The 138974-nt window shown below is 40.0% G+C and overlaps 1 protein-coding gene across 1 annotated transcript; it reads right to left on the bottom strand.

The window, feature by feature from the left end:
* Positions 1-26990: 26990 nt before the first annotated feature.
* Positions 26991-138589, bottom strand: hfm1 (helicase for meiosis 1). Its single transcript, XM_072274809.1, is given in 39 exon segments — positions 26991-27020; positions 27554-27633; positions 27793-27953; positions 29700-29766; positions 33996-34074; positions 36105-36344; positions 43682-43785; positions 43885-43967; positions 44052-44179; positions 46853-46909; positions 48347-48394; positions 48459-48620; positions 52570-52673; positions 54313-54470; positions 54736-54819; positions 63356-63441; positions 67133-67267; positions 67679-67776; positions 69486-69533; positions 73412-73518; positions 82718-82809; positions 82902-82982; positions 83807-83854; positions 92450-92583; positions 102814-102908; positions 108333-108478; positions 113473-113574; positions 113652-113695; positions 116478-116566; positions 116660-116860; positions 116975-117133; positions 118201-118278; positions 119959-120110; positions 120538-120670; positions 128834-128904; positions 129390-129437; positions 131965-132188; positions 136089-136419; positions 138583-138589. Coding segments are annotated over 38 exon segments (4242 nt in total). The 3' UTR covers positions 26991-27020; positions 27554-27575.
* Between the last annotated feature and the right edge of the window lie 385 nt (positions 138590-138974).

Here is a 138974-nt window from a genome sequence, read left to right as displayed (position 1 = left end):
TGAACTGAAGCCTGCTGATATCCAACTAAGAACTCATACTGAAGAAGAGATAACTCCTGCGGGAATGACATCTGTTACAGTGAAGTACAACAACCAATGAGCCACTTTGGGCTTGTATGTAGTAAAATCAAGAAGGCCATCATTGTGGAGAAGTGATCGGCTGAGACAAGGTCAAATTGATTGGAGGTCCATCCACCATTTGCATGCCACATCCCCTACAATAGAATCAATTGAAAATGAATTGGAACGGTATTAGATGATGCCACAGCAGTGTCCAAAGTAATTGGAAAACTCAAACACGTCAAGGGTAAAATAGTGTTATGTGAAAATGCCACACAAATTTTACAAAGTCCATCTATATCATCAGTGATAAAGTAAAGTAGCCAGTGATCTAGATCGCATGGAGGCTAAAGGAATTCTTTCCAAGGTTGAGTAGAGCCCATGGACAAGATCAGTTTTCTCAGTAGCCAAGAAGAATGGATCTGTCAGGAACTGTGGTGATTTTAAGGTCATTAGATGGAAGAGGATCCAAAGTGTTTCTCACCATAAACACTCACAAAGAGTGTTATTGCTATTATAGGCTTATTTCTGGAGTAGCATTTGCACCTGCACTCTGGCAGAAAGCTATGGACCAGGTGATGCAAGGCTGCCCAGGCATTCAGTGTTACCTGAATGACCGCACTGTTACCGGTAAGTATGACAAGGAACATCTTCAAAATCACATTATAGTGTTAAAAAGACTAGAAGATTATAGACTCAGAGCACAAAGCAACAAGTGTGAATTATTTAAACCAAGCATCACGTACTGTGGTCACAGCATTGATGAACAAGAATTACACAAGTGTGCTGAGAAAAGACCAGCAGTGGCCAAAGGACATCTCACAGTTGTGGTCTTTTTTTAGGATTTGTCGATTACTGTAACAGGTGCCTGTCCTCCATGCCTTAAACTCATTACGACAGACCGAGAAGAAATGTCAGTGGACAAAGCAGTGTGAGGTAGCTTTTCAAAAGGTGAAGGAAATGGTGATGTCAGAGACTGTACTCTCACAGGATGATCCACATCTTCCAGTGAAGCTTCCCGGTGACCTTGTGCCTTATGGTATAGGTGCAGTCATGTCAGGTGTTATTTATGAATGATGGAAGTGAACGCCATACAGTCGTGGCATCATGTTCCCTTACCGCTCGGGGAGAAAAATTGCACTCAGATGTACAGAGAGGCCTTGAGTCTGGTTTGGGGTGTAAAATGTTTCAACTAGTACTTGTATGGGAGAGAGTTTTACCCTCATTACTCATCAACCACCAGGGTCCACTTTCAATTCAGAGAAGGATGCTCCGCTAAGATTAGCAGCACAAATGCAGAGATGGGCTCTGTCTCCTGGAGAACACAATTAAAATATCAAATTCAAGTGAATGGCTTATGATGGAAATACTGATAGATTGTCCCGTTTACCCTCGGAAAAGAAGTACCTGAAAAATTTACAGAAGAGGACTCTTCCCTTGATGTATTCTCTCTTATGCAAATTGAAAGTCTCCCATTTACTGCAGAGCTCATCCAATGGGAAACTAAAAAAGAACCCACACTGTCCCATGTCCACATGGCAACCCAAAATGGCTGTAATGTGCAGCAGAAACTCCAATTCCCTCGTTTTCAACGGTGCCAGGATAAACTCGCCTTTGACAGAGGTTGCCTTATGTGAAAATTGGCAGTTATTGTACCATCCAAGCTGAGAGCTAAAGTTTTGGAGGAGCTACATGCCGACCATCTAAGTGTGGTCAAAGTGAAAACATAGGTTCAAAGTCTTGTCTGGTGGCCTGGGATAGATCAGCGGATCGAGAAGCTTGCCATGCAGTGTTCGGGATGCCACATGTCCAGAAGAAAGGTATTCAGAGCTGTCAGAACCATTTCCTGCAATCGCAGAGTGAACTCCTACAATTACCATGAAGGAGGCCTCAGAACCTGCAAGCCTCACCTACACAACTACAAGTTTCACCTGCCAAACAGAGTGAAAACTCCCACCCTTGCCAAGAAAGCCATTATCCCACAAGAGTGAGAAATCCTCCCTAGCAATTAATTCTTTAGGCCTGAATGGGATCATTTAAAATTTACTATACAGTGAGTGTCTATATAATAGTTCTATTGTATAATATATGGTTCATAGATTATATACTGTACAATTTATAATATAAATTGAAATGCATTCTGTATTGAGGTGAAGTTTATAGCTAATTAGGGAGGAATGTAGTGTACTTAATAGACAGTGATGTGCCTCTCATGTGAGATGTGGCGGTCTTGGGGGAACTCCCCTCTCCCGCAGAGTCACATCTGCCAGAAGTGCATACGGCTGGGTGATCTGGAAGACAGTGTAAGGAATCTGGAGCAGCAGCTGGGTGACCTTCGACTCATAAGGGAGAATGAGGCAGTCATAGATGAGAGCTACAGGGAGGTAGTCACATCTAGGCTGTTGGAAGCAGGTCGTTGGGTGACAGTCAGAGGGGGGAAAGCAAAGGTGTGCAGACAGGTAGTGCAGAGCACCCCTGTAGCCATTCCCCTGAATATTAAGTTTGCCGTTCTGGATACTGTTGGCGAGGACAACCGACCAGGTGTGAGCCACGGTGGCAGGGCCTCCAGCACTGAGTCTGACCCGGTGGTGCAGAAGCATGGGACAGAGAAGAGGAAAGCTGTCATCGTTGGAGACTCTATAGTCAGGGGAGCAGACAGGAGATTTTGTGGACGTGAGAAGGACACCCACATGGTTTGTTGCCTCCCGGGTGCTAGGGTCCGGGATGTCTCTGACCGGGTGCACGACATCCTGGTACGAGAGGGAAAGCAACCAGAAGTCTTGATACATGTTGGTACAAACGACATAGGCAGGAAGAGGGATGAGGTCCTGAAGTGTGAGTTTTGGGAACTAGGCCGAAGAACAGGACCTCAAGGGTGGCGTTCTCAGGATTGCTGCCAGTGCTACGTGACAGTGATTGTAAGAATTGGAGAAGATGGCAGTTGAATGCATGGCTGAGGAGTTGGTGCAGGGAGCAGGGTTTTAGATTTTTGGACCATTGGGATCTCTTCTGGGGAAGGTGGGACCTGTACAGATTGGATGGGTTGCACCTGAACTCAAGGGGGAGCAATATCCTTGCAGGTAGGTTTACTAGCATGGTTCGGGAGGGTTTAAACTAATTTGCAAGAGGGATGGGATTCGGAGCGATAGAGCAGTGAAAGAAGTGCACGGAGTAAAGCCGGATCTAACATATAGAGAGGCTTTGAGGAAAGAGAAGCAGTATAAATGGTGTAAAGACAGTAAGGTAGAAGGGCTGAAATGTGTGTACCTCAATGCAAGAGGCATCAGGAACAAAGGTGATGAACTGAGAGCTTGGATACATACATGAAATTGTGATGTAGTGGCCGTTACAGAGACTTGGCTGGCACCAGGGCAGGAATTGATTCTCAATATTCCTGGATTTCAGTGCTTTAAAAGGGATAGAGAGGGGGGGAAGGGGAGGAGGGGCGGCATTACTGGTCAGGGATACTATTACAGCTACAGAAAGGGTGGGTAATGTAGCAGGATCCTCTTTTGAGTCAATATGGGTGGAAGTCAGGAACAGGAAGGGAGCAGTTACTCTACTGGGGGTATTCTATAGGCCCCCTGGTAGCAGCAGAGATACAGAGGAGCAGATTGGGAGGCAGATTTTGGAAAGGTGCAAAAATAACAGGGTTGTTATCATGGGTGACTTTAACTTCCCTAATATTGATTGGCACCTGATTAGTTCCAAGGGTTTAGATGGGGCAGAGTTTGTTAAGTGTGTCCAGGATGGATTCCTGTCACGGTATGTGGACAGGCTGACTAGGGGGAATGCCATACTAGATCTAGTACTAGGTAATGAACCAGGTCAGGTCACAGATCTCTCAGTGGGTGAGCATCTGGGGGACAGTGACCACCACTCCCTGGCCTTTAGCATTATCATGGAAAAGGATAGAATCAGAGAGAACAGGAAAATTTTTAATTGGGAAAGGGCAAATTATGAGGCTATAAGGCTAGAACATGCAGGTGTGAATTGGGATGATGTTTTTGCTGGGAAATGTACTACGGACATGTGGTCGATGTCTAGGGATCTCTTGCAGGATGTTAGGGATAAATTGGTCCTGGTGAGGAAGATAAAGAATGGTAGGGTGAAGGAACCATGGGTGACAAGTGAGGTGGAAAATCTAGTCAGGTGGAAGATGGCAGCATACATGAGGTTTAGGAAGCAAGGATCAGATGGGTCTATTGAAGAATATAGGGAAGCAAGAAAGGAGCTTAAGAAGGGGCTGAGAAGAGCAAGAAGGGGGCATGAGAAGGTCTTGGCGAGTAGGGTAAAGGAAAACCCCAAGGCATTCTTCAATTATGTGAAGAAAAAAGGATGACAGGAGTGAAGGTAGGACCGATTAGAGATAAAGATGGGAAGATGTGCCTGGAGGCTGTGGAAGTGAGCGAGGTCCTCAATGAATACTTCTCTTCGGTATTCACCAATAAGAGGGAACTTGATGACGGTGAGGACAATATGAGTGAGGTTGATGTTCTGGAGCATGTTGGTATTAAGGGAGAGGAGGTGTTGGAGTTGTTAAAATACATTAGGATGGATAAGTCCCTGGGACCTGACGGAATATTCCCCAGGCTGCTCCATGAGGCGAGGGAGGAGATTACTGAGCCTCTGGCTAGGATCTTTATGTCCTCGTTGTCCATGGGAATGGTGACCAGGCATATAGATGAGGGTAGTGCAGTGGATGTGATCTATATGGATTTTAGTAAGGCATTTGTCAAGGTTCCACACGGTAGGCTTATTCAGAAAGTCAGAAGGCATGGGATCCAGGGAATTTTGGCCAGGTGGATTCAGAATTAGCTTGCCTGCAGAAGGCAGAGGGTCGTGGTGGAGGGAGTACCTTCAAATTGGAGGATTGTGACTAGTGGTGTCCCACAAGGATCTGTTCTGGGACCTCTACTTTTCGTCATTTTTATTAATGACCTGGATGTCGGGGTAGAAGGGTGGGTTGGCAAGTTTGCAGACGACACAAAGGTTGGTGGTCTTGTAGATAGTGTAGAGGATTATTGAAGATTGCAGAGAGACATTGATAGGATGCAGAAGTTGGCTGAGAAGTGACAGATGGAGTTCAACCCGGAGAAGTGTGAGATGGTACACTTTGGAAGGACAAACTCCAAGGCAGAGTACAAAGTAAATGGCAGGATACTTGGAAGTGTGGAGGAGCAGAGGGATCTCGGGGTACATGTCCACAGATCCCTGAAAGTTGCCTCACAGGTAGATAGGGTAGTTAAGAAAACTTATGGGGTGTTAGCTTTCATAAGTTGAGGGATAGAGTTTAAGAGTCGCGATGTAATGATGCAGCTCTATGAAACTCTGGTTAGGCCACACTTGGAGTACTGTGTCCAGTTCTGGTCACCTCACTATAGGAAGGATGTGGAAGCATTGGAAAGGGTACAGAGGAGATTTACCAGGATGCTGCCTGGTTTAGAGAGTATGCATTATGATCAGAGATTAAGGGAGCTAGGGCTTTACTCTTTGGAGAGAAGGAGGATGAGAGGAGACATGATAGAGGTGTACAAGATAATAAGAGAAATAGATAGATTGGATAGCCAGCACCTCTTCCCCAGGGCACCACTGCTCAATACAAGAGGACATGGCTTTAAGGTAAGGGGTGGGAAGTTCCAGGGGGATATTAGAGGAAGGTTTTTTACTCAGAGAGTGTTGGTGCGTGGAATGCACTGCCTGAGTCAGTGGTGGAGGCAGATACACTAGTGAAGTTTAAGAGACTACTAGACAGGTATATGGGGAATTTAAGGTGGGGGGTTATATGGGAGGCAGGGTTTGAGGGTCGGCACACATTGTGGGCCGAAGGACCTGTACTGTGCTGTACTATTCTATGTTCTATGTTCAATATTTCAGTAATATTTGAGTAATATTGTAAATATATTGTTTGATTTAGCATTCTTATTCATTTAAATAATTCATTACAGGTTACAAGTAAAAGTATATGAATGGCTAACGTTATCATGCCACCACGTCAACATACACACCTCATTTAAAGTAAAAGCCTGTTTTCTCTGGGCTTCTGCCTTTTTCTGTCAATTTGGTTCTATGTTTTGGAGTTACAAAACATAATAGTCTAACTATTTCCATTTGAACTGAAAACCAGCTACAGAGTTCAATGAATATAATTTTAAATTCAGTGGTATAGTATGCTTGCAGGTGATTACATAATAAATTTCTTTTCACTTTAGTAATCAAATGTGTGAAAGAGTAACAATAATAATTTAGATCATATTCCTGCCACTGCCTGTAAGCGGTTTGTACGTTCTGTGACTGCACGTGTTTCCTTCGGAAGCTCCAGTTTCCCCCCACAGTCCAAACACGTACCAGTTAGTAGGTTAATTGCTTTTCAGATTTTCAATGAGAAACTGAATAAAAACATGGAAAAGAAACCTGTGCCCCCTTGAAGTTGCATTACCTAGAATGAAACAGGAAAAGCTCACTGTTTCTGGCAGATTTTATAATTCATTTAATATCCTGAAGAAAATGAATAACTAAAGATAGCTTTTCCCATGAAGCATTGACTCTGAAATGACCCTGACTCATAATGCTAATTGAAAGCAAAATCAAAACAGATATGGAAAAAAAATCCCTGTATGACATATTGAATCCTATTCTTCTAAAGGCCAGATCTTCATTCAATAAAGATTATGCAAAATGTTTAACTTGCTTGTATAACATGTATTTCACCTCTGATGCACACCGATTTTAAACATGGATTAACTCGACTTAAAAAAATAAAGTAAGGAAGAATATTGGGGATCAAGTTAAACATTTTTAAAATTGATATCACCACCTGGAAATTCCATTCATGCTCGACCAGCTGGTCATCTGTGCTGAGTTTATAAACTATTTAAATGTCAGTTTATGTCATAGTCTGAATAGAAAAGCAGTCACTTGTGGTGAGGTAAAATGTTTGACTGCAATTGAGTAATAATTTATTTAGACAAGGCATAATAACTCACAGTAATATAGTGAGACATATACATTTTCCAACTAAATTCAAATTATTTGCTTTGGACGGAGAAATTTGTATGCCAATTGTTGCCAACAATCTCATTGAAATAACTGGCCTAAGTTATTCATGTTCACTTTACATGACATAAGACCATAAGACTCTGGAGGAGAATTAGACCACTTGGCCTTGACTGAATATTTTTCTCCATAAGACGTAAGACCAAAAGACACAGGAACTGAATTAGGCCATTTGGCTGCGTCTGCTCTGCCATTCCATCATGACTGATTTATTATCCCTCTCCACCCCATTCTCCTGCCTTCATCTGATAACCTTTGACACCCTGACTAATAAACTGTTTCAAGATCTGCAAGTGAGGATAGTGGAAAACCATGGAAGTTTTGGGCTCATCCCAAGAACTTTGCCTTACAAAAGTTCAGGTCTTCATAACAAAATGTTTCTATTAAACAGACTGCAGCAGCAACATTTATTGAAACCAATTGCGAATAATTAATTGTAATGTACTGTACTCTCAATAGTATTGTCTTACTGGTTCCACTATAACATTGCTAATCAAATTTTACTTTAGCTCCAACTAATTAGGATGGTTTAAGTTTATTCATTTTCTGATATGCATGATATTTAAATTATAGTGAATGGTGGAAGCAATCACCAGGTTAGGCAGCATCTGCAGAGAGAAAGAAGGGTGAAGGTCCGTCATCCAGAGCCTGACATCAGTAGTGGAAAAGTTATTGGAAGGTATTCCAAGGGTATATGAGTATTTGGATAGACATGGACTGATTAGGGATGGTCAGAATGGTCTTGTGCACGGTAGGTGACACACCATCAATAACTCCAAAAGACTGGAAGTAGAGTAAATACTGAAAGGCTTTTACTAGCAGTAAAATGTGACCTCCATCATGCTGAGTATCTGCCCCTGGACCGAGGGAGGAGCAGTGGCACAATCGCCTTTATTCAGGAGTCTGTGGGAGGAGCCCCAGGGGCAGTCAGCAGAGGGGCGTGTCCAGACCGGTAACCCAGTTACTATATATATATGTATGGTTTACCACAGTAGGTCATGTCTAGCCAATTTTCTAGAATATTTCGAGGAAGTTACCAAGAAGTTCATGAAGGCAAGGCAGTGGATGTTGTTGACATGATCTTTAACAAGGCATTTGAAAATGTCCCATGTGGGAAGTTGGTCAAGAAGGTTCAGTCATTCTGCATTCAAGATGGTGTCGTAAATTGGATTAGACATTAACTTTGTGGGAGAATCCAGAGAGTTGTAGTAAGTGGTTGCCTCTCTGACTGAGGAGAAACATCTCCACTCAGAGGGCCGTGAGAGTGTGGAACGAGCTGCCAGTGCAGGTGGTGCATGCAAGCTCGATTTCAACATTTAAGAGAAATTTGGATAGGTACATGGATGGTAGAGGTACGGAGGGTCCGGATAGGGGTCGATGGGAGTGGGCAGTTTAAATGGTTCAGCCCAAACTAAGTGGGCTGAACGGGCTGTTTCTGTACTATATTTCTCTATGATTCGAAGTCTCTCTCAGAGTAGGAGATGCTTTTTTCTCTCTGGCAGCAATAAGCTAATACAATTCACCCATGCAGAATCAAGTAATTTATATGTAATTGAAAAAAATCAAAAAAACTGCCGGAAATCTGAAATAAAAGTTGTGGAGAGTATCATGACTGGTTGGCATCGCAGCCTGGTATGGAAACACCACTGCCCAAGAACAAAGAAGTCAACTGAAGGTGACAAATCACAGGAAAAACCCTCTCCACCATTGAGCACATCTACATGGAACACTGTCATGGGAAAGCAGCATCCATCATCAAGGACCCTCACCCACGCTCTCTTCTTGCTGCTGCCATCAGGAAGGAGGTACAAGAGCCTTACCACCTATACCAACAGTTTCAGGAAATGTTAATACCCTTCAACCATTAGGCTCCTGAACGGGCATGGACACTTTCACACTGAACTGATTATTGAACACAACTTACGGATTCACTTTCAAGGACTCTGCAGCACATGTTCTCTCTATTACTTATTTATTATTATTATTTGTTGCTTTTTGTACTTGCATGGTTCGTCTTCTTGTGCACATTGGTGGCTTGTCAGTCTTTGTGTGTAATTTTTCATTGATTCAGTTGTATTCTTCATTCTACTTTGAATGCCTGCAAGAAAATGAATGTCAGGGTAGTATATATGTACTTTGATAATAAATTTACTTTGAACTCTGAACTAAAAACAGAAAATATTGATAAAACAGGGAAGGTTGGTTTGCTGAAAATGTTGGATTCATAATTGCGTTAAAAAGGGCAGAAAGGAGTTTTCCCTGAGATCGTCATAGCTGCAATTGAACTCCCCTGTCAAAATACTATTCCATGGAATTCAGTGGAATTGAATTACGAAAGTGGATCACAAGTGGAACTGATACTTTAATGATGGGGAAAGTGCAAAGCCCAGGAAATGGAACAGTAACTTCTGGAGTGTTTCTGTACAAACCAGAAACCAAAAAGAGCTGCACGTCCTCACGCTGCGGCTGCTGTTTATAGATGTGGTAGCACAGCCACATTTTATACTTTCAAAGTTCAAAGTAAATTTATTATCTAAGCCAGAAGACCCACTCTCAACATTTTAGCAACAGCTTCTTCACCTCTGCTATCATCTCTGAATAGTCCATGAATCCATGAACACTACCTTGCATCCTTGCCAGTGGAACAAGTGCCACACCTGTCCCACATCTCCTCCCTCACCACCATTCAGGGCCCGAACAGTCCTTCCAGGTGAGGCAACGTTACTCCTATGCGTCTGTCGTGGTCACTTACTGTGCTTGGTGAGACTTCATGTAGATTGGGAGACTGCTTCGTTGATCACCTTTGCTCTATCCACCCAAAAAGTGGGATTTCCTGATGGCCACTCATTTCAATTCTACTTCCCATTCCCATTCCAACATTTCTCTATTGCCAGGATGAGGCCGCACTCAGGTTGGAGGAGCAACACATTATATTCTGTCTGGGTAGCCTCCAGTCTGATGGCATGAACATTGACTTCTCTAACTTCTGGTAATCGCTCCCCTCCTCTCCTTCACCATTCCCCACTCCTGCTTCCGTCTCTCAACTTATCTCCTTCCTAGCCCATCACCTCCCTCTGGTGCTCCTCCCTCTTCCCTTTCTTCCATGGCCTTCTGTCCTCTCCCATCAGATCCCCCCTTCTCCAGCCCTGTATCTCTTTCACCAATCAACTTCCCAGCTCTTTGCTTTACTCCCTCCTCCCTCCGAGTTTCACCTACCACCTGCCACCTTGTACTTCTTCCTCCCCTCCTCCCGACTTCTTATCTGACTTTTCCCTTTCCTTTCCAGTCCAGATGAAGGGTCTCGGTCCAATTTTTTTTCTCTCTCCTCCTCCCCACCCAACCCTCCCTCCCTTCCCTCACCCACCCCTCTCCACCCCACCCCCTCCCTGAGTTATTATTCCTCTCAACCCCATTCTCATGCCTCCTCCCCCTAACGTTTGTCGCTCTTACTAATCAAGAACCTATCAACCATAATGCTGCTTGACCCGCTGAATTCCTCCACTCGCTCATTTTCTGCTTCAGGTTCCGGCATCAATAGTCCCTTATGTCATTCATCTGACGAAGGGTTCCATATCTCTTTCCACAGACAGAGATATGTGCTGGCTGATCTGCTGAAAACTACCCAATTTTTTTCCTGCTTTTATCTCAGACTTTCAGTGCCTGCAGCTCTTTATTTTGATTTCCCTCTAACAGAGGGGCATAGCTTTAAGGTGTGAGGGGAAAACATTAAAGGAATCTTAAGAGGCGAGTTATTTTTTACAAAGATGGCTATAGGCACCTGGAAAATGTTGTCAGAGATTGTGCAAGCAGGTAGAACAGCAATAATTAAATGGCACCTCCACAGGCACATGAACAGGCTGGGGAACGGAGAGATATGGATCATGTGTAGGCAGATAGAATTAGTTTAAACTGGCATCATGGTTGGCAAAGACATTGTGGACCAAAAGACCTATTCTTATGTCCTATGTTCTATACTAATCCAAGTTTTTTGTCCCCATGTTCCCAACTACACCGCAGGTTTCTCATAATTACTCATGCGCTGGGACAATTTACAATGGCCAGTTACCTACTAATCTGTATATCTCCGGGACAGGAAAGCAAATGCTCGTGATCTCGGGGGTTTCTGCAGTGAACGTACTGACAGGATTGGAGGTAGGGATTGCCCCTGGGTCACTGGAGTAGCGAGGCAGTAACTCTACTGATGTCACTGTGCTGGTCGTGTGGAGATGAACTGATCTCAACCCCGTGGGAGTGATTGGATAACAAACTGGTTCTATAAAGCAGGAAACATCCGGACCATGCTCTCTTCTTGCTGCTGACATCAGGAAGGAGGTACAGGAGCCTTAGGTCCCACACCACCAGGTTCAGGAACAGTTATTACCCCTCAACCATCAGGCTCCTGAACCAAAGTGGATAACGTCACTCACCCCAACACAACTGATTCCACAACCAATGGGCTCACTTTCCAAATGTTGACTCTTTATTTTTTTCCATCAATGCTGCCTGACCTGCTGAGTTTCTCCAGCATTTTGTGTGTGTTATTCTGTGAGGGTGGCTGCTAGGTTCATTGTCCTCTATCAACTATATAAACAATTGTGATTTGGGTATTAGATGTACCATTTACACATTCACAGCAATATTGTATCAGATATTGGGAAACAAAAATTGTGCAAATTCTTTGCAAATGAATGTCAGCAAAAGATTAGCATAAATGCATTTAAGGATAAGTTAGATAAACACCTAAGGAAGAAAAGGAAAAGAAATATTGACAGTTTATTCCATTCCATAGATGTACCCAGGCCTGCTGAGTTCCTCCAGCATCTTGTGAGTGTTTCAAAGAATAACATTTGTAATATACATGTAGCCCCTGCCACCCCCGCAGCCAGACCCAGGGTCGCTCGGCTCACTGTCGTCTAGGGAAACAGCCCTCGGCCCTGGCAAACTGGGTAATTAGTTTGTGTGGATGCTGTGTGATGTACCCCACCCCACCCAAATAACAGACAATACACCAGATATGATTAAAAGATTTACAGTTTATAGATATTACTGGGACTATATATTTAATAGAGAATAAAATATAAAAGGAAAATAAAAGGTGCCACACTTATCAAAGTTCAGGCTCTTCGTGCACAAACAGTTGGAGCTCTGGACCCTTCTTCACCTGGCGACCCCTCGGACCACCTCGACTGGCCACCTGGGACCAACAACGGTGGTCGACCAGACGCTCCACACAAGTCCGTCTCCGTCTCCCCTCCTCACCGAACGCCCCGCTCGGGGTCCAACCCCATTAGCGGACTCACAGCAGCTGCTCCATCCTCTGTCTCTCTCTCCCGCCTTCTGCCCCAAAACCCCGCGCATACAATATCTTCAGACACACCAAAAGCATAACAACTATCACAATTGGTTCATTCATCCTCATATCAGTAGATAATACAAAACAACCTGCTAGCGGGAAGGACTTTCTCAGCGTTTAACATAACAAAGAAGCTATTTTAATTAGCCTACACAGTAACATAAAAGACAAAACCCCTTACATACACAAAATGCTGGATGAATACAGTAGGTCAGGCAGCATCTACTCTGTGTGTGAGCCTCAGAATTACAAGGACATCCTCTTTAGAACAGAGTTTACGATGAAATTCTTTAGCCAGATTCATTGCCACAGATGGCTGTGGAGGCCAGGTTATTGGGTAAAATTTAACACGGAGCTTGATATGTTCATGATTATTAAGGGTGTCGAAGGTTGAGAAGGATAATAAATCAGGCATGATAGATTGGCAGAAGAGTCTCAATGGGCTAATTGGCCTATTTCTGCTCTCTTGTCTTAAGGAAGAAAAGGAGATGTTGACTGTTTATTCCCCACCAAATGCTGAGTTCCACTGGCATTTTGTGTGTGTTGCAAAGGAAGAGAAATGAAAGGTGTATGCTGGTGAAATGAATTGCCTGTTTCCTTGCTGAAAAGTAATAACTCACGAAATTTTGTTTTGTGGGTTGTGCTGGCTTGCTGCTGGTACAAAATAATTACCGTCTCTGCTGGAACTAATTTATCCTTGTAGAGGGAGGACTAATAGCAACACTACAAAAGTTACAAATCAGTACAGGCCCAGTGAAAAAATCTAGAAGGAATTTCTGTCTTCCAAGTTTGTCATTCAGATGTCGGGTTCAATGAAAACATAACTCCGGCTGTTTCCACTACAGAAACATAATTTTCTAAAAAAAGTAATGTAAACTTCCTGGTTGTTATCCTCACGGGTAATCAAAACATCACCACTCTCTACAAGCACTAAACAAACAAAGTGTGGGGTGAAAATGATGTTGAATGGTGCAAAAACAAGGTTGTGAAAGAACGAAAATGGGAACAGCTGGAACTGCAAAGCAAACTTGCCAGCATTGGGGGGAAAAGTTATACTAATGCTCTGATTGCAGCCTTCATTCAGGGTTTGTCCTTCAGAAATTAACTCTTCCTACTGTTTAAAATGCTATCGGATCTGTTCTGTTCCAGATTTCCAGTATTTGTGCTTCACTTTGACACCACTCAATATCTGGTAACTGGTAACTTAAGTTACATACATCCAGTGGCCACTGTATTAGGTATCTCCAGTAGCTAATAAAGTGGTCACTGAGTGTGTGTTCATGGTTCTCTGCTGCTGTAGCCCATCAACTTCAAAGTTCAACATGTTGTGCTCACAAAGATGTTCTTCTGCACAGCACTGCTGGAACATGTGGTTATTTGAGTTACTGTCGCCTTCCTGTCAGACTGAACCAGTATGGCCATTCTCCCCTGACCTCTGTCATTAACAAGGCATTTTTGCCCTTAGAACTGTTGCTTACTGGATGTTTTTTTTTCCTCACACCATTCTCTGGAAATTCTAGAGACTGTTGTGTATGAAAATACAAGGAGATCAGCATTTCTGAGATACTCAAACCACCCGATCCGGCATCAACAATCTTTGCAGTCAAAGTCACTTTGATCACATTTCTTTCCCATTCTGATGTTAGGTCTGAACCTCTTGACTATGTCTAAATGTTTTTATGGATTGAGTTGCTGTCACATGATTGGCTGATTAGATATTTGCATTAATGAGCAGGTGTACAGGTATACCTAATAAAGTGACAACTGAGTGTAGATCTTATTCTTTAAAGGATTGTAAGAAAAATGCTTTGGGGTAGCATTGTTAAGATATACTTTGAGTAACGTTCTTTCTTTTTATTCCACAGTTTTTCCAAAGCCTAAATTGCCAAAGACTGCAGATGTGAAACTGACTGAACTATATGGCCTCAGATATTTTGTTTAAAAATTCCTTACCATTAAATGTGAACTTCCAATCGGGTTTCCTCAATAGTATTTATTGTTCCTTACACAAGAGGGTTGAAATAATGACCTCATGGAATGGGACTAAAATTCAGCTCTAGCATTTATATGACACAGCTCAAATTCAAGCTTTAGGCTCTATGCCAAAGTATTTTTCTATACTTAATTTAATACTGTAGTTTTGAGTGCAAGTATGTGTTTAATAAAAGAAACCTGTAAATAGTTAAACATACTTTATTTTTATTCACCTGTGTTAATTATTTCATTGCCCATAGGACTTCCTATCTCTGCTACTACAATTTCATTTATTTTCTTGACTTTCTCAAATGAAATGGTAACAAACAGAGTAACAGAACCATCTGTATTACATTACTGTTTGTTTTTTGACCTGGAGTTTCGTCACCTCCTGTTGTGGCTTGCTTGCTTCAGCTGTGACAGTTATCTCTTGATGATCTTTCTTTGTGTGTGTTTCAGGAGCCTCTTTCTTGAGCAGATTTGCTCATTTTTCTATGGCCAGGAGTATCTTCCGCGTATGCGCTCTCTGTAGGCTGCCAATGACATGGTGCACCATGAAAGGACAAAAAATTTGCTTTCACACATTTAATGGCATTGTTCTCCACAGCCATCTGTTGTTTCTTTCCCTTCTCTGTTTTATGGAGGCTTACTGTCTCTATTTGTGACAGCCACTTTCGATTTGTCCTAAAGAAGGGTCTTGGCCCGAAACATCGGCTGCCTATTCACTTCCATGGACGCTGTCTGACCTGCTGAGTTCCTCCTGCACTTTGTGTGTCTTGCTTAGGGCTGTCTATTTTACTCCCATCATCAGACAACTAATCAGGTCATTCAATGAAAATCACAGGTAAAGCTTGAAATATGAGGCTTGCCATGATTTTTAGCGACACTCAACATCAACAGGGTGTGCTATGGTTCACATGCAGGTCGATGTGACTAGGCAGAATAACAGTTCAGCATGGACTAGATGGGCTAAAGGGCCTGTTTCTATGCTGTAGTGCTCCATGGCTCTGACTTTATAAATAATGCATAAAAATCTGCGCGAATAAAAATAACGAAAAACATCCACTTCGTGGCCACTTTACTAGGTACACCTGTACACCGGCTCGTTAATGCAAATATCTAATCAGCCAATCGTGGCAGCAACTCAATGCAGGAAAGCATTCAGACATGGTCAAGAGGTTCAGCTGTTGTTCAGACCAAACATCAGAATGGGGAAGAAATGTGATCTAAGTGACTTTAATCATGGAATGATTGTTGGCGGCAGACAGAGTAGTTTGAGCATCTCAGAATCTGCTGATCTCCTGGGATTTTCATGCACAGGTCTCTAGAGTTTGCAGAGAATGGTGTGAAAAAAACAAAGAAAAATCCAGTGAGCAGCAGTTTTGTGGGCAAAAATGCCTTGCTAATGACAGGGATCAGAAGAGAAGGGCCAGACTGTTTCAAACTGACAGGAAGGGGACAGTAACTCACATAACCACAAGTTACAACTGTGGTGTGCAGAAGAGCATCTCTGAACACACAAAACGTTAAGCTTTGAAGCTGATAGGCAACAGCAACAGAAGGCCACAGACATACATACACTCAGTGGCCACTTTACTAGGTGCCTAGACAGAGCATTTGCTGCTTTGACATTGATTAGATGAATTGTTTCATCAATGTTTTAAAGATAAAGTTTAACTTTATTTGCCAAGTATACATCGAAGCATGCAATGAAGTGTGTCATTTGCATCAACGGCCAATACAGTGCGAGAATTGTCCTGGGGCCAGCCCTTTAAGTGTTACCATATATCTAGCATCAACACAGCCTGCGTACAACTTACGAACCCTGACTAACCAATATGTCTTTGGAACGCGGGATGAAACCCAAGCAGCCAGAGAAAACTCACGCAGAAACAGGGAGAATGTACAAGCCCCTTACAGAGAGCAGCTATTGCTGGCATTGTAAATGTTATGCTAAATGTTACGCTACTGCGCTGCCATTTACAGAAAGGACAGTCCATCAGCCCCTCTGGCATTTGTCAAGGTGGCCAAATGACCTTGTATGGACACAGTACTTGTACTTTCTCCCCTCCTTGGGAATGGCTAGCTTTCACCAGCTGTCTTTCCAAAATGTAAACAAGATTCTTACATTGGAATGAACCAAATACCTAAAAACCCAAGTTTCAGATTAGAAGATAAACCTGCTCTCTCCTTTACCACTCAACAATATTCTCTCTTTAATGTGGAAGTACATTATCTACATTTCCACAGAAAATCAAAGAAAACCTGCGGGTGCTAGAAATCTGAAACAGAAAAAGAAAAGGCTGGAAACATGCAGCAAGTACCTGCAGAAACAGAAACAGTTAATGTTTTAGATCTGCAATCGCTCATCAGAATTGGGGAAATGTTGCCAATTCTGATGAAAGATCCTGGTCTTTAAACATTAATTATACCTCTTTGCACAGATACTGCTGAGCCCGCTGAATGTTTACAGCTTTTTCTGCTTTCAGATTCTGTCAACCTTAATTCCATAATTACCTCCTTAATCTAAATTTTCAAAATTTTAAATATTTCACATTATGTTTGGCTTCAAGGCAGTGAAATTAATCATTTCATGCTTTTATTTTACTCTGTTACAAAGCAATATCCCAAGTGCTTATGTTTGGAAAGTTCTTGTTCTATTTTAAAATTCTTTCTGAGCATATTACTTGACAGGCCAGTTGAAATATTAGTGAAGAAATGCTCAAACTGGCAAGTGAATCAACAATTTATTTTTGTCGCCGTTTTATTAAAATGTATTACTGTAGTGTAGCGGTTAGTGCAGTACTGTCACAACTCTGCAATTGGAGTTTGGAGTTCAGTTCCGGCACTGTTTGTATGTTCTCCCCGAGACCATGTGGGTTTATTTGTGGTCCTCCTGCAGCCCAAAGACATACTGGTTAGTAGGCTAATTGGTCATTGTAAATTGTCCTGTGATTAGGCTGGTGTTAAATATGTGGGTGCTGGACAGTTTGGCTTATTGGGCTGGTAGGGTCTGTTCCACACATTATCTCTAAATAAACAAACTAAATTAAAAACTTAAACAACACACACAAAAAATGCTGGTGAATGCAGCAGGCCAGGCAGCATCTCTAGGAAGAGGTACAGTCGATGTTTCGGGCCGAGACCCTTCGTCAGGACTAACTGAAAGAAGAGATAGTAAGAGATTTGAAAGTGGGAGGGGGAGGGGGAGGGGGAGGGGGAGGGGGAGATCCGAAATGATAGGAGAAGACAGGAGGGGGAGGGATGGAGCCAAGAGCTGGACAGGTGATTGGCAAAAGGGATATGAGAGGATCATGGGACAGGAGGCCTAGGGAGAAAGAAAGGGGAGGGGGGAAGCCCAGAGGATGGGCAACGAGTATAGTGAGAGGGACAGAGAGAGAGAGAATTAATAATAAATAAATAATGGATGGGGTACGAAGGGGAGGTGGGGCATTAACAGAAGTCAGAGAAGTCAATGTTCATGCCATCAGGTTGGAGGCTACCCAGACGGAATATAAGGTGTTGTTCCTCCAACCTGAGTGTGGCTTGGCATTTTAATTCCACATCCCATTCCCATTCTGATATGTCTATCCACGGCCTCCTCTACTGTCAAGATGAAGCCACACTCCGGTTGGAGGAACAACACCTTATATTCCGTCTGGGTAGTCTCCAAACTGATGGCATGAACATTGACTTCTCTAACTTCCATTAATGCCCCACCTCCCCCTCGTACCCCATCCGTTATTTATTTATTTATTATTATTATTAATTTTTTCTCTCTCCTTTTTCTCCCTGTGTCCCTCTCACTATACTCCTTGCCCATCCTCTGGGCTTCCCCCCTCCTCCTTTCTTTCTCCCTAGGCCTCCTGTCCCATGATCCTCTCATATCCCTTTTGTCTATCAACTTTCCAGCTCTTGGCTCCATCCCTCCCCCTCCTGTCTTCTCCTATCATTTTGGATCTCCTCCTCCCCCTCCCACTTTCAAATCTCTTACTAACTCTTCCTTCATTTAGTCCTGACGAAGGGTCTCAGCCCGAAACATCGAGTGTACCTCTTCCTAGAGATGCTGGCATTTTTTGTGTGTGTTGCTTAAAAACTTAAATGCAGGCAACCAAGATTATGCATCAATTTAACCATTATACGTTTGTTGGTGCTTGATCAAGCTATACCAGAGGTGGGGATTTTAACAAAGCTAAAAAAAAAGCAATAAGACTTTAAACCAAAGTTTTATTTTCCTCTTCTGGTAGAGGTGACATGTTTCCAAGTAGCACATACAAAGGTTTCCATTGGGTTTCCCCCTGCATCACAAAGAAAAGCTGGCAAATTGTAAATTGTCCTTTGTGTACGTGAGGCAGGAAGAGTGGAGGGAGTTGATGAGCAAGTGAGAGGAAATAGATAAGAATGGAGATAAGTGGGGGAGAGGGGAAGGTCAACTGAAGTGAATGCTCTGAGTGCATGCATTGACTTTCAGCAAAATGGCCTCCTATGTATTAAGGAAATAGTAACTAAATGAATTACTTCTAAGGAGAGCAGGGAATTTTTACAGTTTCCTAGTCAGTTTTTATTCCATACTTACCACCCATTTTAACTCTACTTCCCATTCTCATTCTGACATGTCAGTCCATGACCTCCCTCACTGCCGCCATGAGACCACACTCAGGTTGGAGGAGCAACACCTTATATTCTGTTCTGGGTAGCCTCCAACCTGATGGCATGAACATCGATTTCTCAAACTTCCAGTTACTCAAAAGTTCAAAGTAGAATTTATTATCAGAGTACACACATGTCACTGCATACAACCCCGAGAATCTTTATCCTGTGGGCATACTCAACAAATCTATAGAATAGTAACTGTAAACAGGATCATTGAAAGAGCAAGAGCACAGAAGACAACAAACTGTTGAAGTGCAAATATAAATAAATAGCAGCAAATAATGAGAGCATGAAATAACAAGATAAAGCGTCCTTAAAATGAGATCATCAGTTTGTGGGAATATCTTAATAGATGAGTGCAATTATCCTCTTTTGTTCAAGAGACTGACGGTTGAGGAGTAGATACTTTTCTTGAACCTGGTGGTGCGAGACCTGAGGCATTTCTACCTTCTGCCTGATGGCAGCGGTGAGAAAAGAGCATGGCCTGGGTGGTGAAGATCTTTGAATATAGATGCTGCTTTCCCATGACTGCGTTTCATGTAGATGTACTCAAGTTGGGAGGGCTTTACCTGTGATGTACTGGGCTGAATCCACTACCTTTTGTGGAATTTTCCACTCGACGGCATTGGTGTTCCGATACTGGACCGTAATGCAGCCAATCAGCACACTTTCCACTACGCATCTATAGAAGCTTGTCAAGGTTTTTGATAACATGCCGAAGCTCTGCAGACTCCTAAGGAAATAGAGGCACTGTCGTGCTTTCTTTGCAATTAAATTTTTATGATGGGCGCAGGACAGGTCCTCTGAGATAGTGATACCTAGGAATTTAAAGTTACTGACCCTCTCCACCTCTGATCTTCTGACCCTCTGATCCTCTGATCAGAGCTAGCTCACGGACCTCTGGTTTCTCTCTCCTGAAGTCTACAAATAGTTCCTTGGCCTTGCGGACATTGAGTGAGAGATGCTGTTATGTTACCACTCAGCCAAACTTTCCATCTTCCTCCTGTATATTGATACATCACCACCTTTGATACAGCCCACAACAGTGGTGTCATCAGCAAACTTGAATATGGTGTTGGAGCTGTACTTAGCCACACAGTCATGGGTGTAAAGCCAGTAGAGCAGGGGGATAAACACAAAGCCCTGTGGTGCACCAGTGCTGATGGAGATTGTGAAGGAAATGTTTTTGTCAATCCAAACTGACTGGGGTCTGCAAGTGAGGAAATCCAGTATACAATTGCACAAAGGGGTTATTGAGGCCTAGGTTTACTGATCAGTTTCGAGGTGATGATGGTAATAAATGCTGGCTGTAATTGATAAAGAGCATCCAGGTGTATGCATCTTTGTTGTCCAGATGTTCCAGGGTTGTGTGAAGAGCCAACAAGATGGAGTCTGCTGTGAACCTGTTGCTTTGGTAGGCAAATTGGAGTGGATCCAAGTCACCATTAAAAGAGGAGCTGATATGTTTCAGCACCAGCCTCTCAAAACATTTCACCACTGTGGATGTAAGTGCCACTGGGCAATAGTCATTGAGGAAGGTCACCATGCTCTTCTTGGGGGCCAGTGTAATCGAAGCCTGCTTGAAGTAGGTGAGTACCATGCACTGCCAAAGCAAGAGACTGAAAATATCCGTGAAAACATCAGGCAGTTGGTCAGCACAGGTCTTCAGTACTCGCCAGGTACTCCTTGGATTGGATGCTTTCCTTGGATTCACCCTCTTGAAGGCAGCCCACGCATCATCTTCAGATACTGAGACCAAAGGAACATTGGGGATGTAGGGGTGCGTGATGGTTTCTCCATGTTCTGGTGGTCAAATCAAGCATAGAAGGCATTGAGCTCATCTGGAAGCAAAGCTCTACTGTTCCCCCATGGCACTTGACTTAACTTTGTTGGAAGTGATGGCATTCAAACCCTGCCACAGCTGTTGAGCATCCCTCGTTGATTCCAGTCTAGTCCAAAATCTCCACTTTGCCTGTGAGATGGCTTTCTGGACATCATATCTGCACAACACACACAAAATGCTGGAGGAACTCAACAGGCTAGGCAGCATCTATGGACAAGAGTACAGTTGCCATCATGGGCCAAGATGAAGGGTCTTGGCCTGAAACGCCAGCTGTACTCTTTTCCATAGATGCTGCCTGGCCTGCTGAGTTCCTTCAGCATTTTGTGTGTGTTGCTTGGATTTCCAGCGTCTGCAGTTTTTCTCTTGTTCATCATATCTGCTCCTGTTGTAGCATTCTTGATCTCCAGACTTGAATGTCTCTAACCTGGCCCTCAGCAAATTCCAGATTTTATGGTTCATATAGGGCTTCTGATTGGGGAAGACACTGAATGACTTCATGGGGACGCACTCATGACAGTTGCTTTAATAAAGTCTATTACCCTGGTGTAGTCATTCAGGGCCACAGGTGAGTTCTTGAACACAGCCCTATCCACTGATTCAAAGCAACCCTGTAGTCATTCCACTGTCTCCCATGGCCACCTTTTAGAATCTCTGCAACTTTGCTTTTTGGCTTTGTCTATACGCAGGTAGAGCCAAATGATCTGACTTGCCAAAATACAGTCTGGGGATGGAACGATAGGCATTCCTTATCATAGTGTAGCAGTGGTCTAGTGTGTTGGGACCTCTGGTGCAACAGTTTACATGCTGGTGATAACTGGGCAAAGTTTTCTTCAAACAGTCCTGGTTAGTCACTAACTGTAATTTGAAATATATTGGGATGGGCTGTTTCTTGTCTGCAGACAACATTGTGCAGTGTTGTGAATGCTTTCTTATAGTTGGAATCTGGTGGTATATAATTTACCCCCCCCCCCCCCCCTTCACCATTCCTCATTCATCTTTCCTTCTCTCACCCCTTACCTGCCCATTACTTCCCTCTGGTGCTCCTCCTCCTTCCCTTTCTTCCATGGTCTTCTATCCTCTCCTTCAGATTCCCCCTTCTTCAGCCCTTTATCTCTTTCACCAATCAACTTCCGAGCTCTTTACTTCACCCCTCCCCCTCTCCCGGTTTCACCTATCATCTATTACCTTGTACTTCCTCCTCCCCTCCCCGCATCTTCTTATTCTGTCTTTCCAGTCCTGATGAAGGGTCTTAGCCCGAAATGTCGACTGTTCACTCTTTTCCGTAGATGCTGTCTGGCCTGCTGAGGTCCTCCAGCAGTTTATTTGTGTCATTTTGGATTTTCAGCATCTGCAGATTTTCTTGTGTTTGTGATACCACTAAGAATTGATTGTTTTGCATTGGAGAGAGTCCAGAGGAGTTTCATGAGAATTATCCCAGGAATTAAAGGGTTAACATATGTGGAGTGTTTGATAGTTCTGGGTTTGAACTCACTGGAGGGGGGAATCCCATTAAAACCTAATGAATATTGAAAGGCCAAGATAGAGTGGAAATGGAGAGGATGTTTCCTATTGTGAGGTAGTTTAAGACCAGAGGGCACAGTCCCAGAATACAAGGATGTCCCTTTAGAACAGAGATGAGGAGGAATTTCTTCAACCAGGAGTGGTGAATCTGTGGAATTCATTGCCACAGACAGCTGTGGAGGTCACGTCACTGGGTATTTAAAGTAGAGTTTAATAGGTTCTTGATTAGTAAGGGCATCAAAGGTTATGGGCAAAGACAAGAGAATGAGCTTGAGAAAGTTAATAAATCAACCATGATGAAATGGCAGAGTAAACTCATGGGCCGAATGGCCTAATTCTGCTCTTATGTCTTATGGTCTTGTCGCCATTTCTGCCTTGCATCCTATATGCACGTAATCTGGCTGCTCTATTTCCTTAATTACTGCATTTCAATGTCCCAAAAAGTGCTTTGTGAAGGTAAGTGTATCTTCCCTTTAAGCATTGCAAGGCATTAAGGCATGCTGACAGAAGAGTTTGGAAAAATACTATTTTTTAAAATATGTATTCATTCACAGGATGTGGACATCACAGTGAAGCCATTTATTGCTCTGATCTGAGGGGGGATATACAGTCAATCACACTGATAGATCTGGAGTTACTTAAAAGTTACATTAATAGGGATGGCAGATTTTTCATGAAGTACATTAGTGAGTCAGATGAGTTTTCACAATGAGGTGGTTTCATAGAGTCATTATCCTGAGATCAGTATTTTTAAAATTCTGAATTAGTTCGGTCATCTCTCCAGAAAACCTATCAATTGCTTTAAAACAATGCCTTCTGGGTTTTGACTCCTTTGCCAAGTGGAATAGATGGCAAGAGTCTGAGAAACAGAAGTAGTGGTCAAAGTCAAAAGTTAATAGTTTGTTTGCACAAGTACTGTACATGAATGCACAGATGCAATTAAATACTTGCAACATATATGCAGTATTCACATGAAAATCATAAATATAAATTATACACAATTTTCACAGAAAGAAGACAATTATAGCAGAAAAAAAGTCAATTTTAGTGCAAAGGTGGTCATATTGTTGCTAAGCTCCAGTGACAAGAATTTGCCAGTTGTTTCAAAACCCAAATGGTTGAAGGGAAATAGCGGCCTTGAACCTGAAGGTGTGAGACCTTTCTGCCTAAAGGTGATCATGAGGAGACGGCATGGCCTGACTGGTGGAGATCTTTGATGATGGATGTTGCATTCTTGAAGCAGTGCTTCTTGTAGATACTAATGGTGGGAAGGGTTGTGCCCATGATGTATTGGGCAGAATCTATTACTCTCTGCATCTTCCCATGCATGTTCCAACACTCAATAAATCAAGGTAGATCTTCCACCACATTACCATTCCCTGCCCTATCAACCTATCCCTTCATTCCTCTAACATCCAGAAGTCAATTCATCTCTTTTTCTTATGAACTTGATGACCAAGCCTCCCATCCCCTCCAGGGGTAGAGACTTCAAGAGATTCACCAGTTGAGTGAAGATTTTTTTTTCCCTTTACACCTAATTTTGTGACTGTGATGTTATGTTCAGACATCTCAGCCAAAGGAAACATCCTTCTTGTAATCTTCCCTGTTGAATCTTCTAAGCATTTTCATCTCTCATGTCTCTAAGCTCCAGCCTACAGGGAGCTAGCCTGTAGCCTGCTCAATCTCTCCTCATATTACAGACCTGCCACCTTAGAAACAAGTTTCCCCAGAGCAAATGTCTTTCATACCACTCACACCCTCTTTACATCGGTGACACAGCAGTGCAAACTGCGAGTAGTTTCAAAATCCTGTTAGTGCATATCTCGCACAACCTCTCATAGACCCAGGACACATTATACACAATCAGGAAAGCTCACCAACACTTCTCCTATCCGAGGAAGGCTGAAGAGAGGTGGACTGTGCATATGTCATTCTACAGATGCACAGTAGAGCGCATCCAACAAGCTGCATCATTGCATGGTATAGAATTGCGGCGGTCAGGAATGCTCTACAATGGGTAGTCAAAACTGCCCAACACATCACCAGCACTAGCCTCCCTGCCATCCAGGACATATATAGAAAGGTGCCGGTAACATCATGAAGGATCCCACCTACCCTGCTTATGGGCTGTTTGTCCCACTCCCATCAGGAAGAAAGGCAAGGACCACCAGACTCAAAAGCAGTTACTTTCCCCAAGCAGAAAGGCTGATCAACACCTCCACATATTAAGCCACCCCTCTACCCCCCCACCACCACTTTATAATTTCCTGTCAGTCACCTAATGTACAGACACTTATGTGCCTAGCGTCGCTTTATCAACGTACAAACAATGTATGTAAGCTATTTACATATTTATATTTATTATGTTTTTTATTATTATTGTGTTCTTTATCTTGTTTTTATTTGTACTGCATCCAATTTGGAGTAACAATTATTTTGTTCTCCTTCTCACTGTGTACTTCAAATGACTTCGAACAATTATCAATTTTTGAAGGAGAGAGTATAAGCATCATCAAAGGTCAAAGACCACACCCACCCCAAATATTCCTTCTTCTCCCCTTTTAAATCAAGCAAAAGCCCAAAAGCTTGTATCACCAGGATCGATCTCTTTAAACATCAATATTTCCTGATCTCCATTTTTAAAAAAGTAACTACTTTTGTTTTCTTTTTACTTAAATTGGATAACTTCACGTTTTTCCAGCTCAACTACATGCTCCTGAAGACTCCTTGAATTCTCGTTTGCTGTTTCATGTTCGCACTGAGTTTTATGTCATGAGCAAATCTGGAAATGTTATAGTTGGTCTCGTCAGCCAAATTATTGATAATAAGATTATGAAAAGTTGGAGCAAAAGCACAGATCCCTGTGGTACCCCACGAGTCACAGTCGACAACACCGAAAAGGTCATGTTTATTTGTTTTCCATCTGTTAAGCGGATTTTAAGCCAAGCTAATATATTACCCCTTCTTTTGTACTGTAATTTGTTCAGCAACCTCTTATCTGCAATCTATTTGAAAATTTTCCAATAGATTAGCCGCACATAATTTTACTTTCATAAATCCATGTTGATCTTGTACAATTATGTTATTATTTTCTGTGTCCAGATACCATATCTTTTATAATAAATTCCAGTATTTTCCCATCTACCAATTTAAGCTTTTTAATAATACTACCAGAAAAAATAATTGAGTTTTACTACTTTTTTCTTCCTTATTTGTTAGTGAACAGAAGATTCTGGTAGAGTGTATGCCCCTGTCTGAATCAATGGTTCTGAGGTGGAGTGGCTGAGTGCTTCAAGTTCCTTAGTTTAAATGCCATAAGCAATTTGTCCTGATCCAGTCATATGGAAACCATGACCAAGAAAGCACACTAGGACCTTTAACCAGAGGACTAGAGAAACTCAGCATGTCTCCAATAACCCTCATCAATTTTTACAGATGCACCACAGAAAGCTGGATGAATCACAGCTTGCTCTGCCCAAAACAGCACAAGAACTTGCAGAGAGTTGTGAATGTAGTGCAATCTATCATAAAAACCAGACACCCCCCTGTGGACTCTGTCTACACTTCCTGTTGTCTTAGGAAAGCAACCATCATATTCAATGACCCTTCTCACCCCCAATCCCCATCAGACAGAAGATACAAAAGCTTGAGAATAGATACTGTCATACTCCAAAACAGTTCTAACCCCTTGTTATATGTCCCTTGAACAAATCTCTTGTATAATAAATATGAACTCTTGATCTTTCACTGGCCCTTGCACTTGCCCACTTGCACTGTACTTTCTCTGTAACTTAACACTATATCCTGCATTTAGCTTTTTTGTTCTATGTTTTGTAGTACTTCGTTATACTGTGTATGGAATGATTTATGTGGATGGCACATAAACAAAAGCTTTTCACTGTATTCGGTACACATGACAATAATAAACCAATTACCATCAGCCCTCTAGAAAGTGCACACATGTGAATGTTGGATGAGAATAGCATTTGGCTCAACTTTGCAGTTCCAAATTGAAAAATAGCTAGTTGGCTCTCTCCAATTTCAAATATGGAAAAATACCAAATTGTGCAATCAATACCCATAGGACAGAAATGGAATTGGAAACTGGGAAAGTAGAAAAAAAGGTGGACTTTTAGAAATGGAATCCTTTTGTCAGTGAGCAGGCAAAAACAATCAGGCAATCATTTCTCCCAACCATAGAAAATGTATTATTTTGAATAACAGATTGAAATTAGATCTTCAATAAACTGGACTGACACTTGAAGGAAAAAACACCTTTATTCACGCAATTATCTTTGCTGAAGTTAAATTTGAATAAGTTTTGATGCAATAATGTGACTTTAATAGGACAAATATAATGATTAATTCATAAAATTAGTTTACATTTGTCAGCTTTATGTTAACAAGTAATTATTTGGACATTTACACACATACACACACAAAAGAAATAGGCAGGGTCTTGAGCTCCCAGGTTTCCACCACCTACTGTTCTTCATTAAGTGCTGCAGAAAAGCAGCCTAGTCCACCAGTTCTTCAAGTGGAATAAGAATACTTCTGCAACTGACATAAATTAGCTATAATTAAGATTTGAGAATGTAGGAAAATATTTTACACTTTACATGCAATTACTTAAGTAGGAAAATCACAGACTTCAACCCTCTTTCATGCAAACTTAACAGTCATCATTTAATAGTAAAGGAGTATAATCTCAAGGTTTGACTACAAACTTTAGGAAACTTGCAAGACTAATACATTCACCTGACAATGCTCTGTTTTTAAATGAGAAGCACCAATTCATTAAAACTAAACAAAATTATACCTCTGCTAAATTAGTAAAGGGGAATTTCAGGTGAACAATTTAGTTTTTGGTCAGTTGTATCTTATGGTATTTGTCTTCTCATTTCAGCAATATAATACTTAAAATGATTTGATCCATTGACTAAATAAAACACTAAGTTTAATTTGAGAAGTGACAATAAAAGCAGACTTTTTTCTTTTAGCTTTTTCAAATTGTTTTCTAGATAGCACATGCCAGTGGTAATTAACAAATTTAAACCTGTTGTAATTTGTTGATAAAACAAAAACATACTTACAACTCCAAGTTTTCAGTGTATTCTAAAATATGCCATCAAAAATGCTAAGTAGAGCATCATATTCTTCTTCTGAAGCATATCTGAAATACATAAAACCACAGTGAAACAAAATAATTTAATATACATAATAAAATAAATCTAACACTGTTTATCATGCAATGTTCTAGATGTTCACAGATTTATTTCACTAACTGATTTCTGCTCGAGGGAGGACATATAGATGAAACACATGCTCCTACCTGGGTTCTCTTGCAGTAGTTGTATTAATCTGATGAAAGCAGTCCAAGGGCCCACTAGTTTTGGAGTACTTCAGTGCATTTGCCTTGGAAGATGCAGAACTTGTATCTTCCTCTAAACCCTGGTCAAGAATTGTCTGGTCTATTATTTCACAGATTTTAGACTGCAATATAAAATTAACATTTTTGTAAACAATAAATTATGAGAAATTACTTTTATTCTAATTAACCTTGTGTTTTAGAAGCCTCTGCATTTTGTAATTATTTAGCACAATACTATTAATTTCAGGAAAGTTATGGAAAAAGACAGAACAGGTCCATAAGTGGGGATAAAGCTAATATTGATGGCATTAGTCAGGAACTAGCTAAGGTTTCTTTGGAGTGCATAAAGATGGATAAATCTCTGATGGAGCTTGATGAACTTATTTCTTAGGAGTTTGTCAGGAGCAAGAGAAAAGATGTCTGGGGCCCTGAGAAACACTTTTGTATTTTTTTTTTAGCCACAGATGAAGTACTAGAAAACTGGAAGACAACTGAAGTTATGCCTTTATCAAGAAGGGTTGCAAGAACTAGTCAGGGAACTAAAGGCCAGTGGTGAGAAAGTTACAAGAAGGGATTCTGAAGGATAGGATTTAGGGATAGTCAGCATGGTTTGTTTTTGGGAGATAATGCCCCCTCCCCCAGCTGCCTATCACCTCCCTCATGGTTCCGCCTCCTTCTTCTACTACCCATTGTTTACTTGCCTATGATGTCACTGTCTCCCCTCCCCCACCCCTTTGTCTTTCAAATTACTGGTCTTTCAACTGAATATACAAGCACTCTTCAAATCCTTCCCCCTCCTTCTTTGTTCAGTCCTGACGAAGGGTTCCAGCCCGAAACGTTGATTCATCATTTCCATTGATGCTGCCCGACCTGCTGAGTTCCTCCAGCGTGCTGTGAGTGTTCCTTTATTGTACATCATTTATGTGAGTGATTTGGAGAATGTAGGTGCTATAATTAGTAAGTCTGCAGTTGACTTACATTGGTGGTAGAGTGGAGAGCAAAGATGTTTGTCTAAGGTTACAATAGGATCAAGGTCAACCAGGAAAATAGACGAAGGAATGGCAAATAGAATTTAACTCAGGCAAATAAGAAGTTTAACCAGATCATAAAATATACAGGGAATAGCAGGGCTCTCAACAATTAGAAGTTTACATGTCATTGATATCTTGTTAAGTTTTTTCAATGTACTTTTCCACACACTAACACTATTTGCTACTGATACTGCACAATTCTGTTCTAATGTGTAAAGAATGTATTCATGTGAAGATTATTTCCATATTATAGTCATGGAAGCTTTGAACAGGCTAACATTCTAATAAAATAGTAAGGGGTGAATTAAATGTTTGTAAAATCTAAAATTGTGAGTAAATTGATACTGTAGTATCAAGTAATTTAGCTTTTGCTAAAGTGACCAGTTAGTTGCTGCAGACAGCAACACTGCTCAAACCACTAATTCTCAAAGTGAAGTTATTATCTATATTAAAAATGAGTGGGAGGGAGGTAGGGTAAGGAGGAAGGCTGAGTTGGGAATTATCAATAGACTTTGATCAGAATTACTGAATCTACTAAAAAACTTAATTTCAAATCAGATACCATTTTATTATTTTATCATGTTTGATGATATATATATTTTTAAAAACTTATGCAAGCATAAGTATAACTTCAACAATGAATAAACAGCAACCTTTTTCTTTGTTCCCAAAATGGGATGCACCAATACTATGGCAAGATAGTTCATCAAGAAATGAAAAAGACACCATCATTCATAATGGCAAATTTGAGTGACATTTGGGATTCAAGCTACGATCTCGGCTGGAGAAAATGAAATGCTGTTAAACATGATTAATCTATTTTAAATTATAACTTACTGTTTCTTGAACTGTTGAGTTAATTGATAAATAGCAAGGTTTTTCCATTGTTTGTAGGTGTCCATGCCTAAAAGCATCAATGACAAATATATTTAAAATATATTTAGACAAATATATTTTGATATACACTGGAAGTAACAAATTTTGATAATACATTTGATGCAAATCTGCATGTGCTGGAAATCTGAAAGAACACCATAAAATGTCAGAAATAATCAGCAGGTTAGACAACATGTGTGTGGAGTGAGAAACAGAAACAACATGAAAAAGTAAAAAACAGGCAATACACATCAAAGTTGCTGGTGAATGCAGCAGGCCAGGCAGCATCTCTAGGAAGAGGTACAGTCGACGTTTTGGGCCAAGACCCTTCGTCAGGACTAACTGAAAGAAGAGCTAGTAAGAGATTTGAAAGTGGGAGAGGGAGGGGGAGATCCAAAATAATAGGAGAAGACAGGAGGGGGAGGGATGGAGCCAAGAGCTGGACGGGTGATTGGCAAAAGGGATAAGAGAGGATCATGGGACAGGAGGCCCAGGGAGAAGGAAAAGGGGCGGGGGGGAACCCAGAGGATGGGCAAGGGGTATAGTGAGAGGGACAGAGGGAGAAAAAGGAAAGAGAGAAAAAGAATGTGTGTATATAAATAAATAACGGATGGGGTACGAGGGGTAGGTGGGGCATTAGCAGAAGCTAGAGAAGTCAATGTTCATGCCATCAGGTTGAAGGCCACCCAGACGGAATATAAGGTGTTGTTCGTCCAACCTGAGTGTGGCTTCATCTTTACAGTAGAGGAGGCTGTGGATAGACATATCACAATGGGAATGGGATGTGGAATTAAAATGTGTGGCCACTGGGAGATCCCAGTGTGTTTTACATTGCCAAAGAGCCATCAAATGCTGTTCATATGACAAGCCTTTCAATCCTGGAATCATTTTCGTGAACCTCCTTTGAACCCTTTCCAATGTCATCACAAACTTTCTTAGATAAAGAGTCCAAAACTACAGCAGAGGATCTAAATACAGATTGCATGACCACTTTGCTGAACACCTCCAATCAGTTTGAGGGTGACTCTGAAACTACAAATCCACATTAGTTACCCACTCTGAGCTCTGTGCTAAAAGCCCCAAGCAAAGTTGAGACAAAGCCCAAGGTAAGTTTAAGGAACAGCACCTCATTTTTTGTCTGGACAAAATTAAGTCATCTGCAGTCAAAGTGGAATTCAGAAATTTCAGACAGCCAGCATTTGTGTTCAATCTACCCTCCCTTTCTCTACAACTTAACACATACTTGATTTCCAGTATTGATGAAAGGTACTTGAACTAAAACATTGACTCTGTTTCTCTCTCCATTGCCTGAAATAATTAGTATTTCCATTGCTTGTTTCAAAACACTCTACTTAAAACAGGATTATAGGATTATTTCAAATAAAAGGGCACAATGCACTCCCAAATTAGCTTGGAGCAGCTTTTTTAAATCTCTTATACAAATATACTCTCAATAAGGTATTTTGAAATCTTGTTTTTCAACATCAGGCTCACTGCAGCAAATTCAAGGACAAAAGGATCTACATTCCATTCAGAGAAGTTTATGTAAAATGATATTGTTAACTATGCACTTATTTAAGGGAGACATCAATTCTTTCATTTCAAATTCTGATGATTGAAAGAAATTCTGACCTGCCTGTTTCTTTTCCAGTCCAGATGAAGCATTTCAGCCTGAACTATAGTGTGTTTATTTCCCTCCATAGATGCTGCCTGACCTGTTGGACTTCCCTTGCATATCTGTGCGTGTTGCTCCCGAAAAAAAACTTATTTTTTAAACCTTATAGCATTCTGCAAACTGGACTAACAATTCAAGTTGGGTATGTAAACATGAACCTAGTTAATCAACCAATGATACATCCTTTTCATTCAATCAACAGGAGTTCAAATCCCACCATAATAGTTTGAGAATTGCAAGTCAGATGAAAAGATAAATCTAGAAATAAAAAAACTAACGTCAGCAAACATGAGCCTAAAACCAATAGACTGGTATTACAACCTGATGGTTTGACTGTTCTCCTTGGGAATATACTGTAAATCTGCAGTCTTTAGTCAGGATGGTTACCTAAACTTTGCTGTGAAATTGATTTGCAAATTGCATCTGTTTTTTTTCCATTCTGGACAAACAGAGGCAGGATATAGTTATTTGCCAAGGAAACAAGAATATTCTTGAGACCCATCTCAAGATTAAGTGGTCCCGATGAGGAACTTATCTGATGGGTCCAATTTTGCTCCTATGCCTTACGGTGTTATGATTTTAGAAGCTGAGAGTTGTGCTCACTTGAATTAAAAGTACTTATTTGCCTTTAATCGTATTTTAATTTTTCAAAAATATATTTTTGTATTTTATATTATTTTTTCTATGTTTGTCCCATTATTTTAGCAAGTTTGTGAATGTCAGTCAATCACATGCATTTAATTTAAGCATCAGCTTTGAATCTGGGGCCTCACCAGCAGTCAAAACCATTCTGGTGCCTTTGCTGGACCTCTCAGATTGTGTAATGTGGCTCCAGCCACAGTGTTACACTGAGGTATTCCAGCCTAATACTATGACTGGATCTACGCTACACAAAAGACTCGCTGGTCAGAAAGAGATTCTTCCTATTATGTTTCGCTTCTTATATAAATCAAGATTAAAAATAACCCCGGGCTAACAGTGAACTTCTTGAATCACAACAAAAATTGTGATCTGCAATCTGCAACTAAAACTAGTTTTTGACCTAACTATTTAACACTAAACTCTTTTAAACTCGCTGCATTGTTATTTTACAGCGTATAGACTTATACTATAAGGATACAACACAAATACTGATTTTAATACATCATTCTAGTAATAGAAATTGCAAGAAATGCAATTGTTTATTTTTTTATTGCTTTCAAGGATCACTAGAAGTCCAGGATTTAATGTCCATCCCTAATTGCTCTTCAGCTTTGAGGCTTGTTTGGATAACTCAGAAGGTATTTAAGAATCACTTTATTGTGAGTCTGAAGCTGACAGAGAGGCCAGAATTGGCAAAGGATTCAGTAATTGGCATTTAGTATTGGTATTTACTGATTCTGTAATCTGGTATTTAGCAGTTACCATTAGTGAGGCTGACTTTTTATTTCGTATGAACTAATTGGCTGTGTTGTGGTGGGATTCAACTCATGTCCATTATTCTAAGCTTCTCAATTGCTTGTCCAGTAAATTACACATCACCATTATCCTACATTCAATAGGTAACAAACATTGACAGAACTTTTGCTGTTGTCTTTTGATGAATACAGAATATTCAATTAAGTTTTATGCCTGTCTTTCAATAGGGTTGACACCTCCTCTTCCCTTTTGAGCTATTTTCTTCAGGGCTCAGAGAGAGAGAAGCTTGCCCACCAGTAAAACTCTGACAATCCCACTATCCAAATATTTGGAAATCCCCACGCTTCAGCATCTTGTTACCTGGGTGATATTTGCTTGCTTTCAATTACCTGGAGTCCCAGTTCCCACGTGTCCTTTGCAACTCACCAGGGCTCTGGTTCTTACACACCCTTGAAACTTAGCTGGTACACTGGAAATTTATTCCAACATCGTGTATCACTTAAATAGAAATTCAATTGTCTGGGACATCTGGAAAGTCCCAAACATGGTGCATCACACACAAAATGCTGGTGGAACACAGCAGAAAAAGGCAGCATCTATAGGAAGAAGTACAGTTGATGTTTCGGGCCGAGACCCTTCATCAGGACTAACTGAAAGAAGAGATGGTAAGAGATTTGAAAGTGGGAGGGGGGACGGGGAGATCTGAAATGATAGGAGAAGACAGGAGGGAGAGGGAAGAAGCTAAGAGCTGGAAAGCTGATTGGCAAAAGGGATACAGAGTTGGAGAAGGGAAGGATCATGAGACAGGAGGCCTAGGGAGAAAGAAAGGGGGAGGGGAGCCCAGAGGAAGATGGAGAGCAGGCAAGGAGTGATTGTGAGAGGGACAGAGAGAAAAAAAGGGTAGAAAACATGGTGCATTATGGGATTTTTACCGACTGAATCTGCAGTTTGCTGATTTCTTGTCGACAAGGGACATACCTCAAAATGGATCACCTTTCTATTGCTACTACTGTCCAGCCTCTTCAGTCTGCTGTGCAGCTCCACCATGTAAATACTTAGATCAGAAGAAGGGAGATTAAATCTGATGTAGATGTGTAAAGCATTCATCCAAGAATGCCATTGTTATTTATACACATCGGAAAACTAGACAACTAATCAACAGGCTTTTACTTGGTAAATCTTACCTATTATGTTTACTGTTTACTGTTTGGTTCTGCAGTTGGTTGTATTCTGTAAAATCTGCATATGTACTAAAGGAAGAATCTATATAAATAATATAAAGATATTACTATACATTCAATTGACCATAGCTAAAAGGCTTTATTACTCTGAACACAAAGTATAGAATGACTAATATTTAAGCAATATTTAGACATTTAAGCAATATGTACTGTTCAAGAAGACTTAACATGGTAGTGACACTTACACACGGCTCAGGATGAAATGAAAATCTTTATTAAGGTGACTACTTTATAAGTAATCCTTGAATTTCAAACAATCGGTTTATGTTTTTTAACCCTATAACTCCATTGACTCTTTAGGATACATTTCTTCCATTTACAAATTTATTTTTTTTTTTGACTGTGCACCATTCTCTGCCAGGATGAATACACATTGAGAAGGTTGAAAGCTTTGAGCTCCCAGGAATGCACAGACTTCAAACTCCTAGGACATTGCCAGATTCTTTCCCACGAGAAATGATGGCTGTGAGTTGAATATGCCACCATCAGGAGATTTCTCAATTTTGTTACATTGCTAAGGTTGGTGTAATTAATGCCCTTTACCTTCATTCTACTACTGGCAAGGTCTTTCCCTTCCCTTTTTTGCTCACTTAAAATCTACTTGATTTCTGATTTTTCTTACAACCAGGTGCTCCTGGTAGTAAGTTATCAGGAAGTTACTTGTGAAGACAATGAATGCCCCAATTTGGGAGAAGACTGCAATGAACAGATAGATAATGTTCTCCCTAATTTTATGGTGATTATAAAACTCTGAGACATGGCATAAATCAGCTTAAAAGGGCTTGGTTGGGGAAGTGGAGTCAGAGTGAGTTTGACCTGCATGCAATCTAGGCAGATGTGTGAGCTTCCATAAACAACATGGTTAGATTTGAGTGAGGATTATCTTGTGGTAGTGTAGCCAGCAAAAATGTTGCTCCTCCAAGACAGCTGGGTGGAAAATGATTTGTGAACTGATGGTTTGTGTTTCCATCAAAGAGGTCCACACGTGGTGCCTGCAAAGTATATTTTGGAGCACCATGAATAGGAATTTTAAATCCAGATAAATGGGGATTGCAAGGTGGTATTGGTTTCAGCAAAGTCTTAAAGATGCAAGGAAGGATCAATGATCAGTGTGATAAGTGTACAATGATCATGAATATACAGCAATGTGATTATGAATACAAGTTCAGTGTGAATATGAATACAAGTTTCGTATGAATTGGCCCTCAAATAATGTTATTTTTCAATCTCAATATTAGGAAAAGATTGTTCTTCCATGACTGAGCAGTGATTATCAATTTTCAAACCAACATATTTGAAAATCATACTGATCGTGATTTTTGTGTGTCATACCACTGTTGACATGATTTAGGCATTTTAACAGTATAAAAACATAAGAACACAAAAACATAAGAAACAGAAGCAGGAGTAGGCCATCTGGCCCGTCAAGCCTCCTCTGCCATTCAATAAGTTCATGCGATCTGACCATGGACTCATCTCCACCTACCCGCCTTTTCCCCATAACCCTTAATTCCCCTACTGTGCAAAAATCTATCCAACCTTGCCTTAAATATATTTACTGAGGTAGCCTCCACTGCTTCAGAGGGCAGAGAATTCCACAGATTCATCACTCTCTGGGAAAAGCAGTTGCTCCTTACCTCCGTCCTAAATTTATTCCCCCCAAATCTTGAGGCTATGTCACCTAGTTCTAGTCTCACCTACCACTGGAAACAACTTTCTTGCCTCTATCTTATCTATCCTTTTCATAATTTTGTATGTTTCTATAAGACCTCCTCCCACTTTTCTGAATTCCAATAAGTACGGTCCCAGGTGATTTAATCTCTCCTCATAGTCTAATCCCCTCAACTCTGGAATCAACCTGGTGAATCTCCTCTGCAGTACCTCCAAACAGTGCAAGTGAACAGTAAATCTCACCTAAAATGGTACTGACTGGTGTCAAGAAACTCAACAATTGTATAAAATTGCTTCATTCTAAAATAACTGTATTATCAACCACAATATACAATTCTTTTGGCCGTTGCACAGTCAAATTTCTCAGTGTTATATTATTACCTTTTTGGCAATTAATAGTGGTTTCTTCTGAACTGACCAAATTGCTAGCTTGTACCAGCTTCTCATCATCAAAGTCACTCCATAAATCATCTCCTAGGTCAAAAGTCACATTTATGCCTTCTGATGACCAGTACCCACTGTCATTTGCATCAGAAGAGTTGTAATTGAAAGTCCTGAACATATTTTGGTGTGGCACAATCACAGCTGAACTGGGTTTTGATGAAGTCAAGGAATATTTTCCTAACAAAAATAAAATAAGTTTTAATTACTTGGTCAAAAATCAATCAACAACACTAATATACAGTGGATTCCGGTTAATTGGGACACATTAGGATCAGTACATTTTGGCCCAATTAAGTGGTTGTCTCAATTAGACAAAGTTTCATGGAAATAGTTAAAAAGGTATATAAAAAAAGACAATGTATTTAAATTAAAAAACAGTACAAATTAGAACACAATCAAAACTGCTACAGTACTGTAAAACTCTGTATTAGTTATCGATGGAGAAATTCATCCAGCATATGCTGGCACGTTCTTTTGTTTGATTGTAAATTTTAGAACAAAATCAGTGCAGGAACCTAGTGTTAATAATGGACTGTCTTCATACAATACTATTGTATGATAAGATAATTGCATCTTCCAGATCCTAATTTTCATCGTAACATTCAAGATGCAGACATCCCACCTCTCCCGGAAGTTCTGGGAGTCTCCTGCATATTAATAGTGACTCCCTCATGCCTGCAAATTATATACAATATCACGGAAATCAACTTTTTTGAGAGCGAGCAAGAGAGCACGAGAGAGAAAGCAAAAGAGAAAGCACGAGAGTGACCACGAGAGAGAAAGCAAGCGAGAGTGAGCGAGCGAAAGCAAAAGAGAAAGCGCAAGAGCGATCACGAGACAGAGTGAGCGAGAGAGCGAGAGCAAGAAAGAGCGCGCGAGCGAGAGAGAATAAGTAAGCGAGAGTGCGAGAGAAAACAAGTGAGAGCGACCACGAGAGAGAGAGAGAGAGAGAGAGAGAGAGAGAGAGAGAGAGAGAGAGAGAGGGACAGCGAGAGAGAGAGAGAGAGAGAGAGAGCGAGAGCACGCCATGGGAGTGTGTTCCAAAAAAAGAAAATATAAAACGTACGTCACCCCAGACTACACTAAAGTCTACCCCTGCCTAATAGGGGTCAAAAATAATGACAGTGTTGCTCGCTGCGCTGTTTGCAACAGTGACTTTTCTATTGTCCATGGTGGGTTAAAATGTAAAAGACATGTTGAGGTGAGTTTAACAGGTGTCATTCGTTCATTAGCATAGCTAACATTATTTAAACTAGCTGGCTGGCTGCTCAGGAGCTACTCTATTGCAAACATCCCACCTCTCCCGGAAGTCTCCCGCAAATTGATGGTGCTACCTCCCTGAAATGAGTTTTTGCAGGTGGGATGTCTGAAGATGATTGTCAATACCTTCATTTTCATTCCCAGCCATTTCTGGCATCTCCAAGCTTGAAAACAGTAGTGAGCAAAACAGTTCTAAATTGTTTTACTATATATTTCTCACCAACTATCAGTGATAACAATCACTGATTTTGAACACAATCACACACAACTGACACAATTTAACCTTTAAGCATGGTGTAGTGTCCAACAGCCACACACGTGCATGCAACTGACTCTACTTAGAAACTGTTCGTCAAGAGTCTCTAGCTCAAAATAAGCAGCATAGTGTTCCAAGTAAACAAAGGGAATACTGGCTATTTTCTCAATCAGCTTTTGTTCTTTGAGGTGTTTCAAACAAGTGGCTGCTCAAATTAACCAACTGCCCATTCAATCAGAATCCATTGCAAGATCTTTTATACTTAATCTGTTTTCTTGATCCCAAGGGACCACTTAACAAGAAAGAATATGCATGAATGCTAAAATCCTACCTGAACTGCAAGTTAAACATCAAATATTCAGAACTATGTATGCATGTGGCAGATAGAATAGATAAAATTGTGGAAAAGAGATTTTTAATGTATTAATCATGTTAATTTGCAAAAGTCAGTTGGCTTTCTAGAGGAAGAGGAACCAACATAAACACACAAAAAATGTATACTTCTTTGATACATTTGATACTATGGAGTATTTAACCTCATCAATTACTGCTTTTTGCACCCAACACATATCCCTTGCATCATGGCAGTTAATTGCTTCAATCCAGAGATGTGATGGTTTGGCTCATGCCATCTGCTTCAGATACTTGAACCTGGGATCTGGGATTGTTGGGGAGTAGCAAATTCCAGGAGAGGGTAAGGAGGAAGGTAAGAAACTGAAAGTGCTGATAGAGACCCGACATGCTGGAAATGGAACCGTGTCAGACAATCCAGCTCATTCTGATGAAAGGCTGATACTGAGACATCTGTAATATCCAGAACGTAGAAAGGGTCTTGATAAAAGGGTGGGATTCCTTTCTTGAAAACATTTCACGCTGCTATTTTCTGCACCCCATCTGTGCACATGTCAGAGTTTGAAAAAAATGTTGTACTTTTACTTACTTTTTCACTCACGTAAATTTTGACAGAGCCAATTTTGTTCCATATCTTAAAGCAACTTTTTAGATTGCCAATTTTGTTCCATATCTCAAAGCAACTTTTTGGATTGCATTTTGTGAATTCTACAAGGGTGAATTTCTGTTACCAGAATATCCATAACATGAAGGCTGCCTGTGAGAGGGTGATAGTTTAAAGGAGACGTGAGACAAGTTTTTCTTGAAATAGAGTGGTAGGTGTCTGGACCCTTCCAGACAGGTGATGGGAGCAGCTGTGATAACAATGTTTGAGAGACATTTAATCAACCACATAGATAGGCAGAGAATAGAGGGATATGGACTTGGTGCAAGCAGAGGGATTAAGTTCATTTGACATTATGGACCAGTGCAGGGAGAGCTGTAGAGCCTGTCCCTATACTGAACTCATTTATTTACTTATGAGATACAGTGCAGAGTAGGTCCTTTGAGATGAACCGCCCAGTAACTCCTGATTTAACAATAGCCTAATCATGGAACAAGTTAAGATGACTAATTAACCTACCAATCAGTATGTCTTTGGACCGTGGGAGGAAACTGTAGCACCCAGAGGAAAGCCATGCAGTCACGGGAAGAACGTACAAACTCCTTACAGACAGCAGCGGGAATTGAATTTGGGTCACTGGTGCCATAAAGCACTGTATTAACCTCTACACTACCGATTCACCCCTTTTCTATGGTCTATGTTTAAACACAAAAACAGTACTGCACAGGGACAGGCATTTCAGCCCACGATGTTGTGCCAAACCAGCTAAAAAACAAATCAAGAACACCCAGACACTAATCCCTCCTACCTACAACATATCCATATCTCTCCATCTTCCTTATATGACTACAGTGAGATTACAATGGGATGAGGGCGGTTTTGGCTAGTGTAGACTGGGAACACAGGCTATATGGTGGGACAGTTGAGGAACAGTGGAAGTCTTTCAAAGAATTTATCATGGTGCTCAACGAAAGTATATTTCAGTAAAAGCAAGGGCAGTAAGGGTTGGGAGAGCCACCTTGGATAACTAAGAAAATAAAAGAAGTAAATTAAAAGCTCGTGTATACAAAGTTGCCAAGAGTAGTGGGAAACTGAAAGATTGGGAAGACTTTAAAAGAACCACAAAGCGAGCAATAAAGGAAAGATAGATTATGAAAATAAACTAGCACAAAATATAAAAATGGATAGTTAAAGTTTATATAATTATATAAAGTGGAAAAGAGTGGCTAAGGTGAATGTAGGTCCCTTGTAGGATGAGAGGGGAAATTGATATTGGGTAATGAGGAAATAGCAGAGGCTTTGAATTGACTATTTTGTGTCCCTCTTTACGGTGGAGGACACATCTAACTTTCAGAGATTTATCACGGTGCTCAATAAAAGTATATTTCAGTAAAAGCAAGGACAGTAAGGGTGGGGAGAGCCTCCCATCACATCCATAATATCTCTCTTTAGCAGAGGACCTCGATACAATAGCCATCAATAAAGAGGTAGTTTTTTTTTTGAACGCAAACAACAGGAATTCTGCAGATGCTGGAAATTCAAGCAACACACATCAAAGTTGCTGGTGAACGCAGCAGGCCAGGCAGCATCTGTAGGAAGAGGTGCAGTCGACGTTTCAGGCCGAGACCCAATTCTCGGCCTAAAACGTCGACTGCACCTCTTCCTACAGATGCTGCCTGGCCTGCTGCGTTCACCAGCAACTTTGATGTGTGTTGCTTTAATAAAGAGGTAGTGCTGAGTAAACTTGTAGGCCTGAAGATAGACAAGTCCCCTGGTCCTGATGGAATGTATCCCAGGGTACGGAAAGAAAAGGCAGAAGTTATAGTAAAGGTTTTGGTGATAATTTACCAAAATTATTTGGACTCTGGGCAGGTCCTGTCGGATTGGAAGATGGAGAACGTCATGCCGCTGTTCAAAAAAGGATGTAGGCAAGAGGCAGGTAACTATAGGCCAATTAGTTTAACCTCTGTAGTTGGGAAAATGCTTGAAGCTATCATTAAAGAAGAAATAGCAAGGCATCTGGAAAGAAATGGATCCATTAGGCAGATGCAGCACAGATTCAGCAAAGGCAAGGCCTGTTTGACAAACTTACTGGAGTTCTTTGAGGATATAATGAGTGCAGTGGATAGAGGAGAACAGATGGACATTATTTACTTGGATTTCCAGAAGGTGTTCAATAAGGTGCCACATAAAAAACTTATCCATAAGATAAGGATGCATGTAGTTGGGGTTGATGTTTTAGCATAGATAGAGGATTGGTTAACTTATAGAAAGCAGAGAGTTGGGATACATGGGTGTTACTTTGGCTGGCAATCAGTGGTGAGCGGTGTGCCGCACGGGTCGGTGCTGGGCCTACAACTGTTCATGTTATACATTAACAATCTGGAAGAGGGGACAGAGGGTAGTGTATGTAACTTTGCTGATGTCACTAAATTGAGTGAAAGCAAATTGTGAGGAAGATACGTAGAGTCTGCAGATAGGTTAAATGACTGGGCAAGGGTCTGCCAGATGGAATACAGTGTTGGTAAATGTGAGGTCATACACTTTGGAAGGAAAAGTGGAAGAGCAGATTATTATTTAAATGGTAAAAGATTGCAGCATGCTGCCGTGCAGAGGAACTTGGGAGTGCTTGTGTATGAATCACAAAAGTTTAGTTTGCAGGTGCAGCAGGCTATCAAGAAGGCAAATGGGATGTCAGACTTCATTGCTAGAGGGACTGAATTTAAGAGCAGGGAGGTTATGCTGCAACTGTACAGGGTACGAGTGAAGCCGCAACTGGAGTACTGTGTGCAGCTCTGGTCTCCTTAGGAAGGATACACTGGCTTTGAAGGTTCACCAGGTTGATTCCAGAGATGAGGGGGTTAGACTATGAGGAGAGATAGAGTCGTCTGGGACTGTACTCGCTGGAATTCAAAAGAATAAGAGGGGATCTTATAGAAACATAAAATTATGAAAGGGAGAGATGAGATAGAGGTAGGAAAGATGCTTCCACCAATAGGTGAGACTAGACCTAGTGGACAGAGCCTCAAGATTTGGGGGAGTAGATTTAGGATGGAGATGAGGCGGAACTGCTTTTCCCACAGTGTGGTGAGTCTGTGGAATTCTCTGCCCAGTGCAGGCTAACTCAGTAAATATATTTAAGACAAGGTTGGATAGTAGGGGAATTAAGGGTTATGGGGAAAAGGCAGGTAAGGTGGAGGTGAGACCATGGCCAGATCAGCCATGATCTTATTGAATGGCAGAGCAGGCTTGATGGGCCAGATGGCCTACTCCTGCTCCTGTTTCTTATGCTCATATGTTCTTATATCCATGTACGTATCCAAACATCTCTTAAAAGCCTCTAATGTATTTGCCACTACTACCATATCAGGCAGTGCATTCCAGGCATCCACCACTCTGAGTAAAAAACTTACCCCTCACATCGACCTTGAACCCACTCTCTCTCACCTTCAATGCATGCCCTCTGGTATAAGGCATTTAAGACCATAAGACATAGGAGAAGAATTAGGGCATTTTTCAGCCCATCAGGTCATGATTAATCCTGGATCCCATTCAATCCCATACACCTGCCCTCTCACCATAGCCCTTGATGCCCTGACCGGTCAGGAATCTATCGACTTCCGCTTTAAATATACCCATGGACTTGGCTTCCACTACAGTCTGTGGCAGAGCATTCCACAGGTTCACCACTCTTCGGCTAAAAAAATTCCTCCTTACTTCTGTTCTAAAAGAACGCTCCAAAATTTTGAGGCTGTGACCCCTAGTTCTGGATACCCCACCATAAGAAACATCCTCCCCACATCCACCTTATCTCGTCCTTTCAATATTCAGTAGGTTTCAATGAGATCCCCACACATTCTTCTAAATTCCAGTGAGTACAGACCCAATGCTGCCAAATGCTCCTCATATGTTAACCCCTTTATTCCCAGAATAATCCTCGTGAACCTTCTCTGGACTCTCTCCAGTGACAGTACATCCTTTCTGAGGTAAGGGGCCTGAAACTGTTGATATCCTCCAAGTGGAGCCTGACTAGTGTTTTATAGAGGCTCAGCATTGTCTCCTTGCTTTTAGATTCTATTCCCCTTGAAATAAATGCCAATGTTGCACTTACCTTCTTTACCACAGATTCAATCTGTCAATTAACCTTCTGGGAGTTTTGCACGAGGACTCCCAAGTCTTTTGCACCTCTGATGTTTGAATTTTCTTCCTATTTAGATAATAGTCTGCACTATTGTTCCTTTGTTCCTTTTACTAAAATACATTGTCATACATTTTCCAACACTGTATTCCATCAGCCACTTTATTCCCATTCTTCCAATTTCAACCCTGGGAAACATATACCTTCTGTCTTCTCTATCTCTGCCTCTCAATCTTGTAAACGTCTATCAAATCTCCCCTCATTTTCGACACTCCAGAGAAAACAACCCACGTTTATCCAGCCTCTTGTGATAGCACATATCATCTAAACCCGGCAGCGTCCTGGTGAACCTCTTCCGCACCCTCTCCAAAGCTTCAGCAACCTACCTACAGTTGGGTGACCAGAACTGTATATAATACTCCAGATGAGGCTTAACCAGGGTTTCACAAAGTTGCAACTTAACTTCCTGACTTTTGAACTCGATGCCTTGACGAATAAAAGCAAGCATTCCATAAGCCTGATTAACCACCTGAGTATCCACTTTCAAGGAGCTATGAAGTTCTCTCTGCTCAGCATCTGTCTCCTTGCATTTGCCCTACCAAGGTGTAACACCTCATATTTATCTGAGTTAAACTCTGTCTGCCATTCCTCAGCTCATATCTACAACTGGTTTATGTCATGCTATATTCTTTCCACAACTCCAACAATCTTGGTATCATCCACAAACTTACTAACCTACCCATCTACATTTTCATCCACATCATTTATATATGTTACAAACAGCAGAGGTCCCAGCACAGATCCCTGTGGAACGCCACTAAACCAGAAGTATATTGTATGTCAGAGAGAGAAAATTGACATAGATAGTATTACTACCAGCAAAATTCTTCTATACAGTAACATACCTTCATCACCATGTGTTTGCAGTTGTTGGTAACTGCTTCTACAGATGTCTAGTTGATCCCAGTTTTGTGCTTGAGCTGTTGGAGTAAGCCTTGTTTCATAGTACCTTGAAGATATTTCCACATGAAAAGTATAATGTGATAACATTTAACCTTCATATTGAATGTAATAAACTTCTTTCTATTTAAGAGGTGAATCATATTACCTTGGTATTGCTGACAATGGACGTTTTGGCACATATGCAAACTGTTGAAGATTTACTGATCCCAATTCATTTAGCATCTCTACCTGTTATAAGAAAGTGTAATTTTTAAACTACCTTAATCTTTATGAAGTAGTTTGCTGAAACTTCACTATGCAGAGAAAAGTTACCTTCAGTCGCTTAACAGACGGGGCTGAGGAAGTCTCACTTCTACTTTTAAGGTCACTGAGATAGGAAGAAAGTTTTGTTGTTGCTTCTGTTGTAATATCAGTCTGCATGACTGATACGCCAAACTTACCTGCAAGCAAAACAAAAAATGAAAATCACTAGATTAGCAATTGCAACAAAAATTAGGATTTGATCATGCTAAAGTGATGAGACCTTTTGGGATAGATCCAAGAGCATTGAAAAAATGTGGAGAATAGAAGTCCAAGTAATTATAGCTGTGATATTAATTTGGGGGTGGTTGAAGATACTGGCAAGATCTCAATTAGCAGGAAACCATCCTACCAATGGTGGCATTAGGCTTGGAGGTTTTAACTTCTGAGCTTCATCTCGGCAGTCCTCAACTGGTTCCAAACCAGAACTGATGGCTAACAGGAATGCTGATTTTGTACAACACCACATATAGAAGGAGCAAATAAATTGTAAATAAGGGGTTGAGAATCTTCTTCATAGGCTAGAAGACAGTGGTATTTAGAAATAAAGAGAAAATTTTCTGATACTCCCTGGTTTAACATGGGAAATTTTAAGATATAGGAAGACTAATCTTCAATTCAATTCAAGTTTAATAGTCATTTAACCATACATGAAGACTCATAGATACAGCCAAGAGAGACAGTGTTACTATTGGGTCAAAGTACAAAGACACATTCAGACATCCCACCCTGCAAAAACTCATTTCAGGGAGGTAGCACCATCAATTTGCGGGAGACTTCCGGGAGAGGTGGGATGTTTGCAATAGAGTAGCTCCTTAGCAGCCAGCCAGCTAGTTTAAATAACGTTAGCTATGCTAATGAATGAATGACACCTGTTAATCTCACCTCAACATGTCTTTTACATTTTAACCCACCATGAGCAATAGAAAAGTCACTGTTGCAAACAGTGCAGCGAGCAATAGTGTCATTATTTTTGACCCCTATTAGGCAGGGGTACACTTTAGGGTAGTCTGCGGTGAGGTACATTTTATATTTTCTTTTTTTGGAACACTCTGCCACTCTGACTTTTTTTTGGAACTCTCTCGCTCTTGCTCTCGCTTTCTCTCTATCGCGCGCGCTCTCGCTCGTGGTCGCTCTCACTTGTGCTTGCTTTCTCGCTCTTGCTCTCGCTCTTTCTCTCTCACGCTTGCTTTCTCGCTCTCACTCTCTCTCTCTCGCACTCTCTCGCTCGTGGTTGCTCTCACTCGCTTTCTCGCTCTCTCGCACGCTCTCTCACGCTTGCTCTCAAAAAAAATCAATTTCCGGGACATGGTATATAACTTGCGGGCATCAGGGAGCCACTATTAATTTGCGAGAGACTCTCGGACCTTCTGGGAGAGGTGGGATGTCTGCACATTACGATCAGTCACATACAGTAAGCACACACAAGATCACAATTACATAACAAGAGTTCCGAGGCCCACCTCCCCCCACTCAAATGCAATGCCACGACGTGATGCATAGAAGTCAAACCCATATAGAAAACCAGTAAAAATACAATGGCGCAGAAGATACAATTCTGCATTGATAAATATTAGTCCAGACACCACCCCCCCCCCACTTCCACCCGAGCCCATTGATATCATCTATCGATTGGGCCCTGACACCCATTAGGTGACACCATGGCTTTGAGGCCCAGTTCTCGCAGTGACGACTGACTCCCATGAGGCAAATCTGTGGCTTTTGAGGCCTGGTCCTCGCATATACAAGCACATATAGAATATTAGTAAAAACATAACCAGATAAATATATATGTATATAGTCCAGACCCATCTTAAATCTTCATTCACCATAATTGTGCTATGCTGCCCCTGGTAGAGCAGGAAGGTTTGGACTCCTCCCCTCTAGCAGCTGAAAAGCAAGCAACCCTGCAGCCTGAGGCTCAAGTCCATTGAGTGCTGCTAAAAAATCTGCATTCGGCCACACTGAGTTTGTCTTCTGCTGAGCGAAACCCTGGGAGGGCAACTCCAACTCCGTTCTGGATTTTGTGCCATACCACCCCTGTGAAGTACAATTACTTTGACCTTCACTCCGGCTGGCTGCAAACAGGCAACACCGAGGCTTCAGGCCTAGTCCTCGCTATGACCAAGGGCTAGGCCCCTTCCATCTCCCACTGATCACATCCAATAAATTAGCGAATCAAACTTGCAGTGTACCAGATTAACAATGCCCAAAGAGGTCTTGCGATCACAAGAAAAGTGACCATGGTGGCCACTCACTACTTGACAGTAAGTCTCAATCGACTCACGCAGCAGCATGTTGCACAGCTCCTTCATTATCTCTGCCAGCGATCAACGTGCTGATGGTGTACACCTGCAGTACTTTGAGTTCTGAATGTGTAGCAGGATCTTGTGATCATTAGACATACATTTAAGTAGAACGCTAGGGCCTTTTTTTGACCCCATAGAGACCGTTGTGACCAGTCACACCGCTATCTTGTTGTTAGCTTCTTTCTTCAACCGGATTGGTCTGATAGAAAAGGCATAACACCCTCCTGTGCAAGAGTGGCACCATGTTTGTTCCCAAGATTTTATATGAATCTTGCTACATACTTAAGGGCCCACAAAGGTATCCAAAAGGCATTTTTCTTGACTGCTATTAAGAGAACCGTAAAAGTGGGACTGTAGGATTATGGCTATCAAACCCCATTCTCCCCCTCCTTCAACTCCCAACATGGGAATGGAGATGAAATACTTCTTCACATTTTAGGCCTACATTTGGATATATACAATTTCAATAGCACAAAACTACTAGTGTCTATATTCAGTACTTACAACATTCATGACCACATTTATCTTTATTCTTGCAGTAATGATTACAGTGTCTTTTTCGTGGTGCTGTGCAACTGACATCATTGGAAAATCCTGTATTTATAATTGAGATACAATGAAGATAAGGAAGTTCAATGCAAAATTTAATCTTCAAATGTTAGACTGTCTCAATTTTTTAAGTCATCTTAGAGATATTGATACAATATTGATTTGAAGATTATTGTTTTGAAATATTTTGCAAACTACTGACAATTTTTCACCATTTTTTCTGTACAAATGATTGCTTACTCATCACAATATACCAACAATGTATGGTCCCGTTAATGTACAGTTAATAGCAAAGTAACCAAAATTGAAGATATTCACTATATTGCTCCAAATGCCCCCTCAAACCCTGGCTGAACTGATCTAGATCTCAACTCTATTCTCCTGTCCAAATCCTATGTATTCTAATATCTACCTTAGCCTCCAACTGTACTTAGTGACCATATGCCCTCAGCTTTGAGATAGAGAATTCCTAAGATTCATAATCCTCAAGTAGAACTTTCTTCTGATTTCAGTCTTAAGTGACAGTTCTTAACCTGACACTATTTCCTGAATTCTACACTCCACAACCAGAGTATACATCTTCACAGCACCGAGCCTAACAGGCCTCTTCAATATCTTATCCATCAGTAAGATGAATTTATTTCTCTTATAAACTTCTATTAAATTGTTCCCCATAACAAAACTTCCTTATTTTGATAATCAGACTACACTCTAATTGCTGCAACGCCTTTAAAGTGAAGTACGTCCTTCCTTGTATTAAAAAAAAGGAGACCAAAATCATAGACAATACTAATGAGGACTCATGAAAGACCTGGATTGCGGTAGTAAGATTTTGTCACTCTTGTATTCCATTGTCCTTGAAATAAAAGCCTAAATCTTATTTGCCTTCTTAAATACTTTCTATAAGCAGACTTTCACTTTGTTTCTTTGTTTATGAAACAGTCTATTGTCAATTGTTTTTTGCATACCCCATATACTTTCTGTATCTGATACCATGACCTGGATCTGGGCCGTACCTTCCAAATATTTGGACCTGCCTCTTGGTTTTTTTTTGCACTACCTTACTTTCCCTTTTCTGTTTTCTATTTATGATTTATAATTTAAATTGTTAATATTTACTATCGATTAGCGCGAAGCACAGAATCAACTATCGCTGTGATGATTGTACGCTCTAGTATCAATTGTTTGGCGACAATAAAGCAAAGTAAACTGTTTTGCATCTCAAACGTACACTTAGTTAATAAGGCTAACAGCAAAAACCTTTTTTTTTCAAATATATAAAGTGAAGAGAAATATAATACTATTAAATTCCAATATAGAAACAACCATTGTTGACAAAAATGGATCCTAAGCTTATAAGTTACTGATGTATTAGACTAAATTTATCCGTTAGTACACTTTAAGAGAAATGGTTCATGGAAGGCCTTGCAAAAAGTATCTTGTTTTCGACAGACTCACTCTCTCCAACACAACTGAATAAACATAATTAGCTGTCTTCTTAAAAAAACCACGTGATATAAGTAATTTTCTACATCAACTTTTTAAGAATTTAAAAAAGTACCTTTCATCACATGGTTAGAGGAAACCGCTGATGAATTTTCTGTGCCATTTCGTTTTGCTAACTGAGTGTTTTGTCTGTCTGAATTTCCATGAATAAAATGTGTTCCAAACTTCCTTGGTCCTGAATAAAAAACTGTATACTTTTGCTGAATATCCAATCCAACTAGGTGGAAAAGTAGAAACAACATATTGTTAACAACTTTCATCTGAAGAATGCGAAGTACAGTTAAAAGTCAGTGCTTTCCCGTTAATGGAAGTATAGGAACCTCAAGAGGAATTGCTGGAGGGTTGGATGGCAATGCAAGCCAGGTGAATGGTGGGCTAATGTTGCCTTAACTCCACTATGCAAGGGCAACTGCCTGTGATTTCACATGCAAAAAAGCTTTACTTGCAATAAAATGAACTATGCAAGCATCCTACATTCTAGTTCTTTTTATATAGCTCTAATCATTACATCAGCATGCACCTAATAATAGACTCTACAAACTTAGTAGATTTTGTGTGTTTGTTTGTGTCAGACAAGGTGAGGGTGCTGAGATGGAGTTCTGTTGTCATGGCCAGCATATTGGGAGAATGTGGAACTAATGCTGAATATTAGCCATGATCTTACTGAAAGGAAGAAAATATTTAAATAACAATATGGCTTAATTGATTTCCCCATTAATCCTATGGCAATATGGCAAACTGCTCTACTTCTTTTATTTACATGAAATTTTTATTCAAGTGGATTCCTGTTAATTGAGCCATCAGTTAAACAGGGCTGCAGCAGTCTTGGGACAAAGAACAAAAACTAATTGAGAAAATAGCCAGGATTCCATTTGTTTATTTGGGACACTGTGCCTCTTTAATTGGAGAAGGAGACTCTTGCCGAACAGTTTCTAACTACCATCAGACACGTGCACTTGTGTGACCGTTAGACACTACATCATGCTTAAAGTGAACAATTTTTAAATAGCGTTACTTATGTGTTTGTGTTCAAAAGTAGTGACTTCCGTCACTGATAGTTGGAGAATAATAAGCAGTAAGACTATTCAAAACTGTTTTGCTCACTGTAGTTTGAAGCATCCATGCTTGGAAATGCCAGAAGCAGCCATGAGCGAAAATGAAATGCTTTCACCTCTGCAACAAGTTAGAAACTACAAAGAATTTGAAGATACTGACAATCATCTTGAATGTTACAATGAAAATAAAGATTTAGAGGATGCAATTGTCAAAAGTATTGTACGAGAACTGTCCATAACCTACACAAGGTGTGTGCTGAATGTGTTCATTTACAGTCAATCAAAACAATGTGACAGCATCCTCTGTCCATATCCTTTAGGAACTAATACACAGTTTTATCATACTATAGTAGTAGTATTGGTACCAAATTGTTCTGTATTCCATTTAAATACTTCATTTGTTACTCAGTTAAAATGTAGTTTGTTTTTTTTATAGCTTTTTAGCTATTTCCATGAAACTTTGGCTAATTGGGGTAGCCGCTCGATAGGGTCAAAATGTACTGGTCCCGATGTGTCCCAATTAACTGGAATCCACTGTTCTGATTTTTTTCATTAAGAAATGTTCAAATGCACCCATATAAAATCCATAGCAAAATATCTGATTTTAATTCAAGAAAATTAGTTTCAAATGATAAATTAGAGCTGTAATTTATAAATCAGATTTACCACATGTTATTTAATAATTGTGTTATTTAGCAAAAGCTGGTTTGCTTAGCTTGTCCTTTTTCCTACTACTCTAGTCAATTTGGAGACTGCAGGAGATAAGATACTGCAGATTCTGGAATCTGAAGCAAAATACCAACACATGGAAGAACTTACTGGTCTGCAGCATCTGTGTGAGGAAAAGGATGGTCAATGTGTTGAGAGTTCATCTTTCTTCAAGTAATAAAAGGATTAGGTTCCACCCCCCCCATTACATTACATCTGTTACATTATATTTTCTGCATAAGGATAGTGCTTTTCTTGCCCTCTCCTTTAATCCAATCATCTGCTACAAATGGTCTGGAATTTTGAACCACACCTTTGAATCTCAACATGTGAATCTAAAATGGATTACTTTCTAATAAACTCTGCTGTTTTAGATCTATATGCTGTATCTACATACTTACATGTTTTATGAAACCAAGGTACCACAGACCTTCACTACAGAATCTAAGACATAATTCACATTAACTTACAAACTCTTTATAGTTCATAAAATCTGCAGAAATTATACTGGAAAACACTTGCTAATCTATCAGAATCACAGAATCGGGTTTATTATCACCAGCATGTGTCGTGAAATTTGTTAACTTAGCAGTAGCAGTTCAATGCAATACATAATATAGAAGAAAATGAATAAATAAATAAATAACAGTATATGTATATGGAATAGATTAAAAATCATGCAAAAAACAGAAATAATATATATTAAAAAAGTGAAGTAGTGTTCACGGGTTCAATGTCCATTTAGGAATCGGAAAGCAGAGGGGAAGAAGCTGTTCCTGCATTGTTGAATGCATGTCTTCAGGCATCTGTACCCCCTACACAATGGTAACAGTGAGAAACGGGCATGCCCTGGGTGCTGGAGGTCCTTAATAATAATAGACACTGCCTTTCTGAGACATCACTCCTTGAAGATGTCCTGATTACTTTGTAGGCTAGTACCCTAGATGGAGCCGACTAAATTTACAACCCTCTGCAGTTTCTTTCGGTCCTGTGCAGTAGCACCCCCATGCCAGACAGTGATACAGCCTGTCAGAATGCTTTCCACAGTACATCTATAGAAGTGTTTGAGTGTATTTGTTGACATACCAAATCTCTTCAAACTCCTAATGAAGTGCAGTCGCTGTTTTGCCTTCTTTATAACTGCAGTGATATGTTGGAACCAGGTTAGGTCCTCAGAGATTTTGACACCCAGGAACTTGAAACTGCTCACTCTCTCCACTTCTGATCGCTCTATGAGGACTGGTATGTGTTCCTTTGTCTTACCCTTCCTAAAGTCCACAATCAGCACTTTCATCTCACTGATGTTGAGTGCCAGGTTGTTGCTGCTACACCACCCCACTAGTTGGTATATCTCACTCCTGTACGCCCTCTCATCTCCATCTGAGATCCTACCAACAGTGGTTGTATCATCAGCAAATTTATGGATGGTATTTTAGCTATGCCTAGCCTCACATTCATGGGTATAGAGAGGGTAGAGCAGTGGGCTAAGCACACACCCCTGAGGTGCACTAGTGTTGATAGTCAGAGAGGAGGAGATGTTATCACCAATCCACACAGATTGTGGTCTTCCGGTTAGGAAGATGAGGATCCAATTGCAGAGGGAGGTACAAAGGCCCAGGTTCTGTAACTTCTCAATCAGGATTGTGGAAATAATGGTATTAAATGCTGAGCTATAGTCAATGAACAACATCCTGACATAGGTGTTTGTGTTGTCCAGGTGGTCCAAGGCCATGTGAAGAGCTATTGAGATTGAATCTGCAATTGACCTATTGGGGCATTAGGCAAATTGCAATAGGTCCACTTTCAAATTATCTACTATTTTTTACAGTTTAAGAGAAAAATAAAATTCTGCAGCACCTAAGAGCATCAGAATTTCCCCCCAATCTATAATTGCAAATTTATGGAATGGATCTCCATAAAAGGAACCTAATTTTTTCTCAGATAAAAAACTGGCTGAGCATTTAACAATAAAGCACGATTTAACAATAAAAAAGTAGTGAAATGCAACATAGTGTCACTGAATCAAAGTTGTACAGCATAGAAATATGCCCTTTGACCTACCACTTCCCTGAGTATATGTTGTACCATTTTAATTAAATAAAATTGCCCATTTATGTGCATTAGGTCAATAGCCTTCTATACCCACTGTAGTGATGGGAAGCTTGAGTTCTGCTATATTGTACAATGGTGGGTATTGCATAAAAATAAAAAGTATTTCAGGATGTATATTGTATACATTCCTCTGACATTAAATTGAACCTACTGAACATTTTCTTTTACTTAAAGATATCACAATAGGTTTTAGATAGAAATTTCATGAAAAGACTAGTGTCCTCTAATTTCCTCAGGCTAGCAAAATTGCAGCTCTTGAATATAAAATATTAACTATAAAACTCAACTTACCATAGTCCGAACTGATAAGATTAATACTTAGTTCTTCACCTTTAAAAGGTCTTTTAACTTCAATTTTTTTTGACCAACTTCCATTTTTAAGCAGCACTAAATCCCTATTTTGAAAGAAAACAAGGTCAGCACCTTTTTAGGTTTAGTGGGTGTGGTAGAGCTAAACTAAATGGAAAATGTTATTCATAGTATTCATTGGTTCTTAGAAGGGTTATTAAATGGGAAATGCATGGCAGAAAAATTTGCTTTATTCTTGAGATTGACACTGCAAAGTTTCATAGGGCACTACATCCATTACTTCACATGCTATTGATTATGACTTCACCAATAATACATTCCAAGCTCTTCTTTCATGAGGGCTGCCATTGTGGAGCATATGGGGAAAAAAAACAGGTTGGCTGTAGATGGAGAGAAATTCGGACCTCAGAATCCATTATCAGAGGATCATTAGGGAAGGGGGTTATTGGGGTCAGTACTAGATAGTTGGAATTGGAAGTTTGGGTTATGATCATGTACAGAGTTAGATCATGATTGGATTGTGGGTGACATGAGTGGAAATTGCCAAGAGAAAACAAATTTTTAAAATTAGTGGACAACTAAAACGGGTTCCTAGAATAGGAACCCACAGTTTGGAGCTGTTCCAGCAAGTTCATTTATTCTAGTTAGAGATAGTGCAGAATAGGTCCTACTGACACACCCCACCCATTTAACCCCTGTCTAGTAACAGCACAATTAATAATGACCAATTCACTTACTAACCTTTGGAATGTGGGAGGAAACCACAGCACCTGGAGAAAACCCATGTGGTTTATGGGAAGAAGATACAAACTTCTTCCTGACGGTGTTGGAATTCCTTCACTAACAGCAATCAGACCACAGAAACGATGTGAAACCCTACTTCTGATGCCTAGCCTACAGTATGCACCATTGAAAAAAATCATTGCGAAGGCTGGTTACTTCTATGTTGATCCATAGAAGGTAATGGAAGGAAGATCAATAACTTGTGATTCAGACAATACATCCTGATTTTCTTTAGCAAAGAAAACATTTTCATTGTATTTAATTTCCTTAGTACATATGAACACTGAACTTTTGATAGAATACAGGGATTCTCGGGCAGCTCTTTCCTCACTTGCTGAATAAAAATGGTACAGGTGGAGCATGAAGCTCATTACTGCTGTTTCTAAAGGCTACCACTGAGTAGCTCAGAATGACAATAAAATGGTACTAACCAAACAAAAGAAGGACTTTCAGAGAGTATATTCTCACTCTACTCTACCCTTAGAACATATTGAAGAAGCCATCAGTGCTCATTTATTTTCTTCCTTTAGTTCTCATTTCTTGTGGATGCACTATAGTGATGGTAGAATTTTTCCTCCCTTACTTGGTAGCTTGGTTCTAGATGGTGGTGATCCCAAGAGCAGTCTGTCCTGCAAATCAACTGATCTGCAGCCCAGGCAAGTGCCTTGGATCCACATGGTGCTGATGCAACCACTTCAGTACACTGCCAGTGTTTTCTGTTTATCCAATTAATATTAGCTGCATCAACAGAATGGATCTATGTTTAGCCTCGGTCTTCTATTTTTGAAACCATTTTAATATTTTATCCTCTTCCTCCTTTTCAATTCTACCAACTCCATTTACAGTATCTAAACTAAGATTGAAAATGAGTATGTTCAGATCAAAACTGGAGAAACAGCAATATTCTATACTGGGTATTTTTTAAGCAGTTTAGATACTTGCGTGATTTTCTGCTTGTAAATAACTTGGTTGTCTGCATCTCCTATGACGAGGGAGGTATAGTGATTATCAGATGCCGTTCTTTTTTTCTGTAGTTGCTGATAATTTGTTAAGGTAATTGTCACAACAATTTCTGCCACTGAATCATGGTATTTTGCAAGCTTCAAAAGAAAAAAATTCCAAATGAATGAATTAAACATCATTACCATCAAACACATAAATACAGATAAATTAATTTCAATGGAGGAAATTTTATACTGCTTGTACTTATTGCAATGTTATAAGTATATAAAAAGAACAGCATTTTATTGTATATACTGAAAAATTAAAAACTCCTTTGGAAGGAATTCATGACAAAACAATTGTCAAAATGTTTGCCAAAGGGAAGTCACTTCTTAACGTGCAAACTAAGAATGGTATGATCACCTGTTCAACACTTAGTTCATATTTTGGGAGGTGAATAACAGATTCTCGTATCTGGTTTCCAAAAGGAGGGTGTCTATTCACAATCTGCAAAATAATAATGACTGTGAATGCCTCTTTCAAATTCTGCATACATTTAATATATTATAATCAAGGTAGAGCCAAGTTAATCAAAATCAGCATTCAACAGCATCAGTATTTCTATAATGTCTGCTAAGAAAATAAATGTATTTAAATTGAAACAACTTTCATATTTGAAATGTACATTTGTTAGTGCTTTAGCAGCATTATGAAAGAAATGAAAATAGATGAATTCAGCAATAGTATGCTGCAAATAACAATTTTGATTATTTATTGATGAAAGAATTTAATATCAGATGCAGAATTTTGTAATTTTACCCCACAATATTTACTTTCAAAATACTGTTTAAACAATCAAGTAGAAAAAAAAACTGAAGGAAAAATAACAAGTAATTCTTAAATATTCAGAGCCTATAAAAAATATTTACCACCATCACCCCCAGGGAAATTTTCATGTTTTATTGTTCTACAACATTGAATCATAGTGGATTTAATTTGGCTTTTTAGATATTGATCAACAGAAAAAGACTCTTTTGTGTCAAAGTGAAAACAAATTGGTCTGAATTTATACAATTATTAAACACGATAATGGATTGCATAATTACTCACCACCTTCAAGTCAGTATTTCGTAGATGCACTTTTGGTAGCAATTACAGCCTTTAGTCTGTGTGGCTCGATCTCTATCAGCTTTGCACATCTGGACACTACTTTTTCCCCATTCTTTACAAAACTGCTCAAGCTTTGTCAGATTGCATGGGGATTATGAGTGAACAGTTCTTTTCAAGTCCAGCCACAAATTTTCAATTGGTTTGAGGTCTGGACTCTGACTTGGCCACTCTAGGACATTAACCTTGTTGTTTTTAAGCCATTATTGTTTTTAAGCTTTGGCTTTATGCTTGACGTCATTGTCTTGCTGGAAAACAATCTTCACCGAAGTTGCAATTCTCTTGCAGACTGCATCAGGTTTTCCTCCAGGATTTTCCTGTATTTTGCTGCATACATTTTACTGTCTATCTTCACAAGCCTTCCAGGGCCTGCTGCATTGAAGCATCCCCACAGAATGATGCAGCTACCACCATGCTTCACGGTAGGGGTGGTGTGTTTTTGAAAATGTAAGCTGCTTGGCTTACGCCAAACTTAGCTTTTAGTCTGATAGCTGAAAAGCTCAATTTTGATTTCATCAGACCATAGAACCTTCTTCCAAAAACAAAAACAGGAATTCTGCAGATGCTGGAAATTCAAGCAACACACATCAAAGTTGCTGGTGAACACAGCAGGCCAGGCAGCATCTATAGGAAGAGGTGCAGTCGACGTTTCAGGCCAAGACCCTTCGTCAGGACTAACTGAAGGAAGAGTGAGTAAGGGATTTGAAAGTTGGAGGGGGAGGGGGAGATCCAAAATGATAGGAGAAGACAGGAGGGGGAGGGATAGAGCCAAGAGCTGGACAGGTGATAGGCAATAGGGGATACGAGAGGATCATGGGACAGGAGGTCCGGGAAGAAAGACAAGGGGGGGGGGACCCAGAGGATGGGCAAGAGGTATATTCAGAGGGACAGAGGGAGAAAAAGGAGAGTGAGAGAAAGAATGTGTGCATAAAAATAAGTAACAGATGGGGTACGAGGGGGAGGTGGAGCCTTAGCGGAAGTTAGAGAAGTCGATGTTCATACCATCAGGTTGGAGGCTACCCAGACGGAATATAAGGTGTTGTCCCTCCAACCTGAGTGTGGCTTCATCTTTACAGTAGAGGAGGCCGTGGATAGACATGTCAGAATGGGAATGGGATGTGGAATTAAAATGTGTGGCCACTGGGAGATCCTGCTTTTTCTGGTGGACAGAGCGTAGATGTTCAGCAAAGCGGTCTCCCAGTCTGCGTCGGGTCTCGTCAACATATAAAAGGCCACATCGGGAGCACCGGACGCAGTATATCACCCCAGTCGACTCACAGGTGAAGTGTTGCCTCACCTGGAAGGACTGTTTGGGGCCCTGAATGGTGGTAAGGGAGGACGTGTAAGGGTATGTGTAGCACTTGTTCCGCTTACACGGATAAGTGCCAGGAGGGAGATCAGTGGGGAGGGATGGGGGGAACAAGTGGACAAGGGAGTTGCGTAGGGAGCGATCCCTGCGGAATGCAGAGGGGGGGGAGGGAAAGATGTGCTTAGTGGTGGGATCCCGTTGGAGGTGGCGGAAGTTACGGAGAATAATATATTGGACCCGGAGGCTGGTGGGGTGGTAGGTGAGGACCAGGGGAACCCTATTCCTAGTGGGGTGGCGGGAGGATGGAGTGAGAGCAGATGTACGTGAAATGGGGGAGATGCGTTTAAGAGCAGAGTTATCCACTGATGTCTACTATAAGCCTACTGACTCTCACAGCTATCTGGACTATTCCTCTTCTCACCCTGTCTCTTGCAAAAACACCATCCCCTTCTCGCAATTCCTCCGTCTCCGCCGCAACTGCTCTCAGGATGAGGCTTTTCATTCTAGGACAAGGGAGATGTCTTCCTTTTTTAAAGAAATGGGCTTCCCTTCCTCCACTATCAACTCTGCTCTTAAACGCTTCTCCCCCATTTCACGTACATCTGCTCTCACTCCATCCTCCCGCCACCCCACTAGGAATAGGGCTCCCCTGGTCCTCACCTACCACCCCACCAGCCTCCGGGTCCAACATATTATTCTCCGTAACTTCCGCCACCTCCAACGGGATCCCACCACTAAGCACATCTTTCCCTCCCCCCCCCTGCATTCCGCAGGGATCGCTCCCTACGCAACTCCCTTGTCCATTTGTCCCCCCCATCCCTCCCCACTGATCTCCCTCCTGGCACTTATCCGTGTAAGCGGAACAAGTGCTACACATACCCTTACACGTCCTCCCTTACCACCATTCAGGGCCCCAAACAGTCCTTCCAGGTGAGGTGACACTTCACCTGTGAGTCGACTGGGGTGATATACTGTGTCCGGTGCTCCCGATGTGGCCTTTTATATATTGGCGAGACCCGACGCAGACTGGGAGACCGCTTTGCTGAACATCTACGCTCTGTCCACCAGAGAAAGCAGGATCTCCCAGTGGCCACACATTTTAATTCCACATCCCATTCCCATTCTGACATGTCTATCCATGGCCTCCTCTACTGTAAAGATGAAGCCACACTCAGGTTGGAGGAACAACATCTTATATTCCATCTGGGTAGCCTCCAACCTGATGGTATGAACATCGACTTCTCTAACTTTCGCTAAGGCCCCACCTCCCCCTCGTACCCCATCTGTTACTTATTTTTATGCACACATTCTTTCTCTCACTCTCCTTTTTCTCCCTCTGCCCCTCTGAATATACCTCTTGCCCATCCTCTGGGTCCCCACCCCCTTGTCTTTCTTCCCGGACCTCCTGTCCCATGATCCTCTCGTATCCCCTTTTGCCTATCACCTGTCCAGCTCTTGGCTCTATCCCTCCCCCTCCTGTCTTCTCTTATCATTTTGGATCTCCCCCTCCCCCTCCAACTTTCAAATCCCTTACTCACTCTTCCTTCAGTTAGTCCTGACGAAGGGTCTCGGCCTGAAACATCGACTGCACCTCTTCCTACAGATGCTGCCTGGCCTGCTGCGTTCACCAGCAACTTTGATGTGTGAACCTTCTTCCAGCTGACTTCAGAGTCTCCCACATACCTTCTGGCAAACTCTAGCCGAGATTTCATGTGAGTTTTTTTTCCAACAGTAGCTATCTCTTTGTCACTCTCCCATAAAACCGTGACTGGTGAAGCACCTGGGCAATAGTTGTTGTATGCACAGTTACTGAAGCTTGTAACTCCTCCAGAGATGTCATAGGTCTCTTGGTGACCTCCCTCACTAGTATCCTTCTCGCATGGTCACTCAGTTTTTGAGGATAGCCTGCTCTAGGTAGATTTACAGCTGTGCCATATTCTTGATGATTGACTTCATCAAGATGATTGAATTCATGATTGACTGGATATTCAGTGCCTTGGATATTTTCTTGTATCCATCTCCTAACTTGTGCTTTTTAATAACCTTTTCACAGAGTTGCTTGGAATTGCTTGCCTTCATGGTGTAGTTTTTGCCAGGATATTGACTCACCAGCATTTGGACCTTCTTCTTCTCCTTCTGACTTTTAATGGCAGTTGGCAGTCCAACTTAAACGTACATTACCACCACCAACTGGACTGGAGTGTGATGTAGAGAGTTGGGAAATAAAATCCATACTCCTTCTTTATCAACTAAAAACTAAATTACCCCAAAAGCCCTATAGATTTTAGATATGAAAGACAATTTTGTGAATTAAATTAAAGTCACTTCCATAACTTAGTCAAATTTTTAAATGAAAACTGTCAACCCCAAAGCTGGTAGTGCAGCCTGCATTGGCTTTCTTTCAACCTTGCATGCCTCACATTGTAAAAAAATGTGCTCAACTGTTTCATAATGATGACAACACCTACACACCCCAGAGTGAAGTTTTCCAACAAGATACAAGGATTAATTAAGCATAATATGTCCAATACCTATTTTAAAAAACACCCAAGATGCTTGTGGACCTGGAAAAGTCCAGGTGATAACACTAGAAATCAAATTTACTTTATTACTATAAACCAAAGATTTAGAAACTCAGTGACTCAATGCGGAACATATCCAGGTGCAGACTGTAATAGTGACCATAACCCAGTGGTATGTCATGTAAAAGTAAAACTTAAAAAACTACAGAAGCAAAAACCTGAACAATCCCTTGACTACTTGCAATTAATTAAAGAAGAAAACTTAAGACAAAAATTTACAATTGAAGTAAGGAATAGATTTCAAAGTCTAGAAATATAATCTGTTGAAGATGATAGCAATCATGTCGCAATGAAATTTAACTCTCTGAAGGATGCCTTGGTAGAATCAGCAAAGTCAGTGATTCCTAAAAAAGAAAAAAAGCACAAAGAATAAATGGATGACAGATGAAATCAAAAATCTAATGGAAGAAAGCAAATCCTACAGAAGATAAGTCCTTAAATAAAAAAGTTAAAAGCTTATGTCAAAAAGCCAAAGAGGAATGGTTAAACCAGGAATGTGAGCAAATAGAAAGAATCCCTATTACTGATCCAAAAAGGTTACATCAACAAATCAAGAATATCACTGGTAAAAAGCTCTTCTGTTCTTCAGGTGGATGTTTGAATGCAAAGGATGGTACCATTATCATGGAAAAAGATGAGATTATGAACAGATGGACTGAGTATATTCAGGAATTGTTTGAAGAAGATCGAGGTGAAAAACCAGAAGTTAAGAAAAACATTGAAGGTCCAAGTATTTTAAAATCTGAAGTTCGTAATGCAATAAATAAGATGAAGAAAGGAAAGGCAGCAGGTACTGATGAATTAGTAATAGAACAAATTATCGCCATTGAAAATTATGGAGTTGAAAAACTTACTGATTTAATCAATGACATTTATGAGACTGGAATAATACCAGAAGAGATGAAAAAAATCAGTATTTATCACTCTTCCTAAGAAACCTGGAGCAATAGAATGTGAATTGCATTGGACCGTAAGTTTAATGAGTCATATCACCAAGATACTTCGAAGAATTTTGATGACAAGAACTGAAAGTAAGATGCAAGCTGAAATAGGTAAAGAACAATGTGCTTTTGTGAAAGACAAATGTACAAGAAACGCAATATTGATGTTAAGGATACTATCAGAATGAGCTATTCAAGTGCAAAAAGATGTGTTTGTTTGTTTTATCGACTACATAAAAGCATTTGATGAAGTGAAGCACAGTAAGTTATTTGAAATATTACAGAAAACTCTAGATCTAGATTCAAAAGACATCCGCCTAATCAGAAATCTGTACTGGGAACAAACTGCCACTGTAAGAATAGATGGAGAAGTGAGTCAGTTTACAAAAATCAAGAGAGGCGTTAGACAAGGGTGTGTTTTCTCCCCTGATTTATTTAACGTATACAGTGAAACAATGTTACAAAAAAAAAGAGATATCTTGGGAATCAAAGTTGGCGGTGAAAACATCAATAGTTTCAGATCTGCAGATGACACTGTGTTAATTGCAAGTACGGAGGAAGAACTACAAAACTTAATTGATATAATTGTTGAAGAAAGTGCAAAAATGGGTCTATCTATCAATTGCAAAAAGACAGAATGTATGGTGATATCCAAAAAGAAGGAGAGTCCTATCCGCAGGATGAAAATAAATGGGGAAGACATAAAACAAGTACAGAACTTTTGCTACTTAGGAAGCTGGGTGACATCAGATGGCAGGTGTGACATGGACATCATAAGAAGAATAGGGATGGCAAAAGACACCTTTATGAGAACGAAGAGTATACTGACCAATACTAAACTAGGCATGACAACCCACCTCAGAGTACTGAAATGTTACGTTTATCCAGTTACGTTATATGGTTCAGAATGTTGGACAATATCTAGTAACACGAGGAAACAAATCGAAGCAGCAGAGATGTGGTTTTTGAGGAGGATGCAAAGAATATCATGGACAAAACGAATATCTAACGAACAAGCACATGAACAGAGCTAACACAAAAAGAGAAATAATGTATGAGATCATGAAAAGGCAACATAACTTCATTGGACATGTGATTAGGAAAGAGGAGTTAGAACGTGTGGTAATTATGGGAAAGATTGAAGGGAAGAAAGCAAAAGGAAGACAAAGACAAATGATGATAGAGACAGCAGCCAGAGAAATGGAAATGAATACCAATGAATTGATCCACTTGACCCAAAATAGGAGTGTGTGGACCATGGCAGTCAAAGCTCAAAATGAGCACAGCACCTGATGATGATGATGCCCAATTCTAAGTCGAATCAATATAATTCCTTCCCTTCTTGCCTTACCTCCTTCTCCCATCAATTCAACAGTTTAATGTATTCTGGAAAGGTGTCTCCCTTTATGCCCATTATCCCACAGGTACCCTAATTCTTAGCCCCACCAACCCCTTAGCTTCTGATATGCTAAGTGGAAGGCCTATATCCACAGATGAACCTTTAACAGCTTTTTTGGCCAAACAATCAACCCGCTCATTCCCCTCAATACCTCAACATGCAGGAACCCATAAGAATCAGACATGAAAACCAATACTTTGAATATGAAATAAAGTTTGAAGAGCTTCCAGCAGTAGATCAGACCGGCTGCTAGAACTACCTGCTTTAAGACTAGTCAAAACTGAAAAAGAATCTGAGCAAATTATAACTTTGCAAGGACAGATTTCCTCCACCCACTGTGTCCAAAATAATGGCAGCCAGTTCTGCAGTATACACTGATAATTAGTTAATAAGACGTTTCTTTATTGTTACCTGTAATTCAGGAACAAAAACAGATACACCAACATTCCCAGTTAAATTATCTTTTGAACCATTAGTAAAAATAGTTGACATATCTCAATAATTTTCCGTAACATACTGATGAACCAACAGACTCTTGGGCATATCAGGATCCTTGGATTTCATTAAATCATGGAACCTAAAATCAACTAAAACCATTGGAAAAATGCATGGTGGGGTTACTGAAAAAGCTACAGTGGGATAAATTACATAATCGCACAAACCCATATTCCAATACAGCGTGCAGTTGAACCTTCTAGATACAAGTGTATTTTACTAAAATTATTTGAAACACTTGACTGTACACAGGTGATCTCCATCTAACTAATTATGTAACTTTTAAACCCATTTTGGCTACACCTGTTGGTGTATCGTATTAAAGGGGGTGACTACAATCAATTATTTTCTGTTTTATATTTGTAATTTCGATCACGTTGACATAAAAGAGTTTTTTTTCTGTTGATCAGTGTCAAAAAAGCGAAATTAAATCTGCTGTGATACAATGTTGTAAAACAATAAAACATGAAAACTACCAAGGAGGCTGTAACACTATTAAATTTCATCCCATTTCTGTCAATTTCAGATCTTGGTAAAACATCAGGACAGTAAGAAATTGCTGCAACAATAATCTTGCTGGATTATCAATTTAAAGGCCAAAATTTAAATCTGCATCACAAATTTGTGTTTATTCTAGGTCATATGACTGGGGAAGGTAATAGTGGAAGTTGTTAACTATAATCATAATCTCAATAATATCATTTCAGGGAGATGGGCTTCTCCTCCTGCTTGCTGGCCTGAACATGATACCTGTTCATGTTAATTGGGCAACTAATAGTTGTGCTTTGGGAAGATACTTTGAAGTATAAATATAAACTTGCCAAATATACAAATATTGCCAAATATTTTTCTATTTTTAGAAAAAAAGAGGGCTATGGGTAACCCTAGATAATTTCTAAAGTAAGTACATGTTCAGCATAGCATTGTGGGCTGAAGGGCCTGTATTATGCTGTAGGTTTTTTATATTTCCATACCTTCACATCCTTCAAGCTAAAATAATACATCAAGCTTACCACCCAAGCAACACCAGAGAAATTGAATGGTTGGGAAATGAGAAGTAGGTGAGATAATGGATACATTCGGCTCTGTGGGGAACATCAGGGATGATCATCTATTCGATGTACAAATGTTTTAAGAAAAATGAATATACCAATTCTAACTCCCTTGCATTTGTATCTTCTATCTTCTGAAATGTAGAGAGGCCTGCATTTACCATGGCACAGGACAAGGTAGCACCTATAAATACATCCACAGTAATAACTGCATTATACATTTATTTACCAAATTATTCAGCAATGTTTATTTATATTTATCTATAAATTCGCTGATGATATCACTGTTGTTCGCAGAATCTCAAATAGTGATGAGGTTTCTCTGAATGCTCCATAAACCCCATGAAGATTACCTCATTATGTCTTTTGCACAATTTTGTAGCTTGCAGTAATTTTTATGCCTTACTAAAACAAATTTCAGAACATATGTCAGCGATAATAATCCTGATTCTGATGTGAAAGTTGACACTGTTCTGCCCATAAGGAAGTACTTCTATGTCTATTGAGCTTTATTGACCCACAATTAAGTAATTCCTTCCTCTTCAAATTCTCATCCTTGATTTCAAGCTCTTCTGTGGTCTCCTCCCTATGTACCTGTGGAATTCCCTCAGTTGTATAAGCCCCTAAGAGATCTGAACTTCTCCAACTTTAGTCACTTAAGCAGGTGTGAATCTATCTGCATCATCACTGGTGGTAGTGCCTTCAACCGGTAAGACTCTAAGTATTGGAATTCTCTTCCTTGGCTTTTTAATAGATTTTATTTTGCACTGCTCAAAATATATTGTATCAAAAGTCCATTCTCTAAATAAGATTGACTCAACTGCATAAGTTAGATCAGACTGATCCGATGTGTTCTGAGGTAGTGGAACCAGGCAAATGGATGCTCCTACAGTTAAATCCTGTTTAAAATTTGTACTCATTCCTTGGAAGAAATGTCCATCAGGCCCCATGACTCCGGATTCTGATCTGATCAGAATACCCATCCCTCATCCTTAGTCCATCAGATCACTAGGCCCATTTCTGACTAAGTGCAAAGTTTAATGTTTCTTAGGCTTCATGTGCAATGAAACTCTGCTCTGGTGAATGGGCCTATGCATAAAACATATTTTAGTTACCCTAACCCACCATTGCACACTTCCAGGCACAAGCTCAACGACATGGAATTTCTCAGAATGTTCTTAAATATGTAGGGTTTTTGCATTCTATTTGCCACAACATTTAACAGTGTCTTTAGAGAAAAAAAACTCCCAAGAATCCTCAGACACATTCTGAAATAAGTTCATGTTCAAGTATAACTGTCATGCAACCATACATGAATACGTTACAGTCAAACAAAAAAAAAACAGGGCCAAGGTGCAAGACACAGTACAACAGTTATACAAAGCAAAGGCACCAAACCATAAAGAAGTTATTAGGCTTGATCAAAAGCTTACTTTTATTATATATAGACCAAAGCAATGCAGTTTTAAGTCTCTTAGGACAGTGGTCTCCAACCTCCGGGCCGCGGACCGATACCGGGCCGCGAAGCATGCAGGGCTGCAGTGGTAGCCGGAGCGCACCCAGCACATCTTTAAGTAAAAAGCCGAAATAAACAAGCTAATTAATTAGGTGCCTCCCAGAAGCCAGTCTTCATTAGAGGAACTGAGGTGGAGAGGGTCAATAACTTTAAATTCTTCGGCATTAAGGATCGACATTTCTCTCTCTGAAAAGTGTCAGAGGGTCTGTCCTGGGACCAGCCCGTAACTGTCATTACAAAGAAAGCACAGCAGCGCCTATACTTTATTAGAAGTTTGTGTAGATTCAACATGTCACCTCAATCCTGACAGCCCTGTCTTTTCAGCCTGTCCGGGCTGGCGTTTAAATTGACCAAACAATGGAACAGCTAAGGGCTCCAGCGCCCTGGGAAGAGGAATGAACATCGTGTAGAGTGAGTGAAATTAGCAATCGCCTCTGATCTGGGCCGACATTTACATGCCGGGTGGCACCTAATTAATTAGCTTGTTTATTTTGGCTTTTTCTTAAAGATGTGCTGGGTACGCTCTGGCTACTGCTGCAGCCCTGCATGCTTCACGGCCCGGTGTTGGTCCACGGCCCAGAAGTTGGGGACCACTGTCTTAGGAGAGTTGGGGCTTATGGAGAACAGGCAGCAAAGTGTAAACAAGGCCAAGATTAGTTCAACCCTGATCTTATTTAATGATAGATTGGCTCAGGAGGCTATTTAACCTACTCCTAATCTTACTTTTAATGTTATTTTCTTATGAGAAATGGCCAAATTAACATGTAACATTAATGAACCTTGGATGTAATCACTTGTCTGCAGGGCAAACTAAACTGCTTACCATCTTGAATTTCTCCTTGAGAAATATATTTGCAAATGTCATCACTCATAGACTAGGCCTGAAACACATGAACTCCATGAGCATAGAGTAGTTGATATTTTCCCTCGGGGCTAAGGAATTGGAACAGTTCTTGCACTGCTCTGGGAATTCTACCATTTACTGCTTGAAGGCCTTGAATCACTAGCCAATTTCCCCGAGGGGGAGCTGATTATTTTCCCCATAGGTGTTGCATGCTTCATTGGAGGTAGAAATTGTAGAAATTACATTTATATTGCACCCATTCCTAGCTGCTTTTCCAATGTTAAACTAACATGGTGTTGGCTATTAGCTGGAACTAGCTCTTAGAATACCTAAACATCAAGCTGACTTAATGCTCAAAATACTAATCCTTGGTTTGTCAGCATGGTTTAGAGGCAGTACTCTTACTGCAGACCTGGACATGGTGGACTGAAGCCCTATTGCTATGACTTAGCCACATAATCTAATCTGATTTTTCAATGCAATACTCCATTGATATTTTTTCAGTTGGGATGGTGCATTGAACTCCACATTTCAGTCCCCTACAACACATTAACTACACACATAGAAGGGCTACATTGATATCTGGAAAAGCATTTATCCTCAAACAATACTATCAAAATAGACTACCTAGTCAATTATTCCATGATCATTTGATATGTTCAAAACAGCTGCCACATTCGTCTACATAACATTTCATGATGAACAAATAGGTTTTGCCAATGGGAAGTTCTTTCAGGAATAGCATAACAACATTTGGCACAAAGTATATACAGTAGTTCTTGTTTACATATTGTGCAAAGGATATAGAGGCATGAGAAACTGCAAAACAGCTTATAGAAATTACAAGGAAATTTATTGTACAAATTTGTAAATATCAAGTAAGAATGAACAAATTGTGTTTCTTTTCTCCGGAAAGAGAAAGGGACATAATGATTGTGACAACAAAGGGTTTAATAGACCACTATTAAACCCTTAATAGACCATTAAGAAGATATTCCACTTCTGGAAGGTCCACAACCAGAGGCCGTTAAACACAAGACAGCCACTAATAAATACAACATAGAACATAGGATGAATTTCTTTACTCATAGAATGTGAAACTCATTACCATGAAGAATAATCAAAATAATCAAAAAATAATTACAGTATTTAAGCAGAAGTTTATGAGTGAGAAGGAACATGCTGAATGGGTTGGAAATTGCTTGTGTGGAACAGGAACCAGTTGTATTAGCTACATGGGCCAAATGCTTGATATCTGGGATGTTGTTGAGAACTTAATTCTTGTCTGTAGCAGCTGCACATTCTACTCTATTTCCAACACTTGATTCCATTCTGGAATAGAGTTTCCAAAACAGTGTGGAGCATACAGTGAGTACTAAGCACTGGGTTTAACATGACTGACTGGGAATGAATTTATACACAACCTGACTTATGGTCATTCAAAGAAAAGCGATGTAAAGTTTACTACTGGAACTTCATAGTCTTTCTAACAATACTGCCTTGATATAAACATACCAATTTTTTCAAGTTGTCTTGATACATAGGAAGAGTTCTCCCAAAGCTTAGCCCTAAAACATTTGGCTAAGATTAGTGAATTCAATAATGCTGAAAAGTTCTTCTTTTCTTCTTGCATGAGCAATTCAGAAAGGCCTGTTGGTTAAGTAATTACACAAGATACTTAATTAGGAAGCTCAGAAAATGTTTCACTCTTTAAATGATCCTTCAAACATTAACATTTAAGTATTAAGGATGCAAGAAAACACTAAGGATCCAATTTCAATATCTAATTTCCATTCATATTTTGAATTGTTTATAGATGGAATAAACTATCAAAGAGAAAAAAAAACTAGCAAGATTGGTGTGAAAAAATAATTTTGTAATAGTACCCCTAACCTGCTTGTATTCACAATTAATATTATAATGTCAGTACTCTTGATTAATATTTAAAATTTAAGCTTAGTGATCACACAACTTCAATGGTTTTTATTCAGTCAGCAATCAGGAAAGACCAGCAAACAACGTACTGTATATTGCAAAAGGTAACATTTAGTTTTTGCTTACATTTAGTGACTCTTATACCACACTTAAATATTTTGGCTATATCTTGAGTTAATGCAAATTCTTGAATTGGAATGCATCCTAAATGGGCTTGTATTAGACTGTAAAAAATGAAATATATTATGTTTAGAGCAATATAAAGCAGAAGTATTATTTTTAAAAACTATAGGAATAAAAGTAATAAATATCGAATGTAACACACACAAAATGTTGGAACTCAGCAGGTCAGGTAGCATCTATGTAAATAAACAGTTGGCGTTTCAGCTCCTGACGAAGGGTCTCAACCCAAAACGTCGCCTCTTTATTTATTAGCATAGATGCTGCCTGACCTGCTGAGTTCCTCCAGTATTTAGTGTGTGTTGCTCTTGATTTCCAGCATCTGCAGAATCTGTTGTGTTTATAAATACTGAATGACCAGAGAAAGCCGTAGTGAGGTGCAATAGTTAAGTCACCAAACCAGGAATCCAGACAGCTGGACAAAATATCCAAAAATAAGAGGTCAAATCACAGCATAGTAACTGAAATTTAAATTCAACTAATCATCTGGAATTTAAAAACAAGTCTGAGTAACAATGACCACAAAATTACTCAATGTTTGTAAAAAAAAAAAAATAACTCCAGAAGCTCCCCAGGGTAGGAAATCTGCCACTCCTGGTGGCAGATTTGGCCCATACTTAACAAAACTTCAGTTTTGCATGATCCTCAAACTTAACTGGCTCAGCACATAGTTTTATCAATCTAACACATTAAAGCATTGACCAAGGCAAGTTTGCTCCATCCCAGTTAACCTCTAAGGCCCTCACAGGAAAATTCAGTACAATTGGATCTCATGGGTTAGACATGTGGCACAGTCCTATTTAGGGCCCCTTCCTTAATTCTTTTTCCATTACATTGATGCTACAGAACTCAAATTTCATTACCTTTGCACTCTAAAGTTCATAGCACATTTCTGAAACTTCCCTCTCATTTCTTGAGACCTTAAAACACCCCCTACCTTTTATCAGCTATAAATGTGACTCTACCTTTGTCTCAATTATGCTATTTCTGTCTGTAATACTTGGTTCTAACTACCAATTTTCAAAAATATTATTACTTAATAACTTAATTCTGCACCTTAACATAGATATTCCCTCTGTTCTTGCCATCTTGCCCGCTTTGTAATTTAAACTTTGCTTATTTTCTAACTGTTCCATTTCAATAATCTCTTTGACATGAAACATCAACTCTGTTTTTCTCCCCATTAATGATGCCTGACCTCCTGACATTTTCTGTTTTTATTTCATACTTCCAGCATCTGCAGATTTCTTAAAACTCTGCCAGTGCTGGCTTTTGTGACAGAGAATCTTAAAAGGCGGGGTTGGACAATGATTAAGAGGTGCAAGGATATGTTTGGGAATAAATCTTGATTCTAATCCATACACATGATTAAAAACTCTACTGAAAGCTAACAGGATGTAAGAAATATCACTTGATTGCCATCCAGCAGAAAGTATCCTTACTTGAGTTTCAGCCTGATCCTATAAATAACTTGGATTTTTAAAATGTATTTATTTTAAGCCATGCTTATAAAGATTTGGAACAGAATTTGACAACATTCTTAAAGGGTCAGCAGACACAAACATTAAGAACTTCCCCTTGTTATGGGGAGGTGAACAAGTCTGATACTTTTGCATTTGCTAAAAGTATACTGAACAGCTTATTCAATAATTTATAGATTCCTAATTTTTTGACACTTGCAACCTAGAGGAATATGGGCATCAAAATATAAACCACATGTTAAATAAATAACATGCTTGCAAATTTTTCTTACCAATTAACTTTCATTTCATTTGTTTTAATCTTTCCTTCTATAGGAAACCTGTATTAAAGATTGATAGAATATTCATGCAGTCAGTGTTCAAATATTCAAAAGTAGTAACTCTATCATAGGTAAAATATGGTGATAAACTTTTGGGAAAACAGCTATATTATGTTAATAACTTTGTGAAACACTTCCTGTAGCTGATTTTCTCTGTCAACTCCAATATGCCCTTACTCCTTGATACCTTTAATTTCCAGAAATGTGTTGATATCTGCTTTGAATGGTCAGTAATTGAACCACCCCAGTCCCCTGGAGGAGAGAATTGCAAAGATTCATCATCCTCTAAAATGACCTACCCCTCTATTCTCAGCCCCTCAGCTGGTCAACCGAGAATTGTTGGTTTATTCCTTTTCTGTCTGATAATCACTTTTAAACCCACATCTATATAATTTACCTCTTTCTGTGTATCCTAACCTTGTTAACCAACCTTCTGTGGGGAATCTTATCAAAAGCCTTCTGAAAATCCAAATATACTGCAGCCTATGGTTCTCCCTTATCTATTTTACTTGTCAGATCCTCAAAGAACTTCAGGAGAATGGTCAAACATCATTTTCCTTTCATAAACCCATTCTGACTCTACTCATTCATATCTTTCTTTTCAAGGTATTCTGTTCTTATATCCTCCATTATCGATGTCTGCATTTTCTCTGCTACTGAAATTGGGCTAACAAATGGATAGTTCCTTGTTTCTACTCTCGCTCCATTCCTAAACTGTGGAATCACAACCTACAGGAACAATTCCAAAATATATAAAATTGTGGAAGGAGATAACCAGAGAGTTCACAACCTCCTCAGGCCATATCCACTTCTTTCAAAAATGTCTTCTACTGTAAAGATACACATAAAGCTGGTGATTAAAGCCTCTGGCATCTCATTGTTTCCCATTATGAATTGTGTCTCTGAATTTTCAAATACATTTGTCCTCACTTTTTTCTGTTTTTACATATGTATGGACAAGAGGCCACATAGGATATAATTGGATCCAGTGCCTATTTCAAGTCATTTCTAAATTTGGTTAACAATTGCTATGCATGCTGTGCTGAGTTTTCTCAACCAACCTACTGATCTTTTGTTAGAATCTGTCATCAAAGGAATAAGTAAAAAATCTTTATTTACCTGTTCTAATCACACAACATGCCCACCTTTTTCCATTATGATGTATTCTGTGTTGTTTTCCTAGTCTGCTTATGTTTTGCTACCTGCATAATTCCTTTCCAGAAAAAAGCCCCACATATATCCAGAGTTTAGAAACACAGTGTTTTTTTAAATGGTGGAAGGTTAAGTAGTGTTGGTTTCGTTATACACTAATAAATGGGTTAATATTCAGCAAGTAATTAGTAAGGCAAACAGTATATTGATCTGTACTCTAAAAGGATTTGAGTAAAAGTATGATGATATCTTGCTTCAATTACATAATCCCTAAATATTGTCGTAACCCTCTCACTGTGGCTCATAACAAACCTGGCTCGTTAGCTAACCCTGGCTAACAACCAAGTGACTCAGCATTGCATGGGCAATGGTGAGAAGGACACCTTCAATAAGCAACACACATCTAGGGTTGGTATGATTTAGGTTCAACTAAGCAGGAAAGTTGGGATGTTCTGAAGAGGAAATGAAAATTGTGGTGAATGCAATGTAAATGCTGCCCCATACAGAGCTATTGTTTGCCAGGAAATAACAGACCTTACACCAGTATAAAATTATAGTGGAAGTATATTTACAGACATTTCAACTTTAACAACAAAACACTGGATTAAACACACAAGTACGGCCCTTAATCAATCCTTATACAGCTTTATACAGCATTCCAATCCTGGAAGAGGCCCCAAAAATGTGACCCTCTCACCGTGGCTTGGAACAAACTTGGCTCATTAGCTAACTCTAGCTAACAGCCACCGGACTCAGCATTATACGGGTAAGAGTGAGAAGGCCACCTTCAAGAAGCAATATGTCTAGGGTTGGTATGACTTGGGTTCAACCAAATAGAAAAGTTGGGATGCTGATGAGGGAATGAAAATTGTGGTGAATGCTGTGTAAGTGCCGCCCAGTGCAAAGTTATCATTCACCAGGAAATAACAGATTGTACACCAGCATAAAATGAAAGTGGAAGCATACGTACTGATATTTCAACCTGAACATACAGTTAATTAGGGAAAAAAGGGCCCAATACAGTTAAAGCAGTCTAAATGTGCACATAAATGTTGGTGCTCATTTCTGGAGTAGTCGGGTGCTTCGCTTTGATTACTCTTGCACTGAACCCACATTCTGCATGAACGTCCCCAGCCACAGTTCGAACTTGCCTCGAAAACCATTTGGAACGAACTGGCTAACTCAAGAATATTGCCACTTCCTCCTTAGAACCATTTGTCTGCACAAAGCACTTCTTACAATGGGTCGCTCCTTCAAGTGGCATTCTGTGAGCATCTTCCCTTATGCTCTGCTCCGCACCTCCTCCCAACAAAAACCCAAAACCAATCCCTGTACCTCAGATATCTGATCCTGCCCAGCTCCCTCGAATGTTCCATGGCATTAGCCGGGATTGGCTGATACACCATTCCTAGGCTGAGCAAACGTTCTTCATCTTAGCCTAAGCCAAAACTCAAGTCTATGAACCATAACTAACAGAACATACTGCATTGGCAGAAAAACTGCTAAAATAAAAATACCTCACAGCATAGCAGTAGAAACAGAATAAAATAATGTTCTTAACCAGGGCATTACATTGTGCCGTGATCTTCTCCCTATCTGAGGAAAGACATAGCAGGCCAGGCAGCATCTCTAGGAAGAGGTACAGTCGACGTTTCGGGCCGAGACCCTTCATCAGGACCGAAACGTCGACTGTACCTCTTCCTAGAGATGCTGCGTTCACCAGTAACTTTGATGTGTGTTACTTGAATTTCCAGCATCTGCAGAATTCCTCGTGTTTGAGTGAGGAAAGAAATAATTGTGTTATGGGGAATGCAGCAAAAAAAAAAAAATCACCATTTTAATTCTTAGGATGGTGTGTTTGTAGTATGATGAACATCCAGTACTTTCTTAAAATTGGAAGAATGAGAGGTGATCTCATTGAATTGTGTAAAATTATTAAGGGAATTGAGAGGATAGATGTGAAACTTCCCATAGCTTTATGTCCCAAAATATAAGATTACAGACTCAGAATAGGGAGTTGGTCATTCATGTCTGAGACAGAGATGAGAAACTTCCTCACTCGGAGGGTGGTAGATCTTTGGAATTTACTGCTCAAGAGGGCTGTGGGCACACTATTACTATGTATTTTCATGACAGAGATAGATTTCCAAACATTACAGGAATCAAGGGGTTTGCGCAGTAAACTGATCAGCCATTATTTTGCTTATCAGAGCAAAAGGCATAATGAATCAAATAAGCTATTCTTGTTACGATTTATTATGTTATTATGTGTTGTTTCTCTTCATTCTTCCAGGCAAAATATATTATTTCATACTTTTCTGTATTGAATTACATCTGCTATGTATTTGCCCATTTCACTAACTGTCTGTATTCTCCTAAATTCCATCGATATCCTCCTCATGAATTGCTATTTTTCCAAGTTCTATGACCTTTGAAAATTTCAAAATTGAAGGTAGCAAACATTGTGTAAGCATTTCAAAACTGGTAAAGCTAAATTCACCATTGAAGAAGCCCTAAACTGGTCACTTATAAAATACTTTCTTAAATTGTTAAGGTTGCTTAGTAGTGCAAAGGCAATTCACATACCAAAGTATCTCAAAACAGTCTTGTCAACATCATCTGATCGTAACTCTTGTCTTTGTTTTAGTGAATGTTTATCTCATATACTGTGTAGGCAGAGCATCAGTAATACATTGGAAATGGAAAGAACATGACTAGGATTTTACCTGATGGTGATTCTATTTTTGTCTTTATTCAACGTATTAAGAATCTTCTTTTCATTGATTCTTAGTTGAATATCTGCAAATTCCTTGCATCGGGATATTACTGTGACCTATTATATAAGATATAATGCAAGATTTAAAATAACACAAAAAATAAAATCTGATGACAATAATATACCCAATTCTCAATTGCAGCTGAAAGCTTTTATTGTTTTTTTTAAACAGACGATTTCTTGACACGGACACTATTTTGTCTTATCATTTCAATTATATCAGCAAAGAATCTTAACATTTTAAATCTAATCTGATGCATAAATGTATCACACAGATGTAAGTAAATGGAGAAGGAGATCACCCCACTATCTAATGGAAGAATAAGCTTGAGAGAAGTAATAGCCTATTGCTATCCCTTTTATACTATCTGTACTATTTCAAAATAATCTTAAGGCTTTTGTATGTCAATACCCTACTAGCATACTGTACATATTGTCCTCCTTTAGAGGCCAGATGAAAATCTGTAATTTGTTCCTGTTTTAGACAAAGTGAGCAATAAATAGTAAAAATTTCCAGAAGTGTTGAAGTGTTGAGTACATGTTAATCTTCAACTGCACAATCAGTAACAACTACGTGGATACTATTTCAAAGTTCAAAGTAAATTTATCATTAAAATACATATATGTCACAATTTACAATCCTGAAATTAATTTTCTTGTGGACATACTCAATAAATCCATAAAAGAGTAATAACCAGAATAGAGTCAATGAAAGACCGCACCAACCTGGGCATTCAAACAGTGTGCAAAAGACAATAAACTGCAAATACAAAAATAAAGACATAATAGTGATAAATAAATAAGCAATAAATATTGAGATCACTAGATGAAGAATCCTTGAAAGTGAGTCCAGAGGTTGTGGGAACATTTCAATGATGGAGCAAGTGAAGTTGAGTGAAGTTTATCCCCTATGCTTCAAGAGCCTTATGGTTGAGGTGTAATAACTGTTCCAGGGTCTGGCAGTGTGAGGCTTGGGGCTCCTGTACCTTCTTCCTGATGGCAGCAAAGAGAAGAGAGCATGACTTGAGTGGTGGGAGTCCCTGACTATGGATGCTGATTTCCTACAACAATGCTTCCATGTAGATCTGTTCAACAGTGGGGACAGCTTTATCTGTGATGGAGTGGGCTGTATCCACTAATATTTGTAGGATTTTCCGTTCAAGGGTATTGGTATTTCCATACCAGGCTGTGATGTACCCAGTCAATATACTCTCCACCACACAGTAAGACCATATGACATAGGAGCAGAATTAGGCCCATCATATCCGCTCTGCCATTCAATCATGGCTGATCCATTTTTCCCTTCCTCAAACCCAACCCCAGCCTTCTCCCCGTAACCTATAATGCCGGGTCCAATCAAGAGCCTATCAATCTCTGCCTTAAATACCAATGACCTGGCCTCCAGAGCTGTCTGCGGTAATAAAGTCCATAAATTCACCGCCATCTGGCTGTGAAATTTCTCCACATCAGTGTTTTAAATGGACGCCCCTCTCTATACTGAGGCCGTACACTGTTGTCCTAGACTCCCCTGCCATGGGAAACATGCTTTCCATATTTACATTGTCTAGACTTCCAACATTCGAAAAGTTTCAATGAGATCCTTCCTCATCCTTCTAAATTCCAGTGAGTACAGACCCAGAGCCAACAAATGCTCCTCGTATTTTAACATCTATAGAAGTTTGTCAAAGTTTTAGATGTCATGCTGATTATTTGCAATCTCCAAAGGAATTAGAGGCGCTGCTGTACTTTCTTCCTGATTGCATTTATGTGCTGGACCATGGCAGGTGCTCTGAAATAACACCGAGGAATTTAAAGTTGCTGACCCTCTCCACCTCTGATCATCTGAGGACTCGCTCATGGAGCTTTGGTGCCCTCCTCCTAAAATACTGAACTTCTGTAGAGCTCTTGTTATCCATGACTGCAGATTGTCTTTGGATATATTTGGATACACATAATTAAGTAAAAAATGTAATTTTCTTCTAATCATTACAACCCTTCCTTTCTGCAGAAATGAACAGTTTTAGTTCCAACCTGGTACTAGTTCAGTAGGTAAATATCCTGCTGCAAGGGCTGGGAATTGTAGAATTGCAGGTTGATACACAGCTGGGGATTTCCCAATGATTAGTTCTATAGAAATTTAGCATCTGTTCTCTCTCTCTCTCTCTCTCACACACACACACACACACACACACACACACACACACACACACACACACACACACACACACACACACACAAGAATCCCAAATATCTGCACAGTAACAGATGGAATTCTGCATAAGACTGTCAGCATTTTATGTTAATTCTAAGCCAATATATTATTGTTTTCTGTTGCCTTATTATTTGTCATCCCTTTTCTAAATCTAAGACTTCAGCCCACTGTGTCTGTGCCAAACATCAAGCACCTATTTTCACTAATCTTACACTAATCCCATTTTATTTTCCCCACATCCATAAGACCAGAAGACCATAAACTACAGGAACAGGATTAGGCCATTTGGCCCATTGAGCCTGCTCCACCATTTCATCATGGCTGATCTATTTTTCTTCTCAGCCCCAATCTCTTGCCTTCTCCGATATCCCTTTATGCCCTGACCAGTCAAGAATCTATCAACCTCTGCTTTAAATATACATAAAAGTTTTGGCCTCCACAGCTGCCTGTGGCAATGAATTTCACAGATTCACTACTCTCTGGCTAAAGAAATTCCTCCTCGTCTCTGTTCCAAAAGGATACCCCTCTATTCTCAGGCTGTGCCCTCTGGTCTTAGACACTCCCACCTTATAAAACATCCTCTCCACATCCACTCCATCAAGGCCTTCTACCATTCGATAGGTTTCAATGAGGACTCCTTTCATTCTTTTGAATTCCAGCGAATACAGCTGTAGAACCATCAAACAGTGTTCATATGACAAGTTATTCAATCCTGGAATCATTTTCATGAACCTTCTTTGAGTCCCTCCAGTTTCAGCACATCCTTTCTAAGATAAGGGGCCCAAAACTGTCACAATACTCCAAGTGAGGCCTCACCAGTGCTTTATAAAGTCTCAACATTATGTCCTTGCTTTTATATCAAATTCCTTTTGAAATGAATGCTAACAGAGCAATTGCCTTCCTCATCACAGACTGAATCTGCAAATAAACATTTAGAGAATCCTACACGAGGACTCCCAAATCCTTTCGCGCCTCAGGTTTTTGTATCTTCTCTCCATTTAATAAATAGTCAACCCTTTCATTACTTCTACCAAAGTGCATGACCATACACTTCCCGATACAGCATTCTATCTGCCATTTCTTTGCCCATTCTTCAATTCTGTCTAAGTCCTTCTGTAGCCTCTCTTTTTCCTCAAAACTACCTGCCCCTTTACCTTTGCAACAAGCCATCAATTCCATCATCCAAATCATTGACATATAATGTAAAAAGAAGCGATCCCATCACAGACCCCTGTGGAACACCACTAGTCACTGACAGCCAACCAGAAACAACTCCCTTTGCCTCCTGTCAAATCAGCCACAGTTTTATCCACACTAGAATCTTTCCTGTACCACAGGCTCGTAGCTTATTAAGCAACTTCATGTATGGCACTTTGTCAAAGGCCTTCTGAAAATCCAAATACAAAACATTAACTGAATCTCCTTTGTCTATCCTGCTTGTTCTTTCTTCAAAGAATTCTAACAACTTTGTCAGTCAAGATTTTCCCCTGAAGGAACCATGCTGACTACAGTTTGTTCTATCATGTGCCTCCAAGTACCCTGAAACCTCATCGTCAACATCTTCCCAACCACTGAGGTCAGGCTAACTGACCTATAATTTCCTTCAACTGTCTTTCTTCCTTCTTGAAGAGTATAGTGACATTTTCAATTTTCCAGTCTTTGGAACCATTCCAGTATCTAATGAGTGTTGAAAGATCATTACTAATGCCTCCGCAATCTCTTCAGCTATCTCTTTTAGGACCCTGGGGTGTACACCATCAGGTCCATGTGACTTATCTACCTTCAGATCTTTCAGCTTTCCATGAACCTTCTCCCTAGTAATAGTAACTTCCACACTTCATGACCTGTGACACCTGGAACTTCCAGCATATTGCCAGCGTCTTCCACAGCGAAGGCTAATGAAAAATACTTGTTCAGTTCATCTACCATTTCCTTGTCCCCCATTATGACCTCTCCAGCATTGTTTTCCAATGGTTCAATATCCACTATCACCTCTCTTTCACACTTTATGTATCTGAAGAAATTTTTGGTATCCTCTTTAATAATATAGGCTAGCTTACTTTCACATTCCATCTTTACCTTCTTAATGACTTTTTTAGTTGCCTTCTGTTGGTACTTAAAACTTTCCCAATCTAATTTCCCACTAATTTTTGCTCTATTATAGACCCTCTCATTGGCTTTTATGTTGGCTTTGACTTCTTTTGTTAACCATGCTTGTGTCATCTGGCCTTTAAAATACTTCTTCCTCTTTGGGATGTGTATATCCTGTGCCTTCCGAACTGCTTCCAGAAATTCCAGCCATTGATACTCTGCTGTCATCCCTGCTAGTGTTCTTTTGCAATCAATTCTGGCCAACTCCTCTGTCATGCCTCTGTAATTTCCTTTACTCCACTATAATACTGATACATATGACTTTAGCTTCTCCTTCTCAAATGTCAGGGCGAAGTCGATTATAGTATGATCACTTGCCCTAAGGGCTCCTTTATCTTAAGCTCTCTAATCAATTTAGTTTGTTGCACAACACCCAATCCAGAATAGCTGATCCCCTAGTGGGCTTTACCATGAGCTGCTATAAAAAGCCATCTCACAGGCATTCCAGAAATTCCCCCTCTTGGAATCCCACACCAACCTGATTTTCCCAATATACCTGCATTTGAAATCTCCCATGGCTATTGTAACATTGCCTTTTTAACATCACACACAAAATGCTGGTGGAACGCAGCAGGCAAGGCAGCATCTATAGGAAGAGGTACAGTCAATGTTTCAGGCCGAGACCCTTCGTCAGGACTAACTGAACGAAGAGATAGTAAGAGAATTGAAAGTGGGGGGGGAAGGGGAGATCCGAAATAATAGGACAAGACAGGAGGGGGAGGGATGGAGCTAAGAGCTGGAAAGTTGATTGGCAAAAGGGATACCAGGCTGGAGAAGGGAGAGGATCATGGGACTGGAGGTCAAGGGAGAAAGAAAGGGGGAGGGGAGCATCAGAGGAAGATATAGAGGGACATAGGGAGAAAAAAGAGAGAGAAAGAAAGGGGAAAATAAAATAAATAAATAAATGGGATGGGGTAAGAAGGGGGTAAAGATGGCATTAACGGAAATTAGAGAAGTCAATGTTCATGCCATCATGTTGGAGGCTACCCAGACGGAATATAAGGTGTTGTTCCTCCAACCTGAATGTGGCTTCACCTTGACGGTAGAGGAGGCCACGGATGGACATATCAGAATGGGAATGGGACGTGGAATTAAAATGTGTGGCCACTGGGAGATCCTGCTTTCTCTGGCGGAGAGACCATGGGTGTTCAGCAAAACGGTTTCCCAGTCTGCATTGGGTCTCGCCAATATATAGAAAGCCGCATCGGGAGCACCGGACGCAGTATATCACCCCAGCCGACTCACAGGTGAAGTGTTGCCTCACCTGGAACGACTGTCTGGGGCCCTGAATAGTGGTGAGGGAGGAATGTATAAGGGCATGTGTAGCACTTGTTCCGCTTACAAGGGTAAGTGTCGGCAGGGAGATTGGTGGGAAGGGATGGGAAGGACGAATGGACAAGGGAGTCGCATAGGGAGTGATCCCTGCGGAAAGCAGAAAGAGGGGGTGAGGGAAAGATGTGCTTGGTGGTGGGATCCCGTTGGAGGTGGTGGAAGTTATGGAAAATTAGATGTTGGACCCAGAGGATGGCTGGTAGGTGAAGACAAGGGGAACCCTATCCCTAGTGGGGTGGCGGGAGGATGGGGTGAGAGCAGATGTGCGTGAAATGGGGGAGATGCGTTTGAGAGCAGAGTTGATGGTGGAGGAAGGGAAGCCCCTTTCTTTAAAAAAGGAAGACACCTCCTTTGTCCTGGAATGAAAAGTCTCATCCTGAGAGCAGACACAGCAGAGACGGAGGAATTGCGAGAAGGAGATGGCATTTTTACAAGAGATAAAGTGGGAAATGGAATAGTCCAGGACACAGCTTATCTACTGATGTCTATTATAAGCCTACGGACTCTCACAGCTACCTGGATTATTTTGTGTGTGTTGCTCGAATTTCCAGCATCTGCAGATTTCCTCGTGTTTGCCTTTTTAGCATGCATTTTCTCTCTCCCATTGTAATTTGCAGACTACATCCTTAAACTGTTTTGGGGTCTGTATATACTTTCCCATCAGGGTCTTTTTACCCTTGCAGTTTCTTAGTTCTATCCACAATGATTCAACATCTTCTGACCTTATGTCACCTCTTTCTAATAATTTAATTTCATTTTTTACCAACAGAGCCACGCCACCCCCTCCCGCCCTCCTGCCTATCCTTTTGGTACAATGTATATTCTTGGAAATTAAACTCCCAGCTATTATCTTCTTTCAGCCATGATTCGATGATGCCTACAACATCGTACTTGCCAATCTGTAACAGTGCTACAAGTTCATTGACCTTATTCTGTATATTTCAAATATAACATCTTTAGTCTTGTATTCACCCTTCTCGGTTTTGTCCACTTTTACATTGCAACTCATCTTGTTGACTGCAATTTTGCCCAATAATCTGACTCTCCTTGCTTTGAGTCTCATTATACATTGCCTCTGTTTGTAAACTAATTACCTCATCTTCAGCACTACTACTCTGGTTCCCATCCCCCTGCCAAATTAGCTTAAACCCACCCGAGCAACTCTAGCCAACCTGCCTGCAAGGATATTGGATCCCCCTCTGGTTCAGGTGTTACCCGTCCCTTTTATATAGGTCATACCTTCCTCAGTAGAGATCCCAATGATCATAAATGTAAAACCCTTGCCCCCTGCACCAGTTCCTCAGCCACGCATTCACCTGCCAAATCATCCTATTCTTATCCCCACTGGCACAGGCAGCAATCCAGAGATTACTACTCTGGAGGTCATGTTTCTCACCTTTCTACCTAGCTTCCGAAAATCTACTTTCAGGACCTCCCCACCTTGACTATCTATGTCATTGGTACTGATATGTACCAAGATTTCTGGCAGCTCACCCTCACCCTTGAGAATGCCATGGACATGATCCGAGACATCCCTTTTCCTGGCACCAGAAAGCCAACATCCACCCATGTGTCTCTATTGCGCCCACAGACCTCGTCCCTGTTCCTCTGACTAAAGAATCTCCTATTAACATTGCAGTCCTCTTCCCCTCTCCACTTTTCTGAACCACAGCACCAGGCTCAGTGCCAGAGACCTGGTCACTGTGGTTCCCCCCGGTAGGTCACCCCCCTCAATAGTATCTAAACTTACATACTTATCATTGAGGGGAACATCCACAGTTGTTTTCTGCACTGGCTGTGCACTTCTCCTACTTCTCCTGACAGTCACCCAGTTACCTGTCTCCTGCAACCTAAGGATGACTACCTCCCTGTAGCTCCTGTCTATCATCTCCTCATTCTCCAGTATGAGTTGAAGGTCATCAAGCTGCAGCTCTAGTTCCTTAATACATTTTCTCAGGACCTGTAGCTCAGTACACCTAGTGCAGATGTGTTTATCTGGGAGTCTGGAGGTCTCTCAGGCTTCACACAAAATACTGCCTCTGGAGCTATTCTCACTATACTATGCACTGATAGATAAGGAATGAACAAATAAGAACACAGAGAGAGTAACTTACAAGACAATCTAACTGTCACCTCCACTGGTCAATCTCTCCCCATGCATTTTTCATGGCCGTTGGCTACTTTATTGATATTGATGGACCGAAAATCTTCCAAACTTTTCTCTCTGTATTGTACGTATCGAATATGAGAAGTTGGATATTGGTTACTGCATGAAATTGGAAAAGCAGGATTTTGATATTTAAGGCACTTAACCCTTGGAAAATAAAAGTCAAAGAGAAATAAGAATATTCAACTACAATCACAAAGATGGAATGGAAAGTGACACAAAATTAATTTAAAATACAGGAAACACATGCAATAGATCATGCTAAGAGTAGAATGTGTAGTGATAAAAATCAGAGATTGACATAGGAAAGACAACAGTTGAACACAGAAGCAGCAAAATAATATGTGTATTACTACTGACAAGACATGGACACTCACACATCAAACTCAAAACAATCCATATATAAATTCTTATATGTGGGGAAATATTTTAAAAAGGCAAAAAAAAGGAATTCTTACTAAGTTCGTAAAATTTGGTCAGAAAGTAGCAAAAACCTAATGATTTGTTAATTTCCTCAGAAAAAGCTATCAAAGTAGGTTAAACTTGACTGGTCCTTTCCAGTAAACATATAGGACACAATACAATGTTTTACCCAATTTAACAAAAAAGAATATTGCCTAACTTCAAGAAGTAATGACACAGAGAACTTGTTAAATTTCATTACAAATTTTTCTGTACATTAGAAAAAAATCCCAAAACTGAGAAATATAGTCCAAATTAGGTATAGTCAAACACTCAACTGGGAATCAGGTGGCAAATTCCAACCGGGAAAAAAAGATATCAGTAAATGGTGCATACCTCCTTCATAGTGGTCAGAAAAATTAATTAGATATTTTCAAGTTTCATATCATCCTCAAATATTTTCTCATAATGCAGAAGGCCATCTGACCCACCACGTCACTACCAGTTCTTAAAGCAATCCACTTACGTATTTCCCTGTAACTTATTCTCTCCAATGTGCCCATCAACTCTCCCAAATTCTTTTGCCACTTACCTATAATAAGAACAATTTATATCAGCCTATCAAGCAAACAACCAGCACATCTTTGGGATGTAGGAGGTAACCAGAAACCATGGGGGAAACACATGCAATCAAAGGGAGAAAAAACAAATTCCACAGAGCCAGAGGTCAAGACTGAGCCTGGGTCATTACAGCTGCATTATTTGCTGCATCATTGTGTAATCCCTTTTCGATTTGCATTCAAATACTACAGCTGCTATAGCGGAATTTTTAGAACCTACATCTCTGCATCAATGATCCTAAACTCCAACCATTATCCCAGTAACAACCACTATGCTACTAAACTCATTTTTAAAAAACATGCAACATTAAATAACTATTTCAACATTTCATTCAAATATTCTAATATTTTGTTTTCAAATTAGCAAATTACCAGTTCAGATAGAGTTTCATTTCCACTGACCAAGAAGAAGATCTTCATTGTTTCAAATGCAATAGAATAACGGGCCATTAACTTTCCAGTTTCTATTAAACATAAAGGAGAAGGTTACACATTTCATTGATCATTAACAGATGTATTATTAAAGTTATTAGAAAATATGTAAATAAATCTCCACCTGTAGGTTTGAAATTGATTTCTTCATCCATTCTTAACAATCCAATAGAAGACAATGCTTGCAAATTCTTCAGGCATAGTTCTGTTTCAGCAATAAGAACTGGATTTTATCACACATTCATTGATTGGTGTGTGAAATCTAACTAATAAGTTATTTTCATTCATTCACAGATCTCTTCTTAATACTCTGAATAAGGGGATCTTTGAGAAGGTAGCTTTGAAATGGATACCCAGTGTTTCACTAGTAAAACTCCACACTTGTGCAATGGATATAAGAAATTATGCATTTCCCTATCAACAGTGACAAAATTTTCATTTATGTAGCCTTTCAGACATGGCAAAATGTTTCAAGGTACTCTGCATCTTTGTTATCTAGTAAAATTTGACACTGAGTCATATAAGGACAAATGATTAAGAAGTTTAAAAAAAAATCAAATAAATTCAAGAATGAGTAAAAAATCAGAAATAGCAGAATACAAAAATATCAAAAGCTTATACAAATAGAGACACCATGGATCAATGTGATGGCAAAGATTATAATTCTAAATTCAAATGGTAAAATCTATTCCCATCTCTTTCCCTGCTCAAGGTGTTAAAATTGTTGTCATTTTCCTAACAATCAATCCTAAGGGATTGTGTGGACAAACTGTACACCAATAACCACAAAATATTCAAACACATAGGCCAGTTTAAATCAACCACGTTAAATCAAAGTGAAATCTATTTCCTTTCTGTTGCAACTGTTGGCATTATTCAATCTTAATCAACATAGATCATGATGCAAAAAAAATTAAGTTCAACAATTACACCTCAGATTCCTTTAATCAAAATTAATCTTATTGACTTAAAAAAATTCTGGTAAATAGGCTTCCACAATGTTTCAATGACACAAATTACATCAAGTACCTTGCAACTTTGCTTCAATTCCAGCTCTGTCAAGACCAGCAGCAAAACCTGAGGAAGAGAAATGTTTATAATCATTGAACTCTTAGGTAGGTATAAGTTATCACTTCTCAGGTATCCATATACACATTAAATTTAATTCTTAGATCACAGTTTGAAAACCTATTGTGCAAATTGTGGTTGGTTATTAGTTTAATGGTTCCTTAAGGTTGTTAGAGTCGGGGATGGTAATTTCGACAAGCTGCCACTACCTAGTAAATGCTCCCAATGGCATGTGCCTCAAATAGCCTCTGATAACCAATGCCAGTTCCTGGCATTCACATGTAGCTTAGCTCCTAAGCCCAGCAGAACCGTTCCTACTGACAGGAGAAGGGGAAAAGCTGGATTACTGGTACCTTAAAACCAGTCACTTCAGGCAAATGGGGCTTGTTAGCCGTGGTTGGTAGCTCATCTAGGAGAAAGAAAACTCTCCAGAGTCCAATGATTTTTGAAAGATAATTGCTAATGCCTCCACAATCTCTAACATTATCTTTTTCAGAATTAGAATCCGGTTTATTATCACCGGCATGTCACATGAAATTTATTAACTTAGCAGCAGCAGTTCATTGCAATACATAATCAAGCAGAGAGAGAAAAAAATGAATAATAATAATTAAAATAAAACATAATAAATAAACAAGTAAATCAATTACGTATATTGAATAGATTTTTTAAAATGTGTATTTTAAAAAAAGTGAGGTAGTGTCCAAAGCTTCAATGTCCATTTAGGAATCGGATGGCAGAGGGGAAGGAGCTGTTCCTGAATCACTAAGTGTGTGCCTTCAGGCTTCTGTATCTCTTACCTGATGGTAACAGTGAGAAAAGGGCACGCCCTGGGTGCTGGAGGTCCTTAATAATGGATGCTGCCTTTCTGAGACACTGCTCCCTAAAGATGTCCTGGGTACTTTGTAGGCTAGTGCCCAGATGGAGCTGACTAGATTTACAACCTTCTGCAGCTTCTTTCGGTCCTGTGCAGTAGCCCCTCCATACCAGACAGTGATGCAGCCTGTCAGAATGCTCTCCACAGTACAACTATAGAAGTTTTTGAGTGTATTTGTTGACATGCCAAATCTCTTCAAACTCCTAATAAAGTATAGCCGCTGTCTTGCCTTCTTTATGACTACATCAATATTTTGGGACCAGGTTAGATCCTCAGATTTCTTGACACTCAGGAACTTGAAGCTGCTCATTCTCTCCACTTCTGATCCCTCTATGAGGATTGGTATGTGTTCCTTCGTCTTTCCCTTCCAGAAGTTCACAATCAGCTCTTTCGTCTTACTGATGTTAAGTGCCAGGTTGTTGCTGCAGCACCACTCCACTAGTTGGCATATCTCACTCCTGTACGCCCTCTCGTCACCACCTGAGATTCTCCCAACAATGATTGTATCGTCAGCAAATTTGTAGATGATATCTGAGCTATGCCTAGTCACATAGTCATGTGTATACAGAGAGTAGAGCAGTGAGCAGGGGTGGCACACACCCCTGAGTGCACCAGTGTTGATTGTCAGTGAGGAGGATATGTTATCACCAACCCTCACAGACTATGGTCTTCCGGTTAGGAAGTGGAGGATCCAATTGCAGAAGGAGGCACAGAGGCCCAGATTCTGCAACCTCTCAATCATGATTGTGGGAATAATGGTATTAAATGCTGAGCTATAGTCGACGAACAGCATCCTGACATAGGTGTTTGTGTTGTCTAGGTGGTCTAAAGCCGTGTGGAGAGCCACTGAGATTGCGTCTTCCGTTGACCTATTGTGGCGATAGGCAAGTTGCAATGGGTCCAGGTCCTTGCTGAGGCAGGAGTTCAGTCTAGTCATAGCCAACCTCTCAAAGCATTTCATCACTGTCTCACTGTCGATGTGAGTGCTACTGGGCGATAGTCATTAAGGCAGCCCACATTATTCTTCTTTGGCACTGGTATAATTGTTGCCTTTCTGAAGCAAGTGGGAACTTCTGCCCATAGCAGTGAGAGGTTGAAAATGTCCTTGAACACTCCCACTAGTTGGTTGCCACAGATTTTCAGAGCCTTACCAGGTACTTCATCAGGACCTTCTGCCTTACGAGAGTTTACTCTCTTTAAAGACAGTCTAACATCGGTCTCTGAGATAGAGATCACAGGGTCATCAGGTGCAGCAGGGATCTTCACAGCCATAATTGTGTTCTCCCTTTCAAAGCATGCGTAGAAGGCATTGAGTTCATGTAGTAGTGAAGCATCGCTATCAGAACCCTAGGGTGCAGTTCACCTTCTCCCTTGTGATAGTAACTGCACTCACTTTTCTTCCTTCACACTCAACAATGTCTGGCTGACTGCTAGTGTCTTCCACAATGAAGACTGATGCAAAATACCCATTTAGTTCCTCTGCCATCTCCTTGCTCCCTGTTATTATTTCTCCAGCCTCATGTTCTGGCGGTCTTATATCCACTCTCATCTCTCTTTTAATTTTTTTACATACTTGAAAAGTTTTTGCTATCCACAAGTGACCATCAGATGTGGAACATACCAGGGTGATGCACTATCCCCACTGCTGTTATGCACAGGCTTGAAACCCCCTCAGCTATTTCATCTCAAAGAGTGGATATGGGTACGGGTTCAAGAGTGGAGTCACCATCATCCACTTCTTAAACATGGATGACATCAAGCTCTATGCTAGAAATGAAAGAGGCATTTACTCACTAATCTACCTGACAAGGGTGTACAGGAGAGACACTGGGACTAGAAAAGTGTAGTTGGATGGTAGTGAAAAGTGGCAAACTTATCAAAAGGAGTTGAATTACCTCAAGGCCATGTACCAGATGTACAGGACAGCTACAAATACCTAGGGATCCTGCAGGCACATGGAAGCCACAATGAGGACACAAAGAAGGCTGCAAAGGGTGAGACAGATCCTAAAAAGCCGGCTGAATGGGAAGAATACGATCAGAGCCATCAACACATTCGCCCTACCAGTCATCAAATACCCAGCCGCAGTAGTGTTTTAGTCAAGGAACAAACTGGAAGCCGCTGACTTCAAGACCCAGAAACTTCTGACAATTCCATCCCAAGTCCAATGTCGAGTGAGTGAACCCACCAGAATAATAGAGTTTGGGGACCAGGAAGTATCAAGGCCACAGTCCTGGAAGAAATGCGAAATATCCATGAGTATGTCAGGAATGAATATGAGTGTACCTGGACATCTGATCTGCCTTCTGAGAAACTTGTATGAATCATCAAGAAGCAACAGTTAGAACACGAAACAACAAACTAGTTCAAGATTGTGAAAGGAGTACGACAAGGCTATATACTGTCACGCTACTTATTTAATCTATATGCTAATCACATCTGCAGCATGCTACCACCCAAACTGGACCCCCTACAATTCACCTACCGACACAACCGATCGACAGACCACACAATAGCCACTGCTCGACACACTGTCCTTACACATCTGGAGAAGGAGAATGCTTTTGTGAGAATGCTGTTCTTGGACTACAGTTCAGCATTCATCACCATAATTCTCTCCAGGCTCAAGAGGAAGCTCAGAGACTTCGGCCTTGACCCTGCCTTGTGTAGCTGGATCCTGGACTCCCTGTCAGATCACTGGCAAGTGGCAAGAGTGGGCTCCCTCGCCTCCACCCCTCTGACTTTCAACATAGGAGCCCCTCAGGGCTGAGCACTAAGTCCCCTCCTTTACTCCCTGTATACCCACAACTGTGTCACCACCCACAGCTCTAATTTGCCAATTAAATTTGCTGACGACACTACATTGATTGGCCTAATCTCAAACAATAACGAGGTGGCCTACAGGGAAGAAGTTATCTCTCTGATACAGTGGTGTCAAGTAAACAACCTCTCCCTCAATGCACAAAGGAGCTGGTTGTGGATTACAGGAGAAATGGAGGCGGACTAATCCCCATTGACATTAATGGATCTGGGGTTGAGAGGGTAAACATCTTTAAATTCCTCGGCGTCCACATCACCGAGGACCTCATGTGGTCTGTACACACCAGCTGCATGGTGAAAAAGGCACAACAGCGTCTCTTTCAACTCAGACAGTTGAGGAAGTTTGGTATGGGCCCCCAAATCCTAAGAACTTTCTACAGGCACACAATTGAGAGCATCCTGACTGGCTACATCACTGCCTGGTATGGGAACTGTACCTCTTTTAATCACAGGATTCTGCAGAGAGTGGTGTTGTCAGCCCAGCGTATCTGTAGTTGTGAACTTCCCATGGTTCAGGACATCTACAAAGACAGGTGTGAAACTAGGGACCCAAGCCACCCCAATCACAATCTATTCCAGCTGCTACCATCCAGGAAATGGTATCACAGCATAAAAGCCAGGACCAACAGGCTCTGGGACAGTTTCTTCCACCAGGCCATCAGACTGATTAACTCACACTGATTTGAGTGTATTTCTATGTTACATTGACTGTTCTATTTATTATAAATTATTATGATTGCACATTGCACATTCAGACCGAGACGTAACATAAAGATTTTTAGTCCTCATGTATGAGAAGGATGTAAGAAATAAAGTCAATTCAATTCATGAGGAATGCTGGTGTAGAGGACCCTAATGTTGGAATCAAAATTGCCAGATGAAATATTAACAACCTCAGATATGCTCTAATGGCAAAAAGTGAGGATGATCTGAGGAAGCTTCTAATCAAAGTGAAAGAAGAAAGTGCAAAAGCTGGCTTGTTGCTCAATATTAAGAAAACCAAGATTATGTCGACTATTAACTCCACGGTAATAAATAGAAAGGAAGTGGAAGCAGTGACTGATTTTGTCTTCCTTGATTCATAGATTTCTAAGATGGTAACTGCAGCCACAAAATTAAATGGCATTTACTTCTGGGGAGGTCAGCAATGGCAAGCTTAGATAAAATACTGAAGAGCAGAGACGTAACATTGTCTACAAAGATCCGTATAGTCAAGTCTATGGTATTTCCAGTTGTGATGTATGGCTGTGAGAGCAGTACTATTAGTAAGACTGAATACAAAAGAATAAATGCTTTTGAACTTGGAGGCTGGAGGAAAGTGTTAAAGAGTTCATTGGACAGCAAGAAGATCCAACAAGTCAATACTTGAAGAAATACAGCCAGACTACTCACGAGGAGACTTGATTATCAGACAAAAGCCCAAATATTTTGGCCACATGATGCGAAAACAGGATTCCTTGGAGAAGACTCATGTTGGAGAAAACAGAAGGTAAAAGAAGGAGAGGATGACAGAGGCTACAATGGATAGATAACCTTGGGGGATCTTAGACAGGCAGTTTCCAACAAGAAGGCTCAGTATGCAGGGATCCATGAGATCACAAAGAGTAGGACTCAACTTAATGACTGATCAAACAAAAAAAATGTCAGGAAGATCCGGAGGTCAACCTGCTAGGAGAATAACTCAGACAGCAGGTGGAGGACATGGAAATGGAAGTGGGTGAAGCAGAACCAGAGGACCAGAGACAATGGCAGGACAAGCCACTGCATGGGATGTACCATCGCCAGTTGTCAGAGGTGGCTATTACAAGAAAATCCTACCGATGGCTGGAAATGGCAGGACTAAGGAACAGCACAGAGGCACTGCTCAAGGTTACACAGAACAGGTGCTGCTCATGCCTACACAGAACAGGCACTGAGCACAACGGCAACAGAAACAAGGGTCTATCATACCAGCCAAGACCCAAGATGCAGACTGTGCAAGGAATCCACTGAAACTATCCAACACGTAGTAGCAGGGTGCAAGATGCGGGCAGGGACAGTGTACACTGAACAGCACAACCAAGTTGCAGAAATTGTGTACAGGAACATCTGCAATGAGTATGGATTGGACACTCCCAAGTCCAAATGGGAAACACCCGAGAAGGTAATGCAGAATGACAGGGAACCTATGAGACTTCCAAATACAGACTGATAAGCAGGTACTGGCAAACCAATCAGACATAGTAATACTGGACACAGAGCAGAAGAAATCGATAGTAATAGATGTGGCAATCCCAAATGACAGTAACATCAGGAAGAAAGAATATGAGAAGCTGAAGAAATACCAGACTTGAAAGAGCAGATAGAAAGGATGTGGAAGGTTAAAGACAAGAGTAATCCTGGTGGTGAACTGTCACTTGGAGCTGTGACACCTGGACTGGAAGAGTGGCTGCAGCAAATCCCAGGAACAACATTTGAGATCTTGGTCCAGAAGAGAGCACTACTAGGTACAGCAAGGATACTGTGCCGAACCCTCAAGCTCCCAGGTCTCTGGTAGAGGACTCAAGATTGAGGAAAAAATAGACATACGCACCACCCACAGGAGGTGAGAGAAATATATAATAGCTAAATTAAATAAGTAGTGCAAAAACAGAAGTAAAAAAGTAGTGAGGTAATGTTCATGGGTTCAATGTCCATTCAAAAATTGATAGCAGAGGGGAAGAAGCTGTTCCTGAATCACTAACTGTGTGTCATCAGGCTTCATTACCTCCTTCCTGATGGTAATAAGGAGAAGAGGGCATGCCCTGGTTGGTGGGAGTCCTTAATGATGGATGCCACCTTTTTGAGGCATCGTTTCTTGAAGATGTCTTGGATGCAAATGAGGCTACCACCCATGATGGAGCTAGCTAATTTCACAGTTCTCTCCAGCTTACTTCGATCCTGTGCAATAGCATCTCACCCCCATACCAGACAGTGATGCAACCAGTTAGAATGCTCTCCATGGTATAGCTGTAGAAATATGCGAGTGTTTTAGGTGACATAACAAATCTCTTCAAACCTCTAATGAAATATAGCCGCTGTCTTGCTTTCTTTATAGCTGCATCAAATTGTCGGGACCAGTTTAGATCCTTAGAGATATTGGCGCCCAGGAACTTGAAAATGCTCAACTCCCTCCACTTCTGATCCCTCTAGGAGGACTGGTGTGTGTTCCCTCATCTTACCATTTCTGATAAATATTTTTACTGACATCATCTCTCCATGAAATTGTGCCATTTACCATAACAGCGGGAGGAGAGAGTACAGTGTGCCGCGCGTTTGCAGCCCTCCGGTGAAAAATGATATCGTATCTGTTAAATAGGGGCCGTGGACAATTCTGATTTGATGGAGACAGACGTGAAAGCACAGAAGAAATTTCTGAAACGCCCGTTCGCTGCTGTCGTTACTGCGCGATCATGAATCTTCCGGAGGGAAGGCCTCAAAGTCCCCGGCTTTGCCTCCTGTTAGTGACTGCGATTGAGGTCCAATCGCTTGGATAGAGATGGTGCTCGGTACTCGGTGTCGGAGAGCTGATCGGAGGCTCGAAGTTTTCGGATGACTCAGAGTCGGACTGTGGTTGGGCATAGCAGGGAGAGTTTTTCTTCCTTCTCTCGTCTGCGTGAGATGTGGGACATTTGAGAGACTTTGAACTCTTTACTGTGCTCATGGACTGTTCTTCATCAAGTTATGGTATTGTTGCACTGTTGTAACTATATGTTATAATTATGTGGTTTTGTTAGGTTTTTCAGTCTTGGTCTGTCCTGTGTTTTGTGATTTCACACCGGAGGAAATATTGTATCATTTCTTAATGCATGCATTACTAAATGACAATAAAAGAGGACTGTGTGTCTTCATAATCTAAATTATGTTTATTTTACTGCATGCAAGACCATAGTCAACTATGGTTGTTCGTCCATCGTCGTCGTCGATGAAGACCTCGACACCATTGACGGTGTCAAGACTAGCTCATGATTTGGATTTAAGTGAGGGAGAATTGCGCAGCGTCAGCCTCAGTCTCTCTTCCCAATTCCCATCTGGATCCAGTGGCAAGACAAAGTTGAGACAGCTGGAGATGGGACTAGGCGCTGTGGATGACCAGGATGTCTTCTGTGTCTTGTCGTGCTCTACACGTTCCACGACGCTTGCAGAGACTGCCTTCATGACTGTTGGACCTTCCATTGGTCTCGTCCGCTCAATCCACCGGAGTCTGTCTTCACATGCTGGGATAAACATCTCCCTATCTGACCGAGGGTTTGAGACCCGTCGGCTACCCTCACCTGGTTTAGCTGGCTTGTCGAAGCCATTGCCCGGGATGTGGCCACTGTCGTATGCAAACAGCTATCAGGAGCCACAGGTGAGAGCTGAGTACCAGGTGGGGACCAAAGGTGGACTAACCGCCTTGAAAAGGATGCGACATGCTCCCCCACCAGAGGTGCTACCCCTCCCTGACACCCTATAGTGAAAAAGTGGATAACAACTGTGGAACAATTTATATTTATACCAGGATGGTCAGAGTCATCAGTGGAGTGATCAACATGCTATGCCCCTTCAGTTGCAGGATGTCTGATATTTTGTGGACATACCTTAAGACAATCTAGTCTTTAGTATAGTCTCCCTTTAGTACACTAACTTTAGTATATTAATCCATCGGAGAGATTTTCAATTTATTACAACCTGTGTTTTATTGCATTTACAAAATGCTGAAACACTTTCTATCCATTACAAATTATGCTAAAATGTGTATATTAGCCATTCATAATTGACAACATAAAAATGGATTTGCCTTCAAATTGTGTGAAATTAACTCAACAGCTTGGGTGTACTTTGAAGGCAAATCCAATTTGAAAACACAAAATTCTATAGCATTTTACTTAAGAAATATTAAATCTTACCATAATGATTTGGATTTTTAAGAGCTCTTATGTAAAGAAATGTTGATCGTATCCACTCCAAAGCCACATTAACATCAGTGATGGTATTCAGTATTATTTCTGCATTTAAATGTTCAACAAGATGCTTGTGTAAACTACCAAAAGAAAGAAATAGGAAATATCAAAATCGATCAACTTCAATACTTACCATCTAATGCTTCCAGAAAAAAAGTATTTTGGATAACAAATGCATTACAGAAACTCTGAATATCTACCAATATGTGATCAGCCATGTGTTGATTGTAGCACCTGAAATTTAATTCAATTACAGTAAAGATAAATATCAGGAACAAAAACAACAGGAATTCTGCAGATGCTGGAAATTCAAGCAACACACATAAAAGTTGCTGGTGAACGCAGCAGGCCAGGCAGCATCTCTAGGAAGAGGTGCAGTCAACGTTTCAGGCTGAGACCCTTCATCAGGTGTTGCTTTCCAAGTTAGTGTCCAAGCCAAACTTCTGTACTATATTTGGTGATTAGACTTTTTAAGTATTATTAGTAGCAACAAGTAAAATTTCTGGGTAAAAGATGGTCAAGCTGCATCTGTAAAGAAAGAGCAAGAGATAATACTGCATATTGGATTGATAACTGTAGTTGATCATCCTTGTAGAAAACCATGAGGACAGCCAGCTGATTAATTGCAATGCTTTTCTACTCTGGCCACTTGGGAGACAGAAATGAGCATGAAATGAGGCTGATAACAGGGGGCCTTAAGATGGACATTACCTGGCACCCTTACTAGCAATCACTGCCTTGTAGGCAGCAATTACATTGACTGAATGTGGAAGACAAGCTACATAGGTCTTTCACATCCTGGAGTCTTTTGGAGGACTCTCAACAGCAAAAAAGGCTTTGGACAACACACTAGAGCAGCAGACACTGGCACAGCCATAGCTGGCGTCTTGCTGGCTGTAAAAAAACTATCAGTGGCTTTTAGTATTTTTAAACTTCATGGCTGTAAGAACTATCAATAACTTAATAAATATTTTTAAATTTCACATTTAAAAACTCGTAAAATTGAATGAGATAGAAAAATATTTCAAAGTTTCAAAAAACAAAGTGAAACATTTATAAATAATTTATAGCATTGAAGTAAAATAATTTAGAAAATGAAGGACAAAGGATCTTGGACAAAATGTCGACTGTTTACTTTTCCATAGGCGCTGCCTGGCCTGCTGAGTTTGTGCAGCATTTTGTGTGTATTGCTTTGATTTCCAGCATCTGCAGATTTTCTCTTGTTGTAAATTCTTCTGTTATTATTTCAGAGGATCTGTCCTGGGTCTAGCATTTACGTGCCATTACAAAGGAAGTATGGCAGCGCCTCTAATTTCTTAGAAGTTTGCAAAGATTTGGCATGTTATCTAAAACTTTGATAAGCTTCTATAGATGTGTGGTCCTTGGTCCTGATGAAGAGTCTCAGGCCGAAACATCAATTATTTACTCTTCTGGCCTGTTGAGTTCCTCCAGCATTTTGTATGTATTACAGAGGAAGTTAAAGTTGCTGACCCTCTCTACCCCTGATCCCCCGATGAGGACTGGCTCCTTGGGTTCCTCCTCCTGAAGTCAATAATTTGCTCCTTGGTCTTTCTGACATTGAGTGAGAAGTTGTTGTTGTGGCACCATTCCGCCAGATTTTCAATCTCCCTTCTATATGCTGATTCATCACCACCTTTGATTCAACCAATGACAATGTCATCATCAGCAAATTTGAATATGGCATTGGGTCTGTCCTTAGCCTCACAGTCATAATTTATAAAGCGAGTAGAGCAGGGGGCTAAACATACAGCCTTGTGGTGCACCTGTGCTGATGGAGATTATGGATGACATGATGCTGCCAATCCAAACTGACTGGAGTCTGCAAGTGAAGAGATCAAGCAGTTACACAAGGGGGTATTGAGGGAAAGGTCTTGAAGCTTATTGATTAGTTTTGAGGGGATGATACCATTGAATGCCTAGGTGTAGTCAACGAAGAGCATCCTGATATCTGCATTTTTGCTGTCCAGATATTCCAGGGTTGAATGAAGAGCCAATGAAATGGCATCTGCTGTTAACCTGTTGTGATGATAGGCAAACTGGAGCAGATCCAAGACCCTTGTCAGGCAGGAGTTGATATGTTTCGTCACCAATCTCATCACTTCATCACAGTGGGTGTAAGTGCTTCTGAATGACAGTCATTCAGGCAGGTTACCATATTCTCCTTAGGTGCTGATATAATTAATGCCTGCATGAAGCAGGAGGGTACCTTAAACTGCCCAAACAAGAGGCTAAAGATATTGGTGAACATTCAAGTCAGTTGATCGGCATGGTCTTTAGTACTCGGGCAGTTACCCTTCTGGGCTGGATGCTTTCTGTAGGATCATCTGTCAGCCTCAGAGTCTGAAATCAGTCATCGGGACTTTGGAACATATAGTTCTAAAAACTTAAATGGCAATTTTTGAATTGATAAAAGGAAAAATAATTCATCCACAATGTAATCAATATGTGATATAAATTTACAGAAAAATCATGGAATTGTTCAAGAGCTGCATTGGATGACCTTGGATTAATACTGGATGGATGAAATAAGTCAGTCTAAGGGATGTGACCTACATCATAAACATCTGCAAATTAAGGAGGACATCACCAATGACAAATAAATTCTTAATACTTGCAAGCTAGATTTTAATTCCATTTGTACTTGTTTGTAATTTTGCCTGTAACATATGCATTGTACATGTGAGCTCCATGTATTCCACTATTATCTCTAAAAGGATAACATTAGGAGTGTATGGTTATTTCCTCAAAACAATAAAATACATTTTTATGAAATTCAGAATCGAACACATATTTTCAAGATCCGTCACCTTTGCTGCCAGTTTCCACTGAAAGTTCACTTCCACGTGGTCATCCCTCAATGGATTGATTAAGGCAAGCAGCACAGCTGTGTTAAGGACAAATAAAGTCTCACCAATTTTTTGAAGAGGTAACTAACAGAGTTAATGAGGTAAATGTAGTTTATGTGGTGTACATTGCTTTTCAGAGGGTTTTTGATAAGGGATTATGTTACAGGCTTATCAGCAAAGCAGAGGCACATAATAATTAATATCATATATACAATGTTACTTAAGTAATTGGCAAAAAACCAGTTGTAGTGAGATTATTTATCAGACCCAAGATAGTGAGGTCTCGAAGGATTGGTGACAGCATTTTGTTTTCTTTGTTCTACATTAATGATTTCGATTTGGGTTGCAAGTTGTAGTTTCTAAATTTGCAGGTGACAAAAAAATTGGAATACTATTAACTATGAAGAGGATAGTGATAAATTGTGCCACGATATTATTGGCTGGCTGAATGGGTAAATTCATACTAAATACAGTTAATGTGAGAAATGTGAGGTGATCCATCTGGTAAGAAAGATAAGGAGAGGCAAATACAGAATAAGAAATACTGTTTTGAAAAGGGTGCAGGAGAACAAAGTTCCAGGGCATAGGTGTAAAAGTCAGTGAAAGTGGTAGGACAGGCTGAGATAACAATTAATAAGATATACACAATTATAATACAAACGTTTGTACATAGAGCATAGAATAGTACAGAACAGTACAGGCCCTTCAGCCCACAATGTTGTGCCAACCCTTAAACCCTGCCTCCCATATAACCCCCCACCTTAAATTCTTCCATATACCCGTCTAGTAGTCTCTTAAATTTCACTAGTGTATCTGCCTCCACCACTGACTCAGGTAGTGCATTCTACACACCAACCACTCTCCGAGTAAAAAACCTTCCTCTAATATCCCCCTTGATCTTCCCACCTCTTGCCTTAAAGCCAAGTCCTCTTGTATTGAGCAGTGGTGCCCTGAGGAACAGGCGCTGGCTGTCCACTCTATCTATTCCTCTTAATATCTTGTATACCTCTATCATGACTCCTCTCACCCTCCTTCTCCCCAAAGAGTAAAGCCCTAGCTCCCTTAATCGCTGATCATAATGCATACTCACTAAACCTGGTAAATCTCCTCTGTATCCTTTCCAATGCTTCCACATCCTTCCTATAGTGAGGTGACCAGAACTGGACACAGTACTCCAAGTGTGGCCTAACCAGAGTTTTATACAGCTGCATCATTAACCCCACGACTCTTAAACTCTATCCTTCGACTTATGAAAGCTAACACCCCATAAGCTTTCTTAACTACCCTATCTACCTTTGAGGCAACTTTCAGGGATCTGTGGACATGTACCCCCAGATCCCTCTGCTCCTCCACACTACCAAGTATCCTGCCATTTACTTTGTACTCTGCCTTGGAGTTTGTCCTTCCAAAGTGTACCACCTCACACTTCTCCAGGTTGAACTCCATCTGCCACTTCTCAGCCCACTTCTGCATCCTATCAATGTCTCTCTGCAATCTTCGACAATCCTCTACACTATCCACAACACCACCAACCTTTGTGTCATCTGCAAACTTACCAACCTACCCTTCTACCCCCACATCCAGGTCGTTAATAAAAATCACGGAAAGTAGAGGTCCCTGAACCGATCCTTATGGGACACCACTAGTCACAACCCTCCAATCTGAATGTACTCCCTCCACCACGACCCTCTGCTTTCTGCAGGCAAGCCAATTGTGAATCCACCTGGCCAAACTTCCCTGGATCCCATGCCTTCTGACTTTCTGATTAAGCCTACCGTATGGAACCTTGTCAAGTGTCTTACCAAAATCCATGTAGATCATATCCACTGCACTACCCTCACCTATATGCCTGGACACCTCCTCAAAGAACTCTATCAGTCTTGTTAGGCACGTTCCGTCCTTCACAAAGCCATGCTGACTGTCCCTGATCAGACCATGATTCTCTAAATGCCCATAGATCCTATCTCTAAGAATCTTTTTCAGCAGCTTTCCCACCACAGATGTAAGGCTCACTGGTCTATAATTACCCGGACTATCCGTACTACCTTTTTTGAACAAGGGGGCAACATTCACCTCCCTCCAGTCCTCCAGTACCATTCCCGTGGACAATGAGGACATAAAGATCCTAGCCAGAGGCTTAGCAATCTCTTCCCTCACCTCGTGGAGCAGCCTGGGGAATATTCCGTCAGGCCCCGGGGACTTATCCGTCCTAATGTATTTTAACAACTCCTCACTGTCATCAAGTTCCCTCTCTTTGGTGAATACCGAAGGGAAGTATTCATTGAGGACCATTCTCACTTCCACAGCCTCCAGGCACATCTTCCCACCTTTATCTCTAATCGGTCCTATCTTCACTCCTGTCATCCTTTCGTTCTTCACGTAATTGAAGAATGCCTTGGGGTTTTCCTTTACCCTACTCGCCAAGGCCTTCTCATGTCCTCTTCTTGCTCTCCTCAGCCCCTTCTTAAGCTCCTTTCTTGCTGCCCTATATTCCTCAATAGACCCATATGATCCTTGCTTCCTAAACCTCATGTATGCTGCCTTCTTCCCCCTGACTACATTCTCCACCTCACTTGTCACCCATGGTTTCTTCACCCTACCATTCTTTATCTTCCTCACAGGGACAAATTTATCCCCAATATCCTGCAAGAGATCCCTAAACATCGACCACATGTCCATAGTACATTTCCCTGCAAAAACATCATCCCAATTCACAGCCACAAGTTCTAGCCTTATAGCCTCATAATTTGCCCTTCCCCAATTAAAGATTTTCCTGTCCTCTCTGATTCTATCCTTTTCCATGATAATGCAAAAGGCCAGGAAACGGTGGTCACTGCTCCCCAGATGCTCACCCACTGAGAGATCTGTGACCTGACCCGGTTCATTACCTAATACTAGATCTAGTGTGGCATTCCCCCTAGTTGGCCTGTCAACGTACTGTGACAGGAATCCATCCTGGACACACTTAACAAACTCTGCCCCGTCTAAACCATTGGAACTAATCAGGTGCCAATCAATATTAGGGAAGTTAAAGTCACCCATGATAACAACCCTGTTATTTTTGCACCTTTCCAAAATCTGCCTCCCAATCTGCTCCTTGGTATCTCTGCTGCTATCAGGGGGCTTATAGAATACTCCCAAAAGAGTAACTGCTCCCTTCCTGTTCCTGACTTCTACCCATACTGACTCAAAAGAGCATCCTGCTACATTACCCTCCCTTCCTGTAGCTGTAATAGCATCCCTGGCCAGTAATGCCACCCCTCCTCCCCTTTCCCCCCCACCATCCCTTTTAAGCCCATAGAGTTAGGGAACTGGAGCTGGAGCTGTATGAACTTCAGATCATTCGTGAGGCAGAGGCAGAAATAGACAGGAGTTACAGGGACTCTATCCCTCTATCCCTGTGGGCATGTAGCCAAGTGGTTAAGGCATTCAACTAGCGACCTGAAGGTCGTGAGTTCAAGTCCCAGCCGAGGCAACATTTTGTGTCTTTGAGCAAGGCATTTAATCACTCATTGCTCTGCGACGACACTGGTGCCAAGCTGTATGGGTCCTAATGCCCTTCCCTTGGACGGTGGCGTGGAGAGGGGAGACTTGCAGCATGGGCAACTGCCTGTCTTCCATACAACCTTGCCCAGGCCTGCGCCCTGGAGTGTAAAGACTTTCCAGGCGCAGATCCATGGTCTTGCAAGACTAACGAATGCCTTTATATTTATATTCCCTTTTAAAGCACTGAAATCCAGGAATACTGAGAATCCATTCCTGCTCTGGTGCCTCCGTAATGGCCACTACATCATAATTCCATGTATGTATCCAAGCTCTCAGTTCATCACCTCTGTTCTTGATGCTTCTTGCATTGAAGTACACGCACTTCAGCCCTTCTGCCTTACTACCTTTACATCCTTTATTCTGTTTCTCTTTCCTCAAAGCCTCTTTGTATGTTAGATCTGGCTTTGCTCCATGCACTATACTTGCAGTTCTCGCATGACCTTTATCCTCTTCCACCTCACTATCTGCTCTAACACTCTGGTTCCCCTCCCGCTGCAAATCTAGTTTAAACCCCACTGGAGCAGCACTAGCAAACCATCCCACAAGGATGTTAGTCCCCCTCCAGTTCAGGTGCAACCCGTCCTGTCGGAACAGGTCCTATCCTCCCTGGAACAAGGCCCAATTGTCCAGAAACATGAAGCCCTCCCTCCTGCACCAACTCCTTAGCCATGTATTTAGCTGCATTATCTTCCTATTTCTAGCCTCACTAGAACGTAGCACAGGTAGCAATCCTGAGATTGCAACCCTGGAGGTCCTGTCCTTCAACTTTGCACCTAACTCCCTAAATTCTCTTTGCAGGACCTCCTCCTTCTTCCTATCGATGTCATTGGTCCCCACATGGATGATGACATCTGGCTGCTCACCCTCCCTCTTGAGAATACTGAGAACTCGATCCGAGATATTGTGGACCCTGGCACCAGGGAGGTAACAGACCATCCGGGATTCTCGATCTCTTCGACAGAACCTTTTATCTGTCTCCCTAACTATCCAATCCCCTGACACTACTGCTCTCCTCTTTCCCCTCCTTCCCTTCTGAACTGAGGGTTCAGTCTCGGTGCCAGAGAAGCAACCACTGCAATTTGTCCCTGGTAGGTCGTCCCCACCAACAGTATCCAAAATGGTATACTTATTATTGATGGGAACGGCCACAGGGGTGCTCTGTTCATTCTGTCTATTCCCCTTCCCTCTCTTGATAGTCACTCAGCTACCTGCCTCCTGACTTTTAGGGGTGACTATCTCCCTGTAACTCCTGTCTATTTCTGCCTCTGCCTCACGAATGATCTGAAGTTCATCCAGCTCCAGCTCCAGTTCCCTAACTCTAAGGGCTTTATCAATAAAGGTATAGAGTATAAAAGCAAAAAAGTCATGCTGAACCTTTTATAAAACACTGGGTCAAGCCTCAAATGGAGAATTGTATGCAATTCTGGTTGCCTTATTATAAGGAGGATATAAAGATATATAGAGAATCAAAAGAAGATTTATGAGAATGGTTGCTGGGATGAGGATCTACTATTGCAACAATGGATTATATGGGCTGGGAATGTTTTCCTTGGAGAAGATTAAAGGAAACCTGCAAGAGATGATGAATAGTTTAGACAGAATCAATGGTGGAAGACCATTTCCATTGGTGGATGGGTTGAGGATAAGAAATCACAAATATCAACTATCAGGGAAGAGAAGTAATAGTGACATAGGAAAAACTTTTGTTTTAAATACGACTGGAATCTGGAACATACTACAGTTGTGGTAGAGGCTGGTTCCACTGTGGTCTGCTAGAGAAATTGGATAGATATATGACAAAGATTCAGCCCACAAAGACCAGCAGGTGCCCATTTGTATTAATCCCATTTTTCAGCACTTGGTGCATCGCCTTCTATGCCTAGGGGATTTTAAGTGTTTATTTCAACACTTTCTGAGTACTGCCAGCCACTTATCGCCATCGATTTCTTGTCCATATTCATGCCAACTAAACCAAAACTAACAGTTAAAGCTTCATTTTCAGAGTCTGAGCATGACAAGAATGTGGAATACATGAAACATATTACATTTCAGTGTTAAAGTTATTTTGAGTAGCATTTTAAAAGGAAATATTTCCTTGTAGGAAGAGTTTTCTGTAAGTCTGTTATGGTATCATTCAATTCAACTAAAGAAATTAGAGTTGGAGTATAAAACAGCAGATGTTAGAAACCTCAATGGCTCTTCACACGGCCTTAGACCACCTGGACAATACAAACACCTATGTCAGGATGTTGTTCATCGACTATAGCTCAGTATTTAACACCATCATTCCTACAATCCTGATTGATAAGTTACAGAACCTGGGCCTCTGTACTTCGCTCTGCAATTAGATCCTCAAATTCCTAACAGGAAGACCACAATCTGTGTGGATTGGTGATAATATCTCTTCCTCGCTGATGATCAACACTGATGCACTTAAGGGGTGCCCACCGCTCTACTCTCTCTACACCCATGACTGTGGGGCTAGGTATAGCTCAAATACCATCTATAAATTTGCTGACGATACAACCATTGTTGGTAGAACCTCAGATGGAGATGAGAGGGTGTACAGGAGCGAGATATACCAACTAATAGAGAGGTGTTGTAGCAACAACTTTGCACTCAACATCAGTAAGACAAAAGAGCTGATTGTGGACTTCAGGAAGGGCAAAACAAAGGAACACATACTAATTCTCATAGAGGGATCAGAAGTAGAGAGAGTGAGCAGCTTCAAATTCCTGGGTGTCAAGATCTCTGAGGACCTAACCAGGTCCCAACATATCGATGCAGCTATAAAGAAGGCAAGATAGCAACTATATTTCATGAGGAGTTTGAAGAGATTTGGTATGTCAACAAAAACACTCAAAAACTTCTATAGATGTACCGTGGAGAGCGTTCTGACAGGCTGCTTCACGGTCTGGTATGGGGGGTGGCTACCGCACAGGACTAAAGGAGGCTGGAGAGGGTCGTAAATTTAGTCTGCTCCATCCTGGGTACTAGCCTACAAAGTACTCAGGACATCTTCAAGGAACAATGTCTCAGAAAGGCAGCATCCATTATTAAGGACCCCCAGCACCCAGGGCATGCTCTTTTCTCATTGTTACCATCAGGTAGGAGGTACAGAAGCCTGAAGGCACACACTCAGTGATTCAGGAACAGCTTCTTCCCCTCTGCCATCCGATTCCTAAATGGACATTGAACCTGTGAACACTACCTCACTTTTTAAATATATATTATTTCTGTTTTTGCATGATTTTTATTCTATTCAATATATGTACACTGTAATTTATTTATTTATTCGTTTTCTTCTATATTATGTGTTGCATTGAACTGCTGCTACTGCTAAGTTAACAAATTTCACGACACATGCCAGTGATAATAAACCTGATTCTGATTCTGATGTTGGCGCATGGCCAAGTGGTTAAGGCGTTCGTCTAGTAATTTGAAGGTCGCTAGTTCGAGCCTTGGCTGAGGCAGCATGTGTGTCCTTGAGCAAGGCACTTAACCTCACATTGCTCTGCGACGATACAGGTGCCAAGCTGTATGGGTCCTAATGCCCTTCCCTTGGATAACATCAGTGGCATGGAGGGGGGAGACTTGCAGCATGGGCAACTGCTGGTCTTCCATACAACCTTGCCCAGGCCTGAGCCCTGGAAACCTTCCAAGGTGCAAATCCATGGTCTCATGAGACTAACGGATGCCGATAGATTCTGATTCTAAAGTAAAAGCCGAGAATGCTCTAAGCATCTGGGTAGCCAAGCAGCATCACTGGAGAGAGAGAGTCGATGCCTCACATAAAGGGTAATTAGCTTAAGAATTTGACTCCATTTTTCACCTTCTGCTGCTGCTTGCCCTGCCAGAACCTCCAGCATTCTCTGTTTTTTTTATAGAAAAGAGTACCTGCTTTCAATGGTATATGCTCCATTTAACATCAGAGTGTACTTGTCCTTTGTTTGATTTCTAGTCATTATGACTACTGTGGCAGTGGTATCAAACTGAAAGAAATTGCAGAAAATATTCAAAAACTGAGAGCTTTATACATGATTAGGTGAAGTATTAAAGAGTCTGGAAATTACTTCACGCACTCAGTGATTCAAGAACACTTTCTTCCCCTCTGCCATAGAATTCCTAAGTGAACATTGAACCCATGAATACTACCTCATATATATATGTAGTGGCATGCAAAAGTCTGGGCACCCCTGGTCAAAATTTCTATTACTGTGAATAATTGAGTATAAGATGAACTGAATTCCAAAAGTCATAAAGTTAAAGATGAAACACTCTTTTCACCATTTTAAGCAAGAATAGTCTATTATTTTTGTTTTGTACAATTTTAGAGTGGAAAAAAAAGGAAAGGAGCACCATGCAAAAGTTCGGGCACCCCAAGAGATTTGAGCTCTCAGATAACTTTTACCAAGGTCTCAGACCTTAATTAGCTTGTTAGGGCTATGGCTGGTTCACCATCATTGTTAGGAAAGGCCAGGTGATGCAAATTTCAAAGCTTTACAAATACCCTGACTCCTCAAACTTTGTCTCAACAATCAGCAGCCATGGGCTCCTCTAAGCACCTGCCTAGCACTCTGAAAATTAAAATAAGTGATGCCCACAAAGCAGGAGAAGACTATAAGAAGATAGCATAGCGTTTTCAGGTAGCCGTTTCCTCAGTTCATAACGTAATTAAGAAACGGCAGTTAACAGAAATGGTGGCGGTCAAGTTGAGGTCTGGAAGACCAAGAAAACTTTCCGAGAGAACTGCTCATAGGATTGCTAGAAAGGCAAATGAAAACCCCCATTTGACTGCAAAAGACCTTCAGGAAAATTTAGCAGGCTCTGGAGTGGTGGTGCATTGTTCTACTGTGCAGCGACACCTGCACAAATATGACCTTCAGGGAAGGGTCATCAGAAGAAAATTTTTCCTGCATCCTCACCACAAAATTCAGCATCAGAAGTTTGCAAAGGAACATCTAAACAAGCCTGGTGCATTTTGGAAACAAGTCCTGTGGACTGATGAAGTTAAAATAGAATTTTTTGGCTGCAATGAGCAAAGGTATGTTTGGAGAAAAAAGGGTGCAGAATTTCATGAAAAGAACACCTCTCCAACTGTTAAGCATGGGGGTAGATCGATCATGCTTTGGGCTTGTGTGGCAGTCAGTGGCACGGGTAACATTTCACTGGTAGAGGGAAGAATGAATTCAATTAAATAACATCAAATTCTGGAAGCAAACATCACACCATCTGTAAAAAAGCTGAAGATGAAAAGAGGATGGCTTCTACAACCAGTGGTGCAGTGCTAGCCAGAGCGTATCGGAGTGCATCCGGCACATCCTTAAGAAAAAAGCCGAAACAAACAAGCTAATTACTTAGGTGCCACCCAGCGTGATTTGAGTATCTCAGAAACTGCAGATCTCCTGGGATTTTTATGCACAACAGACCCTGGAGTTTACAAAGAATGGTGCCAAAAACAAAAAAAAAAATCCAGTGAGTGGCTGTTCTATGAGCCAAAACATCTTGTTAAATCCAGTTGTTGGATTTTTTTTGTTTTTGGCACCATTTTTGTAAACTCTAGAGTCTGTTGTGCGTAAAAATCCCAGGAGATCAGCAGTTTCTGAGATGCTCAAGTCACCCTGGGCGGCACCAAATTAATTAGCTTGTTTATTTCAGCTTCTTTCTTAAAGATGTGCCGGACGCGCTCCAGTGCGCTCTGGCTAGCACTGCACCACCGTCTACAACAGGATAATGATCCTAAACACCCGTCAAAATCCACAATGGACTACCTCAAGAGGCCCAAGCTGAAGGTTTTGCCATGGCCCTCACAGTCCCCCGGCCTAAACATCATCGAAAATCTGTGGATAGACCTCAAAAGAGCAGTGCATGCAAGACGGCCCAAGAATCTCACAGAACTAGAAGCCTTTTGCAAGGAAGAATGGGCGAAAATCCCCCAAACAAGAATTGAAAGGCTCTTAGCTGGCTACAGAAAGCGTTTACAAGCTGTGATTCTTGCCAAAGTGGGTATTACTAAGTACTGACTATGCAGGGTGCCCAAACTTTTGCTTCGGGCTCTTTTCCTTTTTTGTTATTCTGAAACCGTAAAAGATGAAAACAAAAAAAGAAATCTTGCTTAAAATATTAAAGAAATGTGTCATCTTTAACTTTATGCCTTTTGGAAATCAGGTCATCTTTTACTCGCTTAGCTATTCACAGCAACAGAAATTTTGACCAGGGTGCCCAAACGTTTGCATGCCACTGTGTGTGTGTATGTATATGTGTGTGTGTGTGTGTGTGTGTATATATTCTGTTTTGCACAATTTTTAATCTGTCTACTTAATATGCATATATACCAGTGTAATTGATCTTATTTTTTCTTCTTTCTATATATCATGTATCGCATTGTTCTGCTGCTGCTGTTAACAAATTTCATGACACATGTTGGTGATAATAAACCTGATTTTGATTTGACTAATGTTTTACACCTGTATATACAGAATATTAAAAAATCTGAAAATTACCTTTACAGACTACATCTTCTTCCAATACTTCTAAGCCTGCAATAATCAGAGTCACTTTCATGAATCAGGGATCAAATCTCCCCTAGGATTCTTCTAAGTCTAGGTTAGGCAACTATTCTGCATGTACTTCTGGAGATTTAGTTTTTTTGGTCACCACAGCTGACCATGACTTTTGAACACGTGACCACATCAAAGGATGACCACATCACCCTATTTATTATCCAAAAAAACAGTTAAAACTCAGCAGGGTACATATCACACTAAACTTATGTCCTATTGTTTCAATTTTGTATTAGACATACAATTTTCTGTTACTACAGTGGTCATGTAAACATTTGCACCACTGAATTTCCACTATGTTGATGGTATTTTGTAGCAGAGGAATTTTTCATATATCCAGTTTGTATTTTATATGTGAATTCACTCCCAGAGTGTTTCTACTTATGCATCCATAAACCAAACATTTCTTATGACAATAAGCGGCTCTGTGCATAAAACAAAATTATTGTTCAAGACTCCTCACAGGTATGAATATGAGCAAATAGTGGTTCAACAATTTTATTAAGAGATAGCACACTACTAAATGCTGCCACAGTTGTAGGCATCATGAGTAAAGTTGAACACTGGCACTTTCACAAGCAAAAATATGATTGAACTGTCCTGCAGAAGTCAAGCCACAGTACAGAGACACATAGATCTTCTTTTCATCTTTCAGACTAAAATGGTAACGAGCAATAAAGTTTATAAATTGCTTTCAACCAAGAAAGTAAATTTTCAAAAATAAATTAAATTAACTTCATTATTTGTTAATTCAGGCAAGAACATAATTTGATACCAAGAATTTAGTAAAAAACTGGAAGTCTTTCCTTTTCCTTAATGACTGATTATTTTCTCATTCTTTTTTGTTCTAACAGGGTTCTTTCTTGTATAATCTTATATAATGTATGTTTTTTTCTTGTGAATGTTATGCATTCGATGCTATGTGCCTGTGATGCTGTAGCAGATAAGTTTTTCATTGCACCTGCACACACAGGCTTATGCACATGAGAATTAACTCGATTTTGACTTTGAAGTTGCTGCAAAGTATCAACCACAATACTTGGGTCAATTAATTCTTCTAAACTTTAAATGCTTGAAAAAAGATTAGAGATTCATCTTTGAATAACCATTAGGGTGATTTGGTGTCCATCAACAAAGGAATCAGAATTAGGTTTAATATCACCGGCATACGTCGTGAAATTTGTTAACTTAGTGGCAGCAGTACAACGCAAAACATGATAATACAGGAATAAATAAATAAATAAATAAATAAATGAATCAATTACAGTAAGAATATGTATATTATGCTGGGTAATGTTCTATATTAATAAGGCATGCTGGCACAAACATCCTGTAAAACTACTAGTGGCAGTGCTAGGTAGATTGATCTCAGTTCAAAGGCTCATGGACTATCCAGGTGTGTTGCCAGTTTAAGTCACTCTTCTCCATATCAATTTAAAAGAAATACTAAGCTTTACTGGGTAGAATCCAAACAGTTTGACTTGGAAGAAAAAGAAAGAAAAGTGGCAAAAGTTGGAGATAGGCCCAAAGATTTGAGGAAAATTTGAGTATCCAACAAGAAAGGGCTAAAAAAAAGTTAATTAAGAAGAGGAAAATAAACAAAGAGGCAAAATGGGAAGAATTTTTTAAATTCTTGCTAAGAAATATGTGAGAACCAATTATTCATGAGGTGGAAAAAGAACTTTTGAAAAGATATAACACGTTCGGGCAAAGAGAACATGGCTTTATGAAGGTAAGCTAGATTGGATGGAAGAAAGCTGATGAATGTAATACATTTTGAATTTTTTTAAAAGTATTCAACAAGGTTCCACATGAGGTTGCTTTGTAAAATAAATCTTCATAGTGTGGCAAGTTATATACAGAACAAGCATGGCAATTTAACAGGAAGCATGAGTAAGGAGAAAAGGGTCTGTTGACAATCTATAATCAGAGGAGTGCCACAGATATTAATACTAGAGTCACCATTGCTTACAACTGTATCTATGATTTACAGGAAGGAAGTGAATGTCTGCAGCCAAATGTGTGAATAATAGAAAATCTGGAAAAAAGGCAAGTTGTGAGGAGAAATATTTCTACAGTTTCCAGAGAAACACTGATAGGCTTGGCAAGAGTTTGCAAATGGAGTATAATACGAGAAAATGTGAAGGTGCTTACTTTAGGAGGAAAACTATAAAAGTTGATTTAAATGAAGAAAGGTATTTGGGAATCTTCGCCTGCAAACCACAAAAGACAAGCATGCAGTTGCAATAGATAAATGGGAAGACTCAAGGAATGCTGAATTTTATCTGAAAGGGGTTAGCAAACCAGGGAAGTGTTACTCTAACAAAACAAGGCACAAGTAAACCACATCCTGAAAACTTACGAGGCCTCAATTTGGGCTAGATGCAGGAGCCTGTAGTAAAGGAAATAAATGAGAGTTCAGTGAAGACTATAGCAGTATGGAAGGGAGGCGAGGCCTGGCAAAGAGAAACAGCTCTTTTCTATCCTTCCTCACATTTTCCAACTGCTATTTCAAGTATTTTGCTTCTTTGAATGACAGAGATAGTCGATAACACAAACACCGCATCTCAATATTAAGGCCCAAGTGGTACAAAACCTTAAACGCCATTCTGGGAATCCTAAGTGGTTAAAGAATAAGCATGAAAATTGAAGACAAATAACTTTCAAATAGCACAGACTGGGTGATATGGCAAAGCCTTTAATATCCAGACAGCCCCAATATTATTAAGACCTCTGGTCACCCTGTAAAAGTCACTAATATCCAGACATTTAATCTTGCATTAATTGATATACATGGTGCAAAACTGGGACCCGATATAGATTCCAGAAGAACATTATTTGTTACATCACTACCTGAGGTCGGCCAGCTCGGCCCATCATTTGAAGTATATCAGTTTCACTGTATTCTTGAAACATCCCTCCTGCGTAATGCATTGTGGATTTAATGACCACTAAATGTGCTGGCAAGTTCACTCCCATGGCTAAAGTGCTGGTAGTAACTGAAAATAATCAAAGAAGAAAACTTTCAATCACCAGCTTAGAAAAGCTCCTATATAATCACAAATCAATAAATCTTCAAAATGAGATTGTGCTTATATAACCATATAACAATTACAGCATGGAAACAGACCATCTCAGAAGATATATTCTACAAAATATACTAAATATACATTCATTATATTTAGATATGAATGAAGAAACTTTTACTCAGTCTTGCAATGTAGTGAATAATTTGTTTCCACTCCAGTTCAAAGCAGTGGAAGATGCTGGAACATGAATATTTTTAAGATGTGGTTGGTGTTGCACACTGGGCTCTGACAAAGGGAGATCATGTAGAATCAGGTTTGCTATCACTGATGTATGCTGTGAAATTTGTTGTTTTGCAGCAGCAGCACATTGCAATATATAAAAATGATTCTAAGCTACAAAAAATACTGTAAAAATGAATAACGAGGTGGTGTTCATGGACTGTTCAGAAACCTGATGACAGCGGCTGTTTGAAGCTGTTTCTAAAACATTGAATGTGGGTTTTCAGGTTCCTGTGAGTCCTCTCTGATACTAGTATTGATAAAAGGGCGTGTCCCAGTCCTTAATGATGGATGCCACCCGCTTCAGGTACGGCCTCTTGAAGATCTCCGATAGTCAGGAGGTTTTGCCAATGACGGAACTAGCTAATAACAGGGAGCTCTAAGTTGATAGAAGGTCAAGGTCGGATGAACAGACATGGAACAAAACCACACTCGTACATCTCCCCCACTCACGGTCACCTACCCACTCCTTGCCAGATACAGCTGTAGTATTCTATTGCCCAGAAACACTCTTGGCACATTACCCTCTGGCAAGGGAAAGCATTTCAAACATGGAGGTATAATATGTAGCAATGTCAACCAAAACAGACTAATATTGATTGGCACCTGATTAGTTCCGAGGGTTTAGATGGTTTAGTGTCTGTTAGGTGTGTCCAGGACAGATTCCGGTCACAGTATGTGGACAGGCCGACTAGGGGAAATGCCATACTAGATCTAGTACTAGGTAACGAACCGGGTCAGGTCACAGATCTCTCAGTGGGTGAGCCTCTGGGGGACAGTGACCACCGTTCCCTGGCCTTTTGCATTATCACAGAAAAGGATAGAATCAGAGAGGACAGGAAATTTTTTAATTGGGGAAGGGCAAATTATGAGGCTATAAGGCTAGAACTTGCGGGTATGAATTGAGATGATGTTTTTGCAGGGAAACGTACAATGTTGAGGAATTTCTTGCAGGATGTTAGGGATAAATTTGTCCTGGTGAGGAAGATAAAGAATGGTAGGGTGAAGGAACCATGGATGACAAGTGAGGTGGAAAATCTAGTCAGGTGGAAGAAGGCAGCATACATGAGGTTTAGGAAGCAAGGATCAGATGGGTCTATTGGGGAATATAGGGAAGCAAGAAAGGAGCTTAAGAAGGGGCTGAGAAGAGCAAGAAGGGGGCATGAGAAGGCCTTGGCGAGTAGGGTAAAGGAAAACCCCAAGGCATTCTTCAATTATTTGAAAATAGTAGGATGATAGGAGTGAAGGTAGGACCGATTAGAGATAAAGGTGGGAAGAGGTGCCTGGAGGCTGTGGAAGTGAGCGAGGTCCTCAATGAATACTTCTCTTCGGTATTCACCAAAGAGAGGGAACTTGATGATGGTGAGGACAATATGAGTGAGGTTGATGTTCCGGAGCATGTAGATATTAAGGGGGAGGAGGTGTTGGAGTTGTTAAAATACATTAGGATGGATAAGTCCCCGGGGCCTGACGGGATATTCCCCAGGCTGCTCCACGAGGTAAGCGAAGAAATTGCTGAGCCTCTGGCTAGGATCTTTATGTCCTTGTTGTCCTCGGGAATGGTACTGGAGGATTGGAGAGAGGCAAATGTTGCCCCTTGTTCAAAAAAGGTAATTATAGACCAGTGAGCCTTACGTGGTGGGAAAGCTGTTGGAAAAGACTCTTAGAGATAGGATCTATGGGCATTTAGAGAATCATGGTCTGATCAGGGACAGTCAGCATGGCTTTGTGAAGGGCAGATCACGTCTAACAAGACTGATAGAGTTCTTTGAGGAGGTGACCAGGCATATAGATGAGGGTAGTGCAGTGGATGTGATCTACATGGATTTTAGTAAGGCACTTGACAAGGTTCCACATGGTAGGCTTATTCAGAAAGTCAGAAGGCATGGGATCTAGGGAAGTTTGGCCAGGTGAATTCAGAATTGGCTTGCCTGCAGAAGACAGAGGGTCATGGTGGAGGGAGTACATTCAGATTGGAGGGTTGTGACTAGTGGTGTCCCACAAGGATCTGTTTTGGGACCTCTACTTTTTGTGATTTTTATTAGCGATCTGGATGTGGGGGTAGAAGGGTGGGTTGGCAAGTTTGCAGATGACACAAAGGTTGGTGATGTTGTAGATAGTGTACAGGACTGTCGAAGATTGCAGAGAGACATTGATAGGATGCAGAGGTGGGCTGAGAAGTGGCAGATGGAGTTCAACCCGGAGAACTGTGAGGTGGTACAATTTGGAAGGACAAACTCCAAGGCAGAGTACAAAAGTAAATGGCAGGATACTTGGTAGTGTGGAGGAGCAGAGGGATCTGGGGGTGCATGTCCACAGATCCCTGAAAGTTGCCTCACAGGTGGATAGGGTAGTTAAGAAAGCTTATGGGGTGTTAGCTTTCATAAGTCGAGGGATAGAGTTTAAGAGTCGCGATGTAATGATGCAGCTCTATGAAACTCTGGTTAGGCCACACTTGGAGTACTGTGTCCAGTTCTGGTCACCTCACTATAGGGAGGATGTGGAATCATTGGAAAGGGTACAGAGGAGATTTACCAGGATGCTGCCTGGTTTAGAGAGTATGGATTATGATCAGAGATTAAGGGAGCTAGGGCTTTACTCTCTGGAGAGAAGAAGGATGAGAGGAGACATGATAGAGGTGTACAAGATATTAAGAGGAATAAGAGTGGATAGCCAGCGCCTCTTCCCCAGGGCCCCACTGCTCAATACAAGAGGACATGGCTTTAAGGTAAGGGGTGGGAATTTCAAGGGGGATATTAGAGGAAGGTTTTTTACTCAGAGAGTGGTTGGTGCGTGGAATGCACTGCCTGAGTTAGTGGTGGAGGCAGATACACTAGTGAAGTTTAAGAGACTACTCGACAGGGATATGGAGGAACTTAAGTTGGGGGGTCATATGGGAGGCAGGGTTTGAGGGTCGGCACAACATTGTGAGCTGAAGGGCCTGTACTGTGCTGTACTATTCTATGTTCTATGTTCTAAAAGGTTACTTGTCCCCATGTTCTCAGGATCTTACTCTGCACAACTCTTCAGAACAAAAATTATGCACTTTGGAAAAATGTGAGGATGTGTGATATATAGTTTGCTTTCTACGGAGTTAATTGGACTAAATGATCACAAATTTCCTGTTACATTGTGAGCTACTGACCGTGGACTTCAATGGCCAAAGAGAAGCAATCTGTGAATCTGGTAAACTAGACCCTGGGTTCCACTTAATTAATCATGACAATCAGCCACTATCTATCATACCTTTATAGGCAAGACACCTGGGTGAAGAATTTTATTTCAGTATATCCTGGGTATAGGAGGATAGTGAGGGGTAAGGAAAGAGACCAGGGCAAACTCTACGGAGAGGGAATCCTGTGGATCCAGGAGTATTCTTGTTCTCCTTGTCTCCATAGGGAATTAAAACTTATTTTAACAATAAGATCAGAGTTTTCTCCTTTGCTGCATTTATGTGTAACAGTTTTCAGCAGCTCAGGCCAAAGACTTTGTTACTGAAGAAAATCCTACTTTCCATAAAGCCACAAAACAAGCACTGATATCTTTAGTAGGCTCTCAGGGTGTCTAATTTCTGTTTTAGGGTGTCTCTCAGGGTGTCTAATTTCTGCACACATCTAAAAAAATACTGATTCTAATGTAAAATCAGATATTCTGAGTTTTGAGCAGCGGGAAGATGGCGGCGCGATGCAACTCGCAGCGGCCACTCCAGTGGTGATCTCTGTTATCTGTCAAGTAGGGTGCCGTGCAAAATCCTGATTTGATGGAGACAGACGTGAGAGCACGGAGGAACTTCTGGTGAAACTTCTGAAATGCCTGCTTCACTGCCGTTGCTACTGTGTGATCCAGAATCTCCAGAGGGGAAGGCCCCGAGTCCTCAACTTCGCTTGTTGCTGTGGCCAGGGCGGAGTCAAAGCGCTCGGCAGAGGATGGTGCTCAGTGCTCGGTGTCGGAGGGCTGGTCGGAGGCTTGAAGCTTTCGGACGGACTCAAGAGTCCACTGCGGTTGGGTGCTTCCAATGGCATAGCATCGGCAAGTCTGCGACGCTTGGAGGTTCATGGCAGGGAGAGTTTCTCCCTTCTGCCTTCTGTGTGAGATGATGAGGCTACAGGAACCTTGAGACTTTTTTTACTGTGTCCATGGTCTGCTCTTTATCAAATTACGGTATTGCTTTGCTGTTGTAACTATATGTTATAATTATGTGGTTTTGTCAGTTTTAGTCTTGGTGTGTCTTGTGTTTCTTGTGATATCATTCTGGAGGAACATTGTATCAATTTTAATGCATGTATTTCTAAATGACAATAAACGAGGACTGAGTGTCCTCATAATGTAAAAAAAAATGCAGCTTTCCAAAATAGACATTTTTGTATAGTGCTCATTTATCTAAGTTTATAGAAATTATTTACTACTTCCGAATTGGTGGTTGTTATTTGGTCAACTAAAGGAATGGATAGTCACATGTTACATTGTAGTAGTTGGTGCTTAATATAAGGATACATGTTACAATCCCCAGATCTTGCTATTGTTTTCCAAGACACCTGAAAGTAAAAAATACACTCTTAATCATGTTTAATTGCCTCCTAAATCTATTTACCTTGAACTGCCCAAAAGAGGCAAACAAAATAATAAAACAATTAAACATTTTTGAAGAAAGTTGAATAAGAAAAGCACCATCCAAAGGGACTTACAAAGTACTGGTAAATCTCCTGCAGTGAAGGCAGCTTCAGTAGTTTTTCTATCAGATAGATCCATGCCAGCGTGATGGTAACCAACTCCATATGTGAACAGATCTATTAAAACACATTTTAGGCTTCAGAGAAAACACAGAATTGCACTTATAAAACAATTCAAAATATAAATAACTTACCTCTCAGCTTTGCATCCTTGATTGAATTAGTATATTTTTGCAGTCTATTGTGTTCAGAAGAGTTGGATAAAAGAATAAATTCAGATATTACTTTTTGAAACAAAACAAGTTTTTCCTTAAAAATTCAGGATGATGTTTCTTTAAAGACAAGCACAAGCACAATATTTTATGTATGTTTCTTGAAGGTCAAATATCTTAAGTCAACAAGTGCCAATAACATAAACTGTCATAGTACTCAAAATAGAAGGTGTAGGACTGCCTTGGTTTTGCAAGAGTTAAAGGAACCCACTAATCCCACAGCAGATTTATTTTTGAAAGTTACATAATCCAAAGCAACACATACAACATGCTGGAGGAACTCAGCTAGCCAGGCAGCATTTATGGAAATGAATAAACAGTGAATGTTTCAGCTGAGATCCTTCTTTAGGACGGAGTGGGAAGGGGTGAGGTGCCTGAATTAAAAGGTGGGAGGAAGGGAAAGAGGCTAGCTGGAAGGTGATAGGTGAAACCAGATGGGTGGGAAAGATTAAGGGCTGGAAAAGAAAGAATCTGATAGGAGAGGAGAGTACACAATAGGAGAAAGGGAGGGGGAGAAGACCAAGGAGGAAGTAATAGGTCAGATTGGGGAATAGAGAGGGGTGGAGTAATTTTGTTCACCTGAAGGAGAAATCACTATTCATACTATCAGTTTGGAGGCATACCCAGATGGAATGTAAGGTGTTGCTCCTCCACCCTGAGGGTTGCCTCACCTTGGCACAAGAGGAGGCCATGGATCAACACATCAGAACAGGAATGGGAATCAGAATTAAAATGTTTGGCCACTGGGAAGTCCTGCTTGTGGTGGATGGTGTGGAGGTGCTCAACAGGTCTCACCAATGTACAGGAAGCTACATTGGGAGCACTGGACACAAAAGGCAACCCCAGCAGATTCATAAGTGAAGTGTTGCCTCACCTGGAAAGACAGTTTGGGGCTATGAATAGAGGTGAGGGAAGAGGTGTATGGGATAAGTGCCTGGAGGAAGATTACTGGGGAGGGATGACTGAACAAGGGAATCGTGAAGGAAGCAATCCCTGTTGAAGGTGGAGAGGGTGGGAGGTAAAGATATGCTTAGTGGTAGGATCCCTTTGGAGACGGACGAAGTTCCGGAGGATAATGTGTTGGATTGTACAATCCTTTTTTACCTTCTTATTTCTATGCATAAATTATTCCTTACAAAAGAAAAAAAAGTTTGAAAAGAAAACAGCCTTTACTAGACCAATACAAATCAAAATCATTCAGCATACAATATTCGCTCCATATTATATGTCACATGCAAGGTATAAATAAATGGATGTGACAAAAACATAAAGACTTTGCTTAAAGCTATGATTGTCAGTTTCTTTTTAGTACCTAATAATAGTCACTTTAACATCTCAAGCCAAAAATAAATGGCTTTTCTTAATTTATATTTTGCAGGTTGAATCTGTGGTGAGGAAGGCAAATGCAATGTTAGCATTCATTTCCAGAGGACTAGAATATAAAAGCAAGGTAACCCTCGGTAATTTCTAAGTAAGTAAATGTTTGGCACAGCATTGTGGGCCGAAGGGCCTGCATTGTGCTGTAGGTTGTCTATGTTTCTATGTACAATCATACATCATAGTACAATAGTCTCGGTTTTATTATTTCATACATTATCATTGTGTATATTATTATTCTGTACCTTATTATTAGTTGTCTGCACACGGCTAAGTGCATTTAAAAATGTTGCTGCTGTAACTAAAGAATTTCCCACACAGGATCAATAAAGTAATTATTATTATTATGTTTATTATTAATGTTGAGGCATTATAAAACATTGGTAAGGCCTCACTTGGAATACTGTGAGCAGTTTTGGGCCCCTTACCTAAGAAAAGATGTGCTGACAATGGAGAAGGTTCAAAGGAGATTCATGAAAATGATTCCAGGATCAAAAGGCTTGTCATATGAGGAGCATTTGATGTCTCTGGGCCTCTACTCACTGGAATTCAGAAGAATGAGGGGAGACTTCATTAAAACCTATCAAACGTTGAAAGGCCTCATTAGAGTGGATGTGGAGAGAATGTTTTCTATGGTGGGGGAGTTAAGCCCAGAGGGCACAACCTCAGAATAGAGGGCTGTCCTTTTAGAATGGAGATGAGGAGGTATGTCTTCAGCCAGAGAGTAGAGAATCTGTTGAATTTGTTGCCACAGGTGGCTGTGGAGGCCAAGCTATTGGGTATACTTAAGGCAGAGGTTGATAGATTCTTGATTAGTCAGGCCAAGAAGGGATATGGGGAGTAAGCCGTAATGAAATGGCAGAGAAACTCAGTGAGCCAAATGGCCTAATTCTGCTCCTATATCTTATGATCTTCCTCCAAGAGGACCAAACCGTGCCATAGGGTTTGGTGACTTCCATGCTTCAATGACCCAGAGAACTATGTTGGCTACATTCAGGGTCTTGTGCTTTGGTTCTTGGTAGGGTTACCCATGCCAAACAAATCAAAGGGTAGAGACAAGACTAAGAGTGGACCACCAATCCTCAACTCAGGGCTAACAACCCTGAATGCTCAAAAAAATGTTTACAGGAACAGCAATTCTTCTACATCTGTGTGTGACGGTTTGGACAGACAAAGATGGAAGACAGCCAGCAGCGTAACAGGCAATAAGTAAGATATCTTAAGGTCTGAAATCAACTAGTTATTTTCTGTCTAATCATATAAAAAAGACTTACGGTGTGTAACATTTGAGTTTTCATCCAGGTCCATGAATTTACAAATTCACCTTCCAAACTTCAAAAAGTGTGCACTTCAACATGATTTCAACATTACCTTTGCTTATGTTCCATGGTCATAATAAATCTGGCATCTTTTGCAAGTATGGATGCAGACTGCTGTACACCTTTCCTTGTAGCACAGAACTAAAAGTTAAAAATGTCCTTTAATAAAACATCATTGAGCTATTGATAATCAACCTTAAAAAAAATCATAATCAGAATTAAAAGGATGAATACCACCAGAGTTGGTTTTTGTTCAGAGTATGTCTGTATAATGCTAGCTACTTTGTAATTCAGGCTCAGGTCAAATTTGAATTCAGTTTGATTATTCGAGCAAGGAAATCCAAGTACAACTTTGCGGAGCTTTACAGGTCGATGGCTTTCATCTATCTTCATGGAAATTCCAGGTCCCTTTCCATCAGATAACCATTCTGCAATCTTAGAAGGCAAAACAAAAGATGTACAAATAAAATTAATTGAAAATGTCATGATAAATGATCCTACTTTCTTTCTGAAATCTTAATTTATCCAGAAAGATGTGAAAAGACTTACATCTTCAACATTTGGAATAGTTGCTGAAACTGCAATAAATCTCAGTACTTTATCTGCAGGCTGACCAGAAGAACGCAAGACAATTGACTGAATTGTTTTCATTCTGCTGACAACAACTTCAAGGGTTGCACCACGACTTTCATCTTTCACAACATGTGCCTACAGTAGAATAGAAATTTGCCACTTCAGAAAATGGAAATAAATTAACTTGAATTTTCTTCAAAAGGACTAAGCATATAAAATGTCTGAAATTTCTTCAAAGTTAAAAAAAAGTAATAACCTGTGAAATAAACAACAACTTATAACTTCAATGAAAAATGACCTAAGTGCTACAACATATAGCAACATTTTTTGTAACACAAAAATAGATTGCTACGTGTCCATAATACATAGGGCACTATTGACTATACAGAACGATGGCACGTGATACATGATTTGATATCACTTGCACAAGATTCTTCTGCACAGATGAGGCCCAAGAAAGAATTGGCCCTCATACTAAGCTTGCTTTCAAGTTAGCATAATTGTTCCTGCAAATCCTATTACTTAACATTTTCCTGGTATGTACAGCCTCAAGTGGCTTGCTTCATAAATTGAGTAACGTAGATCACGCAAACCCTGAGATTTGCCCCAGGCATATTCTGATGGCTTTTTGATAGCTTGCTATTGTCAAAAGTTAAATCATTTTAAAATTACTGATAATAATCAAAGATATATAACAACAATTCAAATAGCACGAAATTAGTTTTTTTAATGGTTACAAAAACAAACCAAACCAATTTAGTAACAACACTTTTAAAGTAAATAGTTAACAAACCACTTAAGGCATTTCACTTTGAGCTTGAGTTCTGTGAAATGAATAGGGTCATTATGCCTAACTTGAATAGGAGGTCAGATGGGCTGTTCACTCCTTCTGCCCAGGCTGACCAACCCCCACTTCTTCCCATCCACACCATTCAAGCAATCCAGGACAGAATATTAGAAGAAAACAAGCAACTAAGGACTAACCCTATATACAGCAACTATTTCTTCCAATCCTTTCAATTACACCATAGCCCTATCCTCTACTGTTCTCTTTTGCTAGCTCTCCAATGACAGCTGGAGATTTATTTGCCATTTAAGCTCATGCAGTATACTTTGACATGCCTCTTATAGGTACCGCACAATTTTCAGCTTAATGACTTCAAAAGTTGGAAAATTTCACTGTGCAATATATACACCATTACCTCATCAATTAGGAAAAGCCGTACCAGCTGTACTAATGAATTGTCTCTCCATTTTCTTGTCATAGTGTCCCATTTTTCCTGAAAAAAAATTGGAAACTCGACAAAATTTGTCAAAAATACATTTATATAAACCACATGGCTACAACTTTTGATAGGACCATAAAAACATTCCCAAAATAGTTTTGTCCAATTAGTTTGAGTGTGGAACATTCCTTATTTGTCAATGGGAATATGTTCCATTCCTTAGTTATTGTAATTAAAAAATTCATGTAGGACTATATTCATTAAATCTATACTCTAATACCCTATTTTTGAACATCGCAATTCTACCTTAACTAATTATATATTGTACTCTGGAAGTAGAAAAGACCAAAACCACAATCACCAAAAAGCCTTCACATATGAGAAAATGGGAAGCTTGTCAATTTATCACATTTATTCAAAACACATGATAGGGATATAAGGAAAGTAACTAGGTAATTTAGTCAAATGTTGGTAGTGGTTAACCTTCTAGAAGTCATATAGTAATATAAATTTGCTACTGAGAATGACAACAGTTAACTAAGGACACACAGGATAAATTTGTAAAAAGTCAGTCATATTTCATAAATTTAAGTAAAGTTGAAGAAATAGCAATATTGATAAAAGTACTTTTGATATGAAATTTCAAAAGCATTTGAAAATGTGATATCTGCGGAACATGTTGATAAAATGACAGCATACTTTATTAAAGAGAATACAGTTGGGCATATGGTCAATGCACAATGTTTAGTTGCAGGGTTGTAAACACTGATATTACTCAAGGCTCTGTTTTGTCTTCATTATTCTGCTTAATTTATCACTTGAATTTAGTTATACTGATACAGATGAGGATAAGAAACAAAAAATTAAGCATATGAAATTCTAGAGTTATCTACAGGAGTAAAGACTGAAAAAGGGGTAATCCTAAACCCATTAAATCATTGATATGCCTTTGCTACTGTGTCCACTTTTGGGACTTCTGGTGAAAAATAACTCCAAAGATGATTTAGTTACACGGACGTTTGCTCATCCAATGAAAACTAATTTAAGTATTTAGATTATTAAACTGCAAATTGTTAATTCCACTAATTTGAGAGCCAGGAACTAGAAGACATAAAATTATAATTACAGGAAATAAAGTGGTTAAGATTATTCTCAGTTTAAGTTTTAAGGATACGGATTGTCCAAACAGGAACAGTGTTAAAATACTGGAAACAGAATGAAAAGGGCATAAGAAATATAAAAATAAATACAATTGACAGTCCCTATAAATAATCAGCAAAGGCACAATGGCTTGAATTATTTCCTTCTTTACATAAATTTCTATAATTCAGCAATAGCACTCTTCTGTTTTCCAACATTTTGTGTTATTTGCTCTAAATAATTATGATCTGTAATTGCTCTAAACCAACCATGGATCTTTGCTTAATGGTATTGGTCTATGGTATATAAAAAAAGGTTGGGAGCCCCTGCTCTAAACAATGCAATGAATGAAATTTGGAACTTGAAATCATTAGGCGGATGCTTTCATTACAAAATTTTCTAATAATCCTGGTTAGCTACTAGTTCAGAAGTAGTTATGTGTCTATGAAGTCCAATGAAACATCATATTATTGTAAATGCAAAGAAAATAAATTTAAGGGAATTTTATTGAAGGAAATATTCTAACAAAAGTAGCTTCTACTGAGCTATCATTCCTTTTTGTATTTGTATTGTTTCCTCAGTGCAGAAACTTACAGGAGTAGTTAAGATAATATGTGCATCTTGGATCTCAAAATAATCATCCATTTCTGTATCTCCAGTAAGCTCTTTGCACGTTAATCCAATAGATCCAAACTTTTCTTTCCAATCTTCATATCGCTGGTTGCACAAAGCTTTGATTGGAGCCACTAGGAAAATGAAAGATTCCATTACATGTCTTGAAGAAAAGTCATGGAACAAATTGGACAAGCTCCTTTCAAAATTAAAGATAAAGGACAATTATACTGTACATACAGTATTCATTTTGTAAACCAGTTCAAAATTATTCACTAAAAATGCAAATCATTCCCTCTTCTCATAGGGGGCTACTATAATGGTTTGGCTGTATTTCTGCAATTGTGTGTCTCACAATCACGTCTATGTACAGATTTCATTGTGAATAAACTGTATTTTAGTTGAAATATGCCAGCTGAATATACCAACAGAATTAACAGAATATAGGTGGAAACACGGCACTGGCTTTGCATTTATTTTTTAAAATTATAGTAGAAATAAAGTATTAGTATTTGTATTAGTATATAAAGAACTTAATTTAAGCCTTTGTATTAAACTTACTGTATACAATTTTTATACTGGACCACTGTTTTGGAACTTCCATCAGTATTCTGACGATTGCTAGTTCAAATATCACAGTCTTTCCAGAACCAGTTGGGGAACAAATCACAAAATTCTTTTCACCATAAAGGAGCTAAAGAAAATCCAGAAAATTTTAAACCTAATTAATTAAATGTTAGAAGACAACAATCTACAACTTGTAGAACTTTCTTTTTGCATGTACAGAATTCAGCATCTTACTCATATTGATGGAGATAGCCGTGAAAGCACAGAGGAACATCTGGAGAAATTTCTGAAACGCCCGTCCGCTGCTGTCATTACTGTGTGGTCAGGAATCTTTTGGAGGGTAGGCCTCAAAATCCCCGGCCCTGCCTGCTTTTGGTGACCGAGAAAGAGGTCGAATCGCTCGGCCAGAGGTGGTGCTCTGTACTTGGTGTCGGAGAGCTGATCAAAGCTCGAAGTTTTCGGATGACTCAGAGTCGGACCGTGGTCAGCATGGCAGGGAGAGTTTTTCTTCCCTCTTCCGACTGCGTGAGATGTGGGCCATTTGAGAAACTTTGAACTTTACTGTGCACACAGACTTTCTTCATCAGGTTATGGTATTGTGCACTGTTGTAACTATATATATAATTACGTGGTTGTGTCAGTTTTCTCAGTCTTGGTTTGTCCTGTGTTTTTGTGATATCACACTGGAGGAAATAATGTATCATTTCTTAATGCATGCATTACTAAATGACAATAAAAGGAGACTACGTGTCTTCATAATCATATTATCAGAAGTCTGGAGAAATAATTTGGAGACATAAGTTCAAATAATTAGGAATTGGTAATCATTGCTTGTCCTGCAAGTGAATGGGTGAAATTCTCCCCAACTAATTAGGTAATACGACGCAAAGGTGACATCTTCAATATATCATGCTACATTTAGATTGTACATTTTCCCTGTTCTATTTTCCAAATAACAGGCATGGAGCGATCAATAAAGTAAAGAACATGCATTATAATTGAGAAAAATATTTGAGAACATAGCATAAATACATAAAATTAATCCGAAATCTCAATCTAATAAATACCCTTAACCAAATTAACAAATTATTAAACATGGTGAAGGGAAAAGAGGTTCCCTTCAAGAAAAAAAACAGGATGATTCAAAAATAAATTTAAAGAGTTAGTAAATCTTGCAGAAAACACAGGTTACTCAGTGCAATAGTTCTTAATCACAGTCGTTAATTCTGCTTTGTGGTACATCCTTTCCATGTGAATCCATCCTACAGAATAAGGGAATTCAGTTTATTGTGCTGTTTGGAAGTGTCAAATTAATTCTACTCACCTGCCCTGAAAATTTGCCCTCAAGTACTTTTTCTCAACACAATATGCTGCCAATCTGGAACAACACACACAAATACAAACAAAATGCTGGAGAAACTCAGCAGATCCAGCAGCATCTGTGGAGGGAAATGAAATTGATGTTTTGGGCTGAAATCCTTCATCAAGACTGGAAAAGAGACAGGAGCTAGAATAAGATTGGGCGAGAGCAAGGCTGCACCAGCTGGTGGGTGCTAGATGAATCCAGATGACAAGAGGAAGATAGGAAGGTTGGGGAGGATAGTGAGTATGATGTGAGAAGTTGCAAGGTGTTAAACGGAAGAGGCTGAAGAAGATGAAATCTGATTAGAGGACAATGGCCCATGGAATAAAAGGAAGGAGGTGGAGAGCCAGGGGAAGGAAGGTATGGCTGATGAGCAGGTCAAAACAGTAGGGCTAGAGGAAAAAGGGAAAACTGGGGAGGGGTAGGAAGGAAAGAGAGGGGAGTTTGTACCAGAGGTGAGAGAAATCGATGTTGATGCCATCAGTTGGAGACTACAAAGATGGAATATGAGGTGTTGTTCCTCCAATCTGCATCTAGCTTCAACTTGGCAGTAGAGGAGGCCACAAACAGATCTGTCAGTGAGGGAAGGGGAATGGAATTAGAATGGCTGGCTACTGGGAGAATGTAGTTGTTATGTAGAAAGAGTGGCAGTGCTGAATGAAGTAATTCCCCAGTCTGTGTGGGGCCTCAGTTATGAAGAGGAGACCATGCAGGAGGAGTACTAGATGCAATAAATGATAGTGATGAATTCACCAGTACTGCCTCACATGGAAGGACTAGTTAGGGGCCTGAAAATTAGTTAGGAGGAAAGTATTGGGGCAGGTGTAATACTGGGACAGTTCCAGGGATAAGTGCCTAAGAGGATGTTGGTAGGGAGGATCAAGCTGACAAGGGAGTCATAGAGAAAGCGAACAGTTTTGAAAATGGAGAGGGGAGGAGAGGGGTTGACAAGATATGCCTGGTGGGGTATTTTTTTAGAGATGGCAAAAGTTGTGGAGAATATTATTGCTGAGGCTTGTAGAGGACAGGGAGAACATGGATGAGTATGGATAATGAGGTGAGGGTAGATGTGTCAGAAATGGAGGAGATGCAGATGAGGGCTGCATTGATAGCAATGGAAGAGAAACACTGTTTTCTGAAAAAAGGTGGACATTTCAGTTGTCCTGAACGGAAAGCCTCATCATGAGAGCATATGGAGCAGAGACAGAGGAAATGAGAGAAGGGAATAACATTCTTGCAAGTGACAGGGTGAGAAGAGGTGTAGTCAACATAACTGCGGAAGTCAGTGGGCTTGTAAAAGATGTTGGAGACAGAGAGATCAAGAAAGGATGGAGATGTGTCAGAGATGGACCTAATACCGTAAATCTGAGGGTGGAGTGGGAGTTGGTGGTAAAGTTGATAAAAATGAAAGCCTCACATGGGTGCAGGAAGTAGCATCAATGAGTTTGTTAATGTAGCAGAGAAAGAGTTGAGGAGTATTACTGGTGAAGGATTGGAATATGGATAGTTCCATGTAGCCAATGGAAAGGCAAGTATAACTGCTTTCTTCTGCCTTTTCTTCTCTTTGCTCTCCCTTCTTAGTTTCTCTAAAGACTAATTTTTTATGAGATAGCAAAATTGCAAAGAGCTGTGATGACTTTGGAGATTTTAACAGGTCTGTAACAACATTCCTCTCCAATCTCCCATGAAACTGAAACAATGGATTATTCTTTCACAATACCTATTTTGCTTTTCTGCTCCTGATTTGAGGTCCCATCTGTGATGATTAACCCAAAGAAATGCCTCTCTCTCTAACAGGCATCTATTCACTCTTCTATAATCTTTAAATATGGGCACTTTGGATGGTACATAGCATTAGCATCATGATCACTTTCTGAATAATCATACTGCTGCGTCTCGCGAGCAAAACTACAACACTTATAGATGACCAACATGCATAAAATTGACTATGTATACAGTACTGTGCAAAAGTCTTAGGTGCATATACTGTATATAGCTAGGGTGCCTAACACTTTTGCACAGTACTGCAGTAATTTTATGTATTGCACTGTACCGCTGCTGCAAAAATACAAATTTCATCACATATGTGAATTATAATAAACCTAATTCTGAAAGACTGCGAAGGGGGAAGGGAGAAGAAAATCCTAGTTGTGAAAAGGGGAAGGAAGAGGAGACGGAGCAGGAAGCACCAGAGAGACATTCTGTAATGATCAATAAAACCAGTTGTTTGAGATCAAATGACCTGGACTGGTGTCTCAAGTCTGGGTGTGTCTGCACCCACGCAATCCCCGAACCATGCACTCCTTCTCTGCCACCTGTCCCACACCCCTCCTTAGTGATTCACCTTCGCTATTCACAATATCCTTTACTCCAGTCAGATTTACAAACTCGCCCTCCACTTCACGTTGACAAATACAGTACTATGCAAATGTCTTAAGCATCAACACCTATAAAAAGTATTCACGCCCTTGGAAGTTTTTATGTTTTATTGTTTTACAACATTGAATCACAATGGATTTAATTTGGCTTTTTTGACTGATCAACAGAAAAGACTCTTTCACGTTGAAGTGAAAACAAGTGTCTACAAAATGGTCTAAATTTCTTACAATTATTAAGCACAAAATAATTGATTGCTTAATTACTCATCCACTTCAAGTCAGTCTTGAGTCTGCATGGAAATGTCTCTATCAGCTTTGCATATCTGGACACTACAATTTTTCCCCATTCTTCTTTACAAAACTGTTCAAGCTCAATCAGATTACATGGGAATTGTGAGTGAACAGCCCTTTTCAAGTCCAGCCACAAATTCTTAATTGGATTCAGGTCTGGACCATGACTTGGCCATTCCAGGATATTAACTTTGTTGTTTTTAAGCCATTCCTGTGTAGCTTTAGCTTTAGTTTGGGATCATTGTCTTGCTGGAAAACAAATCTTCTCCCAAGTTGCAGCTGTCTTGCAGACTGCATCATGTTTTCCTCCAGGATTTCCCTGTATTTTGCTGCATTAATTTTATCCCCTACCTTCTCAAGCAATCCAGGGCCTACTACAGTAAATCATGCTTCATGGTAGGGATGGTGAATTTTTGAAAATGTGCAGTGTTCGGCTTATGCCAAACATAGTTTTTAGTCTGATGGCCAAAAAGCTTAATTTTCTTTTCATCAGACCATAGAATCTTCTTCCAGCTGACTTCAGAGTCTCCCACATGCCTTCTGGCAGATTCTAGCCGAGATTTCATGTTGAGTTTTTGTTCAACAGTGGCTTTCTCTTTGCTCCTCTCCCATAAAGCTGCAACTGGTGAAGCACCCGGTCAACAGTTCTTGTATGCACAGTCTCTCCCACCTTAGCCATTGAGGCTTATAGCTCCTCCAAAGTTGTATAGGTCTCTTGGTGGCCTCCCTCACTAGTCCCCTCCTTTCACAGTCACTCAGTTTTTGAGGATAGCCTGCTCTAAGCAGATTTACAGCTGTGCCATATTCTTTACATTTCTTAATGATTGACTTAACTGTAGTCCAAGGGATATTCAGTGACTTGGAAAATTTCTTATATCATCTCCAGACTTGTGCTTTTCAATAACCGTTTCACGGAGTTGCTTGGATTTTTCTTTTGTCTTCATGGTGTAGTTTTTGCCAGGGTACTGGCTCACCAGCAGCTGGACCTTCCAGATACAGGTGAATTTTTACTACAATCAATTGAAACACCTTGTCTCCACACAGGTCTCCAAAAATGGATCTCCATTTAACTAATTATGTAACTTCTAAAACCAATTGGCTGCACCAGTGATGATTTAGTGTGTTGTATTAAAAGAGGGTGAAAATTTATGCAATCAATTATTTTGTGTTTTATATTTGTAATTAATTTAGATCACTTTGTAGTGATCTGTTTTCACTTGACACAAAAGAGTCTTTTTCTGTTGATTAGTGTCAAAAAAGCCAAATTAAACCCACTGCAATTCAATGTTGTTAAACAATAAAACATGAAAACTTCCAAGGGGGGTGAATACTTTTGCACAATACATTATATTGTACACAAAATCCAAGAATTATGATTATCATTCTGTTATCCTGCTCTCGATCATTAGTGAAAGGCCGAAGACAATCATTAACTGCGTATTTAACAGTACTTCTATAATCTGCTTATTAAGTGTCTTCCTTGATTACTCAGCTTCCAAACTTATTGCAGTAGTGGTCGGCAGGAAAAATAAACAGAATTCTAGTGGTAAGGTCAGCTTTAATATCATAGCATCATTGAACAGTATGTGGCACAAAGATCTCCTGGTAAAACTGACAGCACTAAGGAAGTTGCTTGTGTTTGTCAATAGTCTCAGCCCTTGGATATGCTGTGCAAGGCAGGGTCTGTCTTCAGCCTTTATTAGCTTCATTCACAGATCTTTACAAAATAAAACGTGTCTGCATGTAGCAAAAGCTGGACATCTAGACCAGCTGATTAGTGCCAAGTAAAAATTCCCATGCAACTGCTGGGCAAGGGTAAATCTATCTCATTTGACATTCACTCACATTTTAATAACAAAACACCCTCTAACATCTTGGGAAACAGCATAGATGAGAAACTCAACTGAACCAGCCACATAAATGCTACAGCTACAACATAAGGTAAAAGTCTGTGTATTCTTTTGTGAATGATTTCTCGTTGACTCACTTCCTGACTGCACAAAGTCTACCATCATTTAAAGCACCTGCCAAGAATATGATAGAATAGCTTCTGCTTGCCTGTTTGGATACAGAAAGAACAGTCAAGAAACTGAACGATTCCTATTTGTTTCATAGCTCATCTAACAACTCACCACAGTTTCAACATCACCTCAAAAACCTATGAATACCACCACAAAGGGAAAAGTAGATGTTGGATTAGGATGCCAGCATATTAAAGCTGCTTCCAAAACCATACACCATCCATACTAGAATACATATCATTGGGTCAAAATATTGAAGCACCTACCTGATTTTAATATGGACTACTTTCACCAGACAGACCACGGCATTTCATGCAAGTTGCTAACTAGCCAAGGTATATAGGTAGTACGATATATTAGTACTTAACATATTAATTTAAACACACTGGCTTGCTACACTTACTACATCCTTGTTTACTGCATTAGTAGAGTATCTTTGGCATTCCTAAATAACAAGGCCAGAAATCAGAGATATATTACAATAAAGATGAGGGCCATTTGTATTGTGGAGTTCATACCAGATGTACAGTATACAAAAGAAATACAGTCCCTTCTTTTTCTCCTGAGGCCTGCAAACTATTTCCATTTCATATTTATCAGACTCATTTCAGAATGCCACAATTGACAATACCCCTACTATTGGCTGTGCCTTCGATACACTAATCATTCTCTTCAAAACAAAGCTGTTCTTCATGCCATTTTTGTTTCTTTTCACAAACCTGCACTTTATGTCTTCTTGGCGTTTTCACTGATATGAAGTTATTCTCTAACTGTTCTGTTAAAACTCTTCAATACCTCCATGAGATTCCTTCTCCATCTTATCTGTCCCTTGAAAAACAATTCCAGCTTCTCCAAGCAATCCTTGAAACTAATATCCTTATTCTTAAAATTGTTTCAGTAAATATCTCCTATCTGCTCTGGAAGTTTCACACAGAGAGTTACACTGTGAACTGAACATAATACTCCAGCCATGGCTAACCCAGTGTTTTATAAACATTCATCATGACCTCCTTGTTTTTGCATTCTATACTCTATTAATGTCTTGAAAACCTTGAGGCCATGCACCAGGACCACAAAGAGGTCCTTGCCTAAGTGGTGGAAGCAGGGGATCATTCCTCTGTCAGCCTCCATCTGTCCCATCGGTAGAAGATTCTGTAAATCCAACAGTGCCTTCATTACTCAGTGCAGAATCTACAAAACTAAATTAGGAGTAAGACATCCTCAATCCTGAGGGGCTGTGTAAGAAACAAAAAAGGTTAACTTGCTAGTATAGCAAGAAATTAGGAAGATAAACAGTATGGAGAGAGTGTATGTGGAATCTTGTGCACGTAATCTCATCTAAAATAAGACATTTGCAAAATGGGAGTGCAGCAAAGGTCCAATGGATTAATTCCTGAGATGGCAAGAGAAAAAAAGCAGGGCATATATTCAAGTTTAGAAGGCTGAGGTGACTTCATTGAAACACAGAAATGTCTAAATGGGCTGAACATGGGGATGATGAGTTGATGTTTCCACAGGCTGGGGTAGCTAGGAACAGAGGTCCCAGTTTCAAAATAAGGTGTCAACCAATCAAGATAGAGATGAAAATAAATTCCTTCAAGGATTTAGACCTTTAGAATTCCAAACCCAGGAAAGCACTGAGAATAATAAAGACAGGAATCAACAAACTTTTTCATATTAAGGGAATCAAGAGATATGAAATTAGTGCAGGACAATGGCACTGAGGAAAACAATCATCCATCACCTTATTAAACGTGGAACATGAGTAAGAAGTTAAATTTCAGATTCATGTTTTAATTTCTTACTTTGATTGTATGTTCTAGTACCAATTGTTTGGCGACAATAAAGTATAAAGTATAAAGAATTGTTCTTCTATTCGAGTGTGCTGCAATATTGTTTTTACAAACACTGAAAAATCCAGAGCAAGATTAACAGACTTTCCAACTTTAGGCCAATTACATGATTTGTTAGATGCCTGAGAAATGATAAAGATTAATACATAGGAAGGCTGCAGATGATAACATTTCACGTTACCACTAATTAAATTGTTTTCACAGGAACCTCTTGTTTTTAAATTGCACAATTTTGAAAAATGCTAATATTTTGAAAACTATTTTATTATGTCAAGCCTTACTCAATCATTAAATTTTTCTTTCCAGTTCTTCCATATATGCACATAAGTTTTTAAAGAGCCTTAATTTAAAAAAAAACATAAAGCTATTAATTATTATACATACATCATCTAGCACTCTGGACTGTATATAATTGAAGTAAGGAAATTCTTTGAAAATGCTTCTAAATTGTACCGCTGTGTACATTTGTGTTAAGGATTAAGTTAATGCCATTTTAATAACAGTATTTACCAACTGATACATTGTTAAATATTTAGTAATGAAACAGAAAACTTAACAATGTGCGGTCTGTTCCAGTCTCAGCATAACTAATTTTCAACAGCAAACAAACACTTAAAAAATAATAGTGTAACATGTGCAGCTCTTGCCATCTAGTGGCAATATTTCCATCAATAAACTAGAAAGCTTTCCACTGCCTATTACATTTTATCACACATTTTTAAAGACTAGTCTACATAACTTTAAAATTCTTTCAAATAGACTTTTTTTGTAATTAATCCTCTCACTAAGCTTCCGAAAGACAACAAGTATTGTTGCAGAAATTATTTTAAAACCAAGAAAGGTGTAACTTCTATTCAAAATCTAATTAAATAAAGGATTTAATAAATTAGTCCCATCCATTTGATTAACAATAAAAAGCTCACAAATATTGAAAGGATACGAATTTCAGTGACTGCTCTCAAAGTTCCTGAACTCTTGCCTGTTACATCTATAAGAAAAAAAATTTTAAATCTTTAAAGAATCAAAGAAAACTGGACAGCATTTCAATCATTATTTTGTTGAGTTATTTTCACAAAAGTTATCTGCATTTTGTAAAATTTGCATCTTGTTGTTTCCTGCTTTTATTAGTGAGGACTGACAAAACTAAAGATATACTGTATTTCATATAGAACATAGAAAATCTACAGCACATTACAGGCCCTTCAGCCCACAATGTTGTACTGAGCATGTAACCTACTCTAGAAACTGTCTAGAATTTCCCTACTGCATAGCCTTCTACTTTTCTAAGCTCTATGTACCTACCTACGTACCCTATTTTGTCCACCTCTACCACATTCGCTGGTGGTGCATTCCACGCACCCACCACACTCTGTGAAAAACTTACCTCTGACATCCCCCTTGTACCTACTTCCACGCACCTACGTGGTAAATGTGTTTCTTAATTTACCAATAAACCATCTTTTTATTTGAATGGCAGGTTAAGGGTCAATTGTAATTGAGTCCTGAGTCCATTTCACTTACATCCATGTGCCTATCTAGGAGTCTCCTAAATGCCCCGAATTTATCTGCCTCTACCACTGCCTCTGGCACTGTTTCTCTTTAATTTTCTTTCATTAGTAAGTTCAGTCTCCTTGTAACCACTTAGTATCAGCTTCAACTAGCCTATTGTCGGGTATCTGCCTAAAAATCCTTTCCCCTCCAAATTTCTTTCTGCTGCTGTCACACACCATCACTGGTATACACGTTTTGCTCATGTTCACAATGTAAGCAAGCATACTGCCTGTTATCTACAAGTTCAATTAGTCCTGAGGTAGAACAAATTACCATCACAGCATATCCTGCTGATGAAAACAGTTCAACTCATACAAAAAACTGGTGTTTAAGACTACATGCAATATACTTGAGGCAGAAACAAAATGAAAAAGTTAAGGAAATCATATCTTTTCTCATGCTTTTCCTGCCTCTCAACAACCATCCCATGAGACTCAGATAACCACAGGGATTGTCCCAGGAAGCCAATAAATTTCTGAACTTTTACCTTCTATTGACCTCAGGAGAGACTGGGGGGGGGGGGTGCGGGGGGAGATATGTCATAGACCCTGGGCACTGCCAAAACTGGAGCGTAAAGGTCCAGCAATGAGTACTTTCTTTCTTGACTTCAAAGAACCCTGTATATGAGGCTTTCTGACCTTCACTGATTAGCATTGTGTGAAACATTACATTGGATATCCCATTACAATTTATCGAATTGTATTAGGCAGGATATTAGGCAGACTATTAGGCAGAATATTAGGCAGACTGTTCTTCTTCTTCAATGAAACTAGTTAATATAGGGCTGCAATAGCAGGTAAAATCCTGTGTAAGAGTTTGTCTAAATTAGACGTCACCAGTGAAATCAGGAAAAATGGAAGAGGATTTAATAAGGTTAAAAAGATACTAAATTATACAGAAAATTAAATAGAAAATCATATGAAGCTAAATAGTGTTTACTTTTTGCCTCCAAAGCTAGTCAGATTTCTCAATCATTACAACTCCTCCTCTGACATCCAACACAGACATACCTCAAGTATGTGTGCTTAACCTACTGCCCTACTCTTTCTACATTCATCCCTGCATGGTTAAGCACTGCACAAACACTCTCTATAAATTTGCTGATGACACCACTGTTGTTGATAGAATCTCAGATAGTGACTAGGAGGTGTACAGGAGTGAGAGATCAGCTGGTTGAGTGCTGTTGCAACAACAGCCTCACACTCAACATCATCAAGACGAAGAAATTGATTGTGGACTTCAAGAAGGGGAAGTCAGGAAACACACACCGATATTCATTGAAAGGTCAGCTGTGGAAAAGGTGAGCAACTTCAAGTTCCTTGGTGTCAACATCTCTGAGTGTCTACCCTGGGCCTAACACATTGATTCAATCATGAAGGCATGCCAGTGGCTCGACTTAATTATGAATTAGATTTAATATGTCACTAAAGACTCTTACAATGATGTACGGCGGATAGCACTTTGACTGATTGCATCAAGACTGGAGAATCAAATGCACAGGATTGCAAGAGGCTGCAGAAGGTTGTAGACTCAGCCAGCTCAATCATGGCAAAATCGTCCCCACCATCAAGGAATCTTGAACAGGCGGCGCTTCAAGGAGGTAGCATCCATCACTAAGGCCCCACGCTATCTGGGACATGCCCTTGTTTCATTACTATCATTAGGGAGGAGGTACACAGCCTGACGACCCACACTTAATAATTTAGGAAGAGTTTCTTCCACTCCAACATCAGATTTCTGAAAGGTCTATGAACCCATGAAAACTACTTTGTTATTTCTTAATTTTTGCACTATTTGATTATTTTATGATTTATAGTAATTTTTTGTCTTTGTACTATACTGCTGCCACAAAACATTTCACGACATATGTCAATAATAATAAACTGATTTGGATTAATTTGTACTTAGTGGTTTGACTATAATTCACAAAAAGCAACTGTATCTGCTATTATAATATCCCTCACCTTTTACATTAAATGAATGTGGCATCATAGGAAGTATGTGTGCTTTAATCACATACTGAGTGCCATTCTGCTGTTTTTGTCTGATGTCATCTGTTACACTACATTCACTGTGCTTTTCAGTAAAGCTTATAAGTTCATGTTCTTCATCATCTAACAGGGACTTCTCAAGAAAAGCTGGACAGTCATCAGTTGCTGCTTTGGTTGGTGTTGGCATTCTAAATAATCTGCAGGAAGAGTGACTTACATTTATGTGTTGAAAATTTAAGACTTTAAGAAACACTATTTTATTTACCAAATACAATGAAATTACTTTTCAAGCTTCTTAAAATACTAGCAAAACACAATTATTTTTCAGTCACTAGATGTGTAATTAAGAAGGAAAATAGTGAACGTATTGGTTTAACGCTTCAAAAGGGATCTACAACCCTGATATTTTCTCAGGGGTAGTAAAAAAGCTTGGGGTGTAAGGGCATCAGTGGGATGGCAATTGTTTAGGGTTTAGGTTCATGAATATGATTTTTTGGAATGAAAATCCCTCGGGATTAATAAAGTATATCTATCTAAAACATGGAAGTAAGGATTGACAGTATGTCCTACAGAAATTAAGAAATACTTCTATAAAGCAGTTTCTCACCAAACAGTCAGATTTATGAGCTATCTATCTATAGAAACATAGAAAATAGGTGCAGGAGTAGGCCATTCGGCCCTTCAAGCCTGCACCGCCATTCAGTATGATCATGGCTGACCATCCAACTCAGAACCCTGTACCTGCCTTCTCTCCATACCCCCTGATCCCTTTAGCCACAAGGGCTGTATCTAACTCCCTCTTAAATATAGCCAATGAACTGGCCTCAACTGTTTCCTGTGGCAGAGAATTCCACAGATTCACCATTCTCTGTGTGAAGAAGTTTTTCCTCATCTCGGTCCTAAAAGGCTTCCCCTTTATCCTCAAACTGTGAGCCCTCATTCTGGACTTTCCCAACATCGGGAACAATCTTCCTGCATCTAGCCTGTCCAATCCCTTTAGAATTTATATACGTTTCAATAAGCTCCCCCCTCAATCTTCTGAATTCCAGTGAGTATAAGCCTAGTCGATCCAGTCTTTCATCATATGAAAGTCCTGCCATCCCAGGAATCAATCTGGTGAACCTTCTTTGTCCTCCCTCTACGGCAAGAATGTCTTTCCTCAGATTAGGGGACCAAAACTGCACACAATACTCCAGGTGTGGTCTCACCAAGGCCTTGTACAACTGAAGTAGTACCTCCCTGCTCCTGCACTCGAATCCTCTTGCTATGAATGCCAGCATACCATTCGCCTTTTTCACCGCCTGCTGTACCCGCATGCCCACTTTCAATGACTGGTGTACAATGACACCCAGGTCTCGTTGCACCTCCCCTTTTCCTAATCGGCCACCATTCAGATAATAATCTGTTTTCCTGTTTTTGCCACCAAAGTGGATAACCTCACATTTATCCACATTAAATTGCATCTGCCATGAATTTGCCCACTCACCTAACCTATCCAAGTCACCCTGCATCCTCTTAGCATCCTCCTCACAGCTAACACTCCAGCTGCTGCCCAGCTTCGTGTCACCTGCAAACTTGGAGATGCTGCATTTAATTCCCTCGTCTAAGTCATTAATATATATTGTAAACTGGGGTCCCAGCACTGAGCCTTACGGTACCCCACTAGTCACTGCCTGCCATTCTGAAAAGGTCCCATTTATTCCTATTCTTTGCTTCCTGTCTGCCAACCAATTCTCTATCCACATCAATACCATACCCCCAATATCGTGTGCTTTAAGTTTGCACACTAATCTCCTGTGTGGGACCTTGTCAAAAGCCTTTTGAAAATCCAAATATACCACATCCACTGGTTCTCCCCTATCCACTCTACTAGCTACATCCTCAAAAATTCTATGAGGTTCGTCAGACACGATTTTCCTTGCACAAATCCATGCTGACTTTGTTCGATGATTTCACCGCTTTCCAAGTTATCACATCTTTGATAACTGACTCTAGCATTTTCCCCACTACCGATGTTAGGCTAACTGGTCTATCATTCCCCGGTTTCTCTCTCCCTCCTTTTTTAAAAAGTGGGGTTACATTAGTCACCCTCCAATCCTCAGGAACTAGTCCAGAATCTAAAGAGTTTTGAAAAAATATCACTAATGCATCCACTATTTCTTGAGAAAAGCTGCACGGAGTGAATACTAGTTAAGTTTGCCACTGTAGGATGATGGGACTTGAGAATAAGTTGTGAGTGGATTGATGATGGCAATGAATGAACATTATGATACTTATGGTGAGGGATTGGGGAAGTGGATTGGGATGATTTGGTTGACTGCAAGAGCAATGGAATATTATAGGATACTGGACATCACACAAAGCTGCCACTCTAAGGTGGAGGAATTTGATTACAGGGTGCCCAATGTATGAAGAAAACTTGTGTGTTCTGTGGGAAATATATCCACTCAACTCAACCAGTATGCAGTATAATTATAGTACTTATGTTGAAACAGGTCATAAATATATAATTCCTGGTATATAAAAAAAATCATCCTCTTTTAACTTCAATTGTTGCTCAGACTAAATATCAGAATGGGGAAGAAGTGTGATCTACGTGACTTTGACCGTGGAATGACTGTTGGTGCCAAACAAGGTGGTTTGAGTATCTCAGAAACAGCTGATCTCCTGGGATTTTCACACACAACAGTCTCTGGAGCAGGAGTTCCCAACCTTTTTTATGCTATTGACCCCCGCCATTAACCTAGCGGTCTGTGGACCCAGATTGGGAGCCCCTGCTCTACAGAATGGCAGGAAAAACAAAAAAAAAAGTCCAATGAACAGCAGTTCTGTGGGCAATAACACCTTGTTAATCAAAGTAGGCAGAGGAGAATAGCCAGACTGAAGGTGACAGTAACACAAATAACCACAGAAGGTACCTAACAAAGTGGCCACCAAGTGTAAACGGGATTGATTAAAAGCCTCCTCATTTCAGTACTAAAAGGATTAAAGCCCATTTTTAAATTTTGACATTTCTATTGAAAACCTATTGATGCCATAATCATCAATGAAGACAGCTGGAAAATTTGGCAGTGAGTCATGGTATTTCATCAGAGAGAATACCACAGCTGATTCTGTTCTTTCTGTAAATGAATACAGGAATGTTTCAAGTAAGTATGGCAAACATTTCACCAGTAACCAATCTAGCCAGCTCTCCCCTACCTTGCCCAAAAGGAATACCCATCAGCTGCTGTCCTCTAACCATGTCCTCCATTGAAGTCAATTTATTTTACACACATGGGATTGTATCTTGGCCATTTGGGTCTTATATAGATTACTACTCATTAGATAAATTCATTTGGGAAGCAGAGTGTTTATTGAGAAACAATGGGTTGAAGGGGTGCATGGATTTACATCAGAAGTCTTATCAAATTCTATTCACTCAGCAAACCTACATTTAAACCATGTGCTGCAATAAGCAATTCACCCAGACCACTTAAAATAGGCACCACGACAGCTGACAGAGCACATAACCTAAACTACCAAATTTTTTCCTGATGTAAACAGGATTATTTCCTCTTCAAAATTTTATGAGTGGCAGGTGCAAATTGTATTCACTCTAATAATCTTAATCACTTACTCCTATGAACTCTATAGGATGATTGATAAAAAATATCGCTAATCTATATATTGGTTTTACCATAAGCTTCTCGAAATATAATAGCACGCTTGATGGAAACTAATAGAATTGGTCCCATAACTCATTTTACCACTATTCCAGTTCTCTCCCTTCCCCGCTCCCCATTACTTTCCAGTGAAATCAACAGAAAGGGAAAACCGGAGGCATGCAAGGTAGACAGATCCTCTGACACTATCAATTAAACAAAAATAAAATCAAATGTCTATTCCATTTGCTATCATCTAAACATGAGTGACTAAAGTATTTATTTGGATTTGCCCTCAAAATAAACTTCTTTGATGGTCCATATTGACACATATTTCCTAAAGCAAAACCTCTTTCCTTTGGAAATTCATTTCGAGAGAGAAACAGTCATTGTCAAGTCTTGTTTCAAAAAAAACACTTGGTGTCCTGCATAATACAAAAAGAAGAATACTACCTTTTCCTGAACAAAGACTTATCACTTTCATCTTTCTCCACGGGGTTATGATGTGAAGTACTAAGACAATTCAAATTATCAAATGTCTCTTCATTCTGATGTCTGCTGTGACCTTTACTGTTGTCATTTAACAGGATCGTTGAAGGAATAGAATTGTCATTTCTGAATCTAAACTGAGATTGATCTTTCAGGGAATTATTTAACCCTATTTCAAATGTTTTTCGTTTGATTGGGGTATGCATATATTGGGAATCAAAAACCATTTGCGACTGACAATCACTTTCCATATTCTTCTTTAAAGGTGGTACAAATTTCTTTGACTGCTTGATGCCTGAAAAGATAAAGCAAAAAGTCAGATGTAATCTGAAAAAGCAAGCACTAAGTCAGGTTCAACAAGATTTCAGAGAGTAAACATTAGAAGATGTCCTTAATGAAATTTGTGGAATAATAGAATTTTTGAAAAATGTTACACAACACATATAGCTATTGTATTAGTACAGTGAATTTGCCTTTAATCTGTAAATAAAGATTACACAACATTATCAATTTACATTCTTTCTCGACATTGTTATATCCAAGGTTCTATGCTAGGTGAAATCCAGGGCTTAACTGATAGTTCTATAAGAAAGCACCAAGGAAGTAGAGCATATTAAAACCTTTTAACTATCTGAAGTTAAAAATTGTGTTGAGGGGAATGAGATGAAGTGAAAAATGTTGCAAGAATCATTAGCTTAATTAAACTCTAAAATTTTGTGATACGCCACACCAAATTTTTGCACAACTATATACAGTAATTTCAAAGAAAAACTCTAGTAAATTGGATTTATTTTTAAAAATATCAAAACTCATTCTCATAGCTTATCACTTTTGATGCTTTTTATTTCAACTTGATTTTCATTGTTAGGCTTCCATAAAATTCCTTATTATTCATTTGTGCATTAAGTTGAAATTTAACTTAGAATTTATTCTTGTTTTTCCTCTATCTACTTATTCTCAAACATTTGGCCATTTCTTTATTACTATTGGTTAGATATATTTCAGACTTAGACAGTCCATCCTTAAATCCAGTTATAATATATCAAATTACCAAAGCTGAATTATAACAAAGCACAGTACAAAAGAAAGTGATGTTGTAATTTATAAAAAGTATTTTGGCAAGAAAAGTCAATTGCATTTTCCTATGCATCTTCATTATATGTATATTACAGACCAGGTTTATGAGGTCCTGCTGGTACAAATCTGACCATTTAGACTAGCACGCCTTATTCATCACCTGGTTGCATTTCCTACCCGGAAAAACTCCAGTTTCAGTCTGCAGATGTGGCCTATGCAAATTCCCAAGGTTTATTAAATCATTCAAATAGGTCTTGCACTGATTTTATAGTTTCTTAATTGTTTTCTCAGTGGAAGAAATACTTTCCCATTTATTAATGCTGCAGTATGTCTACCGCCTGTCCTACAGGAATAGGCTCCTATAATTGAAGCAACACACAGTGAACATCGCTGTCATTTTAGTTATATTATTTATTTCACTATTTGCTTCTAGTTGCTATTTTGTTAGCAAAAATCAAAATGAACAAAGTGCAAGCTCCTTTGGCAATTCAAAGAGAACCTCAAATTTGAGAAATAGGCATGGATTATAGATGCACAATGATATTTAACTCTCATGTACACGTTTGTCCAGTATCTAGATACCATTCATTTTCAACTATCACATAATCAAAGTTGCGCCCTATATCAATTTAGTCAATGAATCCCCATTATAGCCTCAAATAAACAACAAAGAATGTACCAGTCCTCAAAGATTATGTCTATTTTGGCATAAACAAAATCTCAAAAAGTCTCTTAATATGTCCCAAATCCAAGCTCCTGAGATTGAAGAAGATCAGAGGTCCGAGATCATAGGACAACATCATAGTTCATAAGTAACTGGATTGTAACCCAGAGGACTAAAAACAAGGATACAAGTTAAATCCTACCATACCAACTGGGAGATTTACATTAATTTAATTAAATCATCTACATTAAATTTAAACAATTTATCCAAAGTAATGGTGACCATGAAACTGCAAACCCAACTGGTTCACTATTTCCTTCAAGGAGGAAAATCTGTCAGTCTCCAGCAAATTGGTTGACTCTTAGCCTAATAAATTACTGAGGTGTAATGAAGATCATTTATTAATGCACAATTAAAATAAAACTAGACAGGCTACCTGGTGAGAACATCAGTGAATCTGGACAAGCAAGTCATTCATTTGCAAGAGTTATCTCACTGACTATTCAAGCAATAGATTAGCCATAATCCCAGGTACCACCATTAAATTTTCCAGTTAGGTCCTATTTCAATTGCAATGCAGATCCACCAGTGGTGGTATCACTGTTGTATGAAATCAGTGAGAACAATACTCAGTCTTCAACATAGTCACAGACCTCCATAATATTTCAAAGTATCAGGCAAAAAATGGGTATAAGAAATCTGAAAATTACCAATTACCTTCCATCAACAGATTTACCAGTACTCCTCCACACTAAGCACGACATAGAAGTAGTATTGAATGTAGCAATGGCACAGAGTTTACTATGGATGGGAGACTACAATGTCCAAACACAAGAGTGGCACAAATGTACAATTTTACTAACTGATATGGCTGGATTTGAAGAACACAGCTGCAGATGTTAAGTGAATCAAAATAGGTCTACTTAACCAAATTATTACTAATGTATCTGCTGCAGATGCATCAGTCAATAACATTACTGGGAGGAGTAACCATCATAAGGTCTGTGTATCGATAAGATTACATCTTCACTCTTGGGATGTCTTGGTTCTAGATGTGATAGACATAAAACAAATCTGGTAACTCTAAACTCTAAAAATATCCACAAGGA

Source organism: Mobula birostris, chromosome 12, assembly GCF_030028105.1.
Source record: "Mobula birostris isolate sMobBir1 chromosome 12, sMobBir1.hap1, whole genome shotgun sequence".
In the NCBI taxonomy this organism is placed as follows: domain Eukaryota; kingdom Metazoa; phylum Chordata; class Chondrichthyes; order Myliobatiformes; family Myliobatidae; genus Mobula; species Mobula birostris.
The sequence above is the reverse complement of the archived record's forward strand: the minus strand, read 5'-3'. Positions and strand labels throughout refer to the sequence as shown.